This window comes from Sinohyriopsis cumingii, chromosome 9 (genome assembly GCF_028554795.1).
Source record: "Sinohyriopsis cumingii isolate HCF-2022 chromosome 9, ASM2855479v2, whole genome shotgun sequence".
In the NCBI taxonomy this organism is placed as follows: domain Eukaryota; kingdom Metazoa; phylum Mollusca; class Bivalvia; order Unionida; family Unionidae; genus Sinohyriopsis; species Sinohyriopsis cumingii.
In genome coordinates, this window is record NC_142969.1 from 6,284,385 (window position 1) to 6,428,563 (window position 144,179).

General features: G+C 34.8%; 1 protein-coding gene across 2 annotated transcripts; it reads left to right on the top strand.

The window, feature by feature from the left end:
- The first annotated feature begins 585 nt into the window (after positions 1-585).
- Positions 586-79,899, top strand: LOC149791216 (low-density lipoprotein receptor-related protein 6-like). Of its 2 annotated transcripts, XM_089969155.1 has the most exons (17): positions 586-650; positions 6,100-6,342; positions 11,455-11,623; positions 13,747-13,874; positions 18,404-18,563; positions 19,289-19,398; positions 22,400-22,528; positions 38,996-39,052; positions 39,567-39,809; positions 51,275-51,443; positions 59,251-59,378; positions 62,313-62,472; positions 63,371-63,471; positions 69,529-69,657; positions 70,506-70,556; positions 74,340-74,439; positions 79,101-79,899. In XM_089969155.1, the coding sequence occupies exons 1-17, from the start codon at positions 614-616 to the stop codon at positions 79,303-79,305; spliced, it is 2,319 nt and encodes a 772-aa protein (XP_089825281.1). In that variant the 5' UTR covers positions 586-613; the 3' UTR covers positions 79,306-79,899. The 2 variants fall into 2 exon arrangements, with proteins under 2 accessions (XP_089825281.1, XP_089825282.1); XM_089969156.1 differs by lacking the exon at positions 74,340-74,439.
- Positions 79,900-144,179: the final 64,280 nt, after the last annotated feature.

The following is a 144,179-nucleotide window of genomic DNA, read 5'->3' on the forward strand; positions in this document are numbered from 1 at the left end:
TTTGTGAGCATACATCCACAGGATTAGGTGTTTGATGATTTTATATTTCTTCTGAAATTAAAATAAATCTTACTTTTTGCATCTTCAAGGTCAGGAAAGAAATATTTTACAAATAGTCACTTTCCAAATATGTGAAAAATGTGGCGAGCTTCTTCTTATAATTAGGTGTAAGAAGACAAGCAGACACATTGACCATTGACGGACGATCGCAAATACTGGCGTATCAAAGTATTATTACTGTCACCCTATTGATTCAAAGCACTAAATGAACACTATTAATACGGATACAGCATACGGCTCAATCTGCCAACAACATTCGTATGTACACCTTGTAATAAATGTACATAATGAATTAAAAATACTCAATTATATAATGTGCTGAAACAGACACACTTTCTTGAGTATCTAACAGCCATATATATATATATATATATATATATATATATATATATATATATATATATATATATATATATATATGACTTATTTTTAACAGCTTAGTTAAATTTCAATTTTTACTTCCTAGCTTTATTTGTTTGGGATATAAAGGGCACATACAAAGAGCACATACCTGCCGTTCAAGATGGACGTCAAAAGTATACTCATTTTGAGAATGTTCTTACTCTTTCATGGCTATGGGCTCGGTTTGGGTGAGTATTGTTTATGCTATTATTTCTTAAACTGTAAGTTTGTCCAAAACAGATAGCCGTTTTGGAATATTAGTTATACAAATTCAATGATCTGTTCAATTTGTGAATGCAGTACATGCATGCTTGTTTTGTACACAACTGACTTATTTTGTTTCTTAACGTTAGTTACCGCGTCCACTTGGAATGGGTTTGTGTAATTATTGTTGCATGTGTGCGTGTGTGTATGTGTGTGTGTGTGTGTGTGTGTGTGTGTGTGTGTCTTTTGACATAATTTGGGTTTCCTGGAGTTAAGTGTGTAAAGAATAGGTACTGACTCAACTCTATGCAGTACATGGTCTGCTGCCATGTCAACGATCCTCTCTGTGCTCTTTATTCTGCAAACAATGTAGGCTGGCAAACATAATAACTGGAGTCGGATCTTTTACCCCGAGAGATGGCGATTTAGTATTACTAACGTTGGAATATAAATTCACAAATGGGAGAATTGTTTTCAATGGAACGAAGTAGAACTTGGCCATGGCAAGAGTGTAAGGTAATTAAAGCTCATTGCGTCCAGTTCATGAGTTCGTTTAGAAATAAATAAATACACTACAGCTCTTTTCATGGCCACCCACCTTTCTAGAAAAGATAGACTATTCAAAGAGTGTCAAATTAACTAAAACCTAAATCCCTTCCCCATGATTTTGAAAGAAGGACTTGTGTATGTGACTGGATTTATAGTGAATTCAAAACCGCGAATTACCTTACTGTTTTCTAGAAAAGACTCTTTGCTCATCAACGTTATACGGACCACCACAGGCACATCAACACTTCAGTAATGGACTTAATTTTGATTTCTACTAAAGCTTACTCAGAACAAAAATGTATTTAGGACTTGTGCATGTTATTATACGGTTATTTTGAGATTTAATTAAGCCGCTTTTTCATTTTTTTTTTTGTTGTTGTATTTAATGGAAATAAATTATTTCATTACTTCTGAAAAGATTGTACTATTCATTCTGTGTTGTTATTTATTGTAAGGGGATAGACTCGTAACAATACAATAATTTGACCATAATATCAATAATATGTTCACTTCCAGAACTTTCTAAGGTCGAAAGGCCACTTAAACATGATCACAAATATTGATTTGAAGTCCAAAAGACAATTAGGACAAAAGTCTAAACATAAAAGCGCAAACCAGTCAATTATTGAAGCAGACAACAACATGTTAGTGAGCGTCAGTGCGGTTCCATTCTACACATAGTCTGCAATGTCAACATCACGAGTTCCCAATAGCACAAGTCATGTTGTTTCAATAGACACGCGTTGTAACAACCGTCACCGTAACATCTATAACTTTAAACTTTTCACAGCGCACACCCCTACCCCTAGTTGCATCGATAATGGTATGGAACCCATACTATTATATAGTGGGGAAGACAGTATTCGGAATCCTCATATAAGTAGATTGCGACTGAAGAGCAGTTTTCATTTGCCACTGTGGCCTAAATATTTTCCAAAGTATAGTTACAGTTTCCATAAGCGTAATGTTAAGTTGTGTTTCGATCATATACCGTCCCAAAGTTAGTGTTAAGTTCCCACAAGAATTCAAAAGACTAACAATGTTAACTTTGAAAGTCCTGCGTAATATCCCTCCATACTACTTTGACGCTACTTTGAATTGTTGCCAACACTGACAATAGTGAGAAACGTTATACAAACAGCCATTATCTCTCATTTAGGATTCACAATACCTTGAATAGGTCCTACTTTGTCTCATTAGTCACGGTTCTGTACTGAAGCGTATTCAATTGTATGGGGTGTATTACGTACACGAAAACCAATTAAAAATGCACTCAATAAATCGAACAAATAGTTCAACTTCCGTGGGTAGAATGCTACCGTAGGGAAACTAGAATTTAATAGATTAAGCATACGTTGTAAACGAGCTTGTCTTACCATGGATAGATAGACGGATGGACGGATGGACAGGCAGACATATATATATATATATATATATATATATATATATATATATATATATATATATATATATATATATATATATATATATATATATATACAGGCAGCTAGGTAAAGATATGCCATAGTCTTTTTTATAAAGGCAAGCCAAAATTATATCCTGTCACATATTACTTCAGTCGGTCAGTCATTATTGCCATTAATTCAGTGTCTTAGTACTCTGTCTACATCCACCGTTGTGACCGATAATGCCGTTGAAGAAGTAAAAGTACTAATGTACCTAGGGTACCTTACATGACTATTAATCAAATTTCTATACGCATTGTATATATGACCAAATTAGAACAGTGCCATTTTCACCTTCTCCTCCAATTGGTGAAACTACAATGACAATATTTTCACCCCCTCCCTCTCCTTTTTCATAAACCTTGATTCAGTACTCTAAATATATATTGCATAGACTGTTTCGTTTTCCGCTTTGTGAGCATACAACCACAGGACCAGGTGCTTGATGAGTTTATCTTTCATTTTAAATTAGAATAAATCTTACTTTTTGCATCTCCAAGGTCAAGAATAAAACATTTTGCAAATCGTCACCTTCCAAATGCGTGAAAGATGTGGCAAGCCTCTTCTTATAATTAGGTGTAAGAAGACAAGCAGACACAATGACCATTGACGGACGATCGCCAATACTGGCGTTTCAAAGTATTATTATTATCACCCTATTGATTCAAACCACTAAATGAAAAGTGTTAATACGGATACAGCATACAACTTATTCTGCCAATATTATTCATATGTATACCTTCTAATAAAATGTGCATAATGAATTGAAAATACACAATTACATAATGAATTCAATTAAATATTTTTGTATTCTTTCGAAAGAGTTTTACGTAGCGGCATTTATATATATATTTTATAATGTTTGAGTGCAAATTGTGGTTATGACTTATTTTTAACAGTTTAGTCGCACTTAGTATTCACTCAATAGCTTCATTCGTTTGAGAGGGACAAACAGCAGTATGATTTGCATCTACAGACACCTTTTAATTTGGACTTATACTATAATATTAGCCCATGAGTCAGACCAATAGAAATATTCATTTCATTTTTTAATTGTCTGTCTCCCTCTCTCTCTCTCTCTCTCTCTCTCTCTACATACATACAATTGCCCAATGAACTTAGACACAAAGACACAGTGATCATATTCAAGAGAGCTCTCAAAACTCATTTATTTCGACAGCAAGAACAAACTTAAAGACTTAATAGTGTTTCCTATCTGAAATATTCTCAGCTTGCTTTTTTATTTTTTTAAAATGTTTTTCTAATTTCATATTGTTTGTTTTTTGTAATAATATTATTATGTTTCTTATCTTATAGGTGTTGTCTAAAGTTGTAAAGCGCTTAGAGCTTCTAAAGATCAGGCGCTATACAAAGTCCTCGTTATTATTATTATTATTATTATTATTATATATATATATATGCATATATATATATATATATATATATATATATATATATATATATATATATATATATATATATATATATATGCATTATGGTACACGCATTCGATATGTCAGTACACTACATGTTATAAAAAAGCTCATAAACTTGCAGAAAGAAATGCGAGTCTAACGCTAAAGTAAGAAAAACGCCCCCTTTCGTGTAATAGAGAAAATAAGCTGTAAACACCTGTGATGATTTTTCTTTATTTAAGCAAGACTATACTCCGATGCTGTCCACATATATAAAACATATGGCGATCAATTTTGTTATGTAGTGGTTTAGGAAACATCGGACCTTGGAAAGATTGGGCGCACGCTGAATGTGTCAGAAAGTTTTTACGATCACACAGCTACTTGTCTCTAAATTTAAAGGATAGATATTTACATATCATAAAATCTTAGGATAGGGCAAGAATGTTTAACTTATTGAAGACACTTCTTTATCGATAATTGCGAAGATAGAAATTGCAAATGCAAACAAAATGTATTGCAAATTTTAACCTTACTTTACTGTTTCCTTATCCTTTGTTGCCATTACAAGCACCGGTAAATGTATATGTCTAGTAATGGGCCATGCACTCTATTAACATTTGAAAAGAAAATATAAAAATATAATGCAGGAAACATCTCATTACAACTAATGCAGAACCATTGCCAATCCCAAATTGCTGTCTGTAGAGTAATGGGCCCTAAACCTTATATCATTTGAAAAAAAAAATATGAAAATATAATGCAGAAAACATATTACGACTACAGCAGAACCATTCCCAATCCCATAATTCTGTATGTAGAGTAACGGGCCCTGAACCTTATATCATTTGAAAAAAAAAATATAATGGAGGAAACATCTCATGCAGTCCTCTGTGAACCTATATTGTTTTCAATGTGCAATACGATGTTCTTACACTTCTTAGGCTCATTGGTCGGGAACATAACTGAATAATACCAAAATAGACTAAATACTCCTAGTTATACACTCATCTCATCAAATTAATTTTGAACCTTTTGCGAACTAGACCATTATTCATTTGCATATTTTAGTGACTTTTGTTGCTATGAGATTTTGTTTCGTGCGAAAAATTTAAACTGACATGGTCGTCTTTAGTGTAATGTCATATTTGAATGACGCGTGAGTCCTAAATTTGAGACTTCTCTTTCTTCCTAGCTGATCAGTATATTTTAAGACCAATAAAGCTGTAGCATCAATCTAACTGTTGCTTACATCGAAAAAACAATTTAAAACAATATTACTCGATCGATTACTTAAATCTGGTTAATCCGTTGCTTACATAGTTCGTAGTGATGAAACATATTTAACATCGTAACCAATACTTGTTTAAAGATAGTGGCCTTTACATGGTATGATTTACTTTCGCCCATGACACCGGATATGAAAGTATTATAATGGTATGGTCTTGGAGATAAATAAATCGTAGTTCATATGCATTGTTTATTAGATATATAATGTATTTATATTGTTTTAATTACGTATCCTAGTATACACCAAATGTTTTTTTAAAGGCTTTAAAGGATCTGTTTCGTGTCATAAGCCTACTTAAGGCCTGTCATATACAACCCTTTATTTACAGATATATATGATATGAAGTTCATTTTGTTCTTCATTCCTCATCTTTCATCCTAGTTTGTTCATTAAACTGTTTCATACTAGTATCGTGAATTAGCAATTAAATACTTGAACTTACCAGTTTTGACATTCCATACTTTTTAGCAACCCTCACGTCTAATTCATGATAGGATGGATTGTGGTTTATTTGATTGAAGATCATGATTTATGTTAATATAAATGTTTAACGTGGAAGATGTGTTCCTGGGGATAATATATCATTTATAGATTGCAAAGTAAATACGCTAAAATTAGACTGCGTTGCTAGCAAGTGAAGACAAAAAAAAGCTGAGTTTTATTGCAAAATTAGTGTCCTTTGTTATAATGTACGATCCTTGTTATTTTTCAGGTAATTTTCCTGAAGACTTTCTTCTTATTGTGGACTACTACGGTAAAATGTATCGAATGGACATAAGTAATCAGAGCTATGTAGAACTTCCGACGAAAAATCCGGTCACCACATATGATATTGATTACGACCCAATTGACAACGTCATATTGAGGAATGGGTTTACCAACACGAGTCTTCCGAATTTTTCAGCCACATCAATGAATGGAACCAACCAAACGAGCATACGCTCATTCAATATCAGTAAGTTTCTTTTTATGTTAAAAAGACAAAAAATGCATATTTCCATCACTCCATAGTCATAGATGTGAAATGCTTCCCGTATGTATGCGTCACCATCCGATACAACATTGTGGTATATTTTCATACATACTTAAAGGAGGTTGAAATGATGACATGATATAACCTAACTGTTGTTTGGTCGCTTTGATAACCAATAGTATTACACTAGTATTAATTTCAAGCGATACTGTTAATGATATTTGGGAAACAGGAACACATAATTAAAAATGAATAAATCAAAGCCATTTACGATTTTGTCAATAATTGAGTCGTCCTTTCCTGGAGATGGACTACTACATACATCCCCAATCAGACGTGGTACCTTTTACAAAATGCGATTTAAATAGTGCTGTTAAATTAAATTTGTATTGTTTACTTGACGAATGTCAGTAATTGAAGGTATGTGTTTGGGACAATCAGGTTTTACGACAATCAGGCTTTGGGACAGTCAGGTTTGGGACATTCGGGTTAATGCAATGCTTTTAAAACTATGATAACTTGGTTCTGAGTTCAGGATATTGTTTTTCGTCCACGGACAAGCCATGGTCTGTTTGATTTCCTTGTTTTGTAACAGTCCTTATGTAATTACCTTTGGATGTTTAGTTTTAACTTCAGAGGAATTATGTATTTAAAATAATGATAGGAATTATAAATTTCATGTGTTCATTAACTTTTGGATCTTTGATAAGGTTATTCAGGATGCATTCAAGCACATTCTGCACTGTATGATTATGACAGACCACGATTATTCTTACAATATCACATGCAAAATACTCGAATTTCATTCCTTACATTCTGCATGTTTTGGACCTGTGATGGACCATTTAGGATTATGTTGGATTTATTTCGCAATACTGTAAGTTCCTTTCAAAGTTTCTCATCATAGCGTAGGTAAATTTTAATAGTTTTTGAAAGGTTTATGTTTAATAAGGGTCGAATTTGGCCCCAAACCAGATTCAGATAAAGCTCGTACAGATATAAAAGAAAAGCGACCAATAAAATGCCTGAGCTTGTCACCTCTACTATGGCACCTATTTACGTGGATTATAGACAGTCTGCTTAAAAAGCTAGTTTTAAGCTGATGGCCGAAGATGATACATCTAACATTGTGCATTTGCAGACAATATGTGTATGATTGTGCATTTGCTTACAATAAGTATGAGATTTAAAAAATATATGTTTAAATCTGGCCTTTTGCTTTTTAATGCATCGTTTCAATCACTTGTATATTTATGCTCAGCGTGTTTGTTTACCCCTAACACGAATTTTCATTTTAACTCGAAACTTTCATTTATGTTACATTTAGGACTGGCTTGTGTATTCTTTAATGATAAATGATTATTAAAAAAAGGCTTTGAAGATATATTTGTTCATGAGTTATATCCGATTATTGCTTCAGCTTATAATAAAGAATCATAATTTAATGTTCAGTACTTCGGCGACCAAAGAACTCTTGCGCATATTCTGGCGGGAGAAGAATTCAATTTGTTTAGTAAGTAATTCAGCATAATCTTCAAATGAGGTTGGTCTCAGCGAAATTATTGCCTTATTTCAGAATTTATTTCCATTATTTCTTTTACCTTATTTACATACCATTTAATGTTATTTTTCATGTCATCGAAATTAAAGGTGATTATTTATGAATACAGAAGATAGTACTTTTGTGGACTCTCAGTGGTTTTGGAAAGTATCCCTTGGCCGGCACTTTTTCCCCACTTGAAAAACAATAATTTGGAGCCCAAATGCTTCTCTAGTACGCATTCAAGGACGGTAGCGAAGGAGTGTACATCCATACCAGGGCTGACGGCAAGCTGTTCAACATCGCCCGTCTCCGTGCTAAGACTAAAGTCACAGAAGTACTCATGCGTGAATTGCTCTTCGCCGATGATGCAGCCTTGACATCACACACGGAAGATGGACTGCAGCAGCTGGTATGCCGCCTCGCCCATGCTTGCAAGGAATTTGGATTGACCATCAGTTTGAAGAAAACGAACGTCATGGCGCAGGACGCAAACTCCCCTCCCTCTGTCACCATTGATGGGTACAACTTGGAAGTTATCGAGAACTTCATATACCTCGGGTCTAACATCTCCAGCTCACTCTCTCTTGATTCTGAGGCGAACGGCAGGATTGTCAAGGCAGCAGCAGTGATGACCAGACTTAACCAGAGAGTCTGGAACAACCCAAACCTCACAGAGAAGGCCAAACTGCGTGTCTACCAATCCCGCGTACTCAGCTCACTTCTCTACAGCAGCGAAACATGGCCCACCTATGCAAGACACGATGGAAACTCAACAGCTTCCACCTGAGATGTCTGCGGCGCGTTCTGCACATCCAGTGGCAGGACAAAGTACCCAACACTGAGGTTCTGGAACGCGCCAACATGAACAGCATGTTCTCCATTCTCAGCGAGAGGCGCATTCGCTGGCTTGGCCATGTCAAGAGAATGGACCCAGGTCGCATTCCCAAGGACCTGTTATATGGGGAGTTAGCAAAAGGTGCACGACCAACTGGACGACCACATCTGCGCTACAAAAATGTTTGCAAGAAGGATATGAAGACGGAAAATATCAATGTCAACGACTGGGAGAGCTGTATAAACAACCGTTCCAGCTGGTGTCTAGCTGTCAGGCAGGGAGTTCAAAACGCAGAGGAAGAGAGAAGAATAAAACGAGCTGAAAAGAGAGCTAGAAAGAAGGATAAGCAAAAGCGTACTTTGGAGCTATGCCATCGTCTCCCGTAGACGGACGGATGCCAAGAAGATTTATGAATACAGAAGATAGTACTTTAGTGGACTCTCATTGCTTTTGGAAGTATCCCTTGGGCGGCACCTTTTCCCCACTTGAAAAACATCAATTTGGAGCCCAAATGCTGCAATGAGTTTTATGAGTATTGTGCTGTTATTTCTCTGTCTGTCTGTCTGTCTCTCTCTCGCTCTATCTATTTATCTATCTATCTATCTACATATATATATATATATATATATATATATATATATATATATATATATATATATATATATATATCCTCCTCCTACAAAACCATAAAACATAAAAATATTTCAAGCCACCGACAAGAACATGGCTAATAAATATTGACAAATTTAGCCGACAAGAGGCGAACTTAGGTTTGCCAGGTTAAAATCTACCTTAATATATCACATTTCTTTACGCTGATACAATTCAAGAATGTACTAAAGAAATTAATTTAGATAGGCATGCCACCTGGAAAAATGGCCCTTACCGTTATGTGAAGGTTATTCAAATGTAAATAAATGTTCCAGTATGCATATAGATCAGACGCTGTTTGTGTAGTATATTCTTTAATTGTATCGGATATTTAAATCAAATATAAATATGACATTATCCAGCAGATTAGATCCTTTTGAACCTCAGTTCCTTTCCTGGCTTGGTGGTCTAAGGCATTTGCCTTTACAGATCACAAACATCTCACCTCTGTTTGGATGAGTTCGAGTCCGGACACGGGCAACGTGGGTAGATGAGAAATATTGTATGTATCCTCCCGTGGGTCGGTGTTTCTTCGCTGGGTTGTCCCGTGTTCATCCTCCACCAAATATGCCATATATATCCATCACGTTCCGAAAAATTGTATTAAACCCACACAACCTTACCGGCAGGTACCTTTGGGCATATTTTATTATGGATCCTTTCTTACTGGATCTACAATTGCTCTCCAGGCTTATAGTAAGTAATAAAGAACTAAACCAGATGACATATTAATATCAGTGTATTTTGCTCGAGTGATTACAGTGTTAAACCACTAAAAAGTCACCACTGTATCTTACGAAAAATGAATACCAGGCATTAATTCTAAGAGATTTCTATATGTTTATTGATAAAAATATTATATAATCACCAAATAATGTCAGGTTTTGGATTTGGAGAAATTAATGTCCTACATGAAATATTTGTTTTCACAATTTTTTCAACGTTATATTAGTATATTTATTTCGATATTTAATGTTTAGGAAATTTCAGTTTATCTATTTTGAATATCATGATCTACTCCATAGTGATTTCTGTGTAAAAATCCCAAGCCTCCTTCCTCTGGCCTCCCTTTGCCCAATCCCGTCCCGAACGTGATCCCTAATATTGCAATTGCCATGTATGTTATGCGTGAAATACTGTCGCGGGCGCGTGTGTGTGTGTGTGTGTTTGTGTGTGTGTATGTGTGCACACATATATGCAGTTTCTGTTTAGGTTTAGATTAATCTGTTAATTGTACTGTTTAGCTGCATATTTATCAGGATAACTAATTTTGTTACTCTTCGAAATATCACACGGAAAATGAAGTTTGTCGTATTTACTACGAATCACACACACACAGACACACACACACACACACGCCATATCAGCCGGGTATCCTGAGTCACCGATGATCAGCGACTGGAAGAAAAATAAGCAAGTAAATATTGCTACAAGTGGTGAACAGGAAGAAAATGTATGTTTGGCAGACTAAAGTCACCCCAAATATATCACTTTATAATACATCTGATATGATTCAAGGATTTACTAAAGAACATATCATATTCCTAGGAGAAAATTGAATCCTGCCATTTTCCCCCCGTCACTGAAAACACAATACATTGTTTTGTCGAGATTGTGATATTCTCAAATCCTATCAGATTTTCGTTGCGCATAGTTCGTTTTGAACAGAATATAAAATAGTGATCTCTTGTTTCCAACAACCTGAGGGAAAATGACGGTAGGTTACTAGTACTACTGGCATTGCACGATATGATTGACAAGTTTGGACAAAAGTCGAAACAAATGGATCAGTTTCCGGCGACCAAAACCGGTATCGCAGTTAGACGTACCAATGCCTAGATATAAAAATAATGATTACGGTTTAAAGTGTAAACATGCTAGTATTAGGAGAACATAAAATAGAAAATAAATAAAAATACTATCGATATAAAGCAAGGTAAGGTTTTGTCTGCACATTTTAGTATCCTTACACACACGAATTAACTGTATTTAACTGATTTAGTGAAAATTATCTGAAATAATCACTTGCGATTATTTAAGGCGATTATATATGTTCCTTTTGCAGCTGCTTTGCCATATGGAATGGCAGTTGACGCAATATCAAGACTTGTGTTTTATGCAGACGCGGGGAATCGCATCATTGGTGTTATCAGCCTGAAGGATTATTCACATAAGACCGTTATAAGCAGCAATTTGAGTTTTCCACGATACATTGTGACAGATCCAATAAATGGGTATGAATCGTTTCTTCTTCCTTAAAGTACAACGATTGCCATGACTACCTGTTCATGACTGCGTGCTTGTCGTTTGGTTTTAAGATTTATGTTTTACCTTGGAACACGGCATTAACATCCATGTATTTCTTCTATTATGTTTCTATTTGATATATGTATGAACCACCAATGCAAGTTCTTATCAAAAGTATGTAAAAACCAAAAACATTATTTTGGATTATACTACATAATTGGACAACATTACGTATTGGCATAATACAAATATACTCATATATATGGAAAGACTTGATGTAAAATGTAATATTTTTGCATGGATTTTTTCTTTATGAATTGTAAAACAGATCTAGTCCATTTTCTTTCGAGTACAATACTTACTCATTGTTGCTGTGCTAATGTCTTTTCATCTCTTGGTAATTACTGAGCTAATATGGAGTAGGACAGATTCTGAAAATATCGTGGCATGATTAATACAGTGTTTATATGCAGTACCATCGATTCGGGCAACACTGTGTCACGGTTAATACTGTGTTTTTATGCAGTACTATCGATTCGGGCAACACTGTGTCACGGTTAATACAGCGTTTATATGCAGTACCATCGATTCGGGCAACACTGTGTCACGGTTAATACAGTGTTTATATGCAGTACCATCGATTCGGGCAACACTGTGTCACGGTTAATACAGTGTTTATATGCAGTACCATCGATACGGGCAACACTGTGTCACGGTTAATACTGTGTTTTTATGCAGTACTATCGATACGGTCAATACTGTGTCACGGTTAATTTTATGTTTATAGGCATTAAAACTGATACTGACAATAATGTGCCATGTGCCAACACTGTGTCATGGTTAATAAGCAGTATCAATCATGCTGACAATACTGTCTCCTGGTTAATATTGTGTTTATTTGTAGTGCCACTGATACTGACAATCATGTGATATGGTTAATACTGCGTTTAAATTTTGTACAATTGATACTGACAATAATTTTTCATGGTTAATGCTGGGTTTATATGCAATACCATTGATACTGAAAATATCGTGTCATGATTATTGCTGTGTTTATATGAAGTACCTTTGATACTGAAAAGATCGTGTCATGATTAATACTGTGTTTATATGCAATACAACTGATACTGTTCATACTGTGTCATGGTTGATATTGTGTTTATATGCAGTGCAATTAATAATGTTCATACTGTGTGATGGTTAATACTGTGTGTACACGCGTACCATTGATGCTGACAATATCATGTCATGCATAATAACGTCCATATATCGATATAATGAAATTGAGGTAAGGCCTCTATGTCAAGCTTTGTGAGTGAATGGAGAGACTTGTACGGACGTTTTTTATAGACGTTAGGGGACTTACCATATATTTGAAAGTTTCTACAACATCATTCCTTGGAATTTATCATAATTTAGTACACATTGTAAGTGCTTCGATGGCATTGGCTAGAGCTTTGTGCTGTTCAGTATTTTCAATCTCAGGTCTATACGTAACTTCATGCCAAAAGTTCAAATGATATATAACAGCAATAAATAATGTACTGAATATCAATGAAAAACAATTTGACATGGTATACAGTACATAGATCACACTTTGTGTATGACATGGTATACAGTACATATATCACACTTTGTGTTTGACATGATATACAATACATAGATCACACGTTGTGTTTGACATGGTATACAGCACATAGATCACACTTTGTGTTTGACATGGTATACAGTACGTAGATCACACTTTATGTTTGACATGGCATACAGTACATAGATCACACTTTGTGTTTGACATGGTACAGATTACATAGATCGCACCTTGTGTTTGACATGCAATACAGTACATAGATCACACTTTGTGTTTTACATGGTATACAGTACATATATCACACTTTGTGTTTGACATGGTATACAGTACATAGATCACACTTTGTGAATTTAATAATGGAGACATAAATCCATCACCAAATATCGGCGCATCCCAAAACATTTAATGTTCTGTTTTTATTCCCTAAGCAGTTACCGGGTTCGCATACTCTAAAATAGTTAATTAGCTCCTATCTGCATCACCATGCACTTTCGGTTTCATCTATTTATCTTTCATTTTTAGTACCATCTTTTGGATTGATCGTGCAATCTCTGCAAAAATAGAGAAATCCAGCTACAGTGGGAAAAACAGACAAGTCCTTGTGGATACAGCACTTTCACTTCCAAGTGGACTTGCTCTGGATATAAACGGTAAATTCTTTCAACAATATTAGCTTTCAACTCTCATCTTTTTCTGAAAACTATTGTCTTTCTTTTTATATCTGAAGTTTCGAATTATTGCTACCCGTTTCTGGGTAGAAATCTTTGGTAACTATTTTTAGCCTTAATTCTCTCACAAGATAATGATATTCAAGACACACTGCATGCTTTAACAACGAATAAAACATATGTAGTGTTATACGTTCAGTTGATTCAATGAAGTAACGAATTAGGAGCACTTCGATGAATACTAGTAACGAAATGGTTTAATTGTTTATATAAAAGTCAATTCTTAAATTGTAGTAAATTAGCATCCGTTATCATAATAAAATTCGCCATTTTCTCACAATGAAACAGAATGCAAGAAAAAGACATAGAAGCCATTTGTTAAATGTAATTAATCACTAATTATTAATGTTAGAAATGCAAAGAATAGTCACCTAGCTTTCAGAGCATTAAGTACTTTCATTAATTAAGAATTATTTAGGTAATTAGAACATATTTATCAATTAATTTAACGCGCATACATATATATATACATCAACAGTTAGTTCATTGCCCTCGCAAATAACCACCCAAGTAAAATGCGCCCGCTATCATCTGGTCTCCCACAAAGTACCGGGGATATTTTGTAGCCATGAATCACAAACAGTTGCGGGAACAAAATACATTAAATAGTAAATTGTGGTGCGCTAACGCCATTTTCTTGTTAATGCGCATAACTGTATTGAGATAACTAATCGATAAATGGCTTTTCATTCAAAACGAAGGACAAATACGTCAAAATAACAGAAAAAAATTGTTTACTACAATAAATCATATATCTTGCCTTAACCACGTTTAGATAGCAAGTGAATTTAATGAAATACAATATTCTGAACTTAAAATCACAATTTTACACGCACAGTATTACATTTAAACATTCAGTGTTGATAATGATGATATATTATTACATACTTTTTAATGAACGTTTGACCCAGTCACTTATACTGGGCAGTATATGGATGGCTGCATTTGAATGCATATTATCCGGTCAACTGATTCTAGTAAACAAGGGTTTGTACAATCAGTATCTAGCTTAGATGTGTCGGGTACGAATGCTTTCATGGGACTTTCAATGATTTTGTAACTAGTAATACAGTAAGTATATATTGCATATATTTAAAAGAAATGAGGTTAATTTGCAAAATGTTTAGTATTCCTAACTAAAATGACAAGCTACGTATAACTGAACAGATATATACTTACTTGATAAAACGGCCATACAATAACCTAAACCTTACACCGGGACATTTGAATAAATATACCAGCCGACGCGATATCAACATCACTATAAGTATGATGCTGCAGCAGTCGTATAATGGCTTAACACTTATACCGAAATAATCAACTCAGTGATAAAAAGTGGTGAACACTTACTGTAATCTTATTTTCTTTGGACCATTTACCTAAAGGATAACTTGGATAAGCATTTTGAATTGCATATAGGAATACATACGGTTTATGAGACATGTTCACGCCCGATTAAGTTAAAGTAAAAATGAAGACGTTGCTGGCTGTGGTATGTCAACAAGGAAGAGATAAAGCGTAATAGATCTGCGTAGAGTTCAGTGTTATAAAAAGGTGTACACGTTTACAAATTATTAAACTTTCAATTAGAAACGTTGAAGCATGACAGGAATATAAGCAAAATAAAGGTGTAGAAAATATGTTTTCAAACAACACTTGCAAACCAGTGAAACAATGAACGAATATGTTATGCATTAAAAACTTTTATTATCAAGACTTGTACAACTGATCATTATGACACCTTAAAGACAGCAAATAACACCGGAATAATTAGGTACATATAGCAGTAAAATCCATTTGTTGAAATGCTGTCATTGAAACATAGTATTTTAGTAATAGTATAGCAAGTGATACACACGAAATAATGAACATCATTTAACATGTATCGTTACATTCACTTCTTTATTGCCAATATCATTTGTATGTCCACTTCAATTCTTGTTCTCAATACTAAAACAAATTGAAGAGGACATATAGCTAATTATTTTGCCCCAATAAAAATAGTATTACATTACTTCAGAGGATAAGAAAGTATAGACATATGTCAGAGAAAACAATCCTGAATTATCCCTGCAGTTTTGTATGTTTCTTCAGTAATGCAAAAATGAAGGCTCTTTATTTCATACATATCAATGTATTTAAAAGTATGGCGTGTTTTACCATTGCATCCAACGTTTATTACCCTATACAGTTAACGACATTAGTTATATATTGACTAACAGCAATGAAGTTAAGCATGATTTATTAGCATTATCGATGATCACAAAGGTGCTAGAAGAGAATGCGTGCAAAAAGTTTGCTACATATAGCTAGGAGGGACATCATACTTACATGGTGTGCGTACATTATCCGGTAGCTTAGAAAATTCAAGATGATATTCGGTATAGTATGGCTTGCCCATAGATGCAACAGTTTGTTGTAAATGTTTTATGAAAAGAACAAACTAGTATGGTCAGAGCTTTAGAATACAATGTAATCGGACGTCTCGCTCTAAGCGTGCTAAATAGCAATGACAACTTGGAGAATAGAGGCATTTGATTTGTTATTATAACGGATAAAATAATATAAAGAGAACACAGGAAAGAAATGACAAATATCCAAACTAATGAAGATAGAGCAAAATAATAGTTTAAGAGAATAACATTTTCCAGAAGCTCAATTAACACATTAAGTATCTGAATGTGAAAAAGTAACACGTTTTCGAGAAGAGAGTGGAGATTTTTTCGTTTTATTAAAATACATAAAATATACACATTTAGAAAATAAAAACGAAATGGGACAATAAAACACAAAGAGAATATATTATATCTAGATAAAATTGACACAAGCACTGGATTAATTTTGAATTAAACAAAAACATGGATCATATCATATAATTCAAGCAAAATTCGTTTCTTCCAGATTATGTACGTTTCATAACTGGTATATCACTATAAATTTGTTTCACAATACTGACAGAAATGACAGGCAATTATAGGTAATAAAAGTAAATAGATTGAATAGTCACGTGACAGATGAAGACGCAAAAGTAAGACCTCCACTTTAAGCATATACCACAGGTTTTCCAAATAGATATTTTAAAATATGAACATATTTATGATAAATAAACGTCCTGATAAGTTTAGATTTGAATACATCAGAAAATTTATCAAATTGATAAATCCAACTTCGTCTATGGTATTTTGTTTGGCTTTCACTCATGAATGATTTTCCTCAACGTTCATCACGCCTTTTAGGATTTTACTTGCTTGAATGATAAAACATACAACCCAGCCAGATGGAGATGTATGCATTGTCATAATATGTTATGTACTATAATGTCCGCCAGAGCTCATCATACAAATGAGTACAATATACCGTCTGAGGAAATTTGTTTCTATCTTGCTATTGTTATGAGTTTATTGTTTGTTTTGCTCACCAATACTTAACTTCAGCGTTATGTATCTGCCCTTGCCCTTGCTTGGACATTTTACTTTTTGTCACATTTAGTTTGTTCGAACAATTAGTTGATATTTGTCATGGAAGCAATTTCAAGCAACCTAGGAATGGACACTTCTCCACATTTTCAATGTTGGTTGAATTAACCTATTCAAATTTAAATCCAGTATATTCAAATTTAATGCTAATAAATCATTAGGATTCATGCATTTTACGAACGCTGTAGAAAATATGTATGTGGATTAATCAGTCACTTGTTATCGAAATAAATATATATGCAAGTGCTTAACCTGATTTCAAATTGCTGTTTCAAAACCTTCAGTTTCATGACTAATGTAAGAACTGTAGACAGAAAACGAAATTACATTAAAACCTACTAACAATTTTAGCAGAAATACAATCAAGCAGAGTTATTTATAACCCTCATGCTAATGAACATTATAACTCGCGAGACATTATAGTGGACAATAAGGGCTTAAACAACGTTTAAAAACGTAAATATTGCAAATATAATTTATAGTTTCTTTGGTAGCATATCCTTAATTGGAATAATCATATACTACATGTACATTACATGTCTTTGTTTCATTTCATTGGATCAATGGTTTTGATAACCATAGTCATTTATTTCATTTTCTCCACAAATGCATATGTTGATTCTTTAAGTCAATCCCCAAAGACAAAAAACTCTATGAATTGTTGGTGCACCTTGGAATCAACGATGATTGAATAGGCTCATTCTTGCCCCATGTTACACAAGTGTTTAAGTTCTTCAATTATTAAATTACATGGTCGACTTTAAGCTCTAAGCGAAACTAAAGAACAAGATCTGTGGAAACAAGTCACCCTATAGTCCTAGCCAAATTACCCATCATATGTGCGATGACTAAAATTACAATTTGGATAGTAATACATACTTCATGTGTGCTACTATGCGTGCGTAACCATCTGACCATCTACAACAAGTTTCAAAGATATTGTGGTTAAGTAGACATGCATATAAATTGTTTCAGAGGGTGTCATCTACTGGTGTGATGCTGGCACAATACAGAGAGTTAATATTGATGGTTCTAATCGTCGAACTATTTACAACACACAAGGAATGGAAGTAACACCATATAGCAGTGCCTTGTACCAATCCTACCTGTATTTTACGTACTGGGGATCAAGCCGGTAATGCCTTATATTGACATTTTCCCAATATCTTTCTAAGTAGAAAACGATAAATATTTGGCAAAATTTAATACAATTAAAGCTATCATATGGAAGCGAAAATGTGGATTTATGGTTAAATGATGAAATTTGAGTAAAGGGTGCAAGACAAGTGAAAGAAATGCTAATAATTGGAAACTAGCCACATCTTTCAACATTTCCATATCTGTATTTAATAGTCGTGTTCTGAATGAATAACAATTAAAAATATACAAAATAAATAGAAAGTACACAATCTACACGCGTTTTACTGAATAATCACCCTCTTCTGGATCCGAGTCCAGATATGTGGTATCCCTAAATTATTGACATGGGTCCTCCTGTTATGAATGTATTGGGTCAAAACTATTCAATTAGTTGAACGGAGTCACTGTAATGATATTTTATGTATAGCTGTCCTTTGACTAACTTCCAGTAGCAATAAGAAAGATTTTTGAGATTATTATGACCGTTTATGTTACTGAAATAAAATGACAAATTATGAACCTAGTCTAGTGAATATTCATACAGTAGTTCTGGAGCATATAATGAGTTATGTGTAGGCTGAGAGACGGAGGAATGGATAGACGGAAACACTGAAGGTATAATTATTTCCTTGCTTGGATTTGTATTATCATACTTATAATTCGTCTTTAATATCCAACGCTTTATAATTTTTACTATAAGATTAATTACTTCCGTGTTAGGTCTGTGATGAGAATAGGAAAGGATGGAAATGGGCTGTCCTCAGTTGGTCCCTCTGCATTCGACTACATAATGGACATTTGTGTCAACAGTAATGGAACTGCACCACTAGGTACAGATTGATCAATTATAGCACTTACATTGAGTTTATAACAAATCATGATTTCAAAAATAATGTCATACAAGAAATAAATCTATAGCATTTGATTTTCTGAACCTTTCAAGAAGAGGCATTTTATAACTAATGTTCTGCTCCAATGGTCAGCCATTTCATGTTTTTCAATACATGATGGAGACTAGCGGTGCCAAAATGGGACAATATGTTTTTCAATACATGATGGAGACTAGCGGTTCCAAAATGGGACAATATGTTTTTCAATACATGATGGAGACTAGCGGTGCCAAAATGGGACAATATGTTTTTCAATACATGATGGAGACTAGCGGTGCCAAAATGGGACAATATGTTTTGTTTCTCTGACGAATTTCATAACTAAGCGACTGTCACAGCTTCTATTCATTATCAGTCATTATGTGTATTATATTAACTGAGACGTAATGCTGGGATTTTCAAATTAAAAAAGTCACAATTTTATTAAACCTTTTATACTATATTCTTCAAATATTTTGAAGGATATATCGAGTGAAATAATCAATGCTTATCAACTTTCACTTGGCTTAGATTAAGGCTCACTCTGTATAAAGTTTAAGGACGCAAGCAGTTTAGTTTGGACGTTTTGTAAAAACAGAAAACAAAAAAAGGAAACGATTATCAAATATTTGATGTCATAAACAATCGATGATCGTTGTCAACGGTTTTTTTGTGCAACATGTGCATATTCCTCTCCCTATCAAAGTGAGTAATGTTAAGGAAGTTTATATTATATATTTATAGCAGCAGCATAATGAACACATTTCTCTTTTCAAATGCCAATTGAAGTGAAAATCTTCAAGATGTACATTTTATACTTTATAATGAAGATTCTGTGTAAATTAAAATCTGAATTTTTGCATTTACTTTATTGAATAAAGGTTCGTTTGATATGGTCACAAACTAAGTAACAGAAAGAAGCAAAACCGACAAGTTTTAAAAATCGGAACAAACAATGTAACTATCGAGGCTAGCAATGAAAATGTGAAAGGAACTTGCTATATTATGCAGTGAATCCGAAATACTCCTGATACAGTTTTATGAAAGTCCAAAAGAACCGACAGGTTCCTATAAATTTCAAAACACGTAACGTGCTGGTCCGCCAAGAATCGCAACGTTTACGAAATGTCGTTGACGAGAACTCGTCACAGCGGTTCCAGAATATCAGAGTACATTAAATAATGATCACTTTCTATTTCCACTGTACAGCCCAAACAAGAGTTTTTCGTCTCTAATGATATATGTATAGAGACTTACAATATGAACACAAGAAATATGACATCAAAAAAAAGAATGAATCTGATTGCTCAGTTCTCTCCTTATATAAGCCTTCTACTATGACTATATTTCAGAACGTATCCAATGTGACAGATATTACTACTCATTTTAGTTGGAAATTGCCTATTCATGTGACCTAACTTAACCAATGACAATGTACTGAATTTTTCTAAAGCAGTCTAAACCCATCATCCGATGTCACATTAGCCCAAAGTCACCATTAAGTCTTATTATTAAGATTATTATCAGTAGTTATCAACACATATGTAAGCATCAATATATATAGACAGAATCGATCCAGTTCATGTAGGCAAAATCTAACCAATGATAACATGTAAAACTTACAACCATGAATGCCAATTACAAGAATTAGATACACCGACGTACCAGGAATTATAATATATATATATATATATATATATATATATATATATATATATATATATATATATATATATAAACATTTCTAGGTCTAGTAGACCAGATACTAATATAAATGTAAAATGATCTGAACTGGCTGACACTTTTAGCACACGATCAAACGTAGCAAACGAAAACATTAAAACTTTAATGTATTTTCAAAAGAAACCTGCGTAGTTCACTGGTAGTGAGTCGGATTTGCAATCCACGTTATTCCTCGAGGCCAATCCATGTAGGATGCCTTATTGTATTCTTTTAAAGGTCACTTACCTCACATTTAATTGGCATCATATTCCCAGCAATGGGTTAAAAGATCCAAGGGAAACAAGATAATGAGTTTGTAAATGAAGAAGAAACTATAGTTCTAATGATTACACCGATCCAACTTAAAGGTATTATGAAAACCTTTCAGAGCAACAAAAGATTTTGAGGCAGATTAATAACTATGAAAAAGGAAGAGGCCATCTCTGTCATAGGGCGTAGAAGTTGTAACTACAAGCATATAGTTTACATGGAGCAGCAAATAATAAGTAGGAAAAAGTTAAACAGTATGTTAGATATTAAGAACTTACGTTTCAAATGTCCAGTTCCCAGGTCATCCTGCAGTTTCTTTGAAGTGGATACTGATAATTCTGATTATACATTAGAATCTTCCATGTTTATTTCCTTTGTGCGTACTATAATATATAAAGGATAAAATAAAAGCGCTGATGATTCTCATTATGTGTGCTCTTTATTTCTCTATCAGACGATGATGTATTTGTTGATGGTGTAGCGCTAGTCGATTATTTGTGTTTTGTAAAAATTTCCGTGGAATCGCTGATCTTTTCATAACCTTTAGGAAATGAACTACATTATAATGAAACTTCCTTACGCTAGCGATATTGTACTTCTGCATGCTTGCCAGGGACATGTTATATACATGTCAACATTTGAATTCATTTAGGCGTAAACAGCACAATGCAACTACTGACGAACAGACACATTCAGACACATGCAATCAGACTATAATTTCAAAACAGAAATCAACACAGCTAACTTTAACGCAATTTATGTTGGTTAATACCTAAATCTGTATACTAGTGGCTCTATTTGTTTTAAGAATCGTTCAATAATGTTATGTATGATACATTAAATAAAACTAAAAAAGATAAATGTATTGATAATGCATTCTGAAATTATATGTATTAAAGAAAAAAACACGATTGACAAATGAAATATGAATATGATATACCTTTCAAAATGGCATACATATATATTATAGAAAACAACGGGTGTTCCAGTGGAAATAGTAGCTGTAGTCATTTTTGTTTTCCCATGCCTGGTGGTTCTAAAGTGTGCGCATGCCCTGATGGAATGATTATCCAGCCCGATGGTCGAACCTGCGGAAACGGTAAGTTTTCATTGTTATGTGATATGACTATTGCTTCATATTTAAATGTTTAATCTGTTTGGAAAGGCTTGGTAACACTCATGATGTATACGACTTTAAATGCATTCTTGGTGTGCTGTATATATCATGAAAATATGACCGAATTATATGAACAGTGCACAGATTGTTCTGACTCATATATTAGTTTCTATTTTTGAAAAATATTCACAAGTGCTCAACAACTGTAATCATGTCTAATAGACACGTGTTTAGAGGCAATCAGCATAAATTACTGCATTATAATTTATAAATATCTCTTAAGCATGTATGACGCTTAGTTTAGCTCTACTACTTTGAAATCAGTTACCATAGTTGTACGATATGTTAACGTACTTGGGTTGCTAGCATTTTCTGGCCAATTAGGAATATAAATTTACAACTTATGCAGAAAATACCCACAGTTTTACACAGAAATGTTAGAAATCAGGCCATTGTAAACTAACAGCAAAGTATACATATTCAACTCAATATTGAAATGATGTTAAAAGTTATTTATTGTACTCGATGTAAGCAATACAACCTAATGATGCTATATGTTGAGACCATGCCTGCAAGATGAATTAATCCGTAAAAAAACGAATTTGTTAAAATTAACTGTGGATGGTTATTTTGCAAAGGATGGATTTTTGTTTAGTTTATTTCTTCATTGTATTCAGTTTTGAGTTAGAACTAAGTATTCCATGTGTATTGTACTGTAATGGCTCAGAATTTAGCAATCAGTGGGGTTAACCGCATGACGAAAATATTATACCCATATTATTGATGTATATGTCACTCATAATTACAGAAGGTTTGTGTTATCTTGGTTTTCTGCAGCATACACAGTTGTGTATATTGCAATAAATTAGGAGTATATAGTAAATTGCTCTCCATTTTAAGGATTTCTTAGATATTCGTGAGCTTTTGTTTAAATTTGGGAAATCGGTGCTGGATGTAGTCCTCAGCCCGAATAATTAGCCAGTTGTCAGGGGCAATCGTCACAGATTGTAATGCTGATGGTATGTCAGGAATTCATGGTTTAATTTCATAGTGAGTACAGGTTATAGTCACTTAAATGTCCCTTTTGTTGAGTAGTCCCTACTAAAATCTAATAGTAGCATGGATCGATTGATTTAGTCCATGTGCGTTATTTATGTTGGCGGATTGGTAATTTGTGTAATGGAATAATTGAAAATCAACTTTTACGTTGCTTAGATACGCCTTGTGATGTTGCTATTGTTCTAAATATGGTGGAAGGTTATATGCAAATGAGGCTGAAAATCATGGTTTAACTTGCCTGTGGTAGCGCATGTAAAATAGTTACCTATTCTAGGTGATTGCGTTGCATAATTTCACAACGTGAAATGCTAGCGCTACATTCAGAAAAGGTAACAACGAGAAACCATGCAGTTGTGAAGCTGTGATGTGAATGTGTAGTTGTGATATTTGTGGTCATGCATTAATTAGAGGAAAATTATTTATTGTCTGGCAATGTCAAGTTTACGACCTAAGGTGTATATGAGTCCTTGGAAATCAGGAGAAAACAAGTGACTTCTAGCCGGACTCATGCCAGGGTTAAATTCGTTCGGTAAATAGTCCTCATGGTTTGGTTAAAACTATGTTATGCCTCGTTGTCCAGAGCTAGTTCTAAAATGGATAAGGGGATGATGTCAATCGCTTTGAAACTATACTTACATCGATGCCTATAATGATTATTTCGACAACAAATATTACTGGTTTTTGCCTTAGTTAACAGATCATCGAACGGGTACTCCAGGGCTCACCGTCAACGCCAGCCAGATTTAAATGCGTATAAGTTCTACTTCAGATGACAATTTGTACACTGTTTGATATCAGCTGTTCTTGACTTTATTTATTTATGTCATACAGGCACCGTGAAAGGAGATACGATCGTTACGGTAATAACATGAAGAGAACATACAGCTGATATAAATTCTGACGGTGCAGAAGATAAATATAATTTTCTAAATATTTGCCTACTTAAATCTGCACGACATTTGCCTTGATATCGACGATGACATGACACGCATTACTTAGTTGATATGAAATGTAACAGAAGCCGTCCTTCCGACAAACAATTCTTGAAATACGTTAAGGAAGGAGATTTCCTTTACTCCTTCTTCAGCCGACTTTGCTACCAAGAAGCCAAGTGTCTATATGGAAAATGCGAGTCATAATTGTACGTATTAAGCAGCAGCATCTTGTAAATATGCTTCTTAAAAGGAGTTTATAACACAAGTTTAATTCAGATCTTGCACTTGCAAGTTCGATGTACTTACGCTACGTGATTCTTTAAAGATTCCTGAACCAATTACATAAAATTCCTTACATGTTTGATTTTTTTGTTGTTGTTGTACAGATTAAATGCAACAATTAGATATATATCTAGTGTCAGAACCTATTTGTCGAATGAATTTCAGTAGTAAATGGGGATACCCTACGTACAATGGGAATTAGCATTACAAACCACCCTGGGACACTCTACGTACAATGGGAATTTAACATGGCGAAAAATCGTGGGTCAGATTACGTACAATGGGAATTAACATGGGAATAAATCGTGGGTTACTTTACGTACAAGGGAAATTTAACATGGCGAAAAATCGTGGGTCACTCTACGTACAAGGGGAATTTAACATGGGGAATAGAGTTTGGGCTTGTCTAGGGACAAGGGGAATTGAACATGGGAATAGAGTTTGGGCTTGTCTAGGGACAAAGGGAATTGAACATGGGGAATAGAGTTTGGGTCTGTCTAGGGACAAGGGGAATTGAACATATGGAAATTGAACATGGTGGGTCTGTATAGCGTCAAGGGGAATTGAACATGGTGGGATTGTCTAGGGACAATGATGGTAGAGGGTCAAACACAACAGAGACAGAAACATACATACACTAGTACAAGCGTGAGATTTATATATAAAGCATTACCAAGACCTGAAATCTTGCTGGGGTGTTCAAAAATTTGCATAATTGTAATGATGCTATAAATAGCTATAATCAAGGAAATGCTCAACGACAAAATGGATGTGACTAAACGTAACGTTAAAATGACGAAATTGTCCGAGAATTTAAAGGAAAATAAACATATCCCCGAAAATTAAGTTACAATGGTTTAGACTAAAATGGATAAAATTAGTAACTACTTACAATATCAACTTCTGTGACGATCATGGATAAATACCCTATGTATCTATAATCAGCTAAAATTCCTATGAAATCCCACTATCTATTTATAGCTCCAACTTGTGGGTTTTTCCTTTGGAAAATCCCACTATCTTTTTATAGCCTCAGCTTGAGTGACGTTCCTGTTTATGAATTCTAGTACATATGTATAGCTACAAAATGTGGAAATCCCCAAGTCGATATTTATAGTCTCAAAATTTCCAGCCTCAGTGACGTCACTGTACTGAACACTAGGGGATAAATGGCAACAGTGTTGCAAGTGGCTGACCTGAATACGCGCTACTGTAGGTAGATAGGTAGAGTGTATCTGATAGGGATAAAGTGAGTTTTATAGGGACAAACAGAGACCAATACACACAAACACACACACACACAACATACGCGCGCAGACTCTCTCTCTCACACACACACAAACACACAGGGAAGAGGAAAAAACAAACCCCAAAATATACTATCCACACTCAGGAGGAAGAAAAAAAAAACCAAATATACGATCTACACAACGTACGCGAACAAACACACACACACACACACACAACATACGCGCGCAGACACACACACACACACACACACACACACACACAGGGAAGAGGAAAAAACAAACCCCAAATATACTATGCACACTCGGGAGGAAGAAAAAAAACAACCAAATATACGATCTACACAACGTACGCGAACAAACACACACACACACAACATACGCGCGCACACTCATACACACACACACAGAGGGAAGAGGAAAAAACAAACCCCAAATATACTATCCACACTCGGGAGGAAGAAAAAGAAACAACCAAATATACGATCTACACAACGTACGCGAACACACACACATACACACACACACACACACAACACATACGCGCGCAGACTCACACACATACACACACACACACACACACACACACAGAGGGAAGAGGAAAAAACAAACCCCAAATATACTATCAAAACAGAAGGGAGATAATACAAACCCCAAATAAACTATCCACACAAACGTACGCGAACGCATACAAACCCGAAATATACTATCAACACAGAAGGGAGATAATACAAACCCCAAATAAACTATCCACACAAACGTACGCGAACGCATATAAACCCCAAATATACTATCAACACAGAAGGAGATAATACAAACCCCAAATAAACTATCCACACAAACGTACGCGAACGCATACAAACACAAAATATACTATCCACACAACGTCGCTAACGCATACAAACTCCAAATATGCTATCCACACTCGGGAGGAAGAACAAAAAAACAACCAAATATACGATCTACACAACGTACGCAAACACACACACACACACACACACACACACAGAGGGAAGAGGAAAAAACAAACCCCAAATATACTATCAACACAGAAGGGAGATAATACAAACCCCAAATAAACTATCCACACAAACGTACGTGAACGCATACAAACCCCAAATACACTATCAACACAGAAGGGAGATAATACAAACCCAAAATAAACTATCCACACAAACGTACGCGAACGCATACAAACCCCAAATACACTATCAACACAGAAGGGAGATAATACAAACCCCAAATAAACTATCCACACAAACGTACGCGAACGCATACAAACCCCAAATATACTATCCACACAACGTCGCTAACGCATACAAACCTCAAATATACTATCCACACTCGGGAGGAAGAAGAAGAAAAACAACCAAATATGCGATCTACACAACGTACGCGAACACACACACACACACACGCACACCACAGAGGGAAGAAGAAGAATACCATTATACACTATCCACACGCAGTGAAGAAATAACCCTTTATATATATACTATCAACAGAGAGTGAACAAAATAACCCATTATATTCCATCAACACAGAGTGAAGAATAAAAAGTTTTTTGAAAGCACCTAAGCCCTCACCTGCAATGACCAACTCTGCCAAACACCTACACACCACCCACCCCCACTCCCAACACTACAAAACCCATTTAACCCGTTATTTTATGGCATCAGTGTGTGATTTAGGAAACGTCAAGACACAAAATGATGGACGAATAGACTGACTATTGTTTACGGACTTGCATGCCTAAAGAGCGTGCGTGAAGGAAAACATCCTTCCATTTCAATTCTAACTAAAACATGATCCAGAGGGATAGAGAGAGGTGAAAGAGCACAATTTCATAAAGTGTGAGTAAAAACAAAACACGCCATCCTTATTATACAATGTCAAGACCAAGAGACACTTACGTTTTCTTTCTGGTCTATTCTCTTTTAAAAGATAGTATGAAATTTCACATCAGGGCCAACGCATCGGCTCACATTGTCAATTTTTCCATTTCCATGTTTTTACTGGCACAAGTTCTTCATCATCTTCAATTTCTTCTTCTTCTGAATCCCTCTTGTCTGTTTCGTCTTGTTTTTGTTTCTTCTCTTTTCTCGTAGGGCACTCTGAATTCCAGTGTCCTTTCTCCTGACAACGATATTAGGTATCTTGACTTTTGTCTCTCTTTCTTAGACGAAGCAGGTATTCTGGAGACAAATACCCATTTACCTTTGCAGATATAGCAAACTTCATTAGCACTTACACACTTTCGTATGACTCTCATCAAATCAACGACCAAAAGAGTAAGTTTTGTTGCCACTTTCGCATGTGAATTATGCTTTCGTATGACTTTTAGCAAATATTTGACCAGCAGGTCGATCTGTGCTGACTCTTCCATCTTCTTGATTGTTTGAGAGCGGAATGAATACTTTGACGCTAAGACACTCTCCTTATATACATGGACCTGCTGCGTATGAAACCTAGTCAAATGTAATTTTGCAATAAGATGAAACGATTTCATTGAGGAAGTAAAAAGCAATGATGTACCGTATCGCCTCACACAAAACCTGAAGTTTTAGTTCAAATCCGTGTCAGCGATTTCGAAGACGACATAACTGAGCTTTAATCAATGCTCTCCAATTATGCCACAAAACCACGAGTCTTGATTCACGCCAAAAGAAATTTCGTTCGGTCCATAAAAAATAGTATCACATCTGAGAAACGCAAAAACGAACTTCCAGAAAACTGAGAACGACGGCTTACACCTACAACGTAAATGTGTGAGTTCAAGTAGTGCGTAAAACTTAGTCAAATTAAATTTTTATAGTCAAGACGAAACGATCTCTTTTCGAACAAGAAAGCAGACACCAAGCGACAATGGCGATCTGTGTCACACAACACTTTTCAAAATGTATATTATCAGAGGTTTGTTCTAGCGATCTGCACGGTTAAATTAAATGTTGATGTAGTTTGCAATAAGACGGACACAATTTCCATGGGATCGCCCATGGTACGATTGTTCGTGCATTAGTTTAATTTTTAAAAATATTTTTTTATATAAATCGCCTATAGGATAGACCCAGTAAAGCATGACCATTTTCGTCACTGTCTGAATAGCTACTCAAGTCAATTCGAAGCGAACGCGGTAAGAAAATAAGTATAGCCAATGAAATGGCTTACAACGGGTGATGCATTGTTTTGTTCTAGGGCTGTGTGGCATAATAATCCCTATGTTCTTGCGTTGTTACCATTACAGTGCAGACAGACTGAAATGTGAACTTACAAGCCCTCTTTGTGTGTGTTGTACCATTTCCTCTTACCACATCAAAATACTGAGCGTCACAGTATTGGTTCGCGTTTTCAAGCTGACCATTTTTTTAGATCTCACTTAAACATTTCGACATAAACACTCACATCGGTAGAGACAGAACAGACGTGTTACAGTACTGAGGGGCATGTTATCTTTTCTTTTTCAAACTAATAAATTTGGGGTTTGTATGAAGTAAAGAACCGAAAGTACAGTGAAACTCAAGGATGATGACCCAATCTGTCTGTCTATTGATGCGTGTATTTACTTAAGAAGAAATATGACCTCTAAAACACAAAAAGATACGGCAAGCATGATTAGATTAAACACAACGATGTTTTCCTTCACGCCCGTGTAATTTAGAGTTTTAATCGTCTTTGAAGACAAACTTGGTCTCCTTTTGTAGGGCTTGAAATAATAAAAAAACTGAAAAATCTTAAGCACTTTGCTATAGATAATTTCATCAACAGACCAAACAACATAAATACCGCTACAACAATAGAAAGCCTTAAATCTTCTATCAAAAAGAAATGCATGAAAAAAATTAAAGATTAACGATAACCAACCAATGAAACCGAATTTAACAAAGGCAATGACATGTGAAGAAATGCCTCTCACTTTGGAAAGGTAGGCGAATGTACTCTGTCATGCACCGTCAACTTGAAAAAAATTATAAACAGAGAGAAACCTGAATTCAAAATTCAGTTGTTTCTTTTTCTTCAAAATTATTTCGTTTCTTTTTTCTTTTTTTTTTTTTTTGGAACAAATCTAAGCACTAATATAAAGTGGAAAAGGGAAAATGCACATACAAGCTTTGATATTTCTGAAAAAGGAGGGGATATTCCTAATGTTCATAACCACCTATATATGCTTGGACTTGTCTGTGACTTATCCACAAAACAAGATATACATATTTCTGGTCAAGCTGCAAGTGTGTGCGTGTTTTTGAAAATGGTAAAAATTGGATATACAATTTTCTCGTGACACTTATAAAGTGAAGAGTCTGTGCAAGTGTCAAAAGCCAAAGTCATATAAGTTTTGTATTTTGTACGGCTTGTAAAGATTTCTACTTTAGAAAATGTGAAGTAACACAAGTTATTATCACAAACAGAAGTGGAACATAGGGGCTTGCAAGAAAGAAAATAACTCAGACAGTTGGTGTCATCAAGAGTGCTAGAGACGGTACCCGAACTTGCTTGCCTGCTTACTTGAATTAAAGTGATTTTCGCTGTAATGGAGCATGTATCACTGGTGTAATAACGCACCGCGTGATTTTTAATTATTCCTGGGGAAGGAAAGAGAGCCTCATCCCCCAGGCTTTTATGTACTCAGAGACTATTTTTAAATTTAGCCACTCAGGTGTAGGACTAACTAGTCCTTAACAACCTGACTGAAAGACTTTAAACATGAGTGGGAATTGTCTCACCACACACTCATTTTTCTGTCCGAGCGTGGTAAAGGAGGAAAAAGGTGCTCAGCAAGACAGCCATGGATGTTAAGTACTCACCAAAACGCTAGCCCGTACTTATTTCAAATCAAGTCCCGTTTTTGCTAATGGACAATAAAAGGTACCAATAATGTGTTAACCACCTGTGCAATTAGTTCAAATCTAACGAGTCTGTTAAATTTCCTACTTCCTAACATATCTGTCTAATATTAGTACTTAGTGTACATAAAAATAGCCATACTGATCTTATTTTAAATTATTATGTCTAAGCGACATATACCAGTTTGGTCACTGTTAGGTTTAAAAAGTTAAGTTTGTTGTGTTGTTCCAATGGGTCAAGTTTGTTTCGAGAATAGTTTAGTGAAGGAGGGATACCAAGCCAAATATGGTTCCCTATTTAATAAAAAGCAATCTTTTGGAGCCCTAAAAAAAGTCTGTTTTTTCTGTTAGAAGGTAACACGTCTCTCTTTTGCTTTCACGTTCTTTCCCGCACTCCTAGTCTCATGATTCTTGATATCAGGAAATGCGTAGCCATGATGGGCGGTAATGTAAGCAGCGGTTTCTACCAGTTGACTGAGGGGGTATCCAGTGTAGGCTTGTCTGTAGAATTGGGGAAGAACTCTGACCCCTAATCCCCATTGAGAAGGTCTTGGTTTAAAGGTGTCTAGAGATTTGTAGGCAACGTATTGTATGGCTGTAATAAACTGCCCTGCTATGTTGACGTCATACAATGCTTGATCTAGCCCCATTTCGGTGTACTTCTCAACGAGGGTCAGCGTCCCCCTCCTCCTCAACCGCCTCAATTTCCTCTTCTGGTTCTGATACTAATTCTTCAGTTGAGGTAGATAGTTTCAAATCCGCTGCTATGGTGTCTGTCGCTGTTATTGTTGTTGTGGTTGTTCTTTCAGCTGAGATTGCCTGTAGTATCGGAGTGAGAAAAGAACGTAGTGCCTCCGATAATTACAGGCGGTTGAGTGCGGGAAAGAACGTGAAAGCAAAAGAGAGACGTGTTACCTTCTAACAGAAAAAACAGACTTTTTTTTAGGGCTCCAAAAGATTGCTTTTTATTAAATAGGGAACCATATTTGGCTTGGTATCCCTCCTTGACTAAACTATTCTCGAAACAAACTTGACCCATTGGAACACCACAACAAACTTAACTTTTTAAACCTAACAGTGACCAAACTGGTATATGTCGCTTAGACATAATAATTTAAAATAAGATCAGTATGGCTATTTTTATGTACACTAAGTACTAATATTAGACAGATATGTTAGGAAGTAGGAAATTTAACAGACTCGTTAGATTTGAACTAATTGCACAGGCGGTTAACACATTATTGGTACCTTTTATTGTCCATTAGCAAAAACGGGACTTGATTTGAAATAAGTACGGGCTAGCGTTTTGGTGAGTACTTAACATCCATGGCTGTCTTGCTGAGCACCTTTTTCCTCCTTTACCACGCTCGGACAGAAAAATGAGTGTGTGGTGAGACAATTCCCACTCATGTTTAAAGTCTTTCAGTCAGGTTGTTAAGGACTAGTTAGTCCTACACCTGAGTGGCTAAATTTAAAAATAGTCTGTGAGTACATAAAAGCCTGGGGGATGAGGCTCTCTTTCCTTCCCCAGGAATAATTAAAAATCACGCGGTGCGTTATTAAGCCAGTGATACATACTCCATTACAGCGAAAATCACTTTAATTCAAGTAAGCAGGCAAGCAAGTTCGGGTACCGTCTCTAGCACTCTTGATGACACCAACCGTCTGTTATTTTCTTTCTTGCAAGCCCCTATGTTCCACTTCTGTTTGTGATAATAACTTGTGATACTTCACATTTTCTAAAGTAGAAATCTTTACAAGCCGTACAAAATACAAAACTTATATGACTTTGGCTTTTGACACTTGCACAGACTCTTCACTTTATAAGTGTCACGAGAAAATTGTATATCCAATTTTTACCATTTTCAAAAACACGCACACACTTGCAGCTTGACCAGAAATATGTATATCTTGTTTTGTGGATAAGTCACAGACAAGTCCAAGCATATATATGTGGTTATGAACATTAGGAATATCCCCTCCTTTTTTCAGAAATATCAAAGCTTGTATGTGCATTTTCCCTTTTCCACTCTATATTAGTGCTTAGATTTGTTCCAAAAAAAAAAAAAAAAAAGAAAAAAGAAACGAAATAATTTTGAAGAAAAAGAAACAACTGAATTTTGAATTCAGGTTTCTCTCTGTTTATAATTTTTTTCAAGTTGACGGTGCATGACAGAGTACATTCGCCTACCTTTCCAAAGTGAGAGGCATTTCTTCACATGTCATTGCCTTTGTTAAATTCGGTTTCATTGGTTAGTTATCGTTAATCTTTAATTTTTTTCACGCATTTCTTTTTGATAGAAGATTTAAGGCTTTCTATTGTTGTAACGGTATTTATGTTGTTTGGTCTGTTGATGAAATTATCTATAGCAAAGTGCTTAAGATTTTTCAGTTTTTTTATTATTTCAAGCCCTACAAAAGGAGACCAAGTTTGTCTTCAAAGACGATTAAAACTCTAAATTACACGGGCGTGAAGGAAAACATCGTTGTGTTTAATCTAATCATGCTTGCCGTATCTTTTTGTGTTTTAGAGGTCATATTTCTTCTTAAGTAAATACACGCATCAATAGACAGACAGATTGGGTCATCATCCTTGAGTTTCACTGTACTTTCGGTTCTTTACTTCATACAAACCCCAAATTTATTAGTTTGAAAAAGAAAAGATAACATGCCCCTCAGTACTGTAACACGTCTGTTCTGACTCTACCGATGTGAGTGTTTATGTCGAAATGTTTAAGTGAGATCTAAAAAAATGGTCAGCTTGAAAACGCGAACCAATACTGTGACGCTCAGTATTTTGATGTGGTAAGAGGAAATGGTACAACACACACAAAGAGGGCTTGTAAGTTCACATTTCAGTCTGTCTGCACTGTAATGGTAACAACGCAAGAACATAGGGATTATTATGCCACACAGCCCTAGAACAAAACAATGCATCACCCGTTGTAAGCCATTTCATTGGCTATACTTATTTTCTTACCGCGTTCGCTTCGAATTAACTTGAGTAGCTATTCAGACAGTGACGAGAATGGCCATGCTTTACTGAGTCTATCCTATAGGCGATTTATATAAAAAAATATTTTTAAAAATTGAACTAATGCACGAACAATCGTACCATGGGCGATCCCATGGAAATTGTGTCCGTCTTATTGCAAACTACATCAACATTGAATTTAACCGTGCAGATCGCTAGAACAAACCTCTGATAATATACATTTTGAAAAGTGTTGTGTGACACGGATCGCCATTGTCGCTTGGTGTCTGCTTTCTTGTTCGAAAAGAGATCGTTTCGTCTTGACTATAAAAATTTAATTTGACTAAGTTTTATGCACTACTTGAACTCACACATTTACGTTGTAGGTGTAAGCCGTCGTTCTCAGTTTTCTGGAAGTTCGTTTTTGCGTTTCTCAGATGTGATACTATTTTTTATGGACCGAACGAAATTTCTTTTGGCGTGAATCAAGACTCGTGGTTTTGTGGCATAATTGGAGAGCATTGATTAAAGCTCAGTTATGTCGTCTTCGAAATCGCTGACACGGATTTGAACTAAAACTTCAGGTTTTGTGTGAGGCGATACGGTACATCATTGCTTTTTACTTCCTCAATGAAATCGTTTCATCTTATTGCAAAATTACATTTGACTAGGTTTCATACGCAGCAGGTCCATGTATATAAGGAGAGTGTCTTAGCGTCAAAGTATTCATTCTGCTCTCAAACGATCAAGAAGATGGAAGAGTCAGCACAGATCGACCTGCTGGTCAAATATTTGCTAAAAGTCATACGAAAGCATAATTCACATGCGAAAGTGGCAACAAAACTTACTCTTTTGGTAGTTGATTTGATGAGAATCATACGAAAGTGTGTAAGTGCTAATGAAGTTTGCTATATCTGCAAAGGTAAATGGGTATTTGTCTCCAGAATACCTGCTTCGTCTAAGAAAGAGAGACAAAAGTCAAGATACCTAATATCGTTGTCAGGAGAAAGGACACTGGAATTCAGAGTGCCCTACGAGAAAAGAGAAGAAACAAAAACAAGACGAAACAGAGAAGAGGGATTCAGAAGAAGAAGAAATTGAAGATGATGAAGAACTTGTGCCAGTAAAAACATGGAAATGGAAAAATTGACAATGTGAGCCGATGCGTTGGCCCTGATGTGAAATTTCATACTACCTTCTAAAAGAGAATAGACCAGAAAGAAAACGTAAGTGTCTCTTGGTCTTGACATTGTATAATAAGGATGGCGTGTTTTGTTTTTACACACACTTTATGAAATTGTGCTCTTTCACCTCTCTCTATCCCTCTGGATCATGTTTTAGTTAGAATTGAAATGGAAGGATGTTTTCCTTCACGCACGCTCTTTAGGCATGCAAGTCCGTAAACAATAGTCAGTCTATTCGTCCATCATTTTGTGTCTTGATGTTTCCTAAATCACACACTGATGCCATAAAATAACGGGTTAAATGGGTTTTGTAGTGTTGGGAGTGGGGGTGGGTGGGGTGTAGGTGTTTGGCAGAGTTGGTCATTGCAGGTGAGGGCTTAGGTGCTTTCAAAAAACTTTTTCTTCTTCACTCTGTGTTGATGGAAAATAATGGGTTATTTTCTTCACTCTCTGTTGATAGTATATATATAAAGGGTTATTTCTTCACTGCGTGTGGATAGTGTATAATGGTTTTCTTCTTCTTCCCTCTGTGGTGTGCGTGTATGTGTGTGTGTGTGTATTCGCGTACGTTGTGTAGATCGCATATTTGGTTGTTTTTCTTCTTCTTCCTCCCGAGTGTGGATAGTATATTTGCGGTTTGTATGCGTTAGCGACGTTGTGTGGATAGTATATTTGGGGTTTGTATGCGTTCGCGTACGTTTGTGTGGATAGTTTATTTTGGGTTTGTATTATCTCCCTTCTGTGTTGATAGTGTATTTGGGGTTTGTATGCGTTCGCGTACGTTTGTGTGGATAGTTTGTTTTGGGTTTGTATTATCTCCCTTCTGTGTTGATAGTGTATTTGGGGTTTGTATGCGTTCGCGTACGTTTGTGTGGATAGTTTATTTGGGGTTTGTATTATCTCCCTTCTGTGTTGATAGTATATTTGGGGTTTGTATGCGTTCGCGTACGTTTGTGTGGATAGTTTATTTGGGGTTTGTATTATCTCCCTTCTGTGTTGATAGTATATTTGGGGTTTGTTATTTCCTCTTCCCTCTGTGTGTGTGTGTGTGTGTGTGTGTGTGTGTGTTCGCGTACGTTGTGTAGATCGTATATTTGGTTGTTTTTTCTTCTTCCTCCCGAGTGTGGATAGCATATTTGGAGTTTGTATGCGTTAGCGACGTTGTGTGGATAGTATATTTTGTGTTTGTATGCGTTCGCGTACGTTTGTGTGGATAGTTTATTTGGGGTTTGTATTATCTCCTTCTGTGTTGATAGTATATTTGGGGTTTGTATGCGTTCGCGTACGTTTGTGTGGATAGTTTATTTGGGGTTTGTATTATCTCCCTTCTGTGTTTTGATAGTATATTTGGGGTTTGTTTTATCCTCTTCCCTCTGTGTGTGTGTGTCTGTTCGCGTACGTTGTGTAGATCGTATATTTGGTTGTTTTTTTTTCTTCCTCCCGAGTGTGGACAGTATATTTGGGGTTTGTTTTTTCCTCTTCCCTCTGTGTGTGTCTGTGTGTGTGAGTCTGCGCGCGTATGTTTTGTGTGTGTCTGTGTGTGTGTGTGTGTGTATGTGTGTGTGTTCGCGTACGTTGTGTAGATCGTATATTTGGTTGTTTTTTTTTTCTTCCTCCCGAGTGTGGATAGTATATTTGGGGTTTGTTTTTTCCTCTTCCCTCTGTGTGTGTGTGTGTGTGTGTGTGAGTCTGCGCGCGTATGTTGTGTGTGTGTGTGTGTGTGTGTGTGTGTGTGTTGTCGTACGTTGTGTAGATCGTATATTTGGTTGTTTTTTTTCTTCCTCCCGAGTGTGGATAGTATATTTGGGGTTTGTTTTTTCCTCTTCCCTGTGTGTGTTTGTGTGTGTGTGTGTGTGTGTGTTTGTTCGCGTACGTTGTGTAGATCGTATATTTGGTTGTTTTTTTTTTTTCCTCCCGAGTGTGGATAGTATATTTTGGGGTTTGATTTTTCCTCTTCCCTGTGTGTGTGTGTGTGTGTGTGTGTGTGTGAGTCTGCGCGCGTATGTTGTGTGTGTGTGTGTGTGTGTGTGTGTGTGTTTGTTCGCGTACGTTGTGTAGATCGTATATTTGGTTGTTTTTTTTCTTCCTCCCGAGTGTGGATAGTATATTTGGGGTTTGTTTTTTCCTCTTCCCTGTGTGTGTGTGTGTGTGTGTGTGTGTGTGTGAGAGAGAGTCTGCGCGCGTATGTTGTGTGTGTGTATGTGTGTATTGATCTCTGTTTGTCCCTATAAAACTCACTTTATCCCTATCAGATACACTCTACCTACCTACCTACAGTAGCGCGTATTCAGGTCAGCCACTTGCAACACTGTTGCCATTTATCCCCTAGTGTTCAGTACAGTGACGTCACTGAGGCTGGAAATTTTGAGACTATAAATATCGACTTGGGGATTTCCACATTTTGTTGCTATACATATATACTAGAATTCATAAACAGGAACGTCACTCAAGCTGAGGCTATAAAAAGATAGTGGGATTTTCCAAAGGAAAAACCCACAAGTTGGAGCTATAAATAGATAGTGGGATTTCATAGGAATTTTAGCTGATTATAGATACATAGGGTATTTATCCATGATCGTCACAGAAGTTGATATTGTAAGTAGTTACTAATTTTATCCATTTTAGTCTAAACCATTGTAACTTAATTTTCGGGGATATGTTTATTTTCCTTTAAATTCTCGGACAATTTCGTCATTTTAACGTTACGTTTAGTCACATCCATTTTGTCGTTGAGCATTTCCTTGATTATAGCTATTTATAGCATCATTACAATTATGCAAATTTTTGAACACCCCAGCAAGATTTCAGGTCTTGGTAATGCTTTATATATAAATCTCACGCTTGTACTAGTGTATGTCTGTTTCTGTCTCTGTTGTGTTTGACCCTCTACCATCATTGTCCCTAGACAATCCCACCATGTTCAATTCCCCTTGACGCTATACAGACCCACCATGTTCAATTTCCATATGTTCAATTCCCCTTGTCCCTAGACAGACCCAAACTCTATTCCCCATGTTCAATTCCCTTTGTCCCTAGACAAGCCCAAACTCTATTCCCATGTTCAATTCCCCTTGTCCCTAGACAAGCCCAAACTCTATTCCCCATGTTAAATTCCCCTTGTACGTAGAGTGACCCACGATTTTTCGCCATGTTAAATTTCCCTTGTACGTAAAGTAACCCACGATTTATTCCCATGTTAATTCCCATTGTACGTAATCTGATCCACGATTTTTCGCCATGTTAAATTCCCATTGTACGTAGAGTGTCCCAGGGTGGTTTGTAATGCTAATTCCCATTGTACGTAGGGTATCCCTATTTACTACTAATTTCTCACTAAATTTATTTCGTCTTTGATTTATTAGGCAGTATCAACGTCTGATATAAAACTACACATTATGTCCTAAATAGATCCTTGAAGCTGAGACAGTTTCCGATGAGCAGTGGAGGAAATGTGTAGCGATGGCAGACTTTACTTTGACAAATGTTATTGACGATGACAGCTTGACTGTGAATGAGTTATAAGGGGTGGATGTACGGTGGGCCAAACCAAAGAGAGGTTATACGGTCTATAAACATAATGTCAATAGACTATGTAATATACAGCGTACATTTAAGAAAACAGAACACATTTGTTGTTAGCACATTTATTTAATTCTAGCTCACAAGATGATGTAATATGCAAAATTGTAAAATCCATTTTGCCATATTTACTTGGGTGAATATAAAGAGCAAAATCATTTTGTAAGTTGTTAATGACTGGATCGCATTTATTGACACTGTTTTATGAATGCCGTAATGTACTTGTGCTCTGTAGACCACGTGCCTTATACAGTTTCTTCGAAGACATAAATAGGCATGAAATTTGTACATTAAAAATGCCAACATTTGCTTTATCTCTTGCTTTTGATTCATTTTTACCTCACATAGATGCTACGTCGCTGAGTTGGGCATCGACAACGACTACTTCATCACCTGGTTTATCTGGTAAGCACCATTACAATTCACATTATGTAATGAATTTATGACATCGTAACAAACAAAGTGTTTCCGTAAATATAGCACGCACTGTGTCATCTTAATATAAAATAGTTATATATTTGCTATATTAATCTCCTTATACGACTCCATGGTCTTAAACAAAGTAACAGAAAGAAAGCAGAACTAACACGTATAATTGTAAAATGTGACACCAATTTTAATCCTCTGAGTTATAAATTGAAATTTAATAGGAATGTTATTGGGAACTTAATCCAAAACAATCTTAAATGTTATTTATACATTACAACTGCCAACATTTGATTTATCGCCTGTTTTTAATTTAATTTGTACCTCACAATAGATGCTACGTCCTTGACTTGGGAATCCACAATGATTATTCAATATTTATCCGCACATGGATTATCTGGTAAGACGCTTTACAATTCACATTATGTAATGAATTATGATATTCTACTCTTGTTACGCTTCATGTATTTTGCTTCCAATTTTATTTTCGCAGACTACTTTCCTAACAATTTTATTCTCATTTTGGACTACATCGGAGCGATTTATCAAATGGACATAAATAATCAAACCTATGAAGAAATTCCAATACAAAAAGCACTAGCCTCTTATGACATCGACTACGACCCGATCGATGGAGTTATATTCAGAAATGAGTTCACCGATGGGGGTCTTCGACAGATTTCGTCAGTATCACTATATGGAATCAACAAAAAGACCATACACTCCTTCAACAGCAGTAAGTTGCTTAGAGTTCTAAAGGAAGCAAAATATACTTCGATAATTCTATTATGTAAAATTACCGTTTTTTACAATTAATTTTCTTTACAGTGAAAATGCAATTATAGTGTGCGGATTAAGGTCTTTTATTTTACTTTCAATAGAGGCCCCATACATTTATTAGGTTCTGTCTTTATTGTTTAAATAACAAACATAGATGAAAAATATGGTGTCCACATTATTATTAGATTATTAGATGAATACGGAAGATCGGACGTCAGATCGACCTGGGATGTGACCCCCCACCCCCACACACACACATATATATATATATATAGATAGATAGATAGATAGATAGATTTATAGTGACAATAGTATCATAATTGACAATCATAATAAACTATAACATTTTTGCTATAAAATTATTAGCCTTTTTCTGACTTGTAGGGTATTTTTTCCATAGAATTAGGACTTATATACATATATCAATAATGCAGTAATTGGGATCGGTAACTATTGATTGTCATGTGAATCGGGTTCCAGAGAAGACACAATGAAGTACAAGTCAACGTTATCCTAATGATTTGCTTGTATATGAAACAAACGTGTCAGGAAAATAAAGTTATTGATGATTAAATTTAGTGGGTAAATTCTTAAAATGCACTTTTTTAATCTGTTCTCAGAGTGCCAGTTTTACTCCAACATTTTCTTTGCATTTAGCCTGTCTTTTGGGTTATATAAAGATCAAACATTTTCAATAAATATCAAAGTTTTGACAGACGCTGCCCATGCAGTGCACAACTTTGTCCATTCATGTAGATTTTCTTTTCTACAATTCTCGACATTATAATTTGCTTAAGTCATATTGCCTATAAACTGCTTTATTGCACATACAATTTCTATATGTATAGTACGCATCGTTTCAAAACATAAAGCATACAATATAAGACAGATTCACATCACGTTTAATGTTGCCATGCATAATGTAATGTACGCGCACACACACACACACACAAAAAACAAAAAACAAAATAAAAACAATTGATCATCAAAATGAAACAGTTCCGAGTTTGCATTACCATCGAAGGGTCATTTTGTTTGGAAGAAAAAAACAAACATGCATGCGCGATTTGAGGTAAATATTGGCATTTTAGAACTGCGACTTCCTATATTTTATCGGATCACATTTTGAAAATGAATATCAGATAGAACATTATATTTGAGCACATTTCAACATGTATGTATAATTAAGGCACATATGTTGGACACATTGGGCACAGTTGGATTACATTACAGCCACATGTACTGAATTTTGAGGGAAAGTTGAACGGTGAGGTAATAATACTAAAGCTCTGTTAAAAAAATGACACAAAAATGAAAGTTACTTTGTCAGTTATATTAAATGTTTTCCTATTTAAATCCGAAATAACATTATAAATTCGTCCTAGTAGTTACACATATTTGAAACCCGAAACTAATAAAACTAACTGAAAATGTAGATATATTTTACCTGCAATAATTATTAATAGATGATATATGGCAGACACACGTAAATAACATGATTGTTCAATATATTAAAAATGTTATTTCTTCATTAAAACTACGTTCTTATAGATCTTTTACATTACGAGATAGCATCAGCTTCATATTTAGCCAGCTAGTGTTAGTTCGGAATGGCATAGGAACACACTGTACATTATAAATGATATACAAAATATACTAAATTAAACTACAACTAGGTTGTACAATGTTTATTCTCCCATTCATATTGTGGAAACAATTGCAAAATAAAAGGCGCATGCTGGAATGAAATAGAGTTTGATAAACATAGTTCAAGGCTAAATCCCTGTATGGTAATGCAGACAATTATAAGTCACAGGAAGATGACATCAATGTGATCAAGGTTTTCAATGCCTCTAAAATATAAATTTTGCATGATAGTCATACATATGACACGTTCGTTTGGTTAAGGCGCGTATGGGCAGATATTATGTGTATAATAAATGTATCTGTCTATTGAAATTACACTATGTCTCCAGTAATATTATGAGCCACTTGTGAGTCCAAATCGCCACTTGAGGTCAAACGGAAAGATAACATGAGAACACCATTATGAGGTCAAACTAGAATTTAAAATAGGTGCGCCACTATAAAACCAAATAGGAATTTAACATTGGAGTCCCACTATATGGTAAAACGGGAAATCTGCTAAAGTAACCCACAGACTTGCATGTGGTTGATACTTGGGGATCAAAAGGGTTTAAAGGGTCAAAAGGGTTTATCGAGTAATATCGGACGGGTTTTGATAAGTGGTTTTAAGTTTTGAGTTGAAGACATCGACACACACATATACAACACAAAGACAATATTTTTTGGCAATGTGAAAGAATATCTCTTCAATGCATGGAAGGGTCCCTGTGAAGGTCGGCTGGGCTTTTCCCTACTGTCTTCTTCCCTTCCGGTTGTTCCATCGTCTACTCCTTTTGTCTATTAACTTCAATGCATCCTTTCGATCCTCAAGTTTACAGTCAGGATACCCTATCCCAAACTTGTCCCGAACAGTGATATAGGTCTCATTCATTTAACGGCAACCCGTCGGATATGATTCCAACTTTTCTTCTTGGCTAATCATCACACATTTATCGTGTTGAATCTTACTGGAATTATCTGTTTGACATCCATAACAATGTTCTGTTTTCAGAGCTGTATTTTTTCAGCTACATGTTTGGCAAAGCAGGATACTAAATATTATTCTTGTTCTAGCCATCTCGACATCATGACCTTTTCTTTGTCTTTTTCTTTCGTATTATTGTTATTTCCTGGCTCAAAGACATCGTCGTATGCCATCTCCAAATAGACTTTGTGTGCCAAACAGGATTTGCATTATTCCATAGCTTCTAATAGTCGAGTATCACTTCTCTCAATCTGTTGATTTCTAGATCATTATCAAATTTGGCATACAGGATGACCTTCAGTGTGTTCTCAAAAGCTTGTGCACAGCAAAGTTACACACGAATATGACCTTATTATATACGGTGTCCCTCGTCGCTGCCATGGTATGGAGTTAGATCGACGTCCGACATAGTATATCCTCATATATAATCGTTGTACGAAACATCGTTACTTCTGTTGGTACCTAACTATTCCGTGGCTTCAGGGACAAGTAAGATCTCAAGTATGTTTTACTCATCAACGTTAGGTTCGAAACGTCTGATACACAAGATCTGGCCATCTCAACTGACTTCTATCTTTGACACTTTATTGTGACTAACCACGGAGTTTAAAAAATGTTTCCGTTGAGGGCTGCATTGAAGACGATACTGATGATTGAAAGTCTGGGTAATTGTCCTTGTAAAAGATCTTTGATCTTGGATCGGAGTTCAGAAGCAATGGTAAGTGTTTTCGCTTCAACTAGTCGTATCCGATAATTATCTTTTGTTCTGCTCAAAGTTCGACCGATGTCGTTTCTCACTTTGGGAGAATTTCCACACCACGCATGTAGGGCCAGGCTTCTTGATTTCGGAATTTTACTCCTTAGGGTGTGCCATCAAATGGATGACGGTACTGTTTAAATTAAGAATCGAGAAGACAATCGCTCCGTTCAGGAAATACATGTCTGGCAAACCAAATGTCCAAACTGAAAACGATTCATCATAGCTTCATTAAATCCCAGGGTTGTATTTTTAAAGTTATATCACACATCCCCACCCCAAACGTGTCAAGAACAATCCAGATGCCTGTTCTTGGCTTCTTTTCCGTACGTCATGTGATTAACCAGGTATGTTCGGTAATGGTACGTGTCCATGCTGCAGATGTCCAGTTTATTATTCAAGTGCAGATCCGCTTTGAACAAGGACTGCAATGAGTTGTTGATTAGAGCTCCTCTGTCACCAACAACTCGATTGGTGTAACGGTTTTCAGAACTGTGAATTACAGTTACAATTAAATGGTATTCTGATCGATGTTGTCTTCTTTCTTTATTTGATTTAAAATTTGATAGGGGCTGAGGTAATAAAAGACCAGACATGATGAAATTCTACCCATTTAGATTCTTGAATCGTCATCATAGAAAACAAATTCAACTCTGGCTTTGCAAGAATCACGGTACATCATTTATCTTAGTAATGAAAGATGTCTAATGTTATTGCTGTTTTTTCTCTTAGTTTTTTTTCACAACGTGTTTATGAACTCTGAGAGCTGTTGGCCTTTCTTTCTGCCTGGATTTTGCTGTGGCGTGAATGGTGAAAGAACGGCTTGGCCAGCAGAGTACAGCACACTTTAGGGGCCTCTCGGTGAGCGACAAGGTCTTTTTCAGTTTGAAGCAATACATTTTTGCCTGTTCTTAAGAAGGCTTGTTCTGGATGTTTGTTTGTCGATGATAACATTTTGGAGATTTTTTTTCCCAGCGTCAAATCGGCATCTTTCAAAGGGTGCAATCCACAAACTGTTTCAGACGAGACCCACCCAATGAAAGCATACTTGCGCATATCTCCTAAGCCATGTACTCCTTGTCAATCGGATCATCGGTGCACGCGATACAAGATTTGTAAGTTGCTAGAGAATGCTGCTCTAAAAGGTAGGTTTCACCATGACTTTTCGTTTTGAGAATGGGATATCTTATCCCAGGCCTCCGATTTTATATCAATTTTGTCACTGTCAAAATACCACCTACTATCATGTAGATAATGTGACTGTACAAATTCACCGTGAGCGTGATACTTTTCTCAACCTCTTCATAAGCAGTTTTCGCAGAATCCACTTTTCATCGAATGACTGACACTAACGGCCCAGCTGTTTTGACCACCACGTTGAACTCCTCCACATGCGTGTAACGAAATCAAATTGGTTTCTGTGTTCAATTGCACAGCATATTTAAGATAGTTAAAAAAAATCCTCCTTGCTGTTGATGGCCGTCTGGATAATCTAAGGGGTGACTCCACCCAAAATGACATACATCTCTGGATAAAACGTAAGGAGAATATTATTGATGTCCACTGACTTTCCAAAGCTCTTCGTGATCCAGTTGAATGGCATGAAGTAACTTGGCCGTGAAATAGCACAAAGTGTTTTAGGGAAACACATCCGTTGAACTGAAACTGGGTAAAGTTAGATAAAATTGGTTACAAATAGTTCGATGATTCTGATTTTCGAGGAGTCACTGGATTTCAAAGGAGATTCCAAAGGTACCAAACGAGGGTTGTAGCTCTTGCCTTGTTCTGGGCGTGACTAGCATTGGCAGCAAGCTTCCCTTCGTTACTGGAATATTTCAGGGAATGATTATGCTAAAATATGTCGAAAGCCACGATGGTCACTTATTTGTAAGGTCGATTATCCAATCCAATATTCAAAACTCATGGTATATATTTTACAACATGCTTTCACTACTTCGGTTCAGTTATTGCCCGCTTTAGGGTTTCCTCGGTTGAGAACAATTTCGATGTCGTACATGGCGTCTTCATTTTTGGTCATCAGTTGTAACTCGAGGAAGTACAACATTACGTTAAACACTTCGCCGTTTATGTTTTCCAATTTATAAACGGGAGGATAACGGCCACATATATACCAAGTGAAAGTAAACAGTTCGATGGTCCAGTTTGGTAAATAACCTTTGTCATAGGTGAGTTTTAATTTAGCATTGCACAAGCAATTACCTGTTAACTGTCTTGGATGCAGTTAGAGATGTTTCAATCAAACATGGCCACTTCGTTGTCGGGGGTCTCTTAAATGGGGTACATCAGATACACGTATGGAACGATTAATTGTAAACTTTGGCCAGATGTGGTGACATGTCGATGTAATTGCGCTTGTGTTGATATGTAAACTATATCCACATGCGTTTTTGTAAAATGTGTCGGAACAGTCGCTTTGGCATCGGGTTTCTCGGTGTTGAAAAAATGGAATTTTCTTTTCTTTGATTCGTTTTGCAAAGCTTGGATTATACGTTCGGCTCCTTTTTTGTATGCCAATGGCGATGGTGAAGTCCACTTTGATGTAACATCAATTACAACGCTCGTACAAATCGGAGCTCGTGTTAAACGTAAAAGGTACAACTCAAGCGAATTCGGAAAAGACGTCGATAAAACAAAATAAATGTTTGCAACTCTGATTGCACGGGGCCAAATGAAAGGCATCAGCTAAATTGGATTGTCATTGCTGGTCGATTCCATCCAATTTGGTTTGTCTTCTAGAAATGTTACGGTCAATTAGTTTGATTAAGAGCATCAGCGAAATATCTACAATGTTTTATAGATTTTATTAATGCCTAAGATAGCTTATGTCATACCTGGTCCGGGTTGTTGCGCATCTCTGGGGCAAAGACACCAGTTCTGACCTCATCATTGGCAGCAGAGATGATTGGTTCCAAACAACATTTGGAGTCATACAAGGATGTATACTGTCACCTGCACTCTTCAACATTTTCCTGGAAAGGCTAATGGAGGACGCCTCAATGTTTGCTCCGACGAGAAGGCAGTCAACAGGGTGATGGTGTGCACACTGTGAAGACTGAAATATATTTCTTTCAGGACCAAAAAGCACTGAAGCGAATCGTATAATACATGTCTTTTTCTATACTGAAATTCGTCTCCTCGAATGATCGGTACTTTGTATTTTCTTATGACCGGTATATCGACACATTGAGGCTTTTGCAAAGAACTAACTCGTAACATTTCTTATTCGGATAAATCCAGTAAACTTTGTTACATCCCGAACTTTCTTGACTTTTACCTTTGGGGAGGGTGCATTTTTGCGGATGCAGCAAATGATAAAGGAATAGAGGGCGTCGCCACTTGAAAAGCTTCTTTTTTAATGTTAAATTGTAAAACACGCATGTTAAATCGGTTTTTGCCGGCATCACCGACAGCGGCTAAGTCGAAGAAGATGCTGCAGACACAATCAACGAGGTACGTACTTGGAGGATTACAGTTACTCCAAACAGCAGTGCCACTCTTTCTAGTACAAGTTGTTTTTTTATGTTTTTCTTCTCACGATTTTTCTCTTGGTCTTTTTTCTTCTAACGGTGTGTCCGGATTGTACCACCGTTCCTCTTCCTTGGAAATTGTTTGGGAGAGATTTATTTTAGAGAGACTGATTCAGCATTATGATCCTATTTTAAGTCAGACGCATTATTACATATCCAATAGAAGCGCTGCCTCCAGGCTGCAAAATGATTTGAAGTTTGTTTTGAGTATCGATTAGCAGATCTACCAAATGCGACAAGGTCATATTGTGTTTGTTCAAAAAACATCTGGTTTGCTGAGGGAGGTGAATAATGTCACGAATTAATTGACATGTTTCCATAATAAATCATCGTAAGATCTCTTTGTGACTGGCTTCTAACTAAAGGACACGCACTGGTAAATTTGTATTCGCTACTGAATCCGTACATATCACGAACCAATTTGGCTAGATGATGAGATTGAAAAGATGTCATGTTGACGACTGCGAGACAGGAAAGAAGTGTTCTAGGCTTTAACTGTGTTTTTTTCTTTTCATGTGTAAATGACCGGCCCTCCTTCTTGGCACCAGTCGTAAAACAGAAGGCTGCAACATCCGAAATATTCGGGTGTAGTGGGTTTTAAGTAGGAGTTTTGGTGTTTGAGTGGCACGGCCGTACTCAAAAGTCAGCAATCAATATCTTAACATGTGCTTTTGAGGTTTATCTCTGGGGCTTTTATACAAGACCTCGTAATGGGCAATGAGATGGTACGATGGGCGAAACAATGTGTTGGCAATGTACATGATACTGGAATTACAATGGTACCCTTTGCATGTAAGCTAAAGTTTAATTTCTTCTTTGTCTTCAGCTAACATTTCGTTGAAGATGACCAAAGGTGTTTCACTCGTGTCCGACAGGATCCCGTCATCTTTACGAGGAATGACTTCTACAAAGACTATGGATTCTCCTTGACATTCTTGATCGGAAGCCAATTGCCACTATTTTTATTCCCACACGATGCGTTGGAGTTGTCGATCAATCAAATGGATTTTATGTTCGATGACACGATTGACGAATTCAGTTTTGTCTGTACCACTAGGTCCAACAATCGACAAGGATGGCAAAGATACAGCGCCTCTCAACTTCGACAATCATTTTTTTCGGCAATGACTTTGAGAGCAGATGAAAACGAGAAATATTTAGCCATAGCGAAGGTTTACGAATTTTGACAATGACAGAAAAGACAAGACAGGAAACTTTATAATTTGACGGCACGTTTATTGATTCTTCAAACAAACACAAAAGCATCTAAGATGGAAGTAACTATGTTCATTATCACAAAATCAAATAAAATCATCAAGGTGCAGTACAACAAGGTCAATGTACACAATTCGCAATTCAAGTGCACCTTCAAATTTCTAGGGGCTCGTAATTTTCTTTGAGTCTTTTACAACCTTTATAGTACGTGCAACTGTCTGTCAAAGTAAAGGACACGATAACCTAACAGGGCTTAGGCTTCCTGTAATTTTAAGCGTTCATTTGCTGTCATGCAGGCGACAATAGCGACATTTTGCAATTTCTCGGCAAGTGAATCTCTCATTCTTCTTCGTAATTGACTAAATTTACATTTTTGCTAACGACGTCCACGGACTTCATTCGTTTTTTTATTATTCAGTCATTTCATAGCGGCAGTAGGGATTTGCCTTGTTTCCCGTCTTCGGTAAACACACTTATTTTGCCATTTGTTTGCATACAGATATTGAGCGTAACGTTGGTAAAAGAGCGTGTTCCTTCGTTCTTTACCTCGCCGTTTAAAGTAATGCCTTCGACTGAATCGTACTCATCTTTCACTGTTTCTTTGTCTTCATGAACCTGACACCAGGAAGGATAACCGCTGCCTTCTTGTTTGAATTTCATACAGGTATTGATATAGCCTGAGAAATGCCTTTCCGGACGTCGTCGTCCTCTTTGGTAAATTTCTGTGTTGGAAAAGTGGTATTCTTCGTACACTTTTAACAAGAGATATTCAATATCAAGAGCGCGAAGAATCCACACTGGCGCTCGTTGCTGACAAAGTGTGAGGGCGTATAATGGCCATGGGGTTCTCCTGCATTATTTAGTTGCTAAGTAACACTCTTTGGAGATGGCTAAATTTTCTTTTCCACAAAATTGGCGTAAAATTTCTTCCTGAAAGTAGAAAGGGTGCAGAAGGGTCAGAAGCGTGGTAGCGCTAACAACCGCAGAATGCTTCTCGTTGTTTTAGTGCTGATATTTTCGGATTCGTAATTTTGTGTATAATCGAACATGGTAAGACTGCATGTTGATCACCTTGGATATTGAAAAGGTGTGGAAAATATATTTGGCCACTTCTATCATTCAAAATGTTTTAGGCATTCCACCCTAAGGCAAAGTAAAATAACGTGGCTTGTTCTGAGTAGTATTTCAGACGAAATTGTACATCGTATCCAGGAAGTAATCGACATAGCATAGCCATGGCAGTCACCGTAGCGTTAAATGTCCTCTTCTTTCCAAGTGTCATCTATAAGGTTTAAGATCCATAGGGCCAAATCGGGAAACGTGTTTTGTTATCACTTTTCTTAGAATAATGATATTCGAGGAATCCAGTAATACTGGTAATGTCACAGAAATATGTTTCATGATGATTGAGGTGTATGTATTATACGTCTGGGAAATCAGGACCTCGCAACAGCAGAGGTCCACGAACCACTTAAAGATACACACTCAACGTGTAGCAATCCTCCAAAAACGTATTGATATTGGTGCATTTCAGGTATGCCACTGGCTGTATCTTTCGATAGGCTAGCTTGATGGAACATGACTTCTGCTTCTATTAGTTGTTTGGGAAGGTCTGATTTTCGAATATTCTCCTAGGCTCTTTTCCATTCTGGCTCGGGCTAAACACATGTGGTCATGTAAATTGAATATTTAAACGATGGTGAGTTTGGTGTTGTGAATATCGGCCACAAAAAAAACAAATTTGTGCATACTCTACCTTTCAGAGGGGAAATATAACCAACGCAAAGTGTAGTTTTCTCGTCGGTGATGTGAAATTTGTCGTTAGATTGCTGAACGTGTTGAATATTTTGTATCACTTTGAAGTTTGGGTTGTTGGGTGCCGAACGCGATCTATATAGATGATTTTAAACTGTCATGATAATTGGCAATTTTCTTTAGCTGGACATTGCCTTTTCAGTGCATCTCACAAATCCGTTACAGAGCCTTCTTCTTTCTGTGGTGGAAATTCAGACTTCGTCTCTTTACATTTCACTGTGTGGTTCCAGATTTGCTACGGAAGTAATTGTGTATCTCTCGAATGTGTTAATTATTTTCTGGTGCTACTGGCGGACTTTCGTTGGAGGTAGGCTCTCGTTTTGTTTGGGGGTGACACGTGAAATATGTTCATTCGGGCAAATGTTCTTTTTTAAATTGCTTGCATGGATTTGAGCAAACACTTCCTCTCGAGTGTGAGGTAATATGTCACGTTGTATCCCATGGTTTCACCTATTATCACACGAACATGTTAAACAACGTTGAATCCTCTACGAACATGCATGGGATGTTGTGTAATCCCGAGCACTTGATGTATGTGAATATATCCTTGGTGATTACCAGAATCACCGAGCGAGGCTGCTATTTGGAAGAGGATAATATGTGTGTAGAGACAAGGGGTAGTCTAACCAGATGTTGAAATATGGGTCTACTCTCCGACGAAGTATAAGGAAGAGAAGTCCAATTATGTGTCATTTATGTTAGCTCGATTAGGCTAACAACCCCTACCAGCCCTTTTCAGAGGCCTTCCTATGCCTTGAATAGGTATAAGCTTTCACTCTTGCCCTTTTGACCTCATAAACCCGTATGACTAAATAAACCCTTTTGACTCCACACTCTACGATCTCATAAACCCTTTGGACCCCATAAACCCTTTTTGACCCACAAGTGCCCACTGCATATTTAATCATAAGGGCTACTCACATAGGATTTCATTTTAACCCTATAGCGGAACTCCCATATTAAATTCTAGTTTGACCTAAAGTTGTGCTTTTGACCCTGAATTGGCGCATACTATAACTGTCACCATTTATAATATGAGTATTGCACTTCTCAGCTCACTAAAGTAGACTGGTCATATGAAAGAAATATTTGTTTTTATATAGGAAAAAACACGCATTTGAACAAAAATTACGGAATATGGACACTATTGGTGGAAAGAATTTGAAAGGGTACAATATAGTTTTCATTTTGTATTTGTTTAACTGAACAAAGGAATGGTATCGAGAAACTGACCTAACACGAAAACAGTGTAACTAAAAGAGCATAAACAAACATCTTTATTTCTTACCAAAAAACATTGATTGGTTACAAATCAACGTATAAGCGGGACAATATAACTTTTTTTACTAAATAAATATATTGATGACCTGAAATTTATGTATATCTAGCAAACAACACATTTACTTAGTAAATAATTATATAAAAGAAGTTCCTACAATATAGGGCAATTCTATTTTTTATCTTTTGTTTCACAGCTGCTCTGCCTTACGGAATTGCAGTTGACGCAATATCCAGACTTTTGTTTTATGCAGACGCAGGAAATCATATCATTGGTGTGATCAGCCTGAGAGACTATTTACATAAGACAGTTATAAGCCGCAATTTGGATTTTGCTCGATACATTGCTACAGATCCGATAAGTGGGTATGCATTGTCCCTTTGTTATTAAAGTAGAATGTCATCACTATATGTTAAGGACTGCATGCTTGTGGATTTAGTGTGCGTGTGTGTGTTTGCATGTATGTGTGTGCCAAAAAAAGGGGGGGGGGGAGAAGGAGAGAATAGTTGAACATGGTTAGCTGCCACATAATATGCTTCAAAGTTTTATTTTTAAAACACTATGGTAATAAAAGTATTATTTGAGTCCTTCAAACTCTGACTCAGTAGATGGAAAACAGTTATTATTCGAATGAAATGATTTATCCAAAAGCTCTCAAATACTGTGAGACGCTTTATCAGAATAAACGAAAGGGTACGGGGCACTGTCACAACATACACAATAGGATTCGTCAAATCCAGCAAAACCCATGAGATGTCCAACTGAAATATACATTTCTCTTGTTACAAGATTATGAGGTTAAACAGAAATGTCAAAGAAGTGAGTGCGTCGATTTATACATAACTGTTGTCATCTGTTTAGAAACAATAAATGTCTATGTTTGGGATTCTAAAGCCTCGAAAATTCAAAACCTGTCATCCTACGTATACTCCACTGCTCAGAATCCTTGGTTATAATACCATATATAACATTACCTTCACGTCAGTTAGTAAAGCCACGGTTTGCTATTTGGGGAATTAATTGATCATATCAAAATACAAGTAATGAATATGATCAAAGAAATAGTGAGAACTCTAAAGTCTCAATTTTAGAGAGAAGGTAATACATACCCGTTCCATTGGATAGTTTCTTACGCCCGTATCAAGGGAGTCCGCTGCCTCATTTTGGGAGTGTGTGCTAACTTGTAGTAGTCAACTATTAAATTCTACGTATGTAGACCAAAAAAATATTTACAGGTGAAATCCCCCTCCCCCCTTGTTCCTACATGCTAGCGCCCATGAACATCATTCTTCATCTTTTTTCTTTTGCAAAACCATGTTTTTCGAACATAGAAGTTAAAAAAGTGATGATACAGGTGTGTGGCCATAAAATGTGCATTTTCGTGTTTGCCTATATTAAGAAAAACTGATTCCCTAATCTCAGTGCATTTTTTTATATGTTATATTCATGTGGTACTCTTATTATTCTGTATGATTGTTGATTCCAACATTTTAAAATATCAGTACAGATACAAATTCGACAGTACTCTTTCTCTAACGAATTACATAACATATAATTAATGTACGTCGCAGATCTGCTTATGACGTGTCAAACAAACTAATATTCAACCTCACCGCTCATAACCAGAACCCTGACTTAGAAAATACTATTCTCAAGGTGAAAAGTGTGTGTGTGATTCGGATTTTTAACGTAGCTTTCAACAATTTTTCAGTCAGTGTGGCAGCTTATAGTGATGTCTAGCACTGGGGCATCATGCCACAGACATGTGGCATGATGTCCCACCCAGTCACATTATCCTGACACCGGGCCGACCAGTCCTAACACTAACCTCTTAATGCTGAGCGCCAAGCGAGGCAGCTGTTGGTGAAAAGTATTGACTTTATAATTTCAAACCTTTTAACACTGCAAACCTTTAAATAATACTATTTAAAATGCCCGCGTATAATAAAATTTCATATTGGCATAAATATTTAGAAATTATAAATACCTCTTATCACAGACCAAATCTTGATTATGGTAATGTGGTTTGGAACAACTGCACATTACTCAAAAAAATGAGTCTTATACATATCAGGCAGCCAGAAGCGTTTCACATGCCTAATAATAAATATGTACTTAAGCTTTACGTCACAGATAAGGATGAAACATGTTTGAATCCAGACGTCCAGAATACAAATTCAAAGGATGTATTAACTGATAACTGATTCAAGTCGTCTATAATTTACGATAGTATATTCTATTAGTGATAATATCCATAGAGACTAGTCAAATGACTCGATTAATAGCTTCAAAAGCTCATAAAAAATAGCGACACCCAATTTGCATGACGCTTTTATTAGGGTAGAAGGGAATTTCAAATCATTCATGAGCGACTAAGAACAAGTTGCACTTTGTTAATGAGAAATTTTTACACCGAAAAATCGGATCTCTTCCTTGCAGATGTTGGCAAGTAGAAAGAACACAACACTTCTTTGTTCAGTTAATACCAAGAGCTTCGTATATTCGTGTTTTCGTTACTCACACCATATAGGAAATGAAACTTAAAAAACGTTATCTATACCGATACAACACACACATATCAAGTTAGCACATAGGGCGTCGATGCCGTTCCAAAATGTATTGAAATTTCAAAAGTATGTACTTAAATACACCAATTGCTAAGACGTATGCTCTTCCATGAGTCATGAATTGATGTAAACACATAAATAGATGTAAACACCGATTCCTATTTGTAAAAGTGAGGCACCACCGTTTCTGCAAGAATTCGCTCTAAAATTAAATACTATTAACTTTTAATTTCGCTTTTTGTCATTTTCATTTGCTCTTCCTCTTTCATTTTTATGTTTTAAAACTATTTATACAGTGTTCTAAACATTTTAATTAACATATATTACCTGTAGCTTCTTCTTTTCTTTAACCACTCTTCATATTTCGTTTTTCATCTTAGTGCGTTAAAAAAAATTGTTTAATTAAGAGACTCTTCGCTAATTTATTCCTAAATGAATATAAGTTAACCATTCACATATATTTAAAACTTTTATATCATCAAAGGATATTAACTTTATCCAGGTTTGGCTTTTTTGTGCTAATCTTGTAACTTATGTAATGTGTATTTATATGTTACTGCATTTATATGGGAAAATATGGATGAGGTTTTTGGATGGAATACTACACGACATTGGGAGTGCAATATATTCATCCGACAAAACGAGTTCATATTTTCCCATACAAATGCAGTAACCATTCTATTATAAGCTTATTTAATAATTCTACCTAAAGCGTAATTATATAAATAAAATACACTACAAGAAACAACGTAAATGAATGTATGCTGTATTCCAAACTAAATACTCAAGGGCAGATTCAGCATTACACAACAATATTATTAATGCGCACATAACTTGGCCAAGACAAATATGAACTTAGCCGCGCGCTCGATATAACTTTCGAAAGAAAATGCCGTGTCTAATTGAAATTGAAATTTGCAGTCATATTGTGAATGAATGCGCACCGCAACAACTTTTCAATTTGATCTGGAATGAATAGATGTAGGTATTTTGTTATCAATTCTACCAAAATTCGTGATTATGGACTGGATTCATCTGTGCAAATTGTACATGAAATACATCGGATTGAAGCAGAGCAGGAGAAAGCGTGTTTACATCTGCAAGTGTGTTTGTTCTGACTATTTGAAATCATAATGTACGAAAAATATGAAGTATTTCAATTGAAATTATCAAAAAGACGATATTTAATTTAATCTTTATTTCATTGTGAGTGCAGTAAGGAAGATGTAATTGCACTTGGAATATAGTCGAAATTACAGTACAAATTCGAAATATGTAATCAAGCTTGAGAACTCGTGACACGGCTCATGTAATTAGGATTTGCAGAACTAAGAAAGTACATTTTGAAGAAATTCAAAATGTAGAACTGTAAGTATATTTTTGCCATTCTTATTACCAGCTAAAGCAGACAGTTTATGCCTTTATAGCTTGCATATTATTTGTAGGTACCAAGCAGTTTTATGAAATAGTGTGTGGGGTACCCATCAATGAGGTTGAGAGCTCATCATTGTTACTGTTTAATTTTGGAGAGGGGTCTTCTCTACGATGAACAGATAACTGAAAATAGTTTGCACACCTCTCCCAAAATAACCCCGGGAGAGTGCAAAATAGCACCCACCACGTCGTGACATGGTTGGAAAGTGTACATGAATTTTCAGTTTCTGTTGAATTACCAGCATCATAAAATTAGTAGGGGTTATATACTGTATAATCTGACCAAGACTTGAAAATCTAAACGTAGCCGACACAACGTACGTAGCTTATTCGCTGCATTTTTTCTTCTTAATTATTATCCCTGACAAATCTAGAGGAAGCATGAAACCTGACAGATTTATAAAAAAACAAAGGTAATGTTTCTTTAAAAAAAAAGAATTAAAAAACATTATTCATTAGTAAATTAAAATTGTTAATAGGATACAGGCTCTACCTTTACCTGACAGATTTATATCAATTAACTTAGTCAATAACTTAGTCACAATGACGAAGTCATTGACGTTGAATTTCTCTGTCTTACAATAGAGTTCTACTTCAGACGTGAGATAATTTCTTTCAAAATTTCGATTCGGTTAAATTATTTGCGACAAGATGGGAAAGAAGGTTCACCAAAAAATTAATTCATTTATAAGCGAATAATATTGTAAAAAATATTAGCGAGTTAACTCTTAAATCACTCTTTCTTTTACATGACAGAGTGACAGAGTTAATTACCTTCGTCGCAAGACAACTACAACAATATTCAAAAGTTTTTCTCTCAATACTCAGGAATGGCAGGGTACGTAAATATTTTTCGCTGTTCACATTTCTTTGAAAATGTTGATCTTATTATTGTATCTGCAACAAGTTTTACTGAAGCACTGTAAATACCGATATATTTGGCAGCTGCATATATCAACTGAAACTCTATTTATTCGCCTGCTTCTAAAGTTACTGATATAACTGATCTTGCGCTGTTATCATTGTCAGAGGTTCCTCTAAATCTACAAGTCTCACTTTGTGTAATGGCCCGCAAATTAGTCAAAGAATTATCTTGTTTGATGCTGTCTATAACATCAATCACAAAAATGTTTTCGAATACTCCGTGAAAAACATTCATATATAAATATATGACAGTGATAATTTTTTCCCAACGCCAAGCATGAGTGTCACGGAATTGTATATGAGTTATATTAATATGTATATGTTGTCAAAAATATACTTAGGTTTCGTTGCCGCGTACAGAGTCACCAGAGGGTGGTATATTTTTCGGCTCTAGTTATTTCGAAATCCTGAGTGAAACTCAGACCATGCCTCACGTGAGAATTGCCTGCAGCGGAAAACCTAAGCATCTAGCTGCGCATACCTGTCACAGCTAGTGTACATATAGAGCAAATTGTTTATAATCAAACTGCATTACGACGAGTCTTGTCAGAAAGCTGACCCCTTTACGGGAGCAAATCTCTTGCTGTATAGCTGCCTTATACATCCTGCCATGCCTTATAATGGTTTGATGTGGAGTCACAGAACTCTGTGTGGTTTCGTGTAACGTATACGCTGTGTTATGGTGACGTTGGATCGGAAGAGTGTACTGGTTTTCTCGATGCGAGGGACCCGGGTTTCGCGACCATCGGGTCTGTGATTGATGTGAGGGCTCTAGAGGGATCCTTTAACAGACTGAGAGGAGCAGACCGTGCGTGGGGGCTTCTCTGGCCATTGACTTAAGCGAGTGGATCGGGAGTTGGACGTCAAATGGGCGCCACGATAGTTATATATATATTGTGTTCCACGTTGTTGTTTTCACTATTGCTATCAGAGCAAATTTACATGCATTTGAATATCGTTATTTGAACGATACATTCACATTTACATGCATTTCAATATCGTTGTATGAACGATACATTCAAGATTTTGATTATATTGTGGTGTAGATCATATACTTTTATTTTGTTTATCGGTAATAGGACTTAATTCACGTTCGTTTGAAATTCAATTTGTTAAATTCATATTTGAGTTTTATCTCGTTGAGTTAATATATATTGATAGTTCCATGTTAGGAACTTTATAACTTTCCATATCTTTTTGTGAATAACGGTGTCAGTTTTTTTAATATTTAATTTGCGTTTATAAATAAACATCTTATAAACGGAGATGCTTTTGGTGTCTTCCCTAATCCATTCCCTACCCGGCTTCATCATGTGACAATAAGATAACAATTTATAGTGACAAAACAGACTGTGTTTTTAGTCGAAAGGTTTTAATTACATCATCACGAGATGCCTCAAAATTCTTGATGATGAAATGTTTCTCAAATTAATTTTGCTCCATTTATATAATATTTTTTGTCTGAATTATTTTATTATTAACGTGAAAATCTGGCGAGATAGTCTTCAACGTTTTTTATTCATACGACTTTGGCGTTGACGCTGTTGCCGGCGTTATGTTTTATCATAATATCGTTTTAGCTGTCTGTATCATTTACCACCACACTGAACACACAAATGACATCGCTTATACCAAATCAAATCGTAATCAATCGTATCGGCGAAACCAAGAAAGAGTTTCGGAACGATGGTGCAGCTCATGTGTGGTCAACATTCAGAATCATGCATGACACCAAAGGTGTTATTACTGTTGCAATGAATGACCATCTAGCAGCGACGTATATTATCTTGACGAAGGAAAAAACCATATTGTAATAAAATGTATCGTAGGTACAGACGATACTTGGATTATTCGTGACAAACGTGACTCTGTTCGATTACATCACACTAAAGATATTGTAACGTTGAGTAAAATTCCAAATCAGGAGCGTTAACTGGTATTCACAAACCATATTTAGAACAAGCATGTCCTATGGCTGCATTTGTGTATGCAATATTTCCACTGAATGATGAATCTAGTGCTGATGATTTCAAACCGATGAAATGTGCAAGATTAAATTGTGTTGCTGAGCGAGTTACAGAATATTTTACAAACGCGATACGTGGAAATGGTTTAACGGATTTACGGTGTAAAAGAAAAAATGAATGGACTGAGTGTGTCAAGGCACATGGAGCTCGTATCAACGACGTTGCGGAGCTTAAAAATCATTTAAAATTTCAGATAAGGATGAAAACAATAATCAGCAAGACTTTGTACGAATCAAAATATGAATGGAAAGGATTTTCAATAGAGATCATTGATCATAACGCGCACGCGTGGAGGAAAGATGAACCAATATTTCCACGCAAAAGAACTGTTAAATTGTATGACGGTGATATTTTTGACCTCATAAATGAGGTTAGTAAAAGCGATCACGTATCTGTATGCTTGTTGCAAAGTTCCGGATATGTAAATTATGATCAGTTTGTACGACCAAATGAGAAATTTATCGTGCAGAATTTCTCCACTTGGAAATGAAACATCTTGCGTCAAAATATACCGATGATGTTGAACAATTAGTCAGCAATTTTATTACTGTTTCGTCAGCTGCTGCCCATGCTGTTTTAGAAGAAAATTCATGGAAACCGACAAGATCGGAATATTTTGAAGATGTCCAACACAATTGTGTGTAATACGGATACGGAGGATAGTGAAATACTAAATAAGATTACACCGACGTTATCTCAGTTGATTTGGTTACATGTTATCCTGGAATGGGAAAATCTGCTGAATATTTTAAACGATTTGGTCATCTAAACAAACGGGTGAAGACCTATCTTAAACTCAAACGACTCAACTCGTGCAAATCCAGTCAAGTCTAAGTCTGGTAAGGGCCCATTTAATTTACTTGATAACTCGGCAACATCATTTATTGTAGCTCCGGTATCCTTGACCGATTCGGCCCATTTATTTATTTTTTCACGTCGTTGATTTGTTAACCCGTTTCCACGTATCGCGTTTGTAAAATGTTCGATTACTCGTTCGGCTACACAATTCGACTTTGAAAATCTCATTGGTGCAAGATCATTGATGTTGGGTTTATCATTTAGCTGATTTGGGTAAATGGGAAAAATGTAATTCTTAATGTTCAAAAGTCATCACAGATTATGTATTAATAGTGTCATGTTTCTCAAATGATTGTATTTGACTGACCAATTTATTTTCCGTACTCGAGACCTTTAACTCTTCTCCTTATTCTCGGTTGCAGCACCATTTTTTGGATTGATCGAGGAAACCCTGGTAAAATTGAGAAGTCTAACTACAATGGGGAAAACAGACAGGTGCTGATAAATACGGGACTTTCACTTCCAAGTGGACTGGCGCTAGATATCAATGGTTTCTTATTTTCCAACCTTACTTAGTATACTCTTTATAAGTATCAATTTTCCGATAAGCAGCTAAGGTCTTCCATGCTGTGTACGTGTTGCAATTATCATTGGATTTAATTGGCTTTATCTACACTAAATTGTGATATGCATATCCAAAATTACATATGTGTTTTGTTCCAAATGTGCGGAAAGAAAGAGTTTGGTAAAGAGTGGAAATATTGTGGCCAAGTAGCCAAGCCGCATGTATGTAGGCCTTGTCAAAAGAGTTTTTTCCGCAACTCGGAACAAGACACATGTGGTTCTGTAATTATCATATATCCCCTTTAATTTCTTATGTGTACTTTATTTGCATCATTTTTAGTTTTTTGTTTCTTCTTTGCTTCATTGTATGCTTTCGTTAACTTAAAATTATGTAAATGACCTTGTCCAAAATCAGTTAAAATTTTGTAAACATCATTGTTTACTTTTTTCGATTGAATAATAAATATTAGGATTATTATCGGTCTGAGTCAAGCGCCTTGTGTTTACCATTGTTCCTTATTATATCTTTAGTAACAAACTTTCTAATCAGAGTTATAATTGTATCATCCAAACATTTGGAACCTTCAACAATGAAATTTTCCATTAGGTAATACTTTTTTTAGAAAATGCTAAGTGTGACCTAGTTCAATTAGAACAGTACAAAATCTTATGAATTGGAGAAATTATTTATACCTGCAATCACATCTGAAGCACAAATCAGTCTTATTGTTGTGTCTAGTATTTCATTTGGGTTGAAATTTATCAAAATTATGTATTCACCGGAAATTCAAAGTGCTTACCTAAAATACGATTCTTGTAAATCGAGACTTGGAATTTTAGTGAAATTCAAACAAGGATATACTTTTGTACAGTAGTATTGTGATTCAACAAAAGACTGTTGGCACGTCATTACTATTCAGGCCTTCTCATGCATATCAACACGTTCATCGTGTGATTTATATTTGGAATACTATTTTAAGAAAAAAAATCTTCTCAGAACTTTACCCGTCAGGATTTTTTATAAATGCTAGGATTATTTAGTAGTTAATAAGCAATACCGCAAGTTACTTTTTTGCATTTACCTTCTATTTTAGGGACATAAGTTGCTGAATTTTAAAGAAATGGTTGCTTTTTGTCATTTTTTGCTATTTTCTTTAAGGCCATTGATTCGTAATGCATACACACGTTCTTTAATTTTTAATAAAAAATACATTAAAACATTTTATTAAATATAGATGCACATTTTAGCCTTGAATTTTAAAACAAAGTGTGGTATAGAACATATGAATGGATTAAATCACAAAAAAATGGAATTTTTCCTTCCTTGTCAAATGGAACATATGTCTCCTTTTATTTCACGTACTGAACATAACTTTGCTTCATAATTTCAGAGCAACATTTACAGACTAACATTTAAGTACATTCATCTTTTAACATAATGTTTATTAATTTACAATGCGTTAAAACTCTATATTTTAATGTTTCAACTTCATACAATTCATTGTCAATGCATTGAACTTAAAGTGATAATATAAGTTTTTATTTATAATAAATTGAAGATTCAGCCTGCTTCTAACAGTCGGACTGTATTTGTATTATTCACCTGGAACTATTTTAGCAAGAAAATTCTAGGACGTATTTGCCTCTCTTTATTTTCTATCTGAAGAGTCTCAATATTATAAAATGGAAGCACACAGTTCTCTCATATTCCCCAGTATTTAAAAAATATCCATTACAATGTAACAAGAAGTATTTCTACCAAATTTGAGTCACAAACAAAACAGCTGCTGCACCTAGTGATAGTTTAAAGTTATGGTGCAAATATTTGTCAGTTGTATCATCATATTTATTAAACAAATTTGATTTTTCTGTAACATGCATTTCCTCTACTTAAACTTGCACAAAAATTATAATTCCACAGACCATATATTTTTAACTCTGAAGCTAAAATTTGGTATTTTAGATTCTTTACGTTGTCCAATAGTAGTTTTGTATGCCTGCGTTGATTGATGACATGACTCAATGGATCGTTTTTACTTTGTCCGGATATTTTTAACTTCAATACAACAAAGTATTTGCTCTATTTCTCTCTCTCTCTCTCATTTCTAATAGAAACAGGAGAATTGCATGCACATGATAATTCTAATGGTTTCTTTAAAAAAAAATGCGTACATGCAGCTTAGGATAAGAGCATCATGAAAGTATTTCGCTGACTACGTAATATATTTCAAAGCGTTAAAAATTAAATTAATATACATATAATAGGGTTGGTAATTTTTATTTCCAAGGATAAATATGTAACTATGATTATGGCAGTGTACGCGGCTTGCTCGTGGTGGTTATTATATAAATTAAATTGTCGTTTGGAAAAAAGGAGAAAATACATTAGGATTTTTCCCTTATTGATTGCCCAGTTATTCATTTCATGCATGGGTAATGTATTGGATGTAAAAAAAAGAAACGAAAAGTTCAAAATATATGCAGACTCTTATTAAAGCATCTATACCAAAACGAAATATGTCGATTCTTTTCCATCGTATTGTTGACAACATCTTTAACTGTCAATACATGTTCATTTAAATAGCATGATAATTGATTTAGTATTTTGGAGCCTTGCCTATACACTAGCCAAATTAATACATGATTAGCCACAGAGAGGCGAGAAGTAATTTAAGTATATATTGCACATGTTGCACCTCAAGGGTTTTACAACGTTTGATCTAAATGAACTAAAATATTTATATTAAATCCTGTAATATTAGAGTGTAGTTTGAATTTAAAGAATGGAAACTATTGAACATGTACTGACCTTGACCTGACATAAATGGTTTATCACTTTGAATGTCATGGCTCCCACAAACATCTTCAAGCATGCAGTGATTAAATATACTAAATTATAAGTATTTGATACTTATTTTAGATGGAGTTATGTACTGGTGCGACAGTGGTATCATACAGCGAGCTAATTTAGACGGTTCTAATCGTCAAATTATTTACCGGACTCAAGGAACAGAAGTAACACCTTATAGCAGTGCTTTATACCAGTCCTACCTGTACTTTTCATTCTGGGGTCCTAGCAGGTAATGGCAGTGAGATGTTGTTGTTGTAGTTCAGTTGTGGAATACATGATACAGTGAAATAGGGTATTCCAAATAAAAAACATTTAAAATGAAGTTTTTTTAAATATATAATTAAAATGCAAAGTGCAAGTTATATAAGTTTCGATACTAGATCAGAAGATGTTCATCCTTTGTCAAAGTGTGTAATTGGCGTAGTAGACCGAAATATTTATTAAAAGTTTGAGCTGGACGCATGACACACTTTTCATTAAACTAGACATTACAAATATTCTTCAGAAAAAAGAAAGAAAGCCGTTCTAAGCTAGCCACAGATTCCAACTTGATTACAGTTTTATGAAACTGTCGCATTCTTCAAGGTGAAAGGTACAACAAAAAGAAGAACAAGTTCCATTGTACTTAATATCAAACATATATCACATATGTATCCTGTCTCTTACTTCAAGGACAGACCAGCTCATACTCCGAAATAATGTAATATGTATCAACTATCATCCTGCTCTGACTGCATGGATAAAGTTTGTTCTTAAAAATTAAATAGAAATGCAGTGAAATTGTATTTTGTTAATATATAATGCGTGACCTGCTTCCCTTAATCCAAAGGTTTTCAGAGATGATACGACTCGGTCAGGTGAGAAACACATGGACAATTATAAAACCATGTATGGTGAATTTCCGTTTTGCGGTCTGAGAGGAGGTAGAATTAAATAAAAGCAGACTATTATACAAATCGATGGCTTTACAAATGAACACAAAGTACCGAAAATCGTCACATTATCCATTTGCCAAACCATGCAAAATAATATATCTGCCAGAATTAATACCAAAATCGTCATTTGTAGCAAAGCAGTTTTAGTTACATTATAGTTCATCTCAAATTAGTACATTTTGTTTATTTTAGGTCTGTAATGAGAATTGGAAAGGATGGAAGTGGGCTGACCTCCGTTAGCGCTCCTGCGTTTGGATACATATTGGACATTTATGTGCACAGTAAAGTAACCGGTATGCATGAGTCAGTCATAGCAATTTATTAATAATGAGCGCCAAGCGACTAAGCTTTTGTACTATTTTTGTAAACCCTCAATATTACTCGGTCAGTGTTCCAACCCGCGACCTCGCGCATCCGAGCGGACGCCATAACGACTTTGGCGAACAAATCCGAGGAGAAGAAGAAGAAGAAATAAGAAAGAAAGAAAGAAAGAAAGAAAGAAAGAAAGAATGAATGAATGAATGAATGAATGAATGAAAGAAAGAAAGAAAGAAAGAAAGAAAGAAAGAAAGAAAAAAGAAAGAACGACAGAACGACAGAAAAAACTCCTTCCCAAATAATGGATTCATTTGAGTTGCAAAGACATCTCTTCATTTAACTCTGCTTTTATTTGTATGTTGAAAATATCTGAGTAGCAAATCCAAATATAAGCAACTTATATCTAATTTTGGAACATAAAGTATTGTATTTTGGAGTGCTCACGTTTTCCCACCTTACCATTTCAATAGCTGGATTATCTTTCTCAAGAGTCATTGTATATTTTTTTCTGTCTCTCTGGCGTATATCAGCATCGCTTGTTTGCGTTTGAATCCACATTATGTGGATAATTTATGTAAACGCTTGTCATTATTTGTATTCAGTCTATCGAATGTTAAGGATTAATAATGTAATTCATTAAGTTATAAATGACAACCAGAGAAGAAACTTAAAATGTTATTGAGCTATAAACAGTCCTAACAAGTTATATAGAAATCGAGAGGCAAATAATTCCATGTCTGGAATGGGAGGATGTAGCAATATCTTTGAATACTATGAAGTGCTAATGGTCTTGACGTATCGCAATAGTCTTGGTCCAAAGTATCTGATCACTATGTAATTCCAATGATTTATCAAAGCTAAGGATTCGTCTCAAATTATACTTAAACACAAAATGAATCACATGTGCAGGCTGATATTTTATAAGAACATGAGAAAAAGGAATTGGGATTAAATCACTTCTCTCTTTATATACATGTCTACGACTTTATTAAAACCATAAGTGGCAAGGCATTAAACGTGACTTATATCACAACACAAACCACGTGACTTGATTGTTCAATATGAAATTACCCCACACTTTTCAAGAGGTTCAATACATTGAACAGAAAAATAAATATATACTTATAGTTCATTGCAATCTACAGTCAAGTACCAAAGTGTAAATAGGCAATATATATATAAATAAAACCACCCTTTAAAAATGAGTTACATCAAAAAGCGTTCTTTTCATAGCATTCAAACGTGTATACGATAACATATTAATACGATTTTATTAGGGATATGTATTATGCATGACTGAAAATACATAACAGCGTGATACATCTACACATGTGAAAATGCATCTGCAGACAAGGTCTATTTTCACCTGATGGACCCAATATCAATGGTGTATTCCTGAAACATCACAGTCCATCTCATTGACCTCTGCTGTTTATCTGGAATTAGGTGGGCTGTGATGATTGAGTACATTAATTGGAGAAGCAGGTGAATTAACATAGAGTTAAACATGTTAACAAACCAATATTGAAGCCATGCCCACCTTCCCGATACTGAATTAAGATCTATAGTACTTCTTAATTTGTTTTACAGAGATAGTGTACAATATGATCAGCATCATTTTTGTCTTCTTGTCTTTATTCCACGAACGCCTACATAACTTGCATAAAAAGATATTATAAATTCTTGACTAAGTATGGAGCTAAAACAAAGCATAGTCCTTTATTCATCAAAAGCATCTTGATATTTTCAGACCAATAAAACTTTGTTTTTTTACTTAACAAATATGATCATGGCTAGAACAGTTATGACAGAATTTGAGCAAATTTGTCGATATTAGCATGCCATAACCAAAATTCGCATCCGCATTTTTTTACTGATAGACACAGGGAATTTACAGATAGCGCTGACCTTAACGTTTGTACGCGTAACTTGAACTTGACCCACATATGTCATAAAATATAACACACGCAAGGAAAACTCCTTGCACTTAAATTAATTGTAAAATTTTCATCATTGAATCTGTCAAAGAATGTATGGATTGTCTCCAAGTGATTGTTCTAATTATTGTTGTAGGTGATGACATCATCGATAAAATCCTTACAATTATCTGGAACGAATGCTACCTTGTTTATTAAAAGCTGAAGTGTTGAATATTTCATACTATTGACATCACTTGGTATTGATGAAGTCCATTTTGAGTTGCCAATGCCGATATTTCTTTTGCTCTCACAGGGTCTATATTTGATACATATTCTACATTTCCAATTTTGTCAATGAAGTAATTGATTCTTGGTATTGGAAACGAAACTATTTGATGACATTGTTCAATTTTCTAAAGTCAGTGGACCTACAAAAATTATTAAATGGTTTCGGCAGAAAAAGACATGGCGGACTATAATTCTCCGGCAATCATTGAATTTCTTTTTCAACACAACTGATGATGGACAGGACTCATCCTATAAGGATGCTGTTTCACACGTGTACAATCTACAATTTTAATGGCATATTTTGTTTGTTTCGTGTTGGAATATCAGTAAACAATTGCTCATATAATCATTTTCATATAACATATGTTTTAATTTACTGTTGTAATGTGGTTGTAGATGTGACTGCTTCTGGTCCAGATTCTGTAATACGTCCGAATTCCGAAGACTGATTGAATCAAAATGACTATAGTCCTCTTGTATGCCATCGTTTAAACTGATTCAATTATTCACGTCAGGATATTTCCATTACCGTCGTTATATTGTAAAGACGGTAACATGAGAGTTAATAATATAATTTAGTCACTGCTTTGTTCTTAACTACATCAGGACCATGTTACTTAGCCTGATTATTTCGATGTACGGATAAGGGAGACAGAACTATATCACCAGACTAAAAATACGATGGAACCTGTACAACCCTCCTTACATGTCAGTGCGATACGCATAATATTTAAATTGTTGAATGCCCAATTAATGAATATAATCTTGGAAAATTCCAGACATAACATTTGAACCTTCATCAGATTGGACATATTTGGAATTACCAAAATTGTGTAAAAAAGAAAATTATCAAAGATTTTACAAATGCATTGTTTTCAAAAGAATTAATCCTTAAATGAATTACCTCTGCAAATCATGTGGAAGCACATACTATGGTCAAAATGTTATTCGTTGCCAGATTTTGTGTTAGTTAATGGACCTGTATTACAACACAGGATTGCCTTTCCTACCCTTATTCGAATTGTGAGAATGAGTAGTGAAAACAGGATAACTTTACCTAACACCTTTTGATCTTACCACCTGTATCACCGGAAGGAATAATCTCCTGATGAACATCATTATCAGGGACTCTTTAGGCCATAGCTCTAGCAACTGTACAAGTAGGATATAAATCAGTGCTTTGATTTTCAATACAATAAACATTTTGATCCCAAAAGACGTGTCAGCTACAAGTATATTAACCACACATATATATCCAGGTAGATAATAGCAATAAATTTATATCCTCAGTGTCAATTGGAAAGAAATCACCACTCCGACAGTCAATGACCCCGAGACTAAATATCATGACAAATTAACGCAATTGACAGGAACATTAACAAAGCTGTAGACTATTCCCTAAATAATACTAATTTTACTAGAGGAACACTTCGCAGGAAAAGGCAAAGTACCTATTATAAATGACTCTGAGAAACACTTGCGTCACTTAATACTTTAATAAGGAGAGTTTTGGCATAATCACCATTATGCGATATAGAACCTTTCGACATGAATGGTTCATCATTCTCCATAGTAAAATAAAACTGTCTCTTCTTGGACACAATATAGGAATTTATTTATATTGACCTTTGACAGAGACGGAAGGAAGAAAGGGAGAGTTACCTTGACCTCATAGATATAAAAGCTTTTGCGACAGCTCTGTCTTGATTATGTTAAATATATTTCGTACGATTTGAATCAGAAAAAGCGTACCCTATTTTATTGCAATAAGTGCACATAGAAAGAAATAATGATTTCAGGTCAATCTTAGCAGAAGTTGGATTCCTAAAAACTCTGACCGGTGGTGATTTGGAAGATCATGTGTCAGAGTGGGATAGTTTCTTACTAACAAATGCTGAGAGGCACGCGTTTTGATAAATGAATCTTTGCGAGTCATTGAATAATCGTCAGCTATATGAGTAGAAGTTTCTGCCTTTTTCTCACTGAATTTACTATTCATGCAGTCCCTGAACACTTCAGCTAATTTCATTTATCTCTGGTTAATCTCGATCAACCCTCTTGGCTAATAACCTATCAAGTAATTGTTTTTGTTTTACCAGTACAAATTCGTCAGCAGGGTCTACAGTTTCCATTCTAAAGTTTTAAACCTTTACCGATATGACTCAGGGACCAACTCATAACCCTCAATATATATTTATTAACTATATCATAAATAGTACTTTGGTCGGATAACAGTGAAGTATATATTGCTTACCAATACGTACACTGTGTAGTAACTTTGATCATTGTTCTCTTGACGTTGTAAATTGTCAGCAATACTATTTTGGGTAACATCAAAACCTTAACTTTTTTAGTGCTCTCTGACTGTCAATTATAATTATTTTAACTTCAACTGCATTTATTTTTCTTCTTTCAGCATTTGCATTTTTATTTTTATTTCTTCTTTCTCCTTTTGAATTTGCATGTAAATTTGAAGTTACTTCTCTTATCTTTATCATTCTCGTTCGTCTTTCTGACTTTTGATTCGCATACTTTAATTCTGAAGCTGATGTTTCTTTAACTGTATTTTATCTGATGTTGTACAGTCAATCCTTTCAATTTCCTTTCAGAGACAAACAGACCTACATATTGAACCAAAGGCACTTTTATCAAAAGCTTTTGTCCCACCAAATACTGTATCACAACACTTTGTTTTCTTTTTTTTAACCAGAGATTTTGTTACGCCGGAAAAAGAATAGTATTTGTCATTCCCCACCAAATAGCATTTCTTTAAAAGCTAAGAAAATTCCGAAACAAAGCGAATTTCAAATTCATAAATAATTTATTTTCGCTTATATATAGTATCACCCAATTTATGTTACGACAATATTGTCTTAATATAATAAACAGAAGCAAAGCCAATAATTTTTGTCAATGTAGCGAATAATTTAATTTTCTAAGTGATAAAAAACATTAATAGAAACTTTCAGTTATGAATACAATTTTAAAAAATTCTGCAACGTTCTAAAACGATCAAAATAATAGAGTGTGATGAATGAACTACATATATCTCAGATGTACGGACCTACTGACATCTTTGATTATCCTAAAATGTCTACAGTCTTTGCGTATGACAGTGACATTATTCACAGCTCCGTTTAATGGCTTTATATCACAATAGAGCCCACCTAACGTATCTAGCAATACAGCCTGACTTAATCATCAAACGTGTCATCACTTTCAATATACAGAACAGAAAAGCAGATAAATAATCTCTCTATAACTTATTGCAATCTACAGACATAGACCAAATGTTTAAGAAAATTATAGATGTATGTAACGTGACAATAATATTGATCTTATATGAAGCTTCAGTCGTTTATTGCTCTCACAATGTCCCTAGAATCACTGTTCGCTCCATAAACTATTGCCGATTGCCTGTACTAGAGTCTCAGAATTATGGTGTTATTCATTCTAGTGATACGTTGCTCCCGCGTACACCCATAAAGCATTTAATACCAGTTCCTGCTTATGTGAAGTTCATAACTGTAAACACAATGATTTTGGTAACGATGTAATTCTATTTGTAAACGCAAGGAAACTGGACATTTCAGACATGGAAGATCAAAATTAGTATAAAACAGGATCCATTAGAGCTATCATTAGTTTAATTTATGTTTGACAATATCTGTTACTGTATTCAAATGTGACTTTTTTAGAGACTGTCCCAGTCATATCGAGTTGTTGATGATGGTGTCAAAATGATAGTGCTCCAAATAGTTCATGATCAAGATTGAATACCTAATTTTTTACCAATATTACATATGATAAGAATAACTATTGCAGGTGCAAACGGATGTTCTAATGCAAGTGGTGGTTGTAGCCATTTTTGTTTTCCGTTGTCTGGTGGTTCTAAAGTATGTGCTTGCCCGGACGACATGGCTCTCCAGCCTGATAGCCAGTCGTGTAGAATCGGTGAGTGTCATATTTTACCACAATGGTCATCTAATAGCTTTTCACCTAATAATTTAACAATGCATAAAACTACATCTGAGGCATATGACTTTTTTTATAAAGATATGAGCGTTAGCGATATAGTATGCGTCACAGAATGCCATAAATAAAATCCTCTTTGTAATTTTGTCTGAAATGCAATAATTTCACGGGAACCCTTCACAAATATTATATAAATATAACGATGTCTCGCAAACAAATACACGTTCACTTGCAATGGTTCTTTAATTAGTATATATCACAGGATTAAAAGGTTATATTCGCTTTCACTGGTTAGTTATAGTTGAAAATCTGGTTCTTGTTTGTGTTTTTCTTAATTTCGTCAAAAAGCGACATACTATTTCCGCTTTATCCCTGAACACACGTTTTAATTGGATCGGCTATAAATCAAGAATTAGTGAAATTGCTTAAAGTGTGTTTCTGTCTTCGACACAATATTAATAACATCTGATGATATATGTAAAATAATATGGAATAAATATTGGTGCTCTTGAGATAACATGACGCAACCATCAATGTGGTAAGTTTTCAATATTCGGCTAATTTTGGCATATTATCACACGTTTTGTTTAGAGAGATGTACATAATTGCGTGTACCTGACAATGCAGCATATAGTGTGCTGTTATTTACATCTTAAAATGTTATTTTAACTTGTTGCCGGTATATTGGTCAAAACCTGTACCAGCCCGAATTATTGTAGGATGCATGTTTAAAAGATATTCAATCAGTTAGATTCGCCTAATAAGCCCCACCATTACCAACATGTTTATTCTCATTTTCCTTTCTATTTATCTTTTCCTTATTACAGTTGATACGACCTTACCACCAACATCATCACCTACTTCTCCATCTTCATCTGGTGAGAACCCTTATTCGCTGATGTTATGAAATTTTGAGAACCATTAATTAATGACATTATGTAAATCAACCATTATTTAAATAAATTGTGTACAAGAAATTCCGCCACTAGCAATTTATAACGCACAAACTGTATTAATTTTTATATTTTTACCAAATATTTAAGTAAATGCATATATTTCAATACACTTGTTACACAGTTGGCAACGGCTTTCACGGTGCCTACTGCATTGGTTTTGTCTATCATCATTCGATACAAACCACTATCCTTTTTGAATTAATAAATGAGTAATTATTGTCTATTACTGTATACTGTGTAATGCCAGATTCATATTCATTATCTGTATGCTAACTATACGCCTCGTCAAGTATTCCAGTAGATGTAATCGTGCATGAATATGTAATTGGTAATACGTGGGAAACGAACATCAACTAGAAAACTAGAGTCAAAATAATGCCATGGAGCCTCCAATAGGAAACTGGCACTTGAGCCACAAATTGGAAAATTGGGCTTCACAAACGGTAATATTATTACAAGTGGTTGACCTCTATAGGAGTGTGACTTAGTAACAGTGTTCCAGAAGACGTCAGTACGACCTACTCTAGGTAATTACGGGAACTTATATGTTAAATATGTACATATGGTAATCTAGCGGTGGATGTAGCGTTCACCGAAGAGGAAACTATCAGCACACTACAAGAAGCATTCAGCTTTACATTATACGAATAGCTTGAGTATAACCCACCCTACTCTGCAATCTCATTGTAGAGCCAATATATATGTTATGGGGAGAAACAATTTAACAGTGTATGACCTATTTTCTCTCGGTTGACTTAAGACTGCGATACAACAAGACTTTTCTTTGATACTGTTTTTTTCCCGTCCATGGTTTAGGGGGACATTGCAACATTATATTCTCAAATCAAGGCGTGTGCTGCTAAACATGACATCTGCTAGGTTATGGAGTGGGTATAAAGCAGTGATACTCCAGTCAGTCAACAATAAATATAACACTACCTTTTTATGAAATTAATGTCGCTGTCTCCAGAAGATCATGTATTTGTCCTACAATATTACAAAATAACAGTACAAAATATAGAGTGATACGTTTATGTCGGTTACCGTCCTCTCTCTCTCTCTCTCTCTCTCTCTCTCTCTCTCTCTCTTGCGTGTGCGCGAGCTAGTAATGCTAATATTCTGTCTTTCTCTGCAGCGTAATGTTAATTCCATCTCTGTCAAAAATATCTCCCACGTTCATCATGAAATAATAATAATAATAATAATAATAATAATAATAATAATAATAATAATATCTTCAATGGCCTTTATTCACCGTGTGTTAATAAACTCGTATAGAGGTTTACCACTCTGTCTGAACGAAATCATATATTGCGGAAATATTTATCGTTTTGCTGTGTTTCTTTGATAATGTGTTACTTGTAGACTGTACTCACAATAGTTATTCGTGTAGCTAGATCAAACAGCATGTGCGATGATAGTAAACTTTAACCAATGCTCCCAAAGAGCAATTTGATCTTATCAGTTTTAGACTATGGCTAAACACTAGACGTGTTGGATAGTGCATCTTTGGAGTGTTGGATGGTATATGCAGTGTGATAAAGAAATTTGTTTCTTGGATTATATGTATTTTGTTTAAACTCTTCACCGTTTAATCTGACAGTTGGTGTGTGGAGACTTCACAAGGCCTTTTGGATTGCGTGTGTGTCTTTACTATACAAAAATATTTACAGATTTCATCTTTTTCTTGTATCCCAAACAAATACTTATAAGTGTGTCTCTGCAGGGCTGACTGACTGACTTTTAATTTACGTCGCATTCACGAAAACGGCATGCGCGACGGGTTATTGCCCGCAACGCGGGCACATTAATGAATCGCGGAGGAAGTAAACGAGCCTCATCCTCCAGCGCATTTATGCACAGAAAGTGTGTTATTGAGTTAGTCCGATTCCGGACATAAGGTGGGCGGGAAAAAATACTCATGCCTGTCGTTATAGCTTGTATCTTTTTAAGATGCTTGTTATGGATAACAAACCATTCACAGCGCCAGCCCGGTTACATGCTTACACGATGATCGTGCACCTGTTAATTTATACGAGTGGACATAGTTCCACATTCCGTCATGTTGTGGTCCGAGCAAGGAAGAGGATGAGAGGGACTCGAGAAAAGACGACAAGCGTCAGCTGAAGTAATGAAACCCTGTGTCGTACTCTAATCAAATGTATTCCAGTTGTTCTAATGGACAATTTAAAATACCAGTAACTTGTTAGCCACTTGTGCAATTAGCATAATCATTAAAAGTATTTTAAAAAATTCATTAATTAGTATATTCATATAAATTTGAATTTAGTGTACAAAGTGTACTTTTAATTTCCAAAATAATCACAATCATTGAATGAAATGACTCATTGTTATTTTTGTATCACACAGATTTGCAATAAGGAAATATAATTTTGATAGCGGTGACAAAGAGATCATATCAAGTTTATGTTATAGAAATTATCAAACCGAGGTTTTCAATGGCCAAATTAAAAACTTGTATATTTAAGCAATCTTAGCCATAAGTGGGGTCTTTTCACTCCCGAACTGCTGATTTGTATCTTCTTCCGTACGTTCACAATTTTCCTCTGCATGAGCTACATCTCAGTAATAGCTATATTCTACAGTTTCTTCAGTGGCCTCCTCTTCTGATAGAATTACGCATCCCGTCAACCACAGGAATTCTCGCTATTCTTCATTGTAACTTGTCACAGGCAAATTGTTACTAGGGTAGTTTCCCTCTCAGATATCCTGGTGGCTGCCTCCTTTGATCGAAGACGGTAAAAGTGGCTCCCCTCGTTAAAAACTGCTAATATTCCTCGCCGAAAATTAGTCTGCGGTCTGTACTTTTTTCTTTATCTTTATCTAGCGATGGTAAAACCTCTCGTATTATTTATTATGAAATGGATTGGTCGGCTTAGTACGCAACATGCTTTCTACGTCACCGTAGCCACGCTCCATTAGTATTCTTGGCTAGTCAGTTGCTACACGTGGGAGCAAGTGTATCCTGCTTTCGTCCTCGACCCTGTTCCCTATGAAGCAAACAAACCGATGTTCTCTGATAGACGTCTTTGTCCTGAATGAATGGGAATGAATCTTGTAAAAGGTTGAGAGAGAATTTCTTTTAGATCATCGCAGTATTACATTTTCATGTTAAGGTCCTATTTGTTGTGCGTAGTTTACGTAAGGGATAAAGCGACACATTCGTTAGTAGCACCATTATTCGGCAGTCAGCAATAAATGACACCATGTCAACTTTACATGATAAAAAAGTTGCTGGAAATAGCAGTGCCATTCTGGAATTCATACAACTGCTGGAGCAAGTAGAGGTTCAGTAATATGATCTAAGTCGTGTTTGCAGGGCAGGGGATACACTAGGTAGAGCCAGGTGCTCAGTAAAATATATAATAGAGGACGAGAAAGCAGAAAGGATTCAGACAATAATGACTAAGGAAAGTAACCGCCCTATTGAGGTCAACCACTTGTAACACTGTTCCAGTTTTATAGTCTCAATGGTCCAATTTGAGGATCTAGTGCCATTTCCGATGTTGGTTTCCAATTTGAGGCCAGATGGTCCTATTTGAGGGTCGTTTCGCATTTGAGGCTTGTTCCTCACGTATTAATATTTACATCCATACTTTTATACATAAACATATAGATTTGTCTCTTTTGTCACAGTATATGCTAAACTATCGTATTAAATTATGCTGTAAATATTGTTTATAGGATTGACTGAAGAACTTACTATTCTCCGTGTAGCTGTCGGCTCACTGGCAGGTCTCCTTGTTATCAGTGTATTTATAAATGTCTGTTTAATGTGTCGAAGGTAAGACATGCGAAAATACGGTTTTTATCAACTACGTAGAATCTAAAAGAAAGGTTTTGTTAGGACATGTGTTAAGATCAGTTCAGCAAGTAAAAATAAACATTACAGAGCAATCATCATATATGTATGTATGTATGTATGTATGTATGCATGCATGCAGAGTCCCATGGGACTAGTTTTTTTCCTTCAAAACTTTGTAAATGATAAACATTATATTCAAACTCGTAGCTGATTTTAAAAAATAAGGTATGATGACTTTTGACTTACGTTTATTTTTTTACAGATGTGATCACTGTCAGAAGTAATGTAATGATAAACAATTATCAAACAAAACACAAAGTAATACTTTTAACCATCTAATAAAAGTGTAAACCTACATGTATCTGTACCAGTAGGTGAATCATAACGCTCACTTTAATATGAAAACCAAATTGTTTGATGATACAACAAGTGGCAACAATATTCATGGATTCAATTAGTGGAAATAACTTGTCAAAGTTATATTTAATTTAGTAACCTGTACCAATTTAGCCAACATACAGGTATATAATGATAGCTAAAACATAGTTGTATATTATGTTAAACGAGAGATAAGAAAATCAAATAAACTATTTTCTTTTTGTTCGCATTGCAACCATTACCTCATAGTTCCGATTATGAATGTAACTCATTCATGCTGCAATAGGTAACTTCGTCTTGATCTCATCTGCTACCTCGACTTCGGTCAACAGATTAGTGCATTCGTTTTAAAGACGAGTGCGTGTTAATGCTTATCTTGTATTGTAAAGGTTCTGAACAACAAAATAAAGCAGTGTTTCTTTTAATCCATGTGCCTTCAAATTATCCCTTTCTGTAGAAATGTTAATATGAGAGTAAAAGGCTCACATTTGCATGAATCACTGTTCGCATTGTCATATACAACAATAAAGTTCATCCACATATGCTCCACAATAAAACAATGGCATCAAAATCAATCATTTGTTGCACCTATGCTTTAAATATAACGAGGAAGGCAACGACTACACTAAATCGTTGACATAATACAATGATTTGTTTTCATTTATTCCTCCACGATATCAGAATAACTTAAGTAAATTTAATTAATGAACTGTATCATGAGGGACGGCTATCACAGTACCCTAAATTAGCAAATTGCACTTCCAGCAGGGGTTCTGAAGAGAGGCAATGGGTAAGGGCCTCTTAATCACAACCATGTGTGGATTTCAAAAGTCAAAGGTTTTTTCTCGTTCTCGTGAGCAAAATGTGTACACCCAGCTTTTATATTGATACCTTCATGCCTGATAAATTTTTTGTCGTTATATATTTGTTCCTCAGTTGGGTATGTACTCAGTAACGCCAGCATTTCGAAACACAAATGGTAACAGTGGCATTGGTAGATCACTACGTTCTATTGCGGATATTTATGCAGCATCTCCTCACATTTCAGCTGACATATAGAGACCATGTAGCATGAGCAGGCCATTGTTAGAGCACACTTATTTCCCGCCATGCCACTGGATTTCGCTACCCTGTTGGTATATACGATGGAACGTCCAACCCGTATGTGCCATGGTATTTCCACACTAAGACATAAAAAATCGTAAGACATAAGTAACAGAGAACGGTCTGTGCTATATGCAATGTAAGAGTTTATTTTTTTTTTTTTTGAGAGTTGTACATCTTTTGAGACGAATATGGCACAGGCATAGAGCCGCTGAGCTGCTACAAAACTGTCCTTGCCGCCAGCAACCCATCAGGTGAACATGGCGCTGCCATCGCACAAGCTACCGATGGACTCCAAAGACGCAATCTGCAAATGGCGCAACTCAAACAGCACATGTAATTATACTTTAGCAGTCAAATTTGTCGCTGGACGATTTAGTGACAGAACACAAAATATTCACACTGTCGACACGCGACCTGGAAGAAATATCATCATCTCTCCAGAGCGAGCACTACAACAATGATAGAAGATCTCTACCAATGATAATACACTTGCGTGTGCATTGCGACCACTGTGTTTCCGGAAGCGGCAAGTACGACACGGTTCCTGTGGGAACGTAGAGGTAACATCAAACCAAAATCAAAGGAATACATTTCACATATGGCTACCTTCTGCAAAACGTGCTTGAAGTTCTTCAGCAAGAATAGAAAATTATGTGATCTTTCATTTCCATTGTATACCGCAGTTTGTAACGTTACACTACCCCAATCTAAGCAAAGGACAGCCCAACAGCGTATGCTGTTTCCATACTAGTCTTAACAATTGAAGTCGGAGCAAAGAGCTGTACAATGTTTCCTTTGCTAGGATCTGTATTCCGCATAACACATATGCACACTCTGCTGAACTGGAATCAGTACTTCTAGCAAACAGAGCTTCACAATCAGGCACAATGCTAGTCGGGTGTTCTGGCAAACATTTTTGCTGTTGGAGGTTTTGTCCTAAATTATGCAACTTTCTCTTTGATTGGATCGATATCCTTCGCAACACATAGATACACTCCGCACAGTGAACTCAAGACGTATTTTACAACATACTCAGAACATCGGAACAATTTTAGTGACTAATGTAGGAAAAAGAGCTTCACAATCAGGCACAATACTTGTCAAGTGTTCTGCTGAACATGTTCATCGCGCCTTTTCATGCAGTCTCGGGAGAGCAGAGTGGCGATATTCCGAATAGCACGGCGAGCTCTACTAGCAGTATAAATGTTGTTACTAGCAACAATACAAAGAAGATATACCTTTCCAATGATATGTTGTAGGCTCTTGAAGGTTTTGTACTAAATTATGCAAACGATCTCCTCGCGAAATCAGTTGTGTAGCAAATTCTTAAAGTGCATCTGTGGGATACCTAAAATTTCCAACGCTTCGTAAGTGTCTGCTAATGAGGCTGGCTAGGCTATGCCAAAAAGATATACTGCTTTGCCCAATATATGTTGTAAGATTTACTTAAATATCTGGGAGAATAGTGTATTCACGGGACGTGCTGAAAACGGTAAGCTCAATGAAGGAGCGCATAAAGGAGGATTATATATCTGCTAGTGGGCTGAGAGGGACATAAACATACATCCGCAAAAAGAAGCGCTCTCGTGTAGTTTGAACTCGCACTGACAGTATGTAGGTATAATGAAGAAAATACCACCAGAATCAACATCATATATGAACACATATTTTTCTTTAAATCCACAATGTTGATTCCATATATGGACAATATGAACTTGTAATTCTGCATGCATTGTATATGCAGAATCTACATGGACTGTAAGAGAGCCAAATCGGAGACGCTGGTCCACCTACAGTTTCATGAATATAACTGAAGATTCCTTTCCAGTTGAGGCAAAAAAAAAATAGCATAGATTCGACTTGTGCCGGCTTAGCAAAATATGGCAAGTATCCACAGAAACCACAAAAATAGGTTATGGCTTCCTGCAGATAAGAACAGAAGACTCCACGCGAGAAACGACGAGCAGTTCGTTCTCTAACGGTGCTTTTATGAGTTTAGCACCCAATGTACCTATTGTTATCGATCCCGGCAGTAGGGAACCAATAACGCCATGTGACGCCGATTACTACGGGAACGTGCCATTTTTTAATTCGAGATGAGAGAGTATGCAAAACTAATGTATTTTGTATCCAACACGCTCCCCATCCTGGCTATGTCCCAAGTAACCGGAACTGCGGATCTGGACGAGGTGAAGAGCTTTTCCATCAACATGCAATTGTTTATCAAGCAGGGGCAGAACGGGCACAATATCCAAGATGTCAAGAAGGGTGAGGCAAAGAAAACAACCCATTTGCAAAATATTGGTCAGGCAAGGCAATGGACATGTCTGCAGTGTCAGTCATCATTGTGTGGAAAGTTGTTTTAAAAATGATGTACACATCAAAGCCCATGGAAAAGTCTGCACCCTTCATATTATTAACATGATAATTATTAAATTAGGTATACCGATCAGAACATGGAGATACAACAAACAGCCTCTACTACAATGTTATGATATATATATATGGCAATAGATGATATATCTGTATTGATGATATATATGTATAGATTATACATCCGTATCGACCGGTTTTTACCTGGCTGCATACAAGGCAGGAAAATTGTGTGGTAGCAATGGGAACAAAAGGTCTAAAGAGGGGCGATGTCTTCGTACTCTCCTTGTGCACTCTTGACTAGTAAATGCTTGAGAGATCAGAGCGTGGTTGAAAGTGATTTCACATTTAACATGGTCGGGAGCTGAAGGTTGTCTGGGAGCTATTCAGAATGTCTAAATGAAGTGTTATAAATTTTTATTCATCGACTACCCCATCCCCTGGTACCATTTTATTAAAACAAGCACCGATTATATATAGCAGATTCCTAACAGTATACGTAATAAACTAAACCAAAAATGTGAAATAGTTACTTCATTTTACTCATTCTGTGTTGATACCAAAATAACAATATTTATTTACTAGTATGTATAGTGTTCATCATGTATGTCAGGAGTATTCGATTTACAGTAAGAAATTTATTCTTCTGAAAGTCACATCTCATTCTCTTTGGAATAAAAGTATGTATGGCTTAAATCTATTTAATATCATATATTTTTGCTGTGCGCTCTTTTACATAAATAACTTCTTTAGTTAAAATAACAATATCCCGTCTTTATCAGAATCAAAATGGAGAACAAAAAGGAGGACGGAAACCAACAATATGATAGTATTCCTATTACTCAGATCAGAAGTATCCCGGATATATTCCCTGCCATCTCTAAACCCACTGTCGTGAACAAACCACGGAATGACCAAAGGGACGTCTACCTGACACCGTATTTACATGGTGTGAAAGCTGGAGAATGTTATATTGAATGCATGTAAACATCAACAGCCACCTCCGTCTGTTTTTTTCTGTTTTGTTTTTGTTTCTTTTTTTTTTGTTTTTTTTTTTTTGTTTTTTTTGTGTGTGTGTTTGCAACGATTAATTAATTTGCTATGTCATCAAGTAATTACTGGCAGTTTGCAATTTTGCGAAATGACATTATGCACTTTGGAAAAATATTGGTAAGGCGCGTGCATTTTCAATTTATTGGATAGTTTTTTACAAATAAAACATGAAAATGTATAATCATTTGACTTTCTATATAAATGGAGATAATACAACCCAATCTTCCATAATGTCTTTACTTGCCTTAAATGCACTATGTGAAAATAGCGTGATCTGGCATTGCGCTATCCAAATAATCATAAAGCAATGCATTTGGATACAGGGATTTCTTTCATTGGCTATTTTTTTTAAATTTTGTCTTATCTTATTACTTTCATATCATAACCAAACTATCAGACTACATTTAAAATATGTGTTAATGAAGTTACAATGAATTTATTTTAAAATATCTCTTGTCTGTTTTCATATAATAATAGTATATGTTTTAGCATTTTAAAGTTTTTTTTGTTGCAATTGTCTTCCATGAATTAAATAAAATATGTTAATGTCCTTATCTAAGAGTACTTGATTTTTTATATCAAGGTAGATTAAGGTAGCTTGTATATTCGTAACTCCCAAGATGTATTTTTTATTGTTGGACGTATAATTGTTAACATAGCTATATTTGCTGCACATTCACTTGAGACAACCTCAACCCGTTTCAGCTACAGATAGCTGTTTGTTTGGTTATCACGTAGTCACTTGAGACAACTTCAACCCATTTCACCTATAGATAACTGTTTGTTTGGTTATCACGTAGTCACTTGAGACAACCTCAACCCATTTCAGCTACAGATAGCTGTTTGTTTGGTTATCACGTAGTCACTTGAGACAACTTCAACCCATTTCACCTATAGATAACTGTTTGTTTGGTTATCACGTAGTCACTTGAGACAACCTCATCCCATTTCACCTACAGATAGCTGTTTGTTTGATTATCACGTAGTCAGTTGAGACAACCCTCAACCCATTTCACCTACAGATATATATTCATTGTTTAGTTATCACGCAGTCACTTGAGACAACAACGCATATCGCCTATAAATAGCGGTGGAGTCCCTTGAGATATCTTCAATCAATTTCAGCTACAGATAACTGTGTGAGTTAGTTTTACTCTGGTTTCGAAGGTGGAATCGAACATGTCTCAAACTTTATGATTAAAGATAGTTCAGTAATAAGCATGTACTGTTGAAGGTATGTTTCCTACAACAGTTTGTCTGAGGTATATAATCGGCAGTGGAAGCAGTGGATGTAAATGAACTTTGACATCCATTCATGATATTTGACTTTGAGTAGAATCTAAGTAAACCTGAGGAAAACAGGACAATACTAAACGCCAATAATAGCATGTAAAATGTCATATTTTAAAGAGCTATACCTATTTAACCTTTTGAAATAATTATAGGTTTGGACTATAATAAACAGGGTTGCTCAATATACCACATCAAGATTCAACACGATAAACAAAAGTACTAGTTTTATATTAATGTTCTGTAATGATGGGTTTTAAGTGTCAAACGTGTATCCGCCTACGACTTTTGATCTCAATGCCTCCGGTCAATTGCATATTGAACGGTCATATTTTTTACCCTCCACACATTTGGAAGTGTTTCTCGATCTATATTTTCTTATCATTATTCCAGAGATATGTGTGATGTGGACAGATCCGTAACTTAAACAGTATCCTAATATTAAGTTAACTTGCCATTGGGTCGTCATTTTCCTTCCCAGACGTTAATGGTTGTCAAACCATTTCATGAAAGAAGAACATTGCCAAAACAACTGTACATGCATAGGACGACGAGTAATATAACGTGTTTACATAAATGAAGATAGATATGCTCTAAGTCTGTAAAAGTCACATATTTTGGTATGAGGAGAGGCAAACTTTGAACAAATGGGGAAGCAAGTGGCTCACCCATCTGTGAAGTGAGATTAAGTCATTGATTATAAAATGAACTGTAATCATGGTCTATGAGGGTTTCCGAGCTTATTTGATTTCATTTATTTTTCATTCATTCTTTTTATTTATTTATTTATTGATTTATTTATTTATTTATTTATGTATTATATCTTTCGTCATTTAATGGGTATTACAACATATCTAGCTTGGAGAAAGTTATTTGTCCACGTGCGTTAATTTGTGGGTCTCCTCGTCCATGACAAAATATTTAAGATTTTTTTTTCAACTTAGTCTTCATAACTTTAATGGGCTTCGTGTGTATGGTCATTTAGGATAACCTATTATAAGGCCTATTCATTATTGAAATATTTATTGTGAAAAAAGTATGAAATGTTTTTGGTGACCTGAGGTCATCGTTGTAGTACGTACTACACCTACTGGAAGTGTTTTATCAATAAAGGAGAAGGGATGAGGAACCCAAGTAGTAAATACCCCTCTTCAAATCTCTTTCAAAAATGTTCATGAATGCCCATCCTTCATTGCTACTTGGTGGAGTTATTCAGTATTGCTCCTTATACGTTGCTTAACATACTGCATTGAAGCTATATAATTTAGATTTGTTGTTGGAGCTGATGCTAAGCTATGGCTTTATTCCATCTTTCTTCAAATTGGTTTGCGACTATTTCTCATTTATGGCTTTATTCCATCTTTCTTCATACAGGTTTGCGACTATGTCTCTTTTATGGCTTTATTCCATCCCTCTTCACACAGCTTTGGGACTATTTCTCATCTATGGCTTTATTCCATCCCTACCCATACAGACTTGGGACCATTTCTCAGCTATGGCTTTATTTCATCCCTGACCATACAGGTTTGAGACCATTTCTCAGCTATGGCTTTATTCCATCCGTCTCCATACAGGTTAGAGACTATTTATCAGGAATGACTTTATTGCATCCCTCTCCACACGGATTTTGGAACATTTTCTCAGCTTTGGCTTTATTCAATCCATCTTCACACAAGTTTGGGACTATTTCCCAGCTTTGGCTTTAATTTATCCATCTTCATACGGGTTTGGGACTATTTCTCAGCTATGGCTTTATTCCATCCCTCCTCACAAAAGTTCGGGACAATTTCTCAGCTGTGGATTTATTCCATCCCTGTCCATACAGATTTGGGACTATTTCTCAGCTATGGCTTTATTCTATCCTTCTCCATACAGGTTTGGGACTATTTCTTAGCTATGGCTTTATTCCATCCATGTCCATACAGGTTTGAGACTATTTCTCAGGTACCGCTTTATTCAATTCCTCTTTATACAAGTTCGGGACTATTTCAAAAATCATTAAAGCATGGGATACTTTGGACAACGTATTCATCGCCGAGTACCTTACTGTATTTATCAAAACGGGTGAACGCTTATCCTCTTAAACCACTTGGAGTGTTTTATAGAAATTGTGTTGTCTAGATATTACGTTTGCGTAGGTGCGCAACGAAGTTCTATTTTCTTCCTTTCGGTATTTATTTGGATTTGGTTGACAAATAGTGAAGAAACGGTATGTTCTGAAATGAAGTACATCAGCGCTTCTTGTACTGCACATATGTTATGATTTTGTTTAAGCTATGAATACATTTTACATTTTGCATGAAGATGAACAAAAACGTTTTTCTTGTGTTACCTATGGGCAACTGTTATGAAACTTTAATTAATTAATTGACCAAATAGGGCATTTTAAGTAATTATTTGTCTACAATACATCCATGCTTTTTAAAAGATATCATCTGAAACTTTGGAAACTGAAGCAATGAAGTTTCTGCATTATATCATCAGGCCCATCTTTTGTAAGTTTTTATACAAAGCTGTTTTTATAGAGAATTGCAGCGCATTTCTCCCAAACCGATTCGTTGAAATTAATGAAACCTGAAGGTTTAACACGTGTTTGGTGCAGATTCGTAATAAGTTTTCACATGTCATCCAGTCAACTGTTTCGAATCCTTTTATGAACTAAATCGGGTATCTTGAGATCTGGATTCAAATCTTATCTCATGGAGGATATGGGTTTTAGTCAAGTAGTATATAATAGATCTACCGCCGAAGATCGTGTGTGCTTAATTATGTTTGCTTTTCTCTGGCAGTTTTTTGATGGAATCATTTAAAGGTTTGTCAAAATGAAATATTTTGAACATTTAGCTGATCGTTGCTCACACTTATCAGGATTAGGTATGTGGTTGGTGCAAATGATAGATAAAGCTTAAGTTTTTCTTCTTCCCCTTTTCTCTAGAAATTATATTAAAAATGTTGGAAACCTATATCTATAAAATATTCTTTTGTCGTCATGCCTACTTATAGGATTCGTTTGAACTCTGCAGGCTATAATTTTTCTTAGGGAGATACACAATTAGCTTTTACGTTTTCATATGGTCTATCTTGATAAAACTTCTTAAACAAAAATAAAACAGTGAGAAAATTATGTATCTGTCTGCTATCAGTTTGTAAGTTGTCCTTCCACACAGATTAACATATTTTAATGAAACATGTTTTTTCTTCTTATTCTCCCTATGAACTATTACTGCTAGACACATACATGTCTGCCGGAAACTGTCTGATATTAAATTACTCCAAATATCAAAAGGGAGGGGACATTTGCATTGTTTTCAACTTAATTAAGACGTATTTAGATCATCTGCGCCGGAGTGTGCATATATATGACTGTAAGAATAGCTAGTTTACTTATCTTGTAACCACAATTGTGCAAAGAACAAAAAAAGCAATCGGTATAACTTGTCTGTAAGTTACACTTTCATATTCTCACCTATCACTGCAGTGTATTTCATTCTGAAAAAAAACTTACAAGTTGATACATTGTCTGTCATTGTCTCTGCCCCTCTGACCTTCAGTGTGACTTTCTGTATCTCGTTATATACATATATATATATATATATATATATATATATATATATATATATATATATATATATATATATATTTACATGCGTCAATAATGGTGTTTTATTAAATTATGTTCCGCCCATGGCGCAATAATACGAATACAAATATCGTTCGAACAGTGGTTTTGTTTTTCAGCAGTGGGCTATCTCTTCTGTACTCTCTGAATCTGTGATGAATGTCCACTGATTAACCATTAGCAACATAAACAATTAACGAGAAGGATGCTAATAACCCATGCTTTCTAAATGAATTAAATATATGAACTTATACTAAGTAAACTACAAGAAACTGGCTTCTCATAATTGTTAGGTGTCCACATTTCAAAGGGTTTAAATATAGTGTTCACGATACCAACGATGCAATGTTGCATTCACATGTTTATTTCTTGGTTGAGAGGAACAAACAAACGTACTTAACACTTTGTTTATTTGTTTCTCTTTAATTCCTGATATTCAGCTAAACACATTAATATCGTTCTAAAAGCAGATTACTTAAAATTAAAATGTCCGAAGGTCCCACCCCAAATCCCTGTTGTCTCTCACACAAAGAAAGAGAACTTGAGTAAACAGTACTTGAGAAATCCACGACTGTTAGAAGCATCAAAACAACTTAATTTTCAAACGGTTTCAGTCAAACAGTTGTATAGGGTATTCAGTTCTTTCATCCTCTTGGAAATTCCACCGCCCCGGGCAAGTTAATTAGAATAAATCTGGTATGTTAGCAGTTGTATTAGTAGTAGAAGTAGTAACGAAAATATGTTACATCTTCCACCAGATGATATTTTTAGTTTTTGTTGTAACCGTGACTAAATCAATGGTTGGAGTTTTAATTCTACAACGCAGACAATATAGTTTCATGTAAGTTTTGAATATGAATGTAACTATATTTTCAGCGACACGAAAGCAAGAGCCAGTAAAGCATATTTCAGCATTACCGAATTCCATCAGAATGATTATAATAAGCCCGTCTGGAAGTGATAAAACGCAATTACTTCTTAATTTGATAATGAGATGGTTAAAGTGGGATAAGTTGTATTTAGTTGCACCATCAGTCGATGATCAGAGATGTTATGATGTACTTAAAGATTTTAATGAGAATGCAAAACTGTTGAATGAAGATGGCGATGATATCTTTAATTGTATAACCGATATTGATAAAGCACCGAGAGTTGATGAACTAGATGGATTTATTAATAATCTTGTATTATATGATGATGTAATGCTGGACACGCAATCAAATCCAGCTAAAATATTTTCTCGAGGCAGACACAAAAATACTGATATAATTTATGTAACACAGAGATATACACAAATACCAAAAGTGATCAGAGATAACTATAAGATCAGGATTTTCATCATCATAATATATTTTATTGTTGTGGTTACCAAACTTCGGTCTGTTTTCTATTTGATATAATTGCTTCATTTACTGTCAAAATATCAGTATTTTTACATCGAGCATATACCGTAATAATACTGTTGGTGCCAACATGTTTTCTGAAAAGTGTTTGCCAAACCAGAAATAACAAATTGGAGGAAGATCTTTAGCAAACTTGAATAACTCGACACAAGCGAATCCAGTTAAATCAAAATCCGTTAAAGGTCCGTTTATCGATACTCTGGTCATTTCGTGTGTCGGATGACGGGATCTTTTAAAATACATTGAATATTCTCCCATTCCAAGAAAACTTCCTGTATAACATGCAACCATATCAACTGAGATAACATCTCTGTGATCGTATTTAGTATTCCATAATCCACCGTGTCCGTATTCGACACAACTCGATATTACATCATTAATAAAATCAAACCAGGTTGGTTTCCACGAGTTTTTTTCCTCTAGCAAAATGAGCCGCAACTGACGGAACAGTAAAACAATTACTCAGTAAATGTTCAGCATCATCAGTATATTCAGCGATATATAGCCGCGCAAGATTTTTCATTTTTGTGTGAGGAGAATTTGCTCGAAAAATTTCACCATTAGGCCGTACAAATTGATCATTTTTTATTTCCTCGATGCAGATATTTCCTTCTCATCTAATCAATACATCGTCGTTTTCAGAACTCTGAAATAACCATAGTGATACAGGATCGTTTTAAATTATTTCGTTAATAAAATCAAAATATCTCCTTGGTAAAATTTAACAGTTCGATTTCGTGGAAATATTGTTACTACATTAGTCCACGCATGCGCATTATGATCAATAATTTCGATCGAAGCTCCTTTGGATTATTCTTTGATTTGTACAAAATCATTCTGGTTATCGTATTTACTAATTTTGTGAATTTTAGTTTCTGTCCTAGTTCAGTGACACCTTTGATAGACGCTCCGTTGTCTTTAACTATTTCTCCCCACTCGTTTTTTATTTTACGTCTTGCATCCGTTAGACCGTTCCCACGAGTCGAAACGATAAAAAGATCTATTACTCGTACGGCTAAACAATTTAGTCTTGAAAGTTTCATCGGTTTTAGATTATTTCTACCTACATATGTTTTCCAGGGGAATGCTTCTATTTACACATGTATACCAAGATGATGTTTCTACTTACACATGTTTGCCAAGATAATGTTTCTACTTACACATGTTTACCAAGATAATGTTTCTACTTACACATGTTTACCACGGGAATGTTTATACTTACACATGTTTAACAACGGAATGTTTCTACTTACACATATTTATCACGGGGATGTTTCTATTTGCACAAGTTTACAACGGGAATGTTTCTACTTACACATGTTTGCCACGGGAATGTTTCTACTTACACATGTTTTCTAGGGGAATGTTTCTACTTACACATATGTTCTTGGGAATGTTTCTACTTACACATGTTTACCAAGGGAATGTTTCTACTTACACATGTTTAATAAGGGAATGTTTCTACTTACACATGTTTTCCAGGAGAATGTTTCTACTTACAAATGTTAACCACGGGATTATTTCTACTTACTCGTGCTTACCACGGGAATGTTTCCACTTGCACATGCTTACCAAGAGAATATTTCTACCTACACATGTTTACCACGGGAATGTTTCTACTTGCACATGTTTAGCAAGGGAATGTTTCTACTTGCACATGTTTACCACAGGAATGTTTCTCCTTGCACATATTTTCCTGGGGAATGTTTCTAGTTACACATGTTTACCAAGGGAATGTTTCTACTTACACATGATTACCAAGGGAATGTTTCAACTTCCACATATTTACCACGGGAATGTTTCTACTTACACATGCTTTCCAGGGGAATGTTTCTACTTACACATGCTTTCCAGGGGAATGTTTCTACTTACACATGCTTTCCAGGGGAATGTTTCTACTTCCACATGTTTCCCAGGGAAATGCTTCTACTTCCACATGTTTTCCAGGGAAATGCTTCTACTTCCACATGTTTTCCAGGGGAATGTTTCTACTTACACACGTTTTCCAAGGGAATGTTTCTAATTGCACATGTTTTCCAAGGGAATGTTTCTACTTACACACTTTTTCCAGGGGAATGTTTCTACTTGCATATGTTTTCCAGGGGAATGTTTCTACTTACACACGTTTTCTAGGGGAATGTTTATACTTACACATGTTTACCAAGAGAAAGTTTCTATTTACATATATTTACCAAGGGAATGTTTCTACTTACACATGTTTACCACTGGAATGTTACTGCTTACACAGGATTACCACTGGAATGTTTTTACTTACACATGTTTACCAAGGGAGTGTCTCTACTTACACGTTTACCACGGAATGTTTCTACTTACACGTGTTTTCCAATAGAATGTTTCTACTTACACATGTTTACCACGATAATGTTTCTACTTACACATGCTTACCAATGTAAGGTTTTTACTTGCACATGTTTTCCAAGGGAATGTTTCTACTTGCACAAGTTTACCACGGGAATGTTTCTACTTACACATGCTTACCAATGGAATGTTTCTACTTACACATGTGTTACTGGGGAATGTTTCTACTTACCCATGTATATCACGGGAATGTTTCTACTTCTACTTAAACATGTTTTCCAGGGGAATGTTTCTACTCAAATGTTTACTACTGGAATGTTATACATGTTTACCAATGGATTGTTTCTACTAAGACATGTTTTTTCAGGGGAATGTTTCTACTTACAGATGTTTAGCAAGGGAATGTTTCTACTTACACATGTTTAACACGGGAATGTTTCTACTTTCACATGTTTTACAATGGAATGTTTCTAATTACACATTATTACCAACGGAATGTTTCTACTTACACATGTTTTCTATAGGAATGTTTCTAATTGCACATGTTTTCCAGGGGAACGCTTCAACTTACAGATGTTTACCAATGGGAATGTTTATATTTACACATGTTTACCACGGGAATGTTTTTACTTACATATGTTGTCAATGGGAATGTTTCTAATTAGACATGTTTACCACAGGAATATTTCTATTTACACATGTTTACCGATGGAATTCTTCTGCTTACACATGTTTTCCATATGTTTACTGAGGGAATGGTTCTACTTACACGTGTTTATCACGGGGATATTTCTATTTACACATGTTTACCAAGGGAATGTTTCTACTTACACATGTTTGCCGATGGGATTCTTCTACTTACACATGTTTTCCAGGGGAATATTTTAACTTACACATGTTTACCAAGGCAATGTTTATACCTAGACATGTTTACCACAATGATGTTTATATTTTTACATATGTTTACCAATGGATGGTTTCTATGTAGATATTTTTTCCAGAGGAATGTTTCTACTTATACAAGTTTGCCAAGGGAATGTTTCTACTTACACGTGCTTACGAATGGAATGTTTCTACTTACACGTGTTTTCCAGGGAATATTTCTCCTTACTCATGCTTACCACGAGAATGTTTCTACTTACTTATGTTTTCCAGGGGAATGTTTCTACTTACCCATGTTTACCATGGGAATGTTTCTACTTGCACATGTTTACCATATAATGTTTCTACTTGCACTTGTTCAGCACGGGAATGTTTCTACTTACAAATGTTTACCTTCGGAATGTTTCTACTTACACATGTTTACCACGGGAATGTTTCTACTTACACATGTTTACCACGGGAATGTTTCTACTTACACATGTCTACCACGGGAATGTTTCTACCTACATATGTTTACTGAGGGAATGTTTCTACTTACACGTGTTTATCACGGGAATGTTTCTGCTTACACATGTTTTCTAGGGAAATGTTTCTACTTGCACGTATTTTCCTGGGGAATGTTTCTACTTACACATGTTTACAAAGGGAATATTCCTACGGACACATGTATTCCAGGGGAATGCTTCTACTTACACATGCTTACCACGGGAATGTTTCTGCTTACACATGTTTACGAAGGGAATGTTTCTACTTACACATGCTTACCTCGAGAATGTTTCTACTTACACGTGTTCACCAAGGGATTGTTTCTACTGACACTTGTTTACCTTGGGAATGGTTCTATTTAAACATGCTTACCAATGGAATGTTTCTACTTGCACATGTTTTCCAAGGGAATGTTTCTACTTACACATGTTTACCAAGGGAATGTTTCTACTTACACATGTTTACCAAGGGAATGTTTCTACTTACACATGTTTACCAAGGGAATGGTTTACTTGCACATGTTTACCTTCGGAATGTTTCTACTTACACATGTTTTCCAAGGGAATGTGTCTATTTAAACATGTTTTCCAACGGAATGTTTTTACTTACATATGTTCAACACGGGAATGATTCTATTTACACAATGTAGAATATTAACATTAGCAGAGCAGTACTAGTTGTAATAATCTTGTTGGTGTTTTTGTTCTTGTTGACACTATTATTATTTTAATTATTAATTTTATTATTATTATTATTATTATTATTATTATTATTATTATTATTATTATTTTGTTAACTATATCTATTTTTATATCATTCTTCCGAACGATTAAAATTGAACTAAAATGTAACTTTGTATCTGATAATCAATCTCGATTTAATTTTAGAGCACACACGTTATGAAGGCATAATGAATGCAATACCTGTTTACAATTTCATCTCCGTCAGCTGATAAATAAAGCTCATCTCAAGTAGTACCATTTTGTTTTTTGTTTTGTTTTAAATATTGGTAGCTAATATAAGTCAACGTTTTTGTATTCCCCATGAGTTTGCTTATTTGCCTCCGATAGTCATTCACGAGTGTATGCAGTATGGGTCAGTAAATTTAGCTCCAAGTTGATAGCCTAACACAATCAGCTGGAGTAAACTTAGATCTTATAACAGACTTTTCTAAACATAATTACTGCACCATTTGGTCGTGTAAAGCAAACCCTTTCACAGTTTTGACCAATACGCTATTGGACAGATTGATATACACATGCAAATAGCAACGAATTACCTAATTTAGGTTGCTAAAACATTGGTTTCTCATTTGTGCAGGAGTCGCATTTCATTAAAAATTTCCACTAGCGTTTCTAATCGGTGTACCATTAATATCCTTTGAGCACCGCTTGGAAATTGTATAGATTCTGATTTGTGCCACCGCGAAAAATCCTGAACATACACACAGTCGTGAATAAAGCCGTAACGAGATTATGTTACCTGTGCAACCGTTCACGACCTTTGCGAAGGATTTAGTTCCGACGACAATTAAAATTGGCATTGTGTTTGACGTAATTTTAGTATCACCCAAGGCTACAATGAACGCGACAAATGATATCTAGAACTTTACATACACGCTGGTAATTTAAGATTAGTGAATTGGTTTTGACGATTGACGATTTCAACTGGTAGTTGTTGTTTCAATTCGATTACGTTTTTTTTGCGTCGGTAACATTGAGAGTGTGTCACAGTTCTTATAACAGTATGGTCATCATGGAGACTTACTGCTCTTCAAACAGGGTCTTGTCCAGCTGCAGAAAGTGTATACACATCCAACCAAGAACTACTCCTCACTTGTACAACAGTCAGACAGACAATCATAGAAAATATCTTGTTTAGGAATATTCAAATCTCCGTAGACATTTTTTCTGGTTAGATCATGGAATAATCCTCGCTGTTCTGTGTAACATTCGTACCTTGCACCGATTATCCATGCGTATTCATGAAAAAATCTGCATTTGTAATCACTCATCTGAGTTTTATGTGTAAATTGTCTGTCAATCTGACACTAGTACTGAATGAAATTGATTGGATACAAGCTGAAATGTACTCAATTGTTCAAAACTAAATCTTTGGTGTATGAATGGTCTCTGTACTATTAGTAAAGCAGAACGTGGGGAAATCTATTTATCACGTTCTTTGTGATTCTGCATGATTGTGTTAGAAAAGAAGGCATGATGCATCGATGGAGTGGTAAAATGGAGGACAGACGGGCGAAGGAACGGAGGTTTTCAAAGTAACCTTTAAGCCTCCTCAAGAAAAAATCAATAATGATGATAAACAAACTAGTGATTAAATTTTTTTACGACAATTTTTTAGTTACAATATCGTATATTTTCTTAATAGTTTTTCCCGGTTATCTTTCATTTGAGCGAACGTGTTTTGTTTAACATGGTGCAAATATATAAATGCTAATGGCTGCATGATACGTTTTACTAGTTACAACCTGGCAACATCAGAAGTCTTACGGATTGCTACGGGAGCTTTTTTTTACATTTATGTATTTAATAAATTAAAATATGCAATACTTATGTTGACTGAATTTGCAGAAACTTTGATTCATCAATTAGTTGTTGCTAGTCTATGTAAGTCAGCTAAGTCACAATACTAAATATATGCATTCATACCAATATGGTGGCAATGGGTCATCAATCCACTTCGTTCCACATATACACTTGACAAATGCATCAAGCCAAAGCGGTGTTTTCAACAATAGTCATCTTGCGCAAAAATCATTATTATATATAACATGCAAAACCAGATGAATAAACCAGTTGAATAATCCGAGAGCTTGTTATTTGGCCGGTAAGTATAGTGCCTTCGAAGATCTCAACATACCATGGTTATAGAAGATGAACAGCTTAAATTAGCCAACTGTACAAGAGACACGTGTCGCTGTTCACTGCGGTTGCTATTTCCCGATTACGGTTCTAGGTAAATGTAACGATTAATCTGTTCAGATAAGTTTTTTTCGTAGGTGAATCGATTCAGATACCGGAGCATCAGGTTCTTTTTAGGCTGTGGAACGTCTTCGATCGATGACCCGTGGCTAACAAAGATTGGCGGCCATTGTTTGGTAACTGACACTGGTTGTAGATTTGCTGCGTGCACACAAGCCTTGTTTTTCACACTTAGGATTTTAAGACCATGGTGGAATATAACCCATAACTCAGTGGGCAATCGCCTTTTAGTGCGAGCTGATAAACGATGTAAGGGTATAGCGTTAAGGTTTCCAAGTCATTATCAACAGTACTATAATTTAAGAAATATGGATTTCTTTCGCCATATTATTTTACTGTCAAAGGATAATACACATGATTAAGTCAATATCTCTTGGTCCATTCATTCGCAACATATTCATATATACATCTTGCTCTTGTTTATGTATCGTCTGTTGAAAAGGTTGTTTTTTCGTGCTGTTCCCATCATTGTACATTTCACATGGTAGTGCAACTGGGATTGGTGATCTTAACAACATTAATAATCAAATCGCTACTTAAAATCTCGAGGAGACTGAAAAGTGAAGTTACTTTGTTCAGGAGGAGCGAGCTTGGTATGAGAAACATATATTAATTAGATGGATATGGGTTGGACACATTTAAAGATGAAACGGCCTGGAGAACGGGAAAGGAGGGCATTTATAAAGGAAAAGTTAGAAATAGAAAGGCATGTTGAGGAAAGAAAGATAGCATTTGAGAAGTAAAAGATTTAATTGGAAAATCAGGCAAGGGAGGAAATAAGAGGGCGGGAAATGGAGGCAAAATTAGGAGCAATATAGTTAGAAGATACAAATGTATGGAGAGAATGAACAACTTAATATGAATTACTAGCTTTAAAGCAGAGTGAGCAAGACATACAATCGAGAAAATTAGTAGGTCCCAAATTTAACTCCGTTTATTGACGATAAAGGTAATACGAAAGTGAGGAAAGGATCGTACTGAGCCCCAGAGAGGACACGATATAAAAAAATATTATTTCGTTCCCTCAAATTAACATTTCGTTCCCCAAAATTCCTAATTCGTTCGCACACGTTATCATTTTGTTCCCTCTAGTTCATATTCGTTACCTCAAATTAATAATTTGTTCCCTCAAGTTAGCATTTCGTTCCGTCAAAATAATAATTCTTTCCCTCAAATTGATATTACGTTACCTCAAGTTAATATTTCGTTCCCTCAAGATAATAATTCGTTCCCTCAAATTGATATTACGTTCCCTCAAGTTGCTAATTCGTTCGCATAAGTTATTATTTTGTTCCCTCAAGGTATTATTCGTTCCCTCAAATTAATAATTTGTTCCCTCAAGTTAGCATTTCGTTCCCTCAAATTATTAATTCGTTCCCTTAAATTAATATTCCGTTCCCTCAAAATAATAATTCGTTCTCTCAAATTAATATTTCGTTCCCTCAAAATAATTATTCATTCCATCAAATTATTATTTTGTTCCCTCAAGTTGTTAACTGGTTCCTTCAAATTAATATTCTTTAAATAGAAACATTGAATTCGTCTGCAGCGGATTAGAGAGACGCTTGTCAGCGAGGTTTGTTGATGTGTGGTTACTATTTAGTTTGGATGATGATAGACCAACAAGTTGTTCTTCACCTTTTTTTTTTTTTTTCTTCTTTTTTTTTTTTTTTTTTTTTTGACTGGCGGCGGAGACCAACGGTGTTATACACTAATTGTGCTGAAGTGTCCACAGGTGTATCGGCGGATGATCGGACCGCGCGTTATTAATTAATAAATTTATATAGACTAACCTTTGTATCCAGACGGTAAGTATAATCCCTCTTCTAATGATCCACTGCGTTAAATCCTTTAGAACACAAACTTTTTTAAGTATAAATCCCTGTCAGAACAGAACACCTGTGTATTCATCGACTGTTGACTTCAGATTTGAATTACCCACGCATGCGTGTAAAGCAGCATCGCCACATGGCAAGACTAACGCGTGGAAAACGTCTAGCGAGGCATGTATCACTGAGAACTGACTAGTGCGTGGGTGAGAGCTGTGACTTTACGGCAGAAATTTAGGAGAGAGAGAGAGAGAGAGAGAGAGACGTCATGTCAGAAATGTGAGATAGAGTGAATGATAAATACATTGTAAAAAGAACACAAACCGTATTCAGATGTGAAATTATGCTACATAATAATAATAATAATGTTATTAATTTTAATTTATTATTATTACTAGTGGTAGTATTTTCAATCATATTTAATAACATTTACAATGGTATAAATGGATTTTATGACATACATACATATCTACATATTAATACTTTATATTACCTATAAGAAGAACATGATTATTATGATGAACATTATTAATAACATTTGCAATGGTATTTATGAATACATACATACATACATACATACGTTTCTTATAAATTTACACCATAACTTATAACATATGGATAATGTTATATTTTAATCAAAAACAATATTTTCTTCTTCTCACTGCATTGACAAGTCTTACAACAATTTACACAACAATTACATTTGCCGCAAGAGCATATTTTGCAAGTTCCCGCGGAATATTCTTTTTAGGCCAGCGGGAAGTTTATCCATATCGGGGATCCACAATGCCTCAAGAATTTTTGTTCTTAAACAGACTTGCCGATTTTTGGCAACTTCTATCATGTTTTCGTCTGTTGTCGTCTTCATCATGCTTGTCCTGTAAGGTAGGAGACAATCATAACCTCTTCTCCCATCTCTGGCACATCTCCGAATCTCTTGTTAATAGCTCAGAATGCTCTTTGGGCATCCCAAGTGAATAACGATATCTACATCGCTGATTTGGATCCCCATTCCGAATTCTACCGTAGCAAGGGTTCCGGAAGACTATTAAATGTAGTAAACCAAGAGAGGACAAGCTATTACCAAATTCTACAATAGGACTAAGATATATTTAGAACGACAGGTTCATTGTAGAAAATTATATTGCCATGCATAGGGAAGTACCGATAATATAAACCCAGAGACCCCGATAACCGGAAATAACTTGAGCTAATAAAGGTGAAAATCGTCAGCCTACAAAGGGTGCTAATCTTAAAGATAAACAATGTTTTTTATGTTCCATTTCACAATCCTGAATCTCAGGCACGAAAAGGAGACAGCTGTTGCGAAATTGGATGTTATGACAGCAGTAACTGATCCTTAGCACGATACGTTTGTGCACGAGTAAGAGCAGGATTCATGCAGTGGTAAGACAATCGTGTCATTACCTAGAAACATTGTAAAGGTGAATGCAGTTCACAAATAGTGTTTACTGTACCGCTATTTTACCAAGTAAAATGGTAGAAAATTGTTCTAATTTTGTATCCCTAAAATTAGCTCGCATGTACCCGGAATGGCACACGATCTAAGTAAGCACGCCACATGGGCATAACAAAAAACGATAGGCTGTTTTCTGGATTTTATAGAAGAGGCGTTAATATTGACGAAGCACGATTCTATTTATCATAGAAAAGTTTCCAGAAGACGGTGTCGAAGAGAAAAATAACCAGTGAATCATTCAGCCAAATCGATTTAATAGATATCCCATTTATAACGTCGGCCGTCAACACCATAATTGTGGAACCGATATTTCCTGTTACAGACCGAAAAAAAAAGTATAACGTAAACCAAGTCGGTAACACAGTTAGATACCCATAATTCATAACACATTGTAACAATTTCATCACAGTAGGGTTGCTTGAGGAGGTTCTTATTTATTATGGGGCCAAATATTACTAAAGGACGTTTAGACGAAAATATTAGATGCAGTCATCGAGTGTTTGATGCATCTCTCTTCGAATAGAAGTAAGCTAGCGCCTCTGTTTGAAAGAACATATGAACTAAAGCAGGCAAATGGAGAGAAAGACCAAATAATGTGCAATGACAGCATATTAAACTTGTTTGATGCAAACATGTGAAAAAGGTTCGTAAAATCGTCTGAGGAAACTATGTAAATGGGTATATAGAATACTGTATATATTGGGGGCATCTTAATGGATTCGGATGGCAAACGGAAAAAAAAAACAATTATCGTGGGAAAAGAAGGAGTAGGCATGATCAGTATGTATTATGAGTTGCTTGAATCTCAGCGTCGAAAAATACCTTAAACAGGTATGCATATGGATAGACATATATATTATGTCATCTATGGTTGAAATAGCACGGAGTAAACATGAAAACATCGGCGCCAATCAGATTTAGAGGCTCTGAAGTACCTCGTAATGCACATGAAGCAATGGACTAGGATGTAGGTAAATGCTAGACTTGGAGGTTATTGATCCTAAAAATTCCGCACCCCACCCCATTGTGTTAATCGGGAAGTACGACGGGCATGTTTGTAGAGACAACGGACTAAAATCTCTGTGTTTGATGTAGAATCGTTTTATGGTCAATTGCATGGTCAATGTTAAACATATTATCGCAAACCGGACCTTCAAGTTATTGGGTGCGAATAGTCAAACCCTACTCTAAAAATACCGATGATCATAGAAGGTTCTAGAGAAAAAGCGAAGAGAACAATTAGACCATTTCTTGAGTTAGTATAATTTTACAGGAAAATCGTATAATATGTTTATGCAATAGTGTGTTCGTTGACGGACATGACTTGAAAAGGGCAAGCCAATAACGTTTCTTTGGGTTTACATAAGAAATATCGTTCTACGATCATAAAGCTAATTTATTCGGTGCACAAATAACATCGTTATCATAGCTAAATAAGTCATTTGTATTAAGAACCGTGGGTAAGAGTGGATAAAGAAGCTTTCTTTATAATACAAGTAGAAAATTGCTGCCTCGATATCAAAACAAATCTGTGACTGAAGAAGATGGTTCGGTAGAAGTGCGTGGAATAGTAAACTTTCACACGTACCTTTTCGAAAAGGAATTTGTCCTTGAAAAGGACCAAGAGCCCCTCGTGTGTATTACTTAACCGAAAAAAGCCAACGCAGGATTGACATATAAGGGGTTGACTTTACCGCTGTATCGCTTCTGGATAGAGGAGTAACTTGGACTACAAATGATATAATAATACAGATGAGTCTCGTCAGCCAGCTATAAAGCTGCAGGTTTGCGTCATGGGGAATTATCGAACTGTAGGGGGCTGTATAAGAAGTTATTGCAATCAGTAGTGACGTTGATATCGAAGGATGATTTTGATTTGTTCAACATGATTTAATTAATTGGATTTAATTATTTATCCGAACTATTATTATCTTGATATACAAAGGGCTCTTCAGTAATATACTTGGACAGAAACATTAACTGGGTAATATAGTAAATTCAAAACTAGACCATCTTTGATTATATTACTATGAGTTATCCATATAATGTTATTGCATCACCAAGTCACATGACACGACAGGTACACCTTCAGCACTAGTTGATATTTATCATACCACTGGAATTTAAATAGGACTTTATTCATTACGACCGGTGATAGACTTTTTGGACTATTCTGGGATATAATTGGCATTACTGCAAGTTCTTTTTAAATTTTCATATTGTATTATAGGGAAATAAATTATTGGTTGTACTTTACAAAACCTGTTGTTTTTTCCGTCTTTTATGTTAATTAATTTAAAAACTAGAGTGGCAATACTTGATTCTAAACTTGAAACGTTCCAGACAACGAAATGTTCCAGTCAAATGACAATATTTCAATAAAATTGTATCTGCTACGTCGGTCAAGTAGATAGGTATATAAAATCATTATCTTTAGGATTACTCATTCCGACCGCTCCGGTGGTCTAGTGGTTAGAGCGTCCGCCTCGGATGCGGCAGGTCGTGGGTTTGATCCCCGGCCGAGTCATACAAAAGACTTACAAAAATGGTACTAACAAGCTGCCTCGCTTGGCGCTCAGCATTAAGAACTTAGTGTTAGGACTGGTCGGCCTGGTGTCAGGATAATGTGACTGGGTGGGACATCATGCTACATATCTGCGGCATGATGACTCAGTGCAATACATCACTATAAAATGTCACACTGCAGACATCGTAGAGATATGACTGAAAAATTGTTAAAGCTACATTAAAAAATCCAAGACACACACTCATTCCGAACTTAACACCCAAATTAATATCAGACCTATTATTTATGGTTTTAGCTTTCATTTTATTTATTTATATTGATCACTGGAATTACCAGCTGCTCATTAAGACTTCTTGGACTGAATCCTTAATTTGGATTTATAGTGTATTTAGTCAGTGACATTTTGGAATATATCACTGTGATACATCAGCACATGCAATTTATTTAGAACATCAATGGAATTCAGTTAGAACTTAATACATTTAGACTCGTAATAGAACTTTTAGGACTATCTTTAATTTACAATACTGCAAGATCTTTTTAAATTTTCACGTTGTTTTCTACATGAATACATTATTTGTTAAAGTTTACAAAACGTGCTGGTTTTCGCTCTTTCCGTTACTCTGCTTTAGACCATCGTGTCGTAGCAGGAAATTGGTGGACTAGTCCTGAATATGCATTTCTCTAAAGTATTTAAGAAAAATTATAATTGTTTTTTATTTTTAAATTCAGTTTATTTCGATCTAAACCAGCAAACTTTCACAATGTTATCCAAAGTGGAAGATTATATTGTAGTCTTCAGGAAGGGTTAGATTTCTTAGAAAAGGAGTTTCTTGAGCTTGGAAAACGTTATGATCTGTTTAAAGCTAGGGCTTCTTTTAGAGGATACTTTTTCACTATTCGCACTTGTTCAGACTTTGATGTTACTAGAAATTTTATGTTTGTACCCTCTTTCAGCGGCAGAGAAGTAGATCAATATGTTTCCTAGCTTTGAAAATGAATGTTGAAATTTTGAATTGTCGAAGAGAATAGTTGACTCTGTTATTAGAACGTGTACGTGTTGGCAAACCTCTTTCACAGTAAGATCGTACGAGTTATTTCCCTTGTACCGTTTTAAAGGAAGCAGACGAGATCATTCATGCCTATGTCGTTGCGCTATGGTCACGTGAAACTATTGTGACTTAGGCTGCTGTTGCTGTTGTAGGGTTTAACGCCATATTTCAGCACAAGAAAGGCTATACATGGCGGACAGTATTAATGGTGGAGGAAGAACCCGGGAAAACCCCGGAAAGATCCTTTTACCCACGAGACGCTACTGGCAAGCTTTCTCACATACCAACATAGGTGACTTAGGCGATAATCAGTTGAGAGACAGAATTGTAATTGGCATAAGAAAAAACAGCACCAGGAGAAAAATGTTGCAAGACAAGAAGTTGCATGTTGCAAGACAAAAACTTGCATATATATATATATATATATATATATATATATATATATATATATATATATATATATATATCCTCTTTTCTATTACTTATTTTAAGTACTAGAGTGGTAATACTTGATTCTAAACTAAATCTATATATCGTGCATACTAAAACGTAAGAACATACGAATGCTACGAATCAGGAGGAATTGTCGGCATAATCACAACGGAAGGGTGGAAAGTTAAAGAGGCAAAGTTAGCTGCAAAGTAAAAATGGCTACAGTTGGATAATGCAAAGAAAGCTGCGTACCCTGCTGTTGGAAAAAAAAATGTGCAGTGCAAATTGTGAGTTTAAGAACCATTTTGCAGTAAAGTGCAAGCAGAAAACTCCATGGAGGAAAGCACATGAAAAGAAGTTCAAGCAGAAGGAATGTGTACAAGTTATAGATGACGATGCAAGTTTTTACAATAGTAGTGATGAATTAGTGTCAATAATCTCAGAAGTGAATGGGATGGAAACATACCCAAAGTAATAATTTTGCTAAAATTAATTTAGGTGAAAGCCAGATAAATTTCACGTTTGACTGTGGTTAATATAATCACTGAAACAGGTTATACGACAGTATGTATTTAATGACAAACAGAAGCAGTTGAAAATGAACTATATGATTCTTGTCATGTATGATAACAGAGAGAAAAGAACCCTAGCTAAAGAAAATTACTTGTTAAAAATCCAAAGAATAAGAAAGCATAAACTTTTGAGTTCATCATTGTTCAAGAGCACCCAAGACCTCTACTTGCAGCACAAGTTGTGCAAAAAATGAAACTTATTACCGTGTAAAAATAAAACATATAATGGTTGTGGATACAATACAGCGCAACATTTCATACAGGAAAACGAAGACATAGTCAGTGGGGAAGGTTTCTTGGAAGGAGAATCCCTCTTCAAACTAGCCAAACCAGTCTAATTGCCAGTAAGGAAAAATTCCATTGACTGTTAAACCAAAGCTGACGGCAGAAATTCTACAATTGGTGTTATTTTGATTATTCCAGATAAATAACCATATGCATTGGATTCTTGCGTGATGGTGGCTATGAAGAGCAACAAGAAAATAAAGCTGAGCATTGACCTGCAACCTTTACAAAAGATCCTGAACAGAAACCATTACCCGACTCCTACAATATCAAATGTTCTAGCTTACCTGATCAGAGTGAGAACGTTTACTGTTGCGGATGCTAAAAATTGGTTTCCGTGTGTTAAGTTTGATGATGAATCAATCATAATCATCCCATTTAGAATGCCATGGAGACGATGCAGATTAATAAGAATGTAATTTGTAATGTCACCAGCGTCAGACTAATTTAGAGGAGAATTGATGAATACTTGGAAGGGATTCAAGGTGTGAAAGCAATTTATGATGATGTTCTAGTTTGGGGACGTGGTGATGATGATTGGAAGGCCACAGAGGATCACGGCAGAAAGCTTAGAGACGTTTGTAAACAAATGTCGCAAAGGGATTGTTAAACTGAACTAAGATAAGATGATCTCTGCAGAAGCGTTGAAAATTGACATTTCTGATATAGAGGCAATATGAGAAATGCCTACACCAACATATACGCAGGCAGTATAGCGGCTGGTAGGTATGGTGATATATGTGCAGAAATTTGCTATAAGGCTATCAGAAGTGACAGAACCATTGAGACTATTGATCAAGAAGGACACAGAGATTACTTGGGACCAAATTCATGACAAATTCCTGCATGAAGTTAGATAGATATTGACATCATCACCAGTGCTGATGTACTGTAACCTCAAGAAAGACACTATCATTCAATGCGATGAATTGCAAACGGGAAAACAGGGTTAGGGGCTTGTTTGCTGCAAGCGGGGAACCCATTTGTTTATGCCTCTCGTGCAAACCCAGTAACTGAGTAAATTATGCACAAATCGAGAAAGAGCTACTAGCAATAGTCTTTGGAATGACAAGGATTGAGAACCAAGCCTTCGGGAGATGAGTAGTCATAGAAAATGACCAAACACCACTTGAAGCTATCTGTAATAAAACATTAATTAGCGAACCAAAGCGTCTGCAACGGATGCTATTTAAGCTGCTGAAATTTGACTTCGTTATATTCTGCAAGCACGGTCGACATATGTACATGGCTGATGCATTGAGTCTTGCATATTTTCCCTACACCAAGATCGATACACTCTTTTTCAGAGAAATAAATAGAAAGTGTGAACATGGTTTTTTATGGAACGCATCTCTGAGAGTCAGATAGAAACTGAACATATGTTAAAGTAATACAGATAAGACAAATCATTTAGAGGGGATGGTCAGAAGTCTAGAGGCATTTTCAGAAGCCATACAGTACTACTTTCTTTTCCGAGATGGAACTGACATTACAGAATGGCTTGATTTTCAAAAGTGACCGTGTAGTAATCCAAAACAACACTGAAGGGTTCGATAATGGAAACACGGCACTCTAGTCACCTTAGAATGCAAGGCTGACTGCGCAGGGCCATATAAGCTATATATTGGCCAAAACATGAGTCGCGAAATGGAAAATTAGAACACTATATTGCAAAGTATGAAACGTGCAATGCGTACACTTCTCAGCAACAGTAGGAGCGACTCATAAGTGATGACCTGCCTACGAGGTCAACTAAGAAGATAGGTGTAAACTTAAGTGATTTTGAAAAGACGCGTAGTTAATCACAGCAGACTACTATTCAAATTTTGTGATAGTTGATAGACTTTATGCAAAGCCGTCATAATAAGCGTGAAAACGCACATGTCCAGGTATGAAATACCTGATGGACTTGTATCTGACTGTGGAATACCATTCTCAAGGAAAGATTTTGCATGATTTGGACACACGTACGAGTTCGAACACAAAACTAAGTCACCAGGATGCTCTCTATCAAATGAAAGAGTGGAGAATGCGGTAACAATAGTGAAGAGATTAATGATAAAAGAAGTCAAGATCAGATCACTATCTCACGCTACCTTAATTTGTCAGAATACTCCAACCGAAGGACTGAATTCGTCACCTGCACAACACATGTAAAATAGAAGTGCAAGAACTTTAACGTCAATGTCAGGAAGACTCTTAATGCCAAGACCACAGTCGCAGGACACTATCATGTCTAAGTTGTTGACAAACAAAAATATAACAAGGAACATACTTCAAAAGGAGTGCAACGGAACTTAAACCACAATATAGATGTTGTTAGGGTTAAACCCAGTGACAACATTGTACATTGCGCAAGACACGTGTAGAATGAAAAGTTGACATTCGCTCCTATAATATTCATAAAGAAGATGATCGAAATTATTGTAGAAACAGAAAGAATATACAAGCTACAAATGAACATTTCATAGACCCTAATAGTCAGGACAAACACACAACCCCTGAGGAATCGCGAACAACAGATAGACGTTTGCTTTCTAAAAGAAACAAAACAGCAACAAAAATGCATGTACCACCTGTAATATAGGATACGAAAAACTTTGACTAGTTCATTTTGTTAGTCATTTGACTTTTTTTTACTTTAATGGATACATTTAGTTTTCTCATTGTTGTATTTAGACGCATCAAGCTGAAAATTCTACTCAGATTTATTTGTAGTATGTTTAGGACTCTTAAAATAAAAATGCTCCAAGGATGACCAAGGATTTGTATTTTAACTTATAAATACGCAGCTTCAATGGAGAAAATCTATTATGAGAGCGGACATGTAATGCTTATGTACATTTATTAGTCCATTTTACAGTACGATTGTACGAGTTATGCCCCGTGTACCGGAGAACATATTTAAATATTGCGGTTAAAACGTACTGAACAAAAACATGTCTTTTGAAATGAATTAAACCACGTAAAATGATACGTTATGGTTTTTAAAGTTAATTAATATTTGAAGAACATATATTGAATTTATTTAATATAAAATGTCTCTTTCTCTCTCTCTCTCTCTCTCTCTCTCTCTCTCTCTGCCGTAATTTTAAACTATATTTACGTATTCCCTTACTTTGAAGACAGTAAGTCATTGTTTAATTCCATCCATTTCAAATAATGCATTCACATTTTACCTATTGATGAAGTTGGGTGTAAACGAGATAAAAAATCATATGTTTTGTTTTGGTTCATCTTTCATTAGAAACACACTTTTATAGTTTTGATAAATATAGAACAATTTCATTAGATACCTTTTTCAAATAGAGAACCGATGCGACCATTGTTCCAAAATTACTCTATGTTGGGGAGTATTTTAAATCATATTTGAAACTATATATCTAGGAACTAAATTTATGATGAATACAATTGCATCTTTGCGAATAAGTCACAAAATACCACCGTATCCAATCTGGCAAAGTTTCTTTTGTTTGACAATGATAATATATATGGAAAAAAAGGGAACGCACTTAAATTATGCAGGTTTCGTTCTTATTTTTGACGTGAACAATATCACGTACAACAAGCGTGATCGTGTGTGCTTTGTGCTTGAAAAATCGTTAGAAGTTGTTTCGTTAGATACATCATCAAACGTCTTCCCATTCGGCGAGTTTTCTTTTGCTTGAAAATATGTTAAGTTATATAGAAATAAATTCGCTGCAAGACGAGATATGTTCAATTTTGGATAATAGTCTAGTGGCGTAATCGCAAAATGAATCTCTAAATAGGGGATAGATCTTCTTCGAGATAATTACCCCATCAGGATAATCACTACTGTTTGGATTCACTAGAATATCATTGTTTATTTATATCCTCTTATTCACTCTGTTCGTACATTATTTACCCCTTGCAAAATTTCGCACTATTTCTGAATAGCAAACGTCAGTGAAACAAATTCACACGGATGGGTATGCAATTAGATTGCTTACTTGCTAAAAGCCAGCTTTACAACTTCTGGCATAATGACATCTCTTGTTTACTTATAAAGGGTTTAAAAGTCAGCGTATTTGTTTGTTTGACAGTTGCATGCACTGCGCTATTTCATTCTGAACATTTTTGATGTTGTCAAAATAATTGGTTCTGTAAGCTATTTATTGTGTGGATTTCATTACCTACTCTTCAAAAGGCATTATTTACGCCGGCATAATTGTATAGACAGCATGGTATCGCCCATCTACAGATTAGAAGTTATTGAGGGGCAACTGAGCAAAGTAATTATCATTTTACTTTCGTTGGACAACACTATATGTTCAACGTAAAACGATCAATAATCAGCCGAATGTTAACTGGATGCGGACTGACCATAACAAAACAAAACTAAATTTTTATCTTCTGCTGATGCGATGCAATTTGCAAACACGTGTTTCCAGTTATAAATGAACGTAATGGGTTGAATGGGACTCGAAAATTTGAAGGAAAAATGTTGGTTCTATACTTAAGTGTGAAATATAAAAACTTATAGGTATTAAATAATCTTCATATTATTTGCATTCCTATATTTTCAATTTTCAATTATGACAAATATATCCTAATATTTTCACATGAGAAAATAAGAGTTCCCATCATATCATGCGATGCTTTTAATGTGTGCCTACAAAATTTATACCTGCAAAAACAAAAAACGAACAATTTGTGAGTTAAAACAAATAAATAGAAACCTCATTACACTTTGGACATGGACATTACTTTTTCATGAAGAAATTTGACACGAAGCCATTCGTGTCTATCTAAAGATAGTTCCCCTTATCTCCTTGAAAGCAAAGACAAACCGTCTGTGATGCATTGCTGAATCGGACTTGCTTTGTTTTTTGATTGGGACAAATAGTCAAAAACCGACAAAAATGCAATTTCCTGCTCCGTCTACGGTTAACACAATCCTACGGCTCTCTTGAATCACTTATATTTAGATGATCAACCGTTGAAAGTAATGTTAATTAGGCAAAGGGGATAGAAGATGTTGTAGCTCAGTTGTTAGCGTCCGGATTCGAATCCTACCACTTGACACTAAATCACCAACCTGTGTTTCTTCGACCTAAATCACCAAACGAAACAAAAATGGGGGTGGGTGATGTCCTGAGGAGTGAGTTTCAGCTCGATTCTGGCGCAAATTTGGTTAATATTATAAAGTACCTTGTTACTTTGTTACGTAAATACCATGTATATTTCATACTGCGGTACCAAAACAAAACGGTCTAATCAAGTTGTTTTGTAGTACTCGATGAAATATATTCGACTTTAACGTAGGAAAATGTCCTCAATCCTCTGTTTCTTGCTTTTAGCCAGAAGTATCAAACATGGAGAACATATTGATTAAAATAAATAAACACAAAAAGGAAAATATTCATGTAAGTCCCAAATTATTTCCTGTTTATATCTTTTCAGCGGTTTCTCCTCCTGGAGAGAAAAACAAAATGTTTATCTAGCTTGACAACATTGGTTGATTCTACTGTTTTACTTTAATTTTAATACAGTTTACAGTAATCACATTGAAATATAACGGGCATCCTTTTTTAAAAAAATAAAGAAAAGAATGTTTGTATATAAGTATAATAAATATCATATCATGTATGCTTTATCCAAAAGGGATACATTGAAGTAAATCGATGTTCATTTGGGAATCCACACTACCATTCACCTAAAACTTTACCCACCCAAGGGGAATGACCATGTTAAATAGTTCACAAAATTATACCAGCTACATTACTGTTGAAAATATTAATACGAACAACTGGTTTGACAGGTTATATCACTGGAATTATTGAATCTGATCTAGAGCTACAAGTAATTCCACTATGAATAAATGGTGTCATGAGGCATATGTATAATCCACTATGAATAAATGGTGTCATGAGGTATATGTATAATCCACTATGAATAAATGGTGTCATGAGGCATATGTATAATCCACTATGAATAAATGGTGTCATGAGGCATATGTATAATTCACTATGAATAAATGGTGTCATGAGGTATATGTATAATACAAATGAATCCACTATGAATAAATGGTGTCATGAGGCATATGTATAATCCACTATGAATAAATGGTGTCATGAGGTATATGTATAATACAATTGAATCCACTATGAATAAATGGTGTCATGAGGCATATGTATAATCCACTATGAATAAATGGTGTCATGAGGTATATGTATAATCCACTATGAATAAATGGTGTCATGAGGTATATGTATAATCCACTATGAATAAATGGTGTCATGAGGCATATGTATAATCCACTATGAATAAATGGTGTCATGAGGTATATGTATAATACAATTGAATCCACTATGAATAAATGGTGTCATGAGGTATATGTATAATCCACTATGAATAAATGGTGTCATGAGGTATATGTATAAGACAATTGAATCCACTATGAATAAATGGTGTCATGAGGCATATGTATAATCCACTATGAATAAATGGTGTCATGAGTCATATGTATAATCCACTATGAATAAACGTTGTCGTGAGGTATTTGTATACTACAATTGATTCCACTATAAATAAACGGTGTCGTGAGGTATATCTATAATACAATTGAATACAATATGAAACACAATATGAATAAACGGTGTCGTGAGGTATATATATATATATATATATATATATATATATATATATATATATATATATATATATATATATATATATATATATATAATACAATTGAATCCACTATGAATGAACGGTGTCGTGAAGTATATGTATGATACAATTGCATCTACTATGAATAAACGGTGTCGTGAGGTATATGTATAATAAAATTTAATCCACTATGGTGTAAATGGTGTCATGAGGTTTATATACAATCCACTATATATAATGGTGTCATGATGATTATATATAATCCACTATGAATAAATGATATCATGATGTTTATATATAATCCGCTATGAATAATTGGTGTCATGAGGTTTATAAATAATCCACTATGAATAAATGGTGTCATGAGGTTTATATATAATCCACTATATATAAGGTGTCATGAGGTTTATATATAACCCACTATGAATAAATGGTGTCATGAGGTTTATATATAATCCACTATATATAATGGTGTCATGAGGTTTATATATAACCCACTATGAATAAATGGTGTCATGAGGTTTATATATAATCCACTATATAATGGTGTCATGAGGTTTATATATAATCCACTATGAATAAATGGTGTCATGAAGTTTATATATAATCCGCTATGAATAAATGGTGTCATAAGGTTTATATATAATCCACTATGAATAAATGGTGTTATGAGGATTATATGTAATCCAATATGAACAAATTAAGACACGGTCAGTCAGCTAAACACGGTCAATCAGTAAAACACGGTCAATCAGCAAAACACGGTCAATCAGTAAAACACGGTCAATCATTAAAACACGGTCAATCAATCAAACACGGTCAATCAAACACGGTCAATCAGTAAAACACGGTCAGTCATTAAATCGTGGTCAATCAGTAAATCACAGTCAATCAGCTAAACACGGTCAATCAGTAAAACAATGTCAATCAATAAAACACGGTCAATCAAACACGGTCAATCAGTAAAACACGGTCTGTCATTAAAACACGGTCAATCAGTAAAACACGGTCAATCAGTCAATTAGTAAAACACGGTCATTCAGTAAAACGGTCAATCAGTAAACCACGATCAATTAGTAAAACAAGACGAATCAGTAAAACACGGTCAATTAGTAAAACACGGTTAATCAGTAAAACACGGTCATCAGTAAAACACGATTAATAGGTAAAACACGGTCAATCAGTAAAACACGGTCAATCAGTAAAACATTGTCAATCAGTAAAACACGGTCAATTAGTAAAACACGGTCAATTAGTAAAACACGGTCAATCAGTAAAACACGGTCAATCAGTAAAACATGGTCAATCACTAAAACACGGTCAATCAGTAAAACATGGTCAATCAGTAAAACACGGTCAAGTAGTAAAACACGGTCAATTAGTAAAACACGGTCAATCAGTGAAACACGGTCAATCAGTAAAACACGGTCAATCAGTAAAACATGGTCAATCAGTAAAACACGGTCAATCAGTAAAAAAACACGGTCAATCAGTTAAACGGTCAGTTAGTAAAACACGGTCAGTCATTAAAACAATATCAGTCATTAAAACACGGTCATTCAGTAAAACACAGTCAATTAGTAAAACACGATCAATAAGTAAAACACGGTCAGTCAGTAAAACACGGTCAATCAGTAAAACACGGTCAATCAGTAAAATACGGTCAATCAGTAAAACACGGTCAATCAGTAAAACACGGTCAATCAGTAAAGCACGGTCGATCAGTATAACACGATTAATCAGTAAAACACGATCAATCAGTCAATTAGTAAAACACGGTCATTCAGTAAAACGGTCAATCAGTAAAACACGATCAATTAGTAAAACACGATGAATCAGTAAAACACGGTCAATTAGTAAAACACGGTTAATCAGTAAAACACGGTCATCAGTAAAACACGATTAATCAGTAAAACACGGTCAATCAGTAAAACACGGTCAATCAGTAAAACATTGTCAATTAGTAAAACACGGTCAATTAGTAAAACACGGTCAATCAGTAAAACACGGTCAGTCAGTAAAACACGGTCAATTAGTAAAACACGGTCAATCAGTAAAACATGGTCAATCAGTAAAACACGGTCAATCAGTAAAACATGGTCAATCAGTAAAACATGGTCAATCAGTAAAACACGGTCAATCAGTGAAACACGGTCAATCAGTAAAACACGGTCAATCAGTAAAACATGGTCAATCAGTAAAACACGGTCAATCAGTAAAAAAACACGGTCAATCAGTAAAACGGTCAGTTAGTAAAACACGGTCAGTCATTAAAACAATATCAGTCATTAAAACACGGTCATTCAGTAAAACACAGTCAATTAGTAAAACACGATCAATAAGTAAAACACGGTCAATCAGTAAAATACGGTCAATCAGTAAAACACGGTCAATCAGTAAAACACGGTCAATTGGTAAAACACGATCAATCAGTAAAACACGGTCAATCAGTAAAACACGGTCAATCAGTAAAACACAGTCAATCAGTAAAATACGGTCAATCAGTAAAACACGGTCAATCAGTAAAACACGGTCAATCAGTAAAATACGGTCAATCAGTAAAACACAGTCAATCAGTAAAACACGGTCAATCAGTAAAACACGGTCAATCAGTAAAACACAGTCAATCAGTAAAACACGATCAATCAGTAAAACACGGTCAATCAGTAAAACACGGTCAATCAGTTATCATCATCATCATCATCATCAGTCTCATGACCTAGTGTGATCGTTGAGGCACTGTGCTGCTGGACATCTGACCAGTTCCCTCCACTTGCCTTGATCATGTACCAATGCCTGTGTCTCCGCAAAACTTTTCCTTGTCCATTCTGTGATGTTGTCAGTCCACTTTTTTCTCTGTCTACCTCTCCTTCTGCCACCAAGGACGCTGCCCTGCAGGACTGTTGTGGATAGACTGTTGGCTCTAGTGACATGGCCATACCATTTCAGCTTTCTCTTTTTAACGGTGGTGCGGAGGTCCTCATATTGGTCTACTTCGCGCCTGATGGTGTTACGCACTTCTTCATTTGTGATGTGGTCCATGTAAGAGATGCCGAGGATGGTTCTGTAGCATCTCATTTCAAGTGAATGGATTCTTCGTTGTAATTCTGCTGTCAGGGTCCATGCCTCACATGAGTACAAAAAGACTGAGATGACTAGAGCTCGCAATAGTCTGATTTTAGTTTTCAGACAGATATTCTTGTCTCTCCAGATGGGTCTTAGCTTTGACATAGCTGCCATTGTTTGTGCTGCTCTTGACAAAATTTCTGCTCTTGATCGCTCTTCAGTGATTATGGAACCAAGATATTTGAACTGGCTCACTGTTTCCAGTTCATGTCCTCTAACTTTAATCTTGGCTGAGATTTGTTTGCCACTATTTGTCATCAGTTTTGTCTTCTGAGCGCTTATCTCCATGTCAAATCTGGAAGATGGTTCATCCAGGTTCTTCACTAAGGTGGCTAGCTCATCTTCACTGCCTGCCAGCCCATCAATGTCGTCTGCAAAGCGGAGGTTGGTAATGTTACGCCCTCCAATGCTGACTGTTCCACAGTGGTTTTCCAGGGCTTCGCTCATGATGCGCTGTAAGTAGATGTTGAAAAGCGTGGGTGACAGGAGACAGCCTTGACGCACTCCCACTGTTGTCTGGAACCAGTCCCCCACACTTTGGGCAATTACTGCACTGGTAGCCTTCGCGTACAGCTGCTTGGTGGAATTGGTTAACTTTTGACCCATGTTATACTTCTTCATTGTGGCCCACAATGCCTCATGCCACACTCGGTCAAAGGCCTTTTTGAAATCTATGAACACATGATAGATGTTTTGTTGGTGTTGCGAGTACTTTTCGCACATAACCCTGAGATTGAATATTTGTTCTGTTGTGCTTCTTCCACTCCGGAACCCGGTTTGTTCTTCAGCGATTATTTATTCTGCTTGTGGTTTCAGTCTGTTCTTGGCAATACTCAGTCCATCTTTCTGCAATGTCACTCGCTTCTGTGAGGCATTTTCCATTTTTGGCAATCAGTAAAACGGTCAGTTAGTAAAACACGGTCAGTCATTAAAACACGGTCAATCAGTAAAACACGGTCAGTCATTAAAACACGGTCAATCAGTAAAACACAGTCAATCAGTAAAACACGGTCAATCAGTAAAACACGGTCGATCAGTAAAACACGATTAATCAGTAAAACACGATCAATCAGTAAAACACGGTTAATCATTAAAACACAGTCAGTCATTAAAACACGGTCAATCAGCAAAACACGGTCAATCAGTAAAGCACGGTCAATAGTTAAAATGCGCAGTCGTATAAAGCTCATTAAATTATTCCGCAGAAAAAGAATGTCTATCGGTGATTAGGATCCGACAAGTCTGTCTGGAAATTAAGCATGAAATTACGGCCTGAGACGAAGATTTATATTCAGATGGCGTGGTTGACTATTAGCATGTATCATAAGACAATTATAAATATATAATATTTATATATTTAACTAGTGACTCGTATATCAGTCTTGATCCGCATTTTTGAAATTATTTAGTAACAAATCAAAAATTTACATATTCCATACTTTAGAAAAACGATAATTAATATCAGTTTCTATAATTAAAATATATAGCTGATTCGTCCTGAATACCATTGTAGCGCAACAACTGCTACTACTGCCACTACTACTACAATTACCACCAATATTATACTGCAGTGGCTAGTCCTTATATTCCAAGATATACAGAGACAGGGGATAAACTTTATAAGCTATCTCGTTTCTCTTTATTTGTTATTAGATGGATGCAATAAGAAAATGTTAAATGAGGTGTGCAACAAATGAATATATAAAATTTATGAATAAGCAGATAAACAGTTTTATTAATATTTTTATTCTTATTATGTATAATGCACATTTAAAAAGATATAAAAAAGAAAATAAAAATAACTAAATATGACCCCAAAAAGGGTAGAGAAAAAAATAATATATTTTATCTTGATATATTATTGACAAATGTTCAATATTTCATCAGAACTCAATTTATATAGTTAAAAAAAATAGGGTGTACATAATATTTATAATTAAGTACTTTATAAAATAATTAGTTAATTTGTTTTTATGATATTAATTTATGCTTTCACTAGTCAGGTTATTCTGTAAATTAGAATAATATAAAAATATTCTAAACTAATTCTAAAAAGGGGACATAATTTAAAAAATAATTAATTGATGTATATTGTTTTGGAATTTAGACATTTTGGATATACTGTATTAAGACGGTGAATCCAACAGGTTTCCTTTAGCAGACGTTCCATCTCAGAATCAGCTATAACAATAGGTTGAAAATAGAAATCTTACAAAGTATGTGAACTCTTGATAAAATGTGAGGCAACATGAAAATGATTGATCGATATCATTTTTTATGTCTGATCCATGTTGCTAAATACGTTTAGATATTTGTTGACTGGTTTATCCAATATATTGGATGACACATTTTTTGCATTTGATCAAATAAATAACATTTGATGTTGCACAGTTAGTATCACAATGCATATTAAAAGTTTATTTCGTATAATACTATTAAAAGATGTATTTCCATCAATAAAAAAGAACAGTGCGAACATTTAGGTCTATTACATTTAATTGATGATCCCTTTTTTATGTGTTTTTTTTTTTAATTTAGAATTAATTAGGAAATCTTTCAGACTGAATTCAAACTGAATTCAATATCATTACTTAAGCCATTAAATCTATTCTTTTTATAAGCAATCAATGATATAAACAATATGAAATAAACAAGATGACGTCATATCTTACATTTCTAACCTAATTGTCTTATTATTTAACGAATATTTGACATGGAGATATGCACTTTACGCACAGATTAGTGCTATTTTAATACACAAAATACATAAAACTGGATCTTAAAGATACATATATCTCTGTTGATAATTATCTCTAAAATGTATGGATAAACAGAGATAAAGTTTTAATAACATTTTATTTTTATTACATATAATGTACATCTAAAAAGATATAAAAGAAAATATATAAAAAATAAGTTTGACCCCCCCCAAAAAAAAATATTTGTTGACACCTCGTAGCCATTTCATAGCATGTCTTGCTAATTAGGACTTAAAAGTGACACCCTGTTTTTCTAAATGAGCGTGTCTTGTATGTGTTTCCCTGTCCACCAAAACAGTGTTTGGTGTTTATTTGTTTTAGATAAATAATAATATAAATAGTATATGAATTTTGCAAGGTTGCGTTTTGTTTTGCTCATCATATTGTTTTAGTTTATGTATCCCATAAGCTTTGGGAATATTACGTACTCCATTCTCTTGGCCCAGATTGACCTGGGCCTGTCTCCATTTTCTATTGGCTTTGAGCTTTGGTCTGTACTCCCCACCCCTTGGAACATTTTGTGCCACGGGTGTGTTTCCGTCCCTTTCCCATTGCTTGTTAAGAACACGTAGAGACTTTGCCCGAGTCATTTTGTACTGTGATTGTAGTTTATGTGTATGTTTTGCTGTTTTTGTTTGTGTTATTGTGAGGACTGGGGCTATCTTGGTCAAATCTTGTATTGGTCTGGATGCCCTATCTATTCCTAGAATAAGGTTTTGGAATATATAAGAATTTAAGCCGTAAAGGGAAATTAATAACATGTCTACTTGTTGTAGTCTGTATTGTGTGTGCTTGCATGCATTTCTGTTTATATTTTGTAGTGTCGTTCCGGTGTTATTTTGGATTGTATTTTGAAAGAAGCATGCTATTTTCTTTGTTTGTTTTTTTTTTTAAATTTACTGCAAGCCATTCGGTCATCATAATCTCATCCCTGTCACTAATGCATCTAAGATCACCAAACGAAAGTGAGATGAACTGACGAAATGGGGGTAGCAGTGTTGTGGTGTGTTTACAAGTATAATCATATAAACATAGATTCAAGTGAAAATTCGGCATATAATGAAAGAAAACGTTCTTACCCTACGTACACAAAGAACATATTATAATGGTACAAAATTTGATATGTTTTATCTAACACGATGAAATATATCCGGTTCGTATGCGAGATAGAAAATATCCTTTACGTATTTTTATTCCGTGAGTCGTATGCAAATATGTGTGGGAAGACCATGGCTTTAAAATATTTTCGTGGTGAAATATTCATAAAGTTAATGAGAAATATGTTTAGTATTGGACATGGTTCCATAGTTTAGGCAATCTTGATTGTGAATAATGTATTTGTACTCATCAATGTACTAAGTTTTGCAATCGGACATGGTCCAATGAAAAACAAGATATGATAGGGAGGATGTCAAATTCGACAAAACATGAATAAAATTATCAATTGAAATGAAAGAATGAATACAATTTTAATACGCTTGTCTTATAACGTGAAATTAAACGAAGGTTTAGACATACAAATGAATTTCACTTGGATGAACGAAATATTTGCTTGCATTATGTTGCTTTAATTTATTGTAATTTGTTTTTGACTAATTCAGTGAATAATTTATTAAAGGCTTCTTGATCAAAACAATGTAAATACAATACATCCTAAACTACAACTTAATGGTTTGATATATAGATGATTGATTTAATTTCATAATATTATATAGGTGATTGATTTAAATTCATAATATTATATAGGTGATTGATCTAAATTCATAATATTATATTGGTGATTGATTTAAATTCATAATATTATATTGGTGATTGATTTAAATTCATAATATTATATAGGTGATTGATTTAAATTCATAATATTATATCGGCGATTGATTTAAATTCATAATATTATATAGGTGATTGATTTAAATTCATAATATTATATCGGCGATTGATTTAAATTCATAATATTATATAGATGATTGATTTAAATTCATAATATTATATAGGTGATTGATTTAAATTCATAATATTATATTGGTGATTTATTTAAATTCATAATATTATATCGGCGATTGATTTAAATTCATAATATTATATAGATGATTGATTTAAATTCATAATATTATATTGGTGATTGATTTAAATTCATAATATTATATAGGTGATTGATTTAAATTCATAATATTATATTGGTGATTTATTTAAATTCATAATATTATATAGGTGATTGATTTAAATTCATAATATTATATAGGTGATTGATTTAAATTCATAATATTATATTGGTGATTGATTTAAATTCATAGTATTATATAGGTGATTGATTTAAATTCATAATATTATATAGGTGATTGATTTAAATTCATAATATTATATTGGTGATTGATTTAAATTCATAGTATTATATAGGTGATTGATTTAAATTCATAATATTATATAGGTGATTGATTTAAATTCATAATATTATATAGGTGATTGATTTAAATTCATAATATTATATAGGTGATTGATTTAAATTCATAATATTATATTGGTGATTGATTTAAATTCATAGTATTATATAGGTGATTGATTTAAATTCATAATATTATATAGGTGATTGATTTAAATTCATAATATTATATAGGTGATTGATTTAAATTCATAATATTATATCGGTGATTGATTTAAATTCATAATATTATATAGGTGATTGATTTAAATTCATAATATTATATTGGTGAACTGTGAATGGCATGGTGCCCATTAATTAGCATAATATAAAATACTCAAAGTCTCAGCAGAAACCTTATGGTTAGTAATGACAGTGTTTGCAAACACATGTCTTATAATTCTGTGAAGATAAGAGTATTTACAATATATATTGTAGTCGTGATGTAATGTACGTATACGATATGAATGCATGAAATGTGCCTCAATGGAAGGTTAAACTGCGTCATTTTCAGTACTACGATGTGGACACAAGGACAAGAAATTAATCGTAAATAGTAATCATCATAAATTATAATGTATTGGGAGAATTGTTATGTACATTTAATTTGCATTTTTTCGTGGTTATTTTAATATATTTTTTTTATTTGAATATATGCTATTGTAACGTATCTTTGTATGCTCGACATGCCTTATCCAAAATTGAGTTAATTTTCAGCTTGACCTGAATCGATTTTTTTATCTTTTTATTTTGCGAACAACTAATAGATATCTAATATACCCTATATGCATATGTGTTTGATATAATAATCATTATTAATAGAAGTCCATACGTTTATTTGGGTCTGTGTCTAGGTTATTGGAATTTACCTGGTGTATGTGTTTTAAATTTAGAAATATGAGTCTAATAATGACTAACGTTTTATTTTATAAACATCAGGTTCAATCTAAGAGGTTATTTTTCATTAGGTAACAGTTTGTTTTAAACAAAATGCTAATTGTGACATGAGGTCAAGTAGAGGACTATATAATCTTTTCACTGAAGGGGAAATTCATTCCTGCTTTAATGATATAGCACAATCAAGTTGTATTATATATTGTGACCAGTAATTCTTTTTTGGCTGGAATTTCTTTCTTCTTATTGAATTCAAGTTATTATTTTCCCTGGAAATGCAAACGAACTCTGATAACATTTTTTGAGAGAGACATTCAGTGGAATTTATAGTGAATTCAAACCTGGAATTATGTTAATGTGATTTAATTAAAGACCGTTGACACATCAACAATATACAGGTTGTAACATACACATAAACACCTTCAGCTTTGGAATAATTTTGGATTGCTAATATAGTTTAGTCAGAACATTTAATAATTAGGACTTGTGCCTGTAATTATAGGTTTATTTTGGGATTTAATGCCGTAAGTTATTTTTCTCATTTTCACCTTTCATTCTAGGGAAATAAATTATATGTTGAAGTTTACAAAGCTTGCTGCTTTTCACTCTTTTCTGTTATTTATTTTAAGAGCATACACTCGTAACATAATCTACAATTAAATTGGTGGAAAATTTATAACTTGTCAGTCTGTTTTCTTAACTTTCCTTTCAAATGACACTGTCCGGTTTCAAAGACCACCGGAATCTGAAGAAGATAAAAAGACAACTCATTTCCTGTGGAAGAAATAAATCACTTAAAACCCCTACAAATATTGCTAATCTAATTTCATTCCTACCAAATATAATCAGTCATCAATACAGATATATTATCTATACATATACATAATCAATACAGATATATCGTCGATACAGATATATCATCTACACAGATAAATCATCAATACAGACATAGCATCTAAACAGATATATCATCAATACATATGTATCATCTATACAGATGCACCATCAATACAAATATATGATCCAAACAGATACATCATCATACAGATATAGCGTCGATACAGATATATCGTCGATACAGATGCATCATCAACACAGATCAAACATCGATACAGATACATCATCGATATCGATACACCATTAATACAGATACATAATCGATACAGATACATCATCAATACAGATACATCATTGATAAAGATACATAATCAGTACAGATATACCGTCGATACAGATGTATCATATATAGAGATACATCATCAATATAGATATATCATATATACAGATACGTTATTAATACAGATATACCGTAGACACAGATGTATCATCTGCACAGATACATCATCGATACAGATACATCATCAATACAGGCATATCATATATACAGATACATCATCAATACAGATATATCATCTACACAGATACATCATCAATACAGATATATCATCTATACAGATACGTCATCAACAAAAATATATCATCTACACAGATACATCAAAGATACAGATATACTATCGATACAGATACATCATCAATTCAGATATATCATCTACACAAATACGTCATCAACACAAATATATCATTTATACGAATATGCAATCAATACGGATATATCATCGATACAGATATACAATCGATACATATGTATCATCTATACAGATACATCAGTACAGATATACCATCGATACAGATATATCATCGATACATATATATCACCGATACAGATATATCATCGATATAGATACATAGTCAATACAGATATACCATCGATACAGATATATCATCTACATAGATACATCATCAATACATATATATCATCGATACAGATATACCATCGATAAATATATATCACCGATACAGATATACAATCGATACAGATGTATCATCTATACAAATATACCGTCAATACAGATATGCCATCGATACAGATATATCGTCGATACAGATATATCATCTATACAGATACATCATCGATACAGATGTACCATCGATACAGATATATCATCGATACAGATATACCGTCAATACAGATAAACCATCGATACAGATATGTCATCGATACAGATATATCATCTATACAGATACATCATCGATACAGATGTACCATTGATACAGATATATCATCGATACAGATATACCGTCAATACAGATATACCATCGATACAGATATGTCATCGATACAGATATATCATCTATACAGATACATCATCGATACAGATGTACCATTGATACAAATATATCATCGATACAGATATACCGTCAATACAGATATACCATCGATAGAGATATGTCATCGATACAGATACGTCATCAATTCAAATATATCATCTACACAAATACATCATCAATACATATATTTCATTTATACAGATACATCATCAATACAGATATATCATCGATACATATATACCATCGATACAGATATATCATCGATACAGATACCATCGATACAGATGTACCATCTTTATAGATACATCATCAATACAGATATACCATCGATGCATACATATCATCGATACAGATATACCGTCTATACAGATATACCATCGATAGAGATATACCATCGATATAGATATATCATCTATACAGATATACCATCGATACAGATATATCATCGATACAGATATACCATCGATACAGATATACCGTCAATACATATACATCATCAATACAGATATGTCATCGATACAGATATACCATCGATACAGATGTATCATCAATACAGATACATCATCAATACAGATATACCATCGATACAGATATATCATCGATACAAATATACCGTCAATACAGATATATCATCAATACAGATATATCATCAATACAGATATATCCGTTGATTCCATTTCGCTTAAGATTCATATATATATATATATATATATATATATATATATATATATATATATATATATATATATATATATATATATATATGATCCTCTAATTTGTTTTCTTCTTGGATATGCTCAAAAATAAAGCATAATAAAAGTCTACGAGCAATTACAAAGCATCATTCGCCATTTTGTACGCACAATATCACTCGTAGGTATTTCACAATATGTCGATCTTAACATTAGCAGCATAGCAAATTGTACCACGTTATAACCTTGATCACTGGATTATCACTCCCCTCTGCACGTTACGTTTATCCCCATAGCCATTATCCATCGACGTGCATCAAGGTGATTCGACTACTCCACTTAGCTCCAGAACAATCGCCACTTCTTTTATCCCCTCCTTTGTTCCGATTCGTGTGATAAACTACTTAATGTTGATCAGATTTTTGAGAAGAATATTTATAGCATGCATGCCAGTTTTAAAACATTACATATTTGAGCAAAATGAAGTTACGAATAATATAAGATATTTATTTCTAGGAATATGGCCACGTAATTTATTTATATATGATGGCTGTCAGTACCAGGTATCTATTTGGGCAGATCCATATTGTAAACTGACATACGTCCCTTAGATACTTCAGGACACAAATTTGTATCATGAACTGCATCTCCTACATACTTTAATATACTGTATATTTTCTCATTGTCAATCTTGTTGTTTTAGCTGTACAATGTGCTTATTTATTACAATCAGACATGGTCATGTTGACATCTGACGTTTCTTGAATATGCAAGACAGGAATTGAAAGGCAGGGACAGCCCCATGCTTGCACAACGTTGCCTATAGCAACGTAAACCGTATTGTCATGTGCACGCACGCATCCGCGTGGAGACGGTTAGATGGAGTAAAAGCACAAGGATGACCATTTCCGGAACATAGTTTGCAGGCTTTCCAAAAACTACCATATTATTTCCATGTATCGTCTCAAAAGAGATCATGCCTTTTGTATAGCAGAATTAGATTTGCATGTGACATCCTTTTAAGATTCGTAAAGATGGACAGTTTCGCTGAGTTTGTTTCCTTTTGAATATTATGATCAAAGATGACCAGAAAATATATTTTTAATCTTCAGGCCGTTTCCTTAGACGACAATGATTTCCTCTGCAAATAATACATACACATTATTTTATTATTTCATGTTATATTTGTTTATTATTATGTTACGGTATGCTTTAAATTTCATATTTTGGTGATCTGGTAACCCAATCAAAGTTCTGTTTATAGGACTGACCTGTCGTATAATATAATTTCCGCCACAGTGTAATCCATTCATAACCATCATTTTACACTAAACTGAAATATGAATAACATGCGAGGTTATTTATTCTAGTGTAGTTTGCGGCACTATGTTTGGGAGCTAAGATCATAATACACATGCATATGATTTTAAGTAATTAGTCTGTTTAAAGGACCTTCTCCAAAGATTATTTGTATCAGCCTAGCAATACTGTCAAATTTCAGTATCCTATAGAAAATTCCATAAAAAAATTCAAACGGTATATTCATACCATAATGGAACAGGAATAAAGTAGAAAATTACAAAAAGTTTGTGCATGGCATACTTGATTTAAAAATGGGTAATATACGCCAAATATTCGAATAAATTATGAAACAAAGAAATCAGCAAACTTTCAAATCTGAAAATTGTCAAAAATGCTTTTCTGATGAGTTAATAGAGTTTCATTCATAGGAGGTTATACACAATGACACAAACACGAGCACATACAATGACATACAGCGAGCTAATAAACACTGGAACTTGTTTTTATTTGAAATGATCAGCTTACTCCTAAATAAAGATAATTTGTTCCGGACTTTAGAATGTCAATTATGTAATTCATTTGTAATTCAATTTAAAATAAATAGTCCAGCAAATATGGTTGACGATGTTGCCCAACACTGACACGCTTTGAGTTTGCTCGTGCACGCTTCTGTCCTCTCACAAATGCAACACACAGGTGAACAGGAAATTCAAAAATGAAACAAAAAGTGGATACTGAAATTCCAAAAGCCGCTACTTAGCACAGGCAATGTGCTAATGATTAAAAATTTATTCCAAACCATCGGTCACAGCCAAGCTCGTTAGTCATTCATATAGCTTATACATCCTTCTCTTTCTCCCCTTTTCTCTCTCTCCCTCTCTCTCTCTCTCTCTCTCTCTCTCTCTCTCTCTCAAATACGCACACATACACACGCTCACACACAAACACACATACACAGATGTGAATGGACAAGAGCAAAGACAGATAGTCTGCTCAAAGGATAGTTGCATGATTAACAGAGATGAGACAGAAAATGATTAGCAGACGACAATTCATTTCCCAAATATACTGATGCTGTGTACATATAGGGTGACACTTGTATGATGCGCAATTACATGTAGACACCAAGTTACAAAATATAACTTAATAACCAATAGTAATATCTATCAACTATGTAGATGATAATATTCCAATGTATACAATACAGACTTTGAGCATAAAATGCTGCCTGAGGGTGAAGTAATATATCTGACTGGTTTGCCCGATTTGGAATGAATGGCAAGAAGGACTAATCCCAGTCCATTTGCAATTGCCAACATATGCGATTTGTACATCTACACTGTTGACAATCACGCCGACTAACTGGGAGACACTTTCTGCATGCCTCAGTTCGATTGGATTTTACGCTGAATTGTTGTGCATATAATTCAGATATACAGGGAAGTTTCAGGTCAACTGTATGTGTTAGAGCGCACTTGTAGGTATTTAATTTGAATGGAAAATTACTTGTCATTCGTTCTTTTGTTTTACTGTTATTACATGATTCTTGATGTCATTTTGTACTTCGTAAGTCTATGCTTCATTTTCTTGAAAATAAGTAGACTGGTTTTCCACTGAGACTGGAATGAGTTTGCTCTGAGAAGAAGTTTGTTTAACTTTTTTAATATATGTCCAAAGTTAGCTGGTTATGAATACCGCCGACATCTTGTTTTTTATGGCCCTTATTCTAAATATGCTTTCTGATTCTTACGTAGTGAACCTTAGTTCTAATGCTCATGTTATTTGGCTTTTAGGCCTTCTTGTTTCCTATCAATCTGATTTCTTTTCTTATTTCATAGAAGCAAGAATTGATACATATTCGGTATGTCTTTCATCTGTTTTGAATCCATTTTTTACATTTTTCTTCGCCGCTATAATAATAATGGTATTGAGTCATTGCGTGCAAGAATTCAGATCTGACCTGCTGTCCAAAAAATTATGTTTCTAAATCAATTTTAAATTAATAATGTTGAATGTTTTCCTTGAAGGTCTTCAATGTACCGTGTCCTACTGTTTTTGTTCCAATTGTCTACTTACGCATCGAGTGCATGTATTTTCTCTGTCTCTATAAATGAGTGAATATATATTGGTTTCTTACTTTCAGTATTTTAACTGTCTATTTATTTCTAAAGTTGCATGAAAGAGGCTTCTGAGATATTTTAGACATCTTGAACAAAACTGAATTTATTTTAAATACAAAGGTCCCACATTACATTTGCAGAACCAATGAAAACATTAGAAGGGTTAAATCATATACACCCATTTATTATAACCTAAAACAACCAGAATCCATTGACGAATGCATGTCAAACCTATGTGATATTACAAGCAGATGCAAAGAGAGACACGTGAACACCTGCGTGCGTATAAAGCACACACTGTCAAAGAGGGGTCATGATAAAAGCAATAAACTTAATCGATGCATTGTAACACTAAAATCTGAATCAGTGCACGTTATTAAAAAAATATACATTATTTAAACTCAGGAATCACACCTGTGTCTTGGCAATTAATCGCAACATAGCTGAAATCATTACAAAGTGCGCCTTGTCAAAATCATTTTAATCACATGCCTTGCCGAAGTGCTTTCGAAAAATATGCAAACAACACGACAAAAAGAAAGATGGAACGTGATACTCAAACGCACGGCACTAAAATGGGCAATTCTAGAAAAAAATACGCAAAGAAAGAAAGGTAAAGTCAAGCAATCAGCTCTGCCCGGTGCCAACTCTAGAAAATATGTAAACACCAGAGCATCAATAGGTAAAACATGCAGAACAGCCTACAAAGAGTTGAACATTATTGTCTTGCCTAACGTTAAAATTATACTCTATACAAATTATTGATGTTGAATCACTTTTTCCGGTGTCATTAGAAACAAAGCTGCTGATTTCCATGTATAGATAGGTATAGGTATAATCTGAACTGCAATGTTTTGCAATAGTTTGTAGACATGGTGATTTCAGTATAAATGAAGATTAGAAAAACAACATTGAAATTGCATGCTGCGAGGGTCTACTGTATCATATAATGATACACACTCTAAAGGGTACACAAATATAACAATCATCTGTTCTAAAACGCAACTAAAATGAGCATTACAACTGACTTTCCTGCAATATTATGAATAATTTATATATAAGAACAATTAGCATGGACCGCTTGCTCAAATAGTAAGAAGAAAAACAGTAACGTACATTTAATTTACATGTTGCTAAGTTGGTATGGGTTTCTTATTAATAGTGAAAAATGAGCAATAATACAAATGGCATAGAGAAATCATGTACTGACAAACGTATGATGGAACAGCCATGGTTATTAAAATAATGGGTAGAAAGTAATACTGCACGTAAGCTCTATAGACATACTTTATATGAAACAATGTATCTTGATCAAGCTCCGATATGATCTCCAAACATCAGTATATTTATGTATATATATATATATATATATATATATATATATATATATATATATATATATATATATATACATACATGCATACAGATTGATTGATTGATTGATTGATTGATTGATTAATTGATTGATTGATTGATTGATAAGTGATTCAATATTTTTTTAATAAAACTTAAAAGATGCCAAATATGATTAAACGCATTTCTGGGCATAAATGTTATTCGAGATCAAATATGATCATACAATCATTTACTGATTTTGGATTCGGTGAGCATGTGCGTGACTGAATATGCCAATGGGTGTTCCTAAATATCTGCGACACATTTGATATGTAATGCCACTTGGGGTTGCTTAAACAAAAGCAGTATGTGTTTTAACTCTTATTTTAATCTTGCTCCCACTTCTTCATTGCCTCTGCAGTTCTCCTCAGTTCACATTCTTTTACTCCACAATGACTGAGACTGCTCCAAGTTTAACGATCCTGTGGAAGATCTTCCCATCACTTCTTGGAGTCTTTGAAATATTTCTTCCGACTTCCTTTAGATCAATTTCCTCTTCTATATCTCTGCAAAAACCTTCCTTCGTAGTCGCTTGTCTGACATCTTGATTCGTCTGTGTATTGATCAGCAGAGTGTGCATGATTTGAATGAGAGAACATATATGTGACCTTGTACTGCCATCTTATACTCAACAGGTCCGCAGGCAACTCACTTGAAAATAATTCAGATGTTATGCAAGGCGTCTGTGCATCGAAATGGTTTTGTTTACATACACATGGGTTTGCAAGACAAACGTATTTGCAGACCTCCAGGTTTGTTTGCAGACTGATGCCTCTGCCCTCACACAAACCTGCACATAGCCTGCCGGAGGCCATAACAATTCTGGAGCTGATTTCTTCATCGATGTGGACTTTACGTGGCAATGTACTGCCGAGATAGACGACCTTCTCCACAGTCTGGAGGACCTGGACATTGACTGTGGCTGTAAGCTCTGCGTAAAGCTTTCCTGGTGCGGGTTGGTGATTCATTTACGTCTTCTTTTTCGTTGCGTCTGAGAACAAAATCTTGAGAAGCTGAAGAGAAATGAATTATACTCGGTTGAATGCCAGACTAGAATTGTACTTTCACCAGCAAAAAGTAGGTCACGATCATTTACTGAATTTAATTTCTGCCTCGCCTTTGGTCTCTTTATGTTGAAGATATGGCCATGAATCGTGCATCTGATGACAATATCAGTGTCAAGGAAGGCAAGGCAGACAACATCGTAGTGAAGGCGGATGGGACCAACAATTCACCCATGCTTTACTCGAATGGCTGAAATGACTCACATTCACCCATGCTTTACTCGAATGGCTGAAATGACTCACATTCACCCATGCTTTACTCGAATGGCTGAAATGACTCACATTCACCCATGCTTTACTCGAATGGCTGAAATGACTCACATTCACCCATGCTTTACTCGAATGGCTAAAATGACTCACATTCATCCACGCTGCCAGCGAACATGTCATCATGGACCTGCAGAACCGTTTACTACGGTTTTTGACAGGTCGATTAAAACACTGGACAGGTTGGAGTTGTGCAGGTGTCTGTTATTCATGCCTTGTACTTGATTATTGAGATTGTCTCTAGCTGAGACTTGATGTCAAACCACAAAACAGTCTGTCCTTGCTCTTCTTTACTTTAGCCGGACCAGAAGGCATAACCGGTTCATACTTCAGTGATTTGTCCTTCCTCAGCTTAGCTAGTTTTAATCAAGACCTTTAAATGGATGTTAAATCTGACCAGTTCTCTAGCAACAGTTTTTCTTCATTCTGGTGTATGTGCTTATGTACTATCCATTACTGAGGGCACATTCCAGGTTCCGATAGTGTGTAGTGTCACCTTTTTACTTTTTGTGTTGTTTCGACTGCTGGGGTCGACACCCATCAGCCCGGTAAGTTGAGGTGGGTTAAGGTGAAGCGGGGCATCTTTCATTGCACCTTTAAACCGTGTGATAAAAATATAGCTGCTGAAATCTACTGCTGCTTCGGTCCAATGCAAAAAGTCCGCATGACACGAGCCACCTGTATGCAGGTATCCTACTTCATCTCCCAATATCCACACCTGCTTCATGCCGCACACCCATCGGTGGGGGATAGGATATGATATCAGAACATGCGCGTGCGTTGGATTTAATTTGGACAAATTTGCACTGAATAATCATCAATCTCTCGCCCAGGCCTGTTTGAGTCGTGTAGCACGATAATATCGATACGTCCTGACACCATAATGCTCCGGAGATGATACACTGTGCCGTTAGCTCCTTTCTTCCATTTGCCTTTACAGTAGAAGGGATGGGTACATCTTCTGGGCCGCCTGTTCCACCAGAACGGACTTTACGGGAGGAGGGGAAGCTGTAGATGTCCTTTTTGGTTGGACAGTCACAGGTAGTATCGTATTCTTTTACGCGTGGTTGCAGGTACAAAATAATAAAAACACCCTCTATACGAGTTTGTAAATTAGTCGGTACTATACACGAAGCTCATTTATACCTACAGTATAATGCTGTGACAATTATGAGATGTCATTATCTACACGATCAATGTTCTTTGAAAATTTTGTAGTATCATTATCTACGTGACCAATGTTCTGTGAAAGTCAGTCAGTGTCATTATCTACGTGATCAATGTGCTGTGAAAGTAAGTTAGTGTCATTATCTACGTGATCAATGTTCTGTGAAAGTCAGTTAGTGTCATTGTCTACGTGATCAATGTTCTGTGAAAGTCAGTTAGTGTCATTATCTACGTGATCAATGTTCTGTGAAAGTCAGTTAGTGTCATTGTCTACGTGATCATTAGTCTGTGAAAGTCATGCAGTTTCATTACCAGCATGACCAATATTCTGTGAGTCATGTTGTGTTAGTATCTACATTTTCAATATTCTGTGAGAGAGTGTAAATCTAGTAGCTCAAATTTCGTCATTTCATTTAGACATGGTTTAACCACCACAGTGTAAGGACATACTCACTAAAGAAGACAAGATAAGCGAGCCATGCCATTATTTAATAAAGAATGATAACGAGTTCATATATCGGGGAAAAATAAAATTGCTCAAGTTTAAAGAGCTGCCTTCGAAAACTACTCACTTCCTATTTAAATTCACTCAGCTTATATTCATCGTCATGATAAAGCCAATTATGCATAGAGTTTGCCGCTAAAAGGAAAACAAGAAAAACAGATCATCCAGTCATCTACTTGAACGCGATTCTTACAGGGATATCATTCCGACGCACAAAATTTGAGCTGTCATTGTTACCACACGACGATAATTAAAGATAAAGAGATATACAAATTTTAAAGAATAGTTATTATTCCATCTTTTTTTACTCAAGGAGCTTCATGAACAGTTATAAGTTTTTTTATAAGAAAAATTCGAAAATCATTATGCCACAGTTCATACGAATGAAAATTCATAGTTTGTTTTTATCCTCATCGATGGAAACAGGTGTATTTCTTGGCAGCTTGCAAGAAGAATTAGTCCCATAATTTGTATCTATATAAGTATACTGTCCCACATTTGACGACTGCAGATTTGATTTGTTTTTTACAGTTATATCCATGTAATTATCCAGATATTACTGAACTTCTCTGAGCAAATCAATTATCCACACTCATCAATATAATTATTTAAATGGACGTGGGTTTGGTGAAGTGACCAAATAAGTGATGTCAATTATCCACACTCATCAATAGAATTAGTCAAAGAGACGTGGGTTTGGTGAAGTGACCAAATCGGTGACGTCAGTTATCCACACTCATCAATAGAATTATTCAAATGGACATGGGTTTGGTGAAGTGACCAAACTATTGATGTCAATTATCCACACTCATCAATATAATTATTCAAATGGACATGGGTCTGGTGAAGTGACCAAACTAGTGATGTCAATTATCCACACTCATCAATAGAATTATTCAAAGGGACGTGGGTAGGGTGAAGTGACCAAACTAGTGATGCCAATTATCCACACTCATCAATAGAATTATTCAAATGGACATGGATTTGGTGAAGTGACCAAACTATTGATGTCAATTATCCAAAAACTCATAAATATATTTATTCAAAAGGACATGGGTAGGGTGAAGTGACCAAATCGGTGATGTCAATTATCCAAACATAAATAGATTTATTCAAAGGGACATGGGTAGGGAGAAGTGACCAAATCGGTGATGTCAATTATCCAGACTCATAAATAGAATTATTCAAAGGGATATGGGTTTGGTGAAGTGATTACTCCTTTTCTTTCCGTATATGTTTGAGGTAGCAATCTGTGATTAATAAATTCAACAACAGCGCCCTATTACGTGTCATCCTGGCAATCGTTTTATAGGACAAGATATTATGTAAAGGAGGTAACTCGGATAACAATGTGTCAAGGAGCATTCCTGAAAAAGAGTTATCTCCCTCTCAGTCATCACTAACTACTGTTCTACCTTATAATATCAACACTGTGTTAATAACAAGCCAAAATACTTCTCTTAATTTATTTGTAAAGGGTGTGTCGCTGATAAAATATATTTGAAACAATACAGATAAAGACCGTTAGCATAAGCATAGCAAATGTAGATACGAGAGGATGAATAATTTGGTTTTGTTTGGTATTGCAATGGTTGTACGCTACTTTTTGGCACATGACAGAATACATGAAGAACAGTGGAGATCTGATTTTATTCAGATCGCCACATACGTAAGAGAAGCTAGTGGCAAGCATTCTCACATTCCCAAGATGGATAAGCCGATGTTGGCACTCACGCTGACAGAAGTGTGATGTATGAGTGATCTGTAAAGACGAGAGTCTTAGACCACTTGGCTACCCCGGGCCCAACCATAAAGAATGGGGATAATCAATTAAAGTCGAGGAAGAAAGCAAAAACGCACATTTTCTGTCACACAGAGAAGCCTATTACGTTGATATCAATGATTTCCGATTACGATGAAGAATGCAGTGCTGTCATGATACCTTTTTGCAATATCTACGATAGCGACAAAGTATCGAGCATACTGAGCAAACTGCATAACTACACATACATCCAAACTATCATAAAACTTAAGGAGAACACACACACACACACACACACACACACACACACACACACACACACACATATATATATATATATATATATATATATATATATATATATATATATATATATATATATATATATATATAATGTTTTGCTTTTCATTTACTTTCTACACTTATATAATCACAAGTCACATACTATATATGACCTAATGGAAGTTGTTTACTTCCGGTTAGAGTTTGTGTTGTGTCAATTTAAAGTATACGTATGAAAATCCAAGAATCGCGAAATTAAAAATGCTATGTCTTTTATAGTTAAGCACTATAATCAATATAATATTGATATACAAATTAAATATTGCCAGTGTTAAAACAGTAATTTAGGTACGGTCTTATTTCAATATTGTTCACAATACTCAAGACACCATCTCACTAATGCATTACTAATATGGTACCCGGAAGTCCATTGTTACAAAATGCGGATCTTTCATTATTACTCTGTGTCCTGCTTTCAAGAAATAACAAAGGTTCTCCACAAATTTTCACGTGGAGTTACCTTGACTGGAATTGTGACAAATTATTAGGAGGCAGACACAGTACAAGTATTAACTAAACCTTGATTCAGTGAATCGTATTATTTAAAAATAAAAAAATGCTGAGAAAATCATAAACCCCTCCTCAGAATAAAACATGATTATTTTCCTGACAACTCAAGTGAGAAAGACTCATTTATGAAACTACTATATTAAGACTATATTTATGCTATAATAGTACTACATAACGACTATATTTATGCTATAATAGTACTACATACCGACTATATTTATCCTAGTATTACATCATGACAATATTCCTGATAGTATTACATCAAGACTATATAACATCAAGTATTACATCAAGTAATACATCAAGACTATGTTACATCAAGTATTACATTAAGACAATATTTATGCTATTATTACATCAGTACTATATTACATCAAGACTATATTACATCAAGTATTACATCAAGACTATATTCATGTTAGTATTACATCAAGGATATATTCATGCTAGTATTACATCAAGGATATATTCATGCTAGTATTACATCAAGACTATGTTACATCAAGTATTACATTAAGACAATATTTATGCTATTATTACATCAGTACTATATTACATCAAGACTATATTAAATCAAGTATTACATCAAGACTATATTCATGTTAGTATTACATCAAGGATATATTCATGCTAGTATTACATCAAGACTATATTACATCAAGTAATACATCAAGACAATATTAAATCAAGTATTACATCAAGACTATAATCATGCTAGTATTACATCAAGACTATATTCGTGCTATTATTACATCAAGAATATATACATGCTAGTATTACATCAAGACTATATTTATGCTAGTATTACATCAAGACTATATTTATGCTAGTATTACATCAAGACTATATTACATCAAGTATTACATCAAGATTATATTACATCAAGAAGATATTAATGCCAGAATTACATCAAGACTATATTCATGATATTATTACATCAAGACTATATACATGCTAGAAAGTACATCAAGACTATATACATGCCAGTATTACATCAAGACTATATGTATGTTAGTATTACATCAAGACTATATACATGATAGTATTACATCAAGACTATATACATGCTAGTATTACATCAAGACTATATACATGCTAGTATTACATCAAGACTATATACATGCCAGTATTACAACAAGACTATCGTTATGCTAGCATTACATCAAAACTATATTCATGCTAGTATTACATCAAGACTATATTACATCAAGATTATATTACATCAAGACTATTTACATGCTAGTATTGCATCAAGACTATAGTCATGCTACTATTACATCAAGACTATATTTATGCTAGTATAATATCAATACATATTACATGAAGATTATATTACATCAAGTATTACATCAAGACTATATGTATGTTAGTATTACATCAAGACTGTATTCTTGCTAGTATTATATCAAGACTATATACATGATAGTATTACATCAAGACTATATTACATCAAGTATTACATCAAGACTATATTCATATTAGTTTTACATCAAGACTATATTCATGCTAGTATTACATCAAGACTATATTACATCAAGTATTGCAACAAGATTATATTAATTAAGTATTACATCAAGACTATATTTATGCTAGTATTACATCAAGACTATATTCATGCTAGTATTACATCAAGACTATATTCGTGCTAGTATTACATCAAGACTATGTTACATCAAGTATTACATCAAGATTATATTACATCAAGTATTACATCAAGACTATATTCATGCTAGCATTACATCAAGAATATATTCATGCTATCATTACATCAAGACTATATTCGTGCTAGTATTACATCAAGACTATATTACATCAAGTATTACATCAAGATTATATTACATCAAGTATTACATCAAGACTATATTCATGCTAGCATTACATCAAGAATATATTCATGCTAGCATTACATCAAGTCTATATTCCTGCTATTATTACATCAAGACTATATACATGCTAATATTACATCAAGACTATATTTATGCTAGTATTACATAAAAACTATATTTATGCTATTATTACATCAAGACTATATACATGCTAATATTACATCAAGACTATATTTATGCTAGTATTACATAAAAACTATATTTATGCTAGTATTACATCAATACTATATAAATGATAGTATTACATTAAGACTATGTTACATCAAGTATTACATCAATTATTACATTAAGACTATATTTATGATAGCATTTCATCAAGACTATATTCATGCTAGTATTACATCAAGACTATATTCATGATATTATTACATCAAGACTATATACATGCCAGTATTACATCAAGACTATCGTTATGCTAGTATTACATCAAGACTATATAAATGCTAGTATTACATCAAGACTATATAAATGCTATTATTACATCAAGACTATCGTTATGCTAGTATTACATCAAAACTATGGTTATGCTAGTATGACATCAAGACTATATTTATGCTAGTATTACATCAAGACTATATTACATCAAGTATTACATCTATCATTGAATCAAGACTCATGACTATATTACATCCAGTACTACATCAAGTATTACATCAAGACTATATTCATGCTAGTATTACATCAAGACTATATTCATGCTAGTATTACATCAAGACTATATTCATGATATTATTACATCAAGACTATATACATGCCAGTATTACATCAAGACTATATAAATGCTATTATTACATCAAGACTATCGTTATGCTAGTATTACATCAAGACTATCGTTATGCTAGTATGACATTAAGACTATATTTATGATAGCATTTCATCAAGACTATATTCATGCTAGTATTACATCAAGACTATATACATGCCAGTATTACAACAAGACTATCGTTATGCTAGCATTACATCAAGACTATATTCTTGCTAGTATTACATCAAGACTATATTTATGATTTTAGTTTTAGTACATAGAAAATGAAAGCAATGAATATACATTTCTTAGGTTTGATGGTCATCATTTTCTTTGTTAGATTTTTTTATCATTTTGTCATTATGATTTCATAATTGAGGTAACTCCCTGTCACACTGTTATTGCGAGATAATTTACGACTACCCTGCGCCAGATTGAAAAACTCCGAACTTCTGAAGTTTGTTTACTACAATTATACTCAGTAATAAGCGCTCTATGAAAGAGAGGCGGGGACCCAAGCCATATTTTGCTCGATTCATCCGAGTCTCGTAAAAGTCTTATTAACATAAGGCTAATAAAGCATGAACATCTTCACGATCATGACTGTCTATAAAGTAAAATGGTACTTGACACCAACAGCAAAACTGTATCACCACCACCCTCTCAATCCTCCCGGCTAGTTTTGAAGTCCCACCACCCTCCCAATCCTCCCGGCTAGTTTTGAAGTCCACCTAGGTATACATAATAGAAAGAGGATAAGGATATCAATAGGATAAGATAATATAAAATGTTTACCTCGACTGAGATGGTTGGGCGACTATATTGTTCGTATTTATTTATTTATTTGTTTATTTATTAATTAATTTATTTATTTATTTATTTATTTATTTATTTATTCATTTGTTTTTTATTTATTGTTTTGTTTTTGCACAGTAGGTAGTGAATGCTTTTATGTTGCCTTTGAACTTTCCTTATACTTTCATGTTGCTTTTAAGCTTTTCTTACGCTCACTAATATTTGTTTTCCAAAATCATTATGAGCTTTGACAAGATGTTATTTTCTTATTATTGTTTTCTAAGCTTCTATTTTATTCTCGCATGTTACCTTTCGTTATGTCTCATTTAGCTGATCTTTGTACCACATTTTTCATAACAAAGCAATTTGTGTTATTTCCTTCCTTCTGTCTGTTACCATCAAATTGTTACATCTTTTTGTTTTCTTTCTAGTTTTCCCATAGTTTTTTTCTCTCTGATATTCCCTTTAATATTCAACTACCCCATTGCCATAATTTTGTACACCTCAATTACCATATATATATATATATATAGATATATATGGTAATTGAGGTATATATATATATATGGTAATTGAGGTATAAAATATATATATATATATATAGACGCTCTCACCACCAGAGCGGTATATATATATATATATATATATATATATATATATACCGCTCTGGTGGTGAGAGCGTCTGCCTCAGAAGCGGGAGGTCGTGGGTTCGAACCCCGGCCGAGTCATACCAAAGATTTATAGAAATGGAACCAACATGAAAGTAAGATCAAAGTGGTGCTATACATCACAATAAACTGCGATATGACGATAACTTTGTCTCTTGCTTCATTTCAAAACCTCATACAAATGAGAATCTAGTTCTTCGTGGTGAGTTTGGCAGAAAAATAAATATGGGAAAAGAGAAAGAAAATAAAACTATGTAACAATTTGATGGTAACAGATCCAAGGATGGAGCGATATGACTGAACAATTGTTAAAGCTACGTTTAAAATCCTATTCACACACACACACACACACACACACACACGCACGCACGCACGCACGCACACACACACACACACACACACACACACACATATATATATAGATAGATAGATAGATAAAGAAAATTTAACTTATCTGAACAAAATATAAGCAAATCAATTTTACATCTATCATTGGGCAAATTATACTAAATAATCAACGTTTTCTTTTAAATGATACTGCTATAAACGGGGTTAGAGAGCAATATCTTACTCATCCGTTAAGAAAAGACGAGAAGGTGACCTGGAGTCAGTGCTTATTTATTTAACAAAAAATAATTGTTTTGAGATTAATAACTTTCAGATTAAAGAGAATAAAAAGAAACAGTTGACAAAATTCATAGGAAAAAAATGGAAGGTGTGAAAGTAAGATCAAGGGCAAAATCGATTGGAGGAGTAGAATGGACATCAAAATATTTCTGCAAAGTGGAAAATGGAAACTACATAAGTAAAAAAATGCCTAATCTGTTAAATAACGATAAAGAGAAATACACATTTTTAGAGAATAATTATTGTTCCATCCTTTTTACTCGAGGAGCTTCATGAACAGTCAACAAAATCCGACATTACCAACTAACAAATTGCCAAACCCCCCACATAATGTACTCGAAGAACTAGACTCTCTTTATTATGAGTTTTTGAAATGAAGCAAGAGACAACATTAAAAGAAAACTGATCATTAAAGATTCTCACGAGGGTAGCCTCGCAATGGATGCTATGAATATGTTTGTGGTTTCTATCATGAAACCAAGTAAAAAAAATGCAATCTTCTAAACACAGAAAAATATTTCCATTTTGAAATGGATTTTCTTAAAAATGTTAATATATGCCTGACTGAGTTTTGGATAGATATATTTTCAGCCTACAGAAAATTGTTACATACGTTTGCTGATGAAACCAAACAACAGCCACTACAAACACAAATATGAATGAATCCTAATATCATTATTGCAACGTCTACTGTAATGAACAAACACTGAATTGAAAAATGAGCCTTCTGTATGAATGCCTTTGTAAATGAAGATGGTAAATGGATCAAAATTGACAAGTTTTGTCATAAATTTGGAGTCCATATCAATTTCGTAAAACGTCCAGGGGCTATTGAATGCCATAAAAGTCTACCGAAAAAAATCTAAGTATAAATTCAAATGTACACTACTTCAGAAGCCCTAGACATAAATGCCTTCACAATAACATTTTGCATATAATTTTGGCAACAAATAATTTTTATTAAACAAATGGAAAAATTTAAAGTACTTTGTGATCTCTCTGCAATAACTCTGTAGCAGTTCAATCACATCTTTTATGGGAGTGTTCTAAAACAGAATCAGTCTTGATTAGGTTTATAGAGTGCGTAAAGAGTGCCAGAGTGCAGTCGTCTTTATGAATTATATGTGATAAAAGAAGACGTCCTACTTGGCATAAAATATAAAATTGAATCTGATTATGTGATTAACTTATTTATATAACTGTCAGAATTATATACTTATAACTGTAGATCTATGACTCGTTTTAAAAATCCCCACAGATATTGCACTTTCTGTCAGAAAAATAGTATGCGCACTCAGACAACACATGGGGAAATTTTGATATAAATAGCTGCGTTACAAAACTTTCTCTTAATCTGAATAATAAATGCTTCACTATTTTGTGAGTATATGTATCATATAAATTAATACGATCTTTTTTATTGGTCTGTAGGTAAGAGACAGTTATTTAACCGTACCAAACAATGTGTAATAAAAAAGCAGAACATTTGGCACTGTCGTGGTGCACTGAATAGTATGCCGTTAATATTGACATTTGGTCAGTTGGTTTTTAAACTTAATCTGCCAATCATCGTGTTTGGCAGCTTCTTATTTCACACAGTTAATTTAGATCACGACAAAGAGATGTTTTCTCAATGAAAGCCCGATCCAGGCGGAATGAATAGTGCACCCCTACCCTTTTGTAGTATATGGTCGCCATTTAAATGACTCCTTTATTTTGTTATGAGTCCTCTCCTTTTAAATGAAACCTTGTATACAGTGGACAATGTGTTCTCTTTTTCTTATCAATTCAATGGAGCATTTGGCGATAATAAAAGTATACTGTATTGCTTATTTATACGTTTCGTTGTATTTATAGCTTTCGCATTATTTTACAATTGCCAGAAAAACAACAATGCCTACACAAGCACCTGTTCCAGTGAATTGTAAAACATGTCCCTTGGATTACCCAACATAAATATGCAGGCGATGGCATTTAAACAATACATGTTAGTTGGCTTTAAGTTTTAAATTGTACAAATGATATAATTTAGTATAAATCGCAACGGGTGACTATAAAGGTTTGCCTGACATCTAAAAATTAATGCAGTGTTTAACAAATGTAAACTCATTTAATTCTGAACAGAGCTATCCTCTGTGCTTATGGGCGTTTTCCAATCCATTTCAATTTTGACAGTGTTGATTTCGGTTGTGACAGTGTTTATATCGTTTAGCAATGTTCGAATCCGCGCCTAGTTCGTGTTATCAGGGAAATAGATAATGAATTGTTTGGCAAATAACAATAACAATCAGTACAGCACTTCTAATACACAATAGTAATAATTGACAAGTACAGTAAAAATATTTGAAACAAGCCAAGTACAGTAAATAAACTCTGAATTACAGAATTATACATATTGTATATCTGTAGCATATTGACACTTTCGAAAGTTTGTTTTAGAAATCGCTAAATTATTAGGAAACCTAAATAAAGATAATAGTCTTCCCGAATAGAAGTCAATAAAGTGACACCTCCTGTATTGAATATATCATTGTTTTTAAGTATACAAAGAATCATAGAACCCACTTTAGAACGTACAAAATGTTTAATTGTGTCTATAATAAAAATTCAAGTTCGCATAATACTGACTTAAAATGAATTTTAAGGTATTCTTGACGGCAATTGACCTTTTCTTTGTTCAATGTTAACCGAGGTCGTCCAAAGGGCTTTCTTTTCAAACCTGTTATGAATGTGAATCTTTGTCAAATAAATAGCTACAATGATTGTCGACAAAAGAGTAACGACGTCATAATCTGCCTCGAGTTGATAGGAACACTTAAAAACAAAGAAATCATTGATGATGTGGATAGATTGACTGTAGTATTGATTGAATGTAGTAAGTCCTATAGATATTTTCTAGTAATGCTACTAAGTTCTTTAGACTGTGTATAGTAAACTTACTAAGTCTTATAGCTATAGGACTATAGTCAGGGACGATACCAAATCAGGATTTAAAATCATTGTATTACCAATGTTTTTTCTAGAGGTAATACCTTCACACTTCGTCATAATGCTCAAAATCGGGTTGTAAAATAACTTTATTACCAATGTCTTTCTTCACACGTCGACATAATACCCCAAAACCATTTGGAAAATGGATTATCACTGTCTTTCAAGGGGTATTACTTTCACACGTACGTGTCAGGAAGGTCACTGTTGTGATTGTATTTCTATCCTTTGATAATTAAATTAATTCAAAACAATATCACCTGGACGTTGATCGATTAATCATAATTTTATGCGAAACGTACACCACTCTTTATTAGCCTGCAAAAGCAACGACAGTTGAGGATATCACACGGACCTCATTTTACCTGTGAAAATTATATCTACCATAGCATTGTCAAAACTCAGTAAATGTTATTAATAATTATTATATACACATCAATGTTTGGCTCAAGAAAGAGCTTGAATTCTATCGCCATTTCCTAGAACGAGGCAAGTGATGCTTTTATTTATCAATCTCTATAACCACGCTCTAAAATCAGACTGGAAGTACATTGGCCTTTAGGTTTTCCGGATACACCTGAGGTAATTTCGATCAAATTGTGTACCATATTAAATGTATTTAGAAAACGGTGATAATTACTATGTTGTCTTATGTGGTTAATGAGTGGAACTTCATAACTGAACTAGACAGTATAGGAGCACTATCATATCAAACCATATTTATAGGAATGTGCCGTGTGCGATCACAATTTGATATACCAACATTATTGGGATATTATACCAACATCAAACATCTCTCTCTCTCTCTCTCTCTCTCTCTCTCTCGCGCGCGCGCGCGCGCGCGCTAAACAAAAATAAAAGAATTGAAGTAATAACATTTTTATTATTTATTTTTCCGCTGAATATGCAAATTGCCAGTGACTGAACTTAAACGACCTGTTGTTATTCACATTCTTCGTCACCGATGTGGTATTGTATACCTGTTACACTCACCTATAAAATATAGTATACCTGTTACACTCACCTATAAAATATAGTATACCTGTTACACTCACCTATAAAATATAGTATACCTGTTACACTCACCTATAAAATATAGTATACCTGTTACACTCACCTATAAAATATAGTATACCTGTCACACTCACCTATAAAATATAGTATGCCTGTCACACTCACCTATAAAATATAGTATACCTGTTACACTCACCTATAAAATATAGTATACCTGTCACACTCAGCTATAAAATATAGTATACCTGTCACATTCACCGATAAAATATAGTATATCTGTCACACTCACCGATGCAGTGTCGTATACCTGTTAGACTCACCGATACATTAACTTATGCCTGTTACACTCATCGATACAGTTGCGTATACCTACTACACTCACCAATAAAGTGTCGTATAACCGTTACACTCACCGATACAATATTATATACTTGTTACACTCACCGACAAACGGCACGCCTTTTCAAGAAACACTCTTCATATAGTAATACAATTATTTAAGTATTGATTTGAACTGTCATCACAATCATACTCAAGTATCAAAACGATGAAGAAATCAGGTATTAATGTAGTGTCGTTTGCAAACCGACATTAAGTGACAAGCGAAATTTAAGTGCAGTGTGTGTTACCAAAATAGACTGCAAACCTGCCAATACACTAAGTTAAGTCTGAAAGTAAAAATAAATCAAAATCCTTGCGAGCAAACTCAGAATCATTACAATCTTTTGTAAGACATGTATTACTTTCTCAGACTCCGAATCATCCTTCGATTTTCAGGAACGTACTAGTTTTCTGTTTGAAACTTACATAATTTATTAAGTCCACGAATACTTTTCACGTCTTTGAGTAAAAAAACGTTTTATGTTTAATGGCCTGTCTGATAAATATCTTTATCGGGTGTAGGTATCCAACTCCTAGTTTCTTTGTCTATTATATCTATCGTTTAGCTCAAATACTGCAGTTTTCAGTATCAAAATTACCGATTTTTATATATAGGCTGTCTAATGTTAGTACGATATTTTTCACAGTTACATCTTTTAGATTCCGAATTCTACAATAATTAGCACATACGTAGCAAATTAATCTTATAAACGGTAATGGTAATTGTAATTTTTCGCGGCTGGTGTGTGCTTTTCATTTTATGTGAAATATTTTCATTTCTTTTATCTCATGATAATTATTTTGTTCCAAATAATATGATGGATATAATATGGTGTTATTTTGCTATAGCTCAGAGCAATATATCCAGCAATTGAGACGGAAATTAAATAAAAAGAAGTATCCAGAACATTAAATTGTTGGTCCCTAACGTAACTGGAGCATCCAGAACATTGAATTGTTGGTCCCTGATGTAACAGAACTGTTCAGAACATTGAATTGTTAGTCCCTAATGTAACTAAATTATCCTGAACATTGAAATATTGGTCCCGAATGTAACTGAAGTGCCCAGAACATTGAATTGTTGGTCCCTAATGTAATTGAAGTGTCCAAAAGATTGAATTGTTGGTCCCTAATGTAACTGAAGTATCTAGAACATTGAATTGTTGGTCCCTAATGTAATTGAAGTGTCCAGAACATTGAATTGTTGGTCCCTAATGTAAATGAAGTGTCCAGGGGATTGAATTGTTGGTCCCTAATGTAAATGAAGTATCTAGAACATTGAATTGTTGGTCCCTAATGTAATTGAAGTGTCCTGAAGATTGAATTATTGGTCCCTAATGTAACTGAAGTGTCCAAAAGATTGAATTGTTAGTCCCTAATGTAACTGAAGTATCTAGAACATTGAATTGTTGGTCCCTAATGTAATTGCTTTATACTCTGGTACTTATCACGGTACTCTCAGCAATACCTCGGTATACCGCGGTACAGAATGTTTCTGTTCTGTTAAATGCTACAATTGAAAATAACATGGCTTTTGAAGTTAGATAACCAATGCAGCTGATACATCAACTTGTGAAATGCCGATGTCGCATAAATACGTATACATTATGACGTCAGCAGTAGGCTGTTAATTTTATGCACTACATATATGTGATAAATTTGCACTTGTACAAGAAAATAAAGAGAGAAAAAAAGAAAATTTCCTTTTCATGAATTATACATTAGACAACTTGTTAAACATCCCCTTTGCTCTCTCTCTCTCTCTCTCTCTCTCTCTCTCTCTCTCTCCCTCTCTCCGCCAGAGACAAAAATACTTGGAAATCTGTTGTTTAGTGAGAGGGAAAAAAAGAATTTGAATAGGATGAAAACCTTGAATTACACCAAGTAACACATATAAACTCTGAGTCCTTACAATGGTATGAATATACATTCCTTTATGCACTTGCACGATATCAATGATGCAAAGTTACTTTATGAGGAGACGAGTAGGTCGTGCGGTATATTTATTGGTACACATTGTAATCCATCCTTCGCTTGATTTTGTTCTCTTTTGTGTCTTGTTTTGTTTTGTATTGCTTTGCAATTGTTTTCCTTGTTGCTTTGTACCCAGTAATAAGATTCTAAAATATATCATTTTTAAACATAATACTTGTTTCCTATCGCTTGCTCTCTCATTACGTGTTTGTTGTTTACCCTGTAAGACTAACAGACAGATCAACCAACAGGCAGGTGGTGGAGGGGTAAAATAATGTTATCGTCATTAGCAATAGTAAGTAAAGCATAACAACTCCTTAAATCTTGCAAGTGCAGCCTAAAGCACATGACTCTTTTCCGCATATCTACAGAATAGGGTTTGGCTTCAAAAATTGTTTATCCAGACCTAGTTACGATGTCGTAGCCTCGACAATGCATTAGGCAATCCTGGTATTAAATAAGATTATATATATGTATTGTTTTTCTGGCCTTTGTTCATAATTGAGTGTAGGAATTGAGCCCAACTACTAATTTTGTTTGTAAAATGCATATTACATAGCTGACCTTTGTTTGTGATTGTAGAATATTATTATTATTATTATTATTATTATTATTATTATTATTATTTAGGTAAACTTGTTTACTTGGATTTAAGTTAAGGGCATTGTTTTTTCCTTCGGCAAAACCTCGTCTGCTTGATATTTGTCCTGCTCTTTACTAAAGTTTTAAAAATAGACCGTATCTTGTTTATAACAAAGAATGTTCTGGAAATGAACTTTTGACTATCATCCTGATCCTCTTATTGTCAGGTCTTTTTATTGAGATAGCTTATATTAGAATGGCTCACTCCTATCTTTAACTTCAGTTTTGTTAACAACGAATTTGAGAGGAATCTTTTATTTAATTTATTCATTAGAATTACAAAATGTTTCTTAATAATTTTGGATTAAATTCACTATCTTGGGATTATTGTGGATTCATTTAAAGACATTTTTGATTATATCATTGTTATACACCAAGACTGTTAGCACATCAACACTGTTCTAGGCTACTGGTACGTCAGCAAATTCAAGATTTGAATTTATTTGGAACCCCACTAGAATTCATTCGGTTTCCTTTATACTTCTGAACTTGTGATAAAACTTTTAGGACTGTTTGTGAATTGATACAAAATATTAAAAGTTCCTTTTAAATTTTCAATTTGTATTCTAAGGAACACAAATTAGTTGTTGAATTTTTTAAACTAACTGGTTTTCACTCATTTCTGTTATTTATTTAAAAACCATAGAGTCATAATAATATCTCCACGCTTTATGACAACATGCTGAAAAAGGCGCAGAGAATTAATCACACCCTGCTTCTCTATTGATACGTATAGCAACGTTTTGGTAGCCCTTCCACGAAGTAGGGCTGCTAATATTAGTACTAATCCGTTCCGCGCACCAGAGAAAACTGCCTCCCGTAGTTCAACCTGAAATAAGTTTAGATGCTTAAATTACCTCTTGCTGGCTCGTCATTTCGCACAGACTATTCGTTTTCGAGCTTGGTCAATGTGGGTATGTGAGAAAGCTGCCAGTAGGTTTCTGTCGTCGGTGATTCTGGCTGAGGTTTTCCTGGTTTCTAACTCCAATGTTGTTCTGGCCGCCATGTACAGCCTATCTTAGAAATGGCGTTAAACCCCAAAACAACGACAACAACAAGAACACAAAATGTTTCCAAGCTTGATTAGATGTACTCGCCTGTGATCGAACTGTCTCGCTTTTAATACAAGGGATGCTAGCTATGTAATGTTTATAGTTCTCTTCTTTCTGGATTTTTACCAACTTTTTTATTTTAAATAGTAATTGTCTATATTATTTAGATTCGCAAAGGAGACATGATAAGCAAATATGGTAACGTTTCGTCAGTGACAACTATGTTTATTGTTCTTCTTCATTACATCGTAAGAAATGATACTTTTCTTGACAAGAAAGACACGAACGTCATTATTACGCAGAAATCAGTGAGGACGATTCTACGAACGTCATTATGAAGCAGATACCAGCGACGACGATTCTACGAACGTCATTATGACGCATATACCGGCATTGAGGATTCTACGAACGCAGTTATGACGCAGATATCAGTGAGGACGATTCATCTAATGTGGTCCTTAAGGTACGGGTGATAACTTAACAATGAGTATCCCTGCCAATGCAATGTCTTCATTTGAACCAACAACAACTACCGTCCTGTGATGAATATCACATCTATACTTGATAAAAGAAAAAACTCTGTAGCTTAATTTATTTGATAAATACGATAATAATTTTTTAAATGTAATTTTGCTGATTAAAACTATTTAAAAATACAAATAAAGAGAGTTAGCATAAACAAGACCAACAAAAAAAAAACAGTGACATTACTTACGAGCAAGAATTTAGACGTAAAGATTGTCAAGGAATGAAGCCGTACATTATTATCACGCAGTGATGTCGATGATTGTCATGCCAATGATGTCGATGATTGTCATGCTAATGATGTCGATGATTGTCATGCCAATGATGTCGATGATTGTCATGCCAGTGATGTCGATGATTGTCATGCCAATGATTTCGATGATTGTCATGCCAATGATGTGGATTATGAAGAACAAACCAATAGTAGCATCGCACCTGATTCCATGCCTATTAATACCTAAAATACTGACAAGTACGACATAGCGATTGAAGCAGGAGTTACTTTACGTTTCATAATGAATCCACACTTACATGATCACAATACACGTTTTTACAGTTTACTTAATGAATGATTACTTGGCAAGGCACCAACCACTTATGTTTTAATTCTCACACTTTGATTCTAATTCAGGTGCAAGTTATCTACATGGATGTGTACGGATATTCTTTCTTTCTTTGGTTGGTTGAAGAAGGGGCTACTTTTATTGGGCTGGAGTATGGAGTTGGAGGGGGTGGGGAAAATATTTCATTCTGCTCATCGCATTTTGCACATAGCGGAATAAATAATAAGAATCTTCAGTTTAAACAGCAATACAGAATAACACTAAACTAACTCAATAAAGAAACTGTAGGTATACCACGAAACCAACTCAGATGTAAGTATTGTCTTCTCAAGTATGTTTCGACGGCCTACAGGGTGAGTGAAAGATAAAGTCGAGTAATATTTGGTTTACCGTAATGTTACGTTATAACATTTTGCATAATCGTGATAATTGAACTTATCATTTCTGTAATGAATATGGCTCACATATAAGCGTAAGAAAAAGGTTGTGTTATATGAACCGTTATCACTTGTATGACTTGAGTTTACAAATTCCTGAAAGGTCGATTTGGAAGGGAAGTAACTCTGTCGAGCTAATTCTGATTAGAATACATTCGCTTCCACCATAAAATATTAATCAACTCGGTGTAATTTTTTTTTCTTTTT

Excerpts from the sequence above, each read along its gene's own strand:
- LOC149791216 (XM_089969155.1), top strand. The coding sequence starts at position 614 with ATGTTCTTACTCTTTCATGGCTATGGGCTCGGTTTGG. Across the intron at positions 11,624-13,746 it reads GTGACAGATCCAATAAATGG|TACCATCTTTTGGATTGATC; the intron begins GTATGAATCGTT and ends TTTCATTTTTAG. Across the intron at positions 39,053-39,566 it reads TTCATCACCTGGTTTATCTG|ACTACTTTCCTAACAATTTT; the intron begins GTAAGCACCATT and ends TTATTTTCGCAG.